The sequence below is a fragment of the Balaenoptera acutorostrata genome, chromosome 3 (assembly GCF_949987535.1).
Source record: "Balaenoptera acutorostrata chromosome 3, mBalAcu1.1, whole genome shotgun sequence".
Classification (NCBI taxonomy): domain Eukaryota; kingdom Metazoa; phylum Chordata; class Mammalia; order Artiodactyla; family Balaenopteridae; genus Balaenoptera; species Balaenoptera acutorostrata.
This window is the reverse complement of record NC_080066.1, coordinates 133407401-133540357: the sequence shown is the minus strand read 5'-3', so window position 1 is coordinate 133540357 and position 132957 is coordinate 133407401. Positions and strand designations below refer to the sequence as shown.

The following is a 132957-nucleotide window of genomic DNA, read 5'->3' as shown; positions in this document are numbered from 1 at the left end:
CAGATTGGGAGGCTTAAACAACAGAAATTTATTTTCTCACAATTCTGGAAGCCAAAAGTCTGAGATCAAGGTGTCATCAAGGTTAGTTTCTTTTGAAACCTTTCTTCTTAGCTTGTAGATGTCTGTCTTCTCCCTGTGTCTTCACATGATCTTCCTTCGTATGTGTCTGGGTTCAAATTTCCTCTTCTTATAAGGATACCAGTCATATTGGATTAGGGCCTGCCCTAATTTTAACTTAATTACCTACTTAAAGACTATCTCCAAGTACAGTCATATCCTGAGGTACTGAGGGTTAGGGATTCAACATATAAATTTAGGGGAAACATAGCTTATAACACTAGTAAAATTTAAAAAGAAAGATATTTGTATTGACAAGGGATAAAATTAAGCAAGATCTATGCTTAGCTAAGCCTAAGAGGACAAAGAATATTAGGTACAACACAGGGCTCTTTTGAAATCTGTTCAAAGTAGTCAACTTCAAAGTACATATTTGGAACAAATATAAAATTTCTTCCACATTTTTTGCCTTTTACTGTACATTGTACCTAGACAATGCTACTTTTTAGGAGCATTATTTGAGCAGCTTCTGAAATTTTGAAGAAGGGACTGTTATTTGAGGAAGAGAATGCTTTTTGTAAATGCCATACAGTTTTTTCTCTATTAAATGGATGATTTTGAAATATCACTGTTTCCTGAGTTTACACACTTTCATAAGAAATCAGGCATTTTAAAATTATCTTTTGATTCAAGAAGTGTGGTTGTCTTTTTTTTTTTTTAAGCACAAGCCTCTTGTCAGTTAACAACAGCCTGTATTTATTTATTTTTTTTTATAATATTTATTTATTTATTTATTATTTTTGGCTGTATTGGGTCTTCGTTTCTGTGTGAGGGCTCTCTCCAGTTGCGGCAAGCGGGGGCCACTCTTCATCGCGGTGCGCGGGCCTCTAACTGTCGTGGCCTCTCTTGTTGCGGAGCAGAGGCTCCAGATTTACAGGCTCAGTAGTTGTGGCTCACGGGTCTAGTTGCTCCGCGGCATGTGGGATCTTCCCAGACCAGGGCTCGAACCCGTGTCCCCTGCATTGGCAGGCAGACTCAACCACTGCGCCACCAGGGAAGCCCCTGGTTGTCTTTTTTAAAGTCATTATTAGTGAGTAACATATCTTTAGCCCTCTAACCATTAGTGATCTGTAATCTCTAGAGTAATTATATATACTTCCCTATAATGAAAGGAAATGACATAATAACTGTATAACTGTAGTGAATCCCTATTTGATCATCTGCCCTGTCCAGTCCCCTTTCTTGGAATTGCCCTTTTCCCCACTTCACATGGTTACACAGGGAGCAATTGCCAATGTTGCTTTATCATCTGAGAAGTAGACACCTGTGCAAACTGAACGAGTGATCTGGCATCTGGATCAAAAGTCTATTCAGGGGACTTGCCTGGTGGCGCAGTGGTTAAGAATCTGCCTGCCAATGCAGGGGACACAGGTTCGGGCCCTAGTCCAGGAAGATCCCACATGCCGCGGAGCAACTAAACCCGGGAGCCATAACTACTGAAGCCCGCACGCCTAGAGCCCGTGCTCCACCACAAGAGAAGCCACCACAATGAGAAGCCCGTGAACCACAACGAAGAGTAGCCCCCGCTCGCTACACTTAGAGAAAACCCTAGAGAAAACACCTAGAGAAAATGTTGCACGCAGCAATGAAGACCCAACGCAGCCAAAAAAAAAAAAGTTTATTCAGGTGTCAAGAAATAAAAAGACAACCCCCAGAATGGGAGAAAATATTTGCAAATCATATATCTGTTAAGGGGCTCGTATCCAAAACAAAGAGTTCTTTCACTCAACAAATATCCCGTGGGAAACAGATTTCTATAGATATTTCTCCAAAGAAGATATACAAATGGGCAATAAGCACATGAAAAGATATCAAACATCATTAGTCATCAGGGAAATGCAAGTCAAAACCACAAAGAAATACCATTTCACACCCACTAGGATGGCTATAATCAAAAAGACAACAGTAACAAGAGTTGGCGAGAATGTGGAGAAATAGGAACCCTCATACGTTGCTGGTGGGATTGAAAAATGGTGCAGCCACCTAGGAAAACATGGATAAACCTTGAAAACATTGTACTAAATGAAAGAACCAAGACACAAAAAGCCACATATTGTATGATTCTATTTATACGAAATGTCCAGAATAGGCAAATCCATCCTTCCTATTTTTAGTTTTCCTAGAGAGAGTTAGGGAGCTTCTCTTAAGAGCTTTCTAAAGCACTAGGCATATCTCCTTTCAAAGTCCCATGACATGACATACCAATTGAAAGAAACCTGTTCCCTCCTGAAGCACCTGCCTGATTGCTGTGTAATGTGAGAATAGTTCCTTAATGAAACTGGTACGTTCAAGCCCCACATGAATATTTTATGCCACATCCTTTGTCAAGTAGTGACTCCCCTCCCCTTAGGTTGATCTTAGAGATGGAATTTTCTGATACTCCTTTATGAGTACCTACTATGCACAAGGTACCAGATTAAGGGCTATGGGAGCTGCAGATGCCTAAATGTACTGGCCACAATGCATTTATATTACACAGTGGAATTAAGAGTACAAAGTAGAAGATGGCCTGTGGCATTAGGAGGGCATGGGCAAAATTCTCTCAGGGTCTGGAAGTGGTCACATTTTGAGGAGGGAATTGTGGATAACTTCATTGGGTGGCTTTTTTTTTTTTTTTTTTTATTCATATTTTTTTATTTTTGGCTGTGTTGGGTCTTCGTTTCTGTGCTAGGGCTTTCTCCAGTTGCGGCGAGCGGGGGCCACTCTTCATTGCGGTGCGCGGGCCTCTCACTGTCGCGGCCTCTCTTGTTGTGGAGCACAGGCTCCAGACGCGCAGGCTCAGTAGTTGTGGCTCACGGGCTCAGCTGCTCCGCGGCATGTGGGATCTTCCCAGACCAGGGCTCGAACCCGTGTCCCCTGCATTGGCAGGCAGATTCTCAACCACTGCACCACCAGGGAAGCCCCATTGGGTGGCTTTTTGTTTTTCTTAAGGTTTTGAGCTTCTGGAAATTTGGCCCTCTGTCACCTGGTGTTTAGTGCTTTTTATGATATTATGAATGATTAACCTAACATTAGTAGTATAACATTGTCTCTCTAAGAAATAAAAACAGAGATAGCTGCATAGGACCAAAGAAAGCAAAGGGCTACTTACTGAATAAGAACTGGGAAGTGATAGTAAGGTAACTGGTTACCCTTAGTAGTTCAGTGGAACTCCCTTTTCTAACTTTGTCTCTTCCTCTTCCGTTTCTCTCACACACACCTCCACCCACATTGCCAGTTATCAGCTTATCCATGGGCTAAGCTAGCTTGGCAATTTGCAATTTTAGAAAGGCCAGAGAAAAAGAGCATAAAAACACGTTGCTCACCTTATAATTTGAAGCTGTTGGAACAAACATACTTGCAATTCCACTGTGACCTGCATTTATATTTAGTGTTAGAATAAATAGCATTATGCATACCAGTCTCAAGTATTTCAAGACAGATATAAGTAAGAATGTGTGTGAAATCCAAACTGTGACAAAACTTTCCACTTAATATGTATTTAGTTCAGTTAGATACAAGTTTCTGATCATACTTAAATCTGAGGAGGGAAAAGTATCTTAAACTTTTTAATTAAGATATAATTGATATATTTAAAGATTAAATATCTTTAATTCAGATATAATTATATCTTTAAAATATAATTAAAATTGTATTAGTTTCAGGAGTTCAACATAATGATTCAAAATAGGTATATATTGCAAAATGATCACCGCTGTAAGTCTAGTTAATAAACATTACCACACAGAGTTATAACCTTTTTTTTGTCTTGAGAACTGTTAGAACTTACTGTCTTAGCAACTTTCAAATATACAATACAGGATTATTAACTGTAGTCACCATGCTGTACATTGCATCCCCAGGACTTATTGATTTTATAACTGGAAGTTTGTACCTTTGACCCCTTTACCCATTTTGCCCCTCCCCCACCCCCCTCCAGAAACCACCAATCTGTCCTCTGTACCTATGAGTTTGTTTGTTGTTGTTTTTTCAGATTCTACGTATAAGTAAGATCATATGGTATTTGTCTTTCTTTTTCTGACTTATTCCACTAAAAGTATCTTAGATTATTTTAGCAGCAGGTGGGGGGAAAAAGGTACTTATACCAAATTATTATATGATAAGGAAAATTTTAAATGTGCTCTTAATACACAATGCTATGTTTTTTTTAAATTTTATTTAACTACTCTATGTATATTTCATTTCAAAAGTCAGAGTAGAGCAAAAGAGACTGTAGTGTGATAAATCATTAGTTCTGTTTTTTAAACCAAGTGAATGATCTTTCAGTTTCCTTTTAATTCCACATCCTGAGAGACTGCACCAGTGTACCCCAGTCTTTTATTTAAGTGATTTTTTGAGGCATTTATGATCTTACCTCCTAACTGCTGCTTCTGATTAGGCATACTGGTCCATTCAGAGCTAAGCTTCCCTCTTATACAACATCCAAGAAGAAATTTTTTTTTTTTCTTTTTAAGAAGAAATATTTTAAAATTATTTATAGAGCTGTGTCAATGGAATTGAGGCTATGGTAACCTTAGCTGAAATATGGAAATCTATGTGATATAATAGAAGGCACAATACTAAGTTCTGTCACTAACGAGCTATGAGACTTTGAGCAGCTCACTTCAGATCTCCGGGTCTTAGTCTCTTCATCTATAAAATAGAGTGACTGGACTTCATATGTGGTTCTGAGCTAGAATCATCTGGAGAGCTTCTTAAAAGCATCCATGCCCAGTCTCCCACGCCTAGCTCCTACACTCCAGATCACCCCATCCAAGTCCAGCAGGTATGTTCTGAAAAAGCTCTCAAGGTCATTCTGGATGGTCTTTTGGATCCTCCCTCCTCCCTTTTCTAGGGTTCTCCAAGGCTATGAAATATATCTTTATTTTTTCTAATTTTATCTCAAAGTGGAGCCAAGTAAGAGAAACACTTAAAGCACTTCAATAAAAACTTGGATATTTATTTTTAAAAGATGCCTTCCTGTCTTATTTGGATTGAAACCTTAGAATTTCAAGCTCCCAGAGGCCATTATAAATGTAGGCTACCCCTAGAGCTTTAGAAATGAGACATAATTCTATATTGTTTTAAAACTGTCCAGACTTTATTGGCCTTAACACTTGGCTTATTTTCATGCTGGAATGTCCTCTCTTTTTTTTCTTAACTTTGTTAAGAAAAAGAAAAAGAGTGTCCTTTCTAGCTTGGATTTAACCATAATCAAAATAACATTTGTTAAATACCCTTTTGTGTCTGATACAATGCTAGAGGATATGTAAAGCAAGTGAAAAAGAAATCATTGCTGCTCTCTGAAAACACATTCCAAAATCAGTAGCATAAATAGCAAACCTTGAAGGTTTATGATTTCATGACTCAGGTATAGAATTTTGTCTTGACCCATCATGGATTCCTTATTTTCCAAAACACTTGAATGTTTATCATCTTTTTTTCCCCACAGATCAATAAATAAACTAAAATTTATTAGTTTATTTGATAAATAAACTAAAAAACAGGTCCTAGTTTTGTCTTGCAGGTTCTTTAGTTGTGGCCTGTGAACTCTTAGTTGCAGCATGCATGTGGGATCTAGTTCCCTGACAGGGATTGAACCCCGGCTCCTGCATTGGGAGCACAGAGTCTTATCCACTGTGCCACCAGGGAAGTCCCTGGATCCCTTGTCTTCTGTGAGCAACTTGAGTTCAGGAAATGTGGATGATCATTGTAGCCTCAATGCCTAGCGCACTGCCAGGCACAAAGTAGGTGCTCGATAAATGTTTGAATACGTGATGTGTTGCCTCCTTCCTCCGGCCAGTTCTCCAAGGCAAAGGTAGGGGAAGCAATTGAAGCAGCAGGTTGCCTCGACTGCTCTGAATCTTCACACAGGGCACCGGGAGGGTGAGCAGCCACTTTTCCTCGGTCTGAGTTCCTAATTTCTGGGGTTTCCTTCCAAGTGGTGATGCTTTGAAAAAAACAGGTGTGATACTATGGCTAGGCAACCACATGACTGATTATTTTCATTGACTTTGACTTCAAGGATTCTTTTAATTGCCTCCTGATCTCTGGGGCTGCTCAACCTTGCTTGCTTTTGTAGCAACTGCAGCAGTGACAGCTTTGGAATAATTCACAGCTGCTAACTGCTGTTCATGCTTACTCAGCTTTGTACACCTGGTATCTCACAGAGCGCCTGTATTTAGGATCAGTAGGGTTTAATAGGTGTTTGTTAAATTCAGTTGCAGAGGCTGCTGTGTCTGAAAAATACAGATGCTTGGTTCCCAATTAAATCAGGTTCTGGTTTAAGTGGGCTTGAGTGCTGCCTTGCATCAGAATATTTAAAAGGTTTTCAGGTGATCAGAAGACCAAGGCTAAGAACTATTCAACAGACTTCCCACACGGTGCCCCTTATTAAGAGGAGATGAGTTGTTCATCAAAAGCCACAGGGTGGGGACTTCCCTGGCGGTCCAGTGGTTAAGACCCTGACCTTCCACTGTGGGGGACACGGGTTCAATCCCTGGTAGGGAACTAAGGTCCTGCATGCTGCGTGGCGTGGCAAAAAAAAAAAAAAAAAAAAGCCAGAGAGATTAGCACCTAATTGGAATTTTCTTTTTGATGGAGTCAGAATTCAAAGCTTAGAAATAGGGGTTGGTACAGAGAGAAATGGTCACCATTGTCACACCCTTTAAGTACACCTCTCAAGGGCATCATGTTGATCCTGAAATAAGATCCCAAATCCTTAGCATGGCCTGCAAATCTACCAGGACCCCAACCTGGCTTTCCCACCTCATCTGGTGCTCCCTCCTCCCTCACCTTCTCTGTAGCAGCCTTCTTCCAGCTCTTGACTACCACACCTCTTCTCACTTCAGACCCTCCCAGCTCTTGTACCCTCTTCCTGGAATAGTGCCCTCTCCTCGTCCTGACTCCCAGCCCACCCATCCACTCATCCCTCTGCCTCGCTAACTCCTACGCAGTGTCAAGGCTCACAACTGAACTCACTTTGTCAGGGAAGAATGTTTTCCTTGACCCTCAGACTAGAGGTCATGTGTTCTCAGCACCTGGCAGGACACTCCTCACAGCTGTCATCAATTATTTATTTGGTTAATTGTTCAATATCTGTCTTCTCTCTGCAGAGCTGGGATGGAATCTATCTGGCTCACCCTTCAATAGGGCTCTGTGGCCAAATCATTCTGTAATTTTTGGCATATTATTTAACCTCTCCAAGCTTCAAGTTTCTAATTAGTAAAGTGATAGTGTCAATAGTACCCATCTCATAGAATTGCATAGGAATTAAATGAGGTCATTAGTGCAGAGGCTTGTGATCTGGTGCCAGTCACATAGTAAGTGCTAAGAAAAATGCTAAGGATGATTATTTTGTGCAAGTCTTTAGCTTAGATGTGTTTCCAGATGACCTCTTAAGGTTCCTTCCAAATTCCCTCTTACAATTGTATGATATCACGCAATGCTGGAGTTTAGGGACTAAATAAATAAGAGCTCCTTTCTTCCTTTCCAAAATCTGCAACCAAATAAGAAATAAAACCCGAGACAGAAACATAAATATCTGTTAACTTTATAACAGATAAAGCTGATTGGATAAAGTGAGTTTAGATATGAAGCCAAAGGGGTTTATAAGACCCGCCCCAAAGTGAATTTACCCCAACTCTGAAACAGCAGACCTCGTCTCAGGTGCAGAGACGCCTCAGTGAGTGAACCACAGAGAAGAGCAGAAGAGGTGAGCATCCCGGAGACAGACTGGCTCTGAAAGATAAACCCAAAAGGCACAGAGCCAAGCCAAGTCCCCCAGTGGGGCAAGTTATCCCATCTCCCTGGGGGAGGAGTTGGTGGTGGGGAGCAAAAGATAAAAGGAGTCCTGACATGACTATTCCTCCTGGCAAGGAAATGGATCATCCATCCCTGTGTGGAAATATGAGGAGTGGGAAATAAGTACTGTCTCCCTCACAATAGAGTTTCAATGCCAGAATGGTGTTTTTCACAAAATAATTTGCACACTTTACTTGGAAAAAAGTCAACTCCAAGTGCACTACAGGTGGTATGTAAAAAGAAGTTTGGTGAATGACTGCTTTTGTCTTTTAAACCAGTTGGTATCTCTTTGTGTCTACAGGTATAGCAATATTTGAAGATAGCATCAAAAGTCTAAAGTTGAGGCCCCTCATGGAGCTCAGGCCAAAGGCTACACTGGCCCCCTACTCTTACCACCCACCTCTTGCCCCTTCCTTGAGAGATAACCTGATTTTCAGGCAAGAGCAAGTCTGTGACCAGGTTTTCATCTGTTAATATCAAAATCAGAAAAATAAGTTATGTAACCTTTGTTGTTTTTTTTAGTAAAATTAAATCTTTGTGAGGACTTACCAAGACTTATCACATAGTTTTTGAAACCATGGACTCTGGAGAAATGAATCCAAAGTCTACCCTTACTATGTTACTTTAGACACATTACCTCTTTGTACCTCAATGTCCTCATCTGTAAAATAGGAACAATAATAGTATCCATTTCACAAGGTTGTATGAATAAAATAGTACATTCAAATGGCTTAGAACAGTACCTTGCACGTAATAAGTGTTTAATAATTGTTATTTACTGTTATTCACTTTGAAAGACCATTCCTTATTCTGAAATGATATCTACCCTTTTATTTTGGTATTCAGATGTCTTTCTTCATGAAATGATAACAATAGTTCATAGTCAATCTCATTTTTAATTTCCTCACTTGACAAATCTGCAAAAAAGTTAGTATCCATGTATTAGTCCTTCCAATTCTTGTTTTTAAATTTAACTGATTCATGAAAAAAAAAATCTAGAAATCACTAAACTATAGTACCCTATCTCCCACTTTCCTTTTTTGAAGACCTTTAAGGTAAAAGGATAGAGAACTATATTTTTTAATTAAATAACTTAGAATATTACCAACTCTCCTGCCCCTTTATCTACATAATTTATCTTTGTTGCAAATTAACAAAGACCCATTTGGCTATTTACACTAGGGTCTGGAGGGCTCTGGGAAATTATCTGTGTGTTAAGCAGGCTTGACCCATGGGCAATTTTTTTCCTATCTGTCTTGCCTTGGCATCATGCAGTGGTGAATTTATGATAAATACTACTTAGTGGTGATGGTGTCTGGAGTGACAGTGATTCTGATATTTTCTGTCACTCGACTTGAGGCAGCAGAGGCACTGAATGAACAAACTATTCATACACGACTGACTGAAAGACAGTGGACGACATCGAGTGAACACAAACCTCATTTCTGTCTCCAGGCCTGACCTTATGAAATCGCTATCACCTTGATGGTCACTAGTAGGAGGTAAACTCTTATATTAAAATAAGTTGGTAATTAAATAAGGAAATGAGAACCCATGTAGTACGGAAGTGAGAATCCATGTCAGCAATAACACCCAGAAGTTCTACACATTCTCTTGAGATAAATTTGAAAAGTCCAGGACACTTTCCCAGGACCCCCTATTTGCTTACACTGCAGCATTGCAGATTAAAATTGTGATTAACGGACTTCCCTAGTGGCGCAGTAGTTAAGAATCCGCCTGCCAATGCAGGGAACCCTGGTTCCAGCCCTAGTCCGGGAAGATCCCACATGCCGCAGAGCAACTAAGCCCCTGTGCCGCAACTACTGAGCCTGCGCTCTAGAGCCTGCGAGCCGTAACTACTGAGCCCGCGTGCCGCAACTACTGAAGCGCACATGCCTAGAGCCTGTGCTCTGCAACAAGAGAAGCCGCCGCAATGCGAAGCCCGCACACCGCAACGAAGAGTAGGCCCCGCTCATCGCAACTAGAGAAAGCCCACGCACAGCAACGACGACCCAACGCAGACAAAAATAAATAAATAAATACATTTTAAAAACAAAACAAAACTGTGATTAACTCTGGCCATAACCACACTTAAGGGGTAATATTTATCATACAAACATATCAGCCTTTCCTTAAAACTAATGTGTGGAAGTATCCACTACTGTGAAACTATCTGGGCTCCTCCAGCTAGCTCTGAACGCCTGGCCCGTCTCCACAAGTGAGCAAAGGAGGGATGCCAAAGCAGCAGGCACGTTCATTCAGTGTCCCCCTTGTTTGAACTCTTGATCTGCCTTCCCTGACAGCCTTCTTGGAGAGGAACAGAGAGATAAGGGAGATGCCTGGCTTCTGGGAATGTGACAAGTGACACTTTCTATCAGCATTTATCGCTACTTGGCAAAAATAAGGGAAGTCTAAAAACAGGCTTCTGTGGAACATGCTGGCAATCACAAACCACTCTGAGCTGTGCCTTCGAATCCAGGAATGTATGCATTTCATCTGTCATAACCAGGTAACAAGCTTTATGAGCTACTGCAATTTGACCCTCCTTCACTGAGATAAAAGCTGTCATTTATCAACCAACAGATTTATATGCATTATCATTAATCACTACAATAACCTCTCACATGAGTATTACTATCCCTGTTTTCTGGCTGAAGAAAACCAAAGCTGAAGAAGATTTGCTCATCTCACACAAGAGCACACGGCTGGTAAACTGGAGGGCTCAAAACTTCAACTCAGGCCTGTCTGGCTCCGAAGCTCAGACTGTCCGCTGTGCTAATGGACCTCTTGCTGTCTGAGTAAGCCTGGGTAAGGTTAAGACTGCTCTCGGCAAGACAGGACTGTGTTTGTGAAACTTTCTAATTAACCTCTGTCCTGAAATGTTTCTCAGAAAGGACCACACCATCAGGGATTCGTTTGTTTGTCTGTTTTGTTTTTTTGGCCATGTCGCATGGCATGTGGGATCTTAGTTCCCTGACCAGGGATAGAACCCACGTCCCCTGAAGTGGAAGCATGAAGTCCTAACCACTGGACTGCCAGGGAAGTCCCGCCATCAGGGATTCTTTTTTTAAAAAATTTTATTTATTTAATTTATTTATTTTGGGCTATGTTGGGTCTTCGTGGCTGCATGTGGGCTTTCTCTAATTGGGCGAGCGGGGGGCTACTCTTCGTTGCGGTGCGTGGACTTCTCATTGCAGTGGCTTCTCTTGCTGCGGAGCACGGGCTCTAGGCACGCAGGCTTCAGTAGTTGTGGCACGTGGGCTCAGTAGTTGTGGCTCACGGGCTCTAGAGCACAAGCTCAGTAGTTGTGGCGCAGGGGCTTAGTTGCTCTGTGGCATGTGGGATCTTCCCGGACCAGGGTTCGAACCTGTGTCCCTTGCATTGGCAGGGGGATTCTTAACCACTGTGCCACCAGGGAAGCCCCATCAGGGATTCTTAAGTATTTGGCTTGCTTGTTAGCTCCTGTCATTTTGCAAAATCTACAGCTAGGAATAGTGTGTGTATTTAATTCAGTGTATCCATTTCCTCCTTGGTCTGAAGTTGATTCATCTTAATTCTCACCTCACCTCAAGAGAGTCTCCCAAGCAAGGTTCGTCAGCCTTCAGTCAATAATCCCTTTTGCTAATAATTCTTAAGAAGCACTTGACTCTAGGGACTTCCCTAGTGGTGCAGTTGTTAAGAATCCGCCTGCCAATGCAGGGGACATGGGTTTGAGCCCTGGTCAGGGAAGATCCCACATGCCACGGAGCAACTAAGTCCATGGGCCACAACTACTGAGCCCACATGGCACAAATACTGAAGCCTGTGTGCCTAGAGCCCTGCTCCACAACAAACAGAAGCTACCGCAATGAAAAGCCCTTGCACCGCATCAAAGAGGAGTCCCCGCTCGCCGTGACTAGAGAAAGACCGTGCACAGCAACAAAGACCCAACGCAGCTAAAAATAAATAAATAAATTTATTTTTTTTAAAAAGAAGCATCTGATTCTAAAGGTGTATTCTGCTGGCTTGTCACCCAGAAAAATGGAAGCAAAAAAAATTATTTGTTTTATTTTAGTTAACTATCAGTGATGATAGGACCACAAATAAATTATTGAAAAGAAGTTTTGTAGGATTACAGTTAGTATCCCAAGTATAGTATCTTTTTCAATAACTGAAGACAAGTAGGGGAAATTCAATTATAGCTTAAATGTATTTATTTGGGTTCTACTCCCAATCCTGCCCTCCATCATACTAATACATTTAATCAAGGTCCTCATGTCTGGACAACAATATACCAAAGGGTGGCCCTAGGTCTTGGCACATGCATCCAGATCTGGCCAAGAGTGAAGACCTGCAGTCAGGAAAGCAGGAGATTGGTGCCAGAGTCCAGAATCATAAGCAACCAATCAGCTGAAGGTTGACTAAACAGATACAGGTGCATTGGGACAAGCTAAGTCTTGTAAGGAGACACTGAACCAGGTGTGGGCAGGTCAGGCCAGACTGTGGGAGCCTGACAATATTCTAGGTGATTCCTTGTGTACTGACCCTGGCCCACTTTGCTGGGCCAAAGTTGAAATGAAAGGATCCAGCTACACTGGAAGATCTTAGAAGTAAGACTCTGTTATGGACTGATTGTTTGTGTCCCCCTAAAATTCATATGTTGAGATCCCAACCCACAATATGACATATTAGGAGATGAGGCCTTTTGTACGTGATTAGATCATGAAGGTGGAGTCCTCATGAATGGGATTAGTGCCTTTATAAAAGAGGCCCAAGAGAGCTCTCTCACCCCTTCTACCATGTGAGAACACAGCAAGCAGACGGATGTTTATGAACCAGGAAGCAGACCCTCACCAGACACTGAATCTTCCAGGGCCTTGATCTTGGACTTCTTGGACTCCAGAACTGTTAGAAATAAATTTCCATCATTTAAAAGCTACCCAGTCTATGGTTATTTTGTAATGGCAGCCCAAAGGACTATGACAGACATTTTTTTACAACTTTTGCAGAGAATATAGGTAATAGGATACATCTGAAAGCCATTATATCAAGAACTTTGCTTGGTACTTAAGGAATATGCCAAGTACCAGCTCTTGAAAATGAATTCTGACTGTATTACAAAACACAGGAAACAGGACACTTGCATGGTAGGGACTTTCCAAGAACACTAAAGAGAGTCTACTTCCCTCATCTTTTCGTAATGATCACTAACCAGTCTGGCTCTGTATCTTTAAGCCCACAGCAAAAGTCAAGCACCACATAAAGCAAACATCTTTTCTCATTCTGAGTTTTAGACTAACTCACCTGGGAAACCCTCAGCCCCCACCGGTACTTCTCAACCCATCCTGATGTTCCAGTGTACCAGCCAGGTTCCATGCCTGCCTGTCTCTGATTGGCTCCTTCTGACAGCAGCCTTGCAATTCTGCCCCCTACAGCCTTGCAGATACTCCCTCACATCAGCTCATTCTGCCTCCAGGGCTGCTCCTTTATCTGAGTTTTCCTCCCTTACCTGATTTGTCCCCGCCTTTCAGTGAGGGAGGAAAGAGTACCCATTCCTTTCCCCGGAACCATGGAATGGTGACTCCCGTAGTGAAAAAGAGGTAAAAATCTCTCCCCTACGATTATCTTAAATTCCACTTATGGTGATCCATTCCTTTGTGTTAAACATTGACCTATCTCTACTACCCTTTTTAAAATTTTAAATACTCCTACGGACAGAGACTTTCAGCATGAATGATCTCATTTTTCCCCTGAAACAGAAGAAATCGGATAGCAGAAGCAACTCAGAAGAGGAAGCACTGAAAGACAGAAAAAGAGAGAAGAAAAGGAAAACAGAAGCACCAGGCAGCATCAACCCTTTGTAAAATCACTGTTACTGTGGACAGCATTGGACTTTTGAATACAATATCCTACCTTAGCTACATCTTTAGAATGAAAAAGTCAAAATAGTTTATAGGTTTATTATTGTTGTGCCCCAACTCAAGGATTAAATATACACTCATTAATATTGATGTAGTGGGATAATATTTTGTGATATTAACCTAGAGTTCTCCCCCTTACTCTCACCGTTCTACCCCTCCCCCACCCCTCCACTCAGTAGTGCCTGGTATCCCGAGGCCCTTCCCTGGGCCCCGCAGTAGGTCCTTCTACATTCACTGTCTCCAGGGGGACCTAGGGAGCCTGCTAGGTCCTTCACCTCTGCCCATTTGGCCTAGTGTGGGAGAGTAGAAATGGCTGCACAAGGTCTCCCCTTGCCCAGAGGGCCTGAGACAGCTTCGCAGAGTTTTCCATGTACCACTGTGGCCTTCAAGCTGAACAATGCCCAACATACAACTGAGAGAGGACCAGCAGGCCTGAAGATGCCTTGAGACTGGGACAAGGGAGACACAAGAGTGACCCACTGACCAACCATCAAAGATCAGAGAGGAAAGCTGACAATCTGGACAGATGCCAGGATGGATAAATGATGACAACATAAAACACATGTCCCGGCTCCCCACCTCCAGTCTGGCGCCTGGCAGAGGTGAGCGCCCCAAAACTCAGACCCTGAGATGAATTTTGACCACCTGGCAGAATAGAGAAAAAAGAGGGTACATCCCTTGCATAACTGCATATGTAGCCCGAAATGTGTACACTCTACGTTGGTTAATAGAAGTTGCAATTTAAACAGAGAGAGAAGTGTTTTTAAAAAACAAGGAGATAGGGCACAAGGTTAACATGGACAGAAGCAAATCGAGAGCCTCTACCTCATGCCGTGGGAGTCACATGGCACTTGTACTTGGATGACAGGTATAAGGGTCCTCTCCAGAACCCCAGTGCCAGGAACTCATCTAGGGGCAGCGCCACCCACACTCACACTCCAGAGGCTTTGCCCAGTGTGAACTGATGCATGAAGTTGGCCAGGATTATATTTCATTTAGCAAGAGTTACAATATGACATTTCTTTCAGACCCTGAATTCTGAAAATTCTTTTGCAAGAACACTGAAACCTGAATACTATAAAGGAAAGAAAAGGGACAGAGTTGGGAGAGGAATATAAAACACTGTAAAACACAAGAATTAGGTAAGAAAAGAATGGAAAAATGAGAGAAGCATAGAGAAGAGAGAGAATACATAAGATCATGTAAGCAGTTACTAAGCCACATCCAGTGTCCCCCCAACCTGCGGGACATTCCCACTATTTCAATAGCTTTAGTTCCCTCTGGGTGAACATAATATATCAGTGTAATTGCTTACATCTTGGTAGGTGCTAATAATGGCATGCCTGATGCCCCCATTTGGCAAAAGAGCCAAAAATCTTATGTAGTCATAGACACCAAATTTGGGAGTAGGAAAAATAATCATAGAGGATCATAGCTAGAAACAACCTTAGCTCTATTTCCTCCTATTGCATATCAGAAAAGTCACACCCTGTGAGACTAAAAGGGTTGCCAGAGGTCACATGTCTAGCTGGTGGCAGACCTGAGTCTAGAATCCTGGTTTCCTAATTTCCTGTCCCATGCTTGTTCCACTCCTTCATTCCCATATGCTGCTATTCACTCTACATCTTGAAACAGAGATGCTTTCCCTGATCTCTGTTAATAGTACCAAATTTTTTCCTTCCATTTCTATGAAGGACCCTGCTAAGGACTTCCGGGATCCACAAGGCCAACTGTACCCACCTACAAAAAGAAAGAGAAAGTTACTATAGCCTAAATATTATTTTTCCAAACCCAGAGCTCTTCCTGGAAAAGTTCTGAAGAATACTTCCATGCAATAGTTATTGAAACAAAACAAAAACAGTTAACTGGCTCTCTAGTCATTTGAGTACAGCTGATGGACCAGATGACAGCAGGCCTCCATTGGGCAAAGGGTAAGCCATCATTGTATCATCATGTCCTTGGTGAGCTGTGGGGAACATAGTTAAAACATAGGAAGTAAACAGAAGAAATCTAGACAGGAAAATGGGGCTTTGCTTAATGTTATTGCCAATCAAACAGAATTGCTGTTCTGTTATTTCTTTGAAAGAAGGAAGCAATATTTATGTTCATTTGGGGAAGGGCATCTTCTAAGAAGGTTGCAGTATTTGTTAAAATATGTATCTGAAAACTCTTTGTTCTTGGAGTGAAGCCAAACTCAAGGAAGCCTCGTTAAGGTAGGCTATCTTTGCAATGAAGCAGGACGATTAAAAATGGATGGCATAGCCATTTTAATGAGGCCTAGAAAATTGTTCCTCATGGGTCATGGACATTGAGAAGGAAAAAAAAAAAAAGCACTTTCTGAAAATGGAAATCCCCTAATTCTTGATGCCGATGTCTCCTAATTTTCGTGGAAGGACATAAGTTCTTTAAAAGGACACCTCTGTTCAATTTGGAAAAACTGAGTTCTGGGCTGTTCTTGTGTGATATCCACTTATACAGAGACTCATGATACATTAGCATTACTTATCAAGCAGCAAGTTCTACTGAGAGACAGTACAATGGATGGAAGAAGTCAGTGCATAATTCAGTCCTTTCTCATGGGTTTTGCCAAAGCTAGATTTCCGACAACATGCCTGTGCAGATCATTTCTAGAACTGTTCCCTCATCTTTACAATTATGGTAGGCAATCTCATTTTCTCTAATCCATCCTACACCCCATTGACTAATTAATCTTCCTTTTAAAAAGAGGGAAGGGGCTGAGATGATGTTACTCTTCTACTAAAAAAACAGTCTGTGTGTTCCTAGTATTACAGAATAAATTCTAGCCTCACGAGCATGGTACTGGCTCAGGGGCCTCTGTGATCTAGCACAAACAAACTTTGCTTGGCACAAAATAGAATGCAAGTATTGTTTCACTTTATATTTGGTTTTGTTAATGTGCCAAATAAAACTTTTATCCAATTCTTTCAACCATTTTTAAGTTTTCTTTCCCTCTTCAGCTAATTTTCTGTTCATAACTTCTGCCCAGTTTTTTGACAGGGGTTTATTAGTTTTTCCAATCTATGAATAGGAACTCTTTATCTATTAAGATTTATAATCTTATGTCAGTCATCTTTATGACAACTTTTTCAGTTTGTTGATGATACTAACTTAAGGGTGAATTTAGAAAGTCAAAACATTTATCACTTAATTGATAGGGCCAGAGTTTTTCTTCCACACAACTCATGTCTAGAATCTCTTTCTGGAAGTTTTTCCTTTTACCCTCTGTCCTTCCTGTTTTTTACCAGATTCATATGGAACTACCCAGTGTTTTCTGGCTCCAACTCTTTCATACACTGACATTGATTGGTCTTAAGAGTTTTAACCCTTTGTGCCTTTACCAATCTGATAAACTATTGTGACTTTATTGGGTTAATGGAAAAAAGCTATCTTTTTCCTTCTGGATGGCAGAGCTTCCATTGTACCCAGGATGCCCTAGCTGGGCCTGGGCCTTAAGATTTTTCAAACCTGGGTGAGTGGGAGACAATAGAAAATACATATTGGTCCCTGCTGCCAGCTCCTGGCACAGAGCTCCTGAAACCCTGGTAATTTCCTAGGTGATAGGAGTGTCTTTTGTTCTAATGAAGTGACTCTGATTCAGCTCCTGGATGGCTTCTGGATGAGGGCTGGTTACCCTAAAGACCAAGCCTTGATTGGAAGCTTAGAATTTTCAGCCCTGCCCCCTCCCCCCCCCCCATTCTCTTGAGAAGGGAGAAGGAATGAAAATGGAATTAGTGATTGATCATGTCTGCGTGATGACGTCTCCATAAAATCCCAAAAGTATGCGGTTCAGAGAGCTTCCCGGTTGGTGAACACACGAAGGTGCCAGGAGAGTGTGGGCCCAGAGAGGGCACGGAAGCTCTAGGCCCTTTCCCACATCCCTTGCCCTATGTATCTCTTCATCTGACTGCTCATCTGTAGCCTTTATCATATCCTTTAATAAACTGGTAAAAGTAAGTAAGTGTTTCCCTGAGTTCTGTGAGCCACTCTAGCAAATTAAAACTAGGAGAGATTGTGGGAATCTCCATTTGCAGCCAAGTTAGACAGAAGTGGTGGGTAACCTGGGAACCTACTACTTTCAGTTGGCATCTGAAGTGTGGTGGGAGGGGCAGCTTGTGGGACTGAGCCTTAACCTGCAGGATCTGACACTATCTCCAGGTAGATAGTGTCAGAATTGAGTTAAATTGTAGGACACCCAGTTGGTGTCACGGAGAATTTCTTGGTGTGGGGAAAAACCTCCACACATTTGGTGACCAGAAGTGTCAGAAGTGAAGCGTTCTGTATGAAGGTAAAGGAGACACACAGGGGAAAAAGGCAGTAGGGAAGAACTGGGTCTTTCCCTAACAGGAGGAAGGGGAAAAGTTGAGGGTTTTCCTATACAGTGAGTATAAGTGAGAAAGTTGTCATTTAAGAGTTGTAGTTTCTTTTGTACCCAGAAGCGGAGACTTCTTTCTTTGCCTTTGACGAAACTATTCCTTTGTTCTTGGGAGAAGCTATTAAGGTGCTTGACCTTTTCAGTGTATTAACTTGACCACAGATGCTAGATGTTCCAATCTGAGCACATACTGTTCTGTGCTAGTTGACCCCAAGCTTTATCTTCATCTTTTATGTTGGGGAGGGGAAAGACAGGAAGAAGAGGGGAGCTGAGAGTTGGCCCTGGGGACTGGAAATTGAAGGGAGAGGTTGAAGGGGAAGCTTTGTGACTCTAGGCAGAGTCTCTAAGTTTCAGGTGAAAGGTGTTGCTCAGAGCCCAGAAGAGGGCTGATCTCTCCTCCTCCCAACTCAGCCTGGCACTACTCTGGCACCTGGATGGTGGAGGTTCGGGGAGAGTCTGAATACAGCAACTTGGCAAAGCTACTGCCAATATCAGGAGAGGATGGCGCCACTAGCAAGGTGACAGTGAGGTTCCTTCAAGATACTTGGAGGCCAGTAAGAGCACGTGGGTAGACACAGTGCTACCAGAGCAGTAGAAATGGAATGTGGTGGGCGAGGATGATTATTGTAGTGGACAGAACAGATTGTGAGCAGATGTAAGCCATCCTTTTGGGGACAACAGAAAACACTTGGGAAATGTTTGACTAGCAATCAAGTCAGTGGGAGCTCAAGTAATAATTTGTGCATTAAAAACTTAATATGACCTCATTTATACTTAGTGAAAAGCCTGGCCATACCAGTTACACACATTTTAAGGGTACATATACAAGAACAATACTCCTACCTTTATTATATAACTCAAGAAAGTGCCTCAAATTACGGGTGTATATCAGACCAGGTAGGAAGGAATGACTCACCATCGCAGGCTGTTGAAGAAATATCAATATTTTGAAGCAGGTTGAGCTTTGCAATGTCCTTCCCATCAAAACTGAACAAAGACTTACACAGGATAAGCCCCTGGTGGGACCATATGAGAAAGATGATAATATCAGTACAGTAATTTTTTAATTATACAAGTAACATACAAATGTATGTTTATATAAAGTTCAATTAATATAGAACTTAAGGTCCAACTTCATTTTCTTTCCACCATACAGAAGTAACTATGTGGGTAATTTGCAGCTTATTCTTTCAAACTTTTACCAATTATTTACACAGATGTAGGTGAATATATACAAACATGTGTCTATATACACATATAGAGTGTGGGTTTGTGTTTTTAATGTAAAAACGCAATCAAACCACAGATAATTCTTCTGTAACTTGTTATTTTCACTTAGTAATACGACTTGGAGATCTTTCTGTGCCAATACATTCTTTTTAATTGCTCTTTGCCTAATGTTCCATAGTTTCATAGATGTACAATAGATTATTTAACCATTCTGCTATTTTTATTCCAATGCCAAGATACTTCCTACTCTGGGTTAGTTTTTTGTTTTGTTTGTTCTTATTGTATTGTTTTCAAAATAGAGGTAATACAGTTTGAATTGTATTTTCTAGTACTATGTCTCTGTAAGGGTTTAGGAAAGATACTCTATCCCATTGCCCACTCCCCAAAATGTTCTGTAGAAAACCCATGACTTCTCTGAGAAATTTCGGAGAGGAATATCCATAGTAAAGTATTACAATAATATATTTATCATCTAAAATTCTAAAGATGAAAATAAGTAATTCCCTTTGCTAAATAATGTTTTATTTCCTTGTTTATATATAAAGAAAGATATCAATAACTGTTTCATTTTATCAAGACCATGGATCATATAACTAATATACTGGAAAGCTCAGAGCCAAACTGTGGTCCATCTCTATTTCACAAATACATGAGAATTTATCCTGTATGTTTTATTTGCTGACTTCTTATTTTTCTAAACTCACTTTTCCCCTTTATCCAATTTTTTCACTTATATTCATTGTTTTGAATGTACTTCTAGAAATCACCTTAAATTCTTTTTGAGTAGGTGAGAAGAGGAACAGATAATTGGATGGGCAGAGAATGGAAATGGCCGAATGAGTCAAAAGCCACTTTTTCTGGAGCAACCTCTGCAAATATCATTTTTGTTTTGTAATGAATAACTGCCCTTACTGTAGTAAACATTTTGCAAAATCTCCTTTGTACCATATGCTTTTCAGTATTTGGAATGTTGAAACTCCCACGTCTGTATTTATGATTTTACACTTACCATTTTAATTTACATATACAAGAGTTCTTCGAGTAAAAATTAATCTAATCATTGTTTGTATATATGTTCAACAAAGTTGTTTAAACACTTGTGTTTGCATATTCTAAAATTCTTGTCCACCTGGAACATTAAAATGTGACCCTTTTTGGAAATAGAGTCTTTGCAGATGTAATTACTTAAGATGAGGTCATACTGGATTAGAGTGGGACCTAACTCCAAAGATTAGTGTCCTTATAAGGAGAGGACACACAGCGACACAGACACACAAGGAAGAAATGTGTCTCTGTGATAACAGAGGGAGAGACTGGAGTGATGCAGCTATAAACCAAGGATTGCCAGCAACCATCAGAAGCTAGGAGAGAGGCATGGAACAGTTTCTCCCTCAGAGCCTCCAGAAGGAACCTACATTGACTTTGGACTTCTAGCATTCAAAACTATGAGAGAATAAGTTTCTATTTTGTTAAGCCACTCGGTTTGTGGAAATTTGTTATGGCAGCCCTAGGAAAATGATACGCTGTCCCTCTATGCCTTTATTAAAATTATCTCAAGAGCATCTGTGGATTATAGTTTCTAACCTGGAAGTACAGTTATAGGAGTGATCAAGGTTTATCATTTCTAACTTGAGAAGCATGGTAATATGAATAATCAGATGAAGGACTATTTGTATGCTCTCATCGATGATTAAGTATTAGTTTGAATCAAACTAATCGAACATAAGAAGTGAAGAAATAATGAGTGTAAAGGCAAGGCCGTTGTTACTCGTTTCTTGTATTCAAAATACAAGCTGTTAAATCTTGAAGAAGATTGTATTCCTGAAGAACTTTGCTTTCCTACCATCCCATTTTAATTCATCAATGACCTTACCCTAACAGCTGTTTAGTGTGGTTCAAAAAGCCTGTGGGAAAGCTGTGAAAGAGCTTTTATCGGTGGGCTTGTCAGTCTAGAATTATATATTATTCAAACTGAAACCTTACATTTGAAATGCTGACTTTATGGTGTAAGGATAAACACTCTTAAGCAGCAGTTGCAAAAACAGCAAATCGATTCTGCCATTCAGTCCTTTAAAAACTCTGCGAATTACCCAGAGTTGCTCTAATGGAAATCCCTACTGAAACATAACTTCTTTCTTCTCTCCTTTTTCTCTTGTTATATGAAAACCAGAATAAACTACACACATACATGATGCTGCTTTTAAGTCTTTCTCAGCCTAATATTATGCTTATCAATTACTTTGTGTTGAAGGCCCATATGAGTTATATACTATATAACTGCTGTATTTCCAGTTTATATACTAAATTTTCAGTTTAGCCCCGGGGTGAGATAGGAAAGAATCCTGAAGCACAAAAGTCATCAAATGCATCTATAATGCATGCATAATGTAGACCTCACAGCAGCCTGTGATTATGGTCCAACTCACTTTTCTATAATGAAAGGTCAGGGAGATAGCTAAATCTGCTCTTTCTGATATATAAACAAGCTGAGGATTTTGTGACTGCCTCCATTGAGCATCAATATTGTATTGATTTACATTTTCTTTCATTTGAATATAAACCTTCAGTACCATTGACCTTTATTTCCAGAAGGAATATAAAAAAAATTTTATGAGGTTTTGATAAATACAGTTTAGTGGGCAGACTTCTTGCAAATCTTTAAGTCAATGCATTTAGTAATTCTACATCTTAAGTGTGACTTCAATTAAACATAAAAACAACAAACCATCAGCAAAATAGCACTAGACAATAAATATTTGTTGAAAGAATAAACAAAAGGATGAATGACTTTATTCATTATGTATTCCTACGTTATTTCTGCTTGCCTAGCTACCTTTTGATTGTAACTTGGCTTCCTCTTTTGATTTGTCTCTAGGGAAAGAATGACTCCTGTGGTCATTCTGGCATTATAGTTATCAATATTTTCCTCACAGGAACTAAAAAGTTGGCATTCTGGGTTTATTTAAAGATACCTCTAGATTGTTGAATGCTTCACTGCAGGGCCTAGGATAATGCCTGAAACTGTGTGGACATCTTATACAGGTTCAATGAATGTTTCCTGCTTCAGGCTAGGTTATCATTCCATTTAGTCTATGACCAAAGACACTGTCTGCTATGGTCTGAATGTTGTGTCTCTCCAAAATTCGTATGTTGAAATCCTAATCCCCAAGGTGATGGCATTAGGAGGGTAGATCTTCATCTGTGAAGATCTTTGGAGGGTGATTATGTCATGAAGGCCCTTATAAAGAAGCCTCACAGAGCTCCTTAGCCCCTTCCAATAAGTGAAGACCCAGTGAAAAGATAACCACCTATGAACCAGGAAGCTCTCACCAGACACAGTATCTGCCAGCACCATGATCTTGAACTTACTAGCTTCCTGAACTATAAGAAATAAATGTTGTTTATAAGCCACCCAGTTTATTATATTTTGTGATAGCAGCCTGAGACTAAGACACTCACATTTTAAGAAACTAAATAAATAGTAATCCTAAAAATAAAAAATTTAAATGTAGCAGATGGCTTATCAAATAGGAAATACAGCAGACGGAGGGTATTGTTATATGACTTTCTTCACTCTAAACATTCTGCCATATACTTTGGACATAGCCATTTCAAGTGCAGGTGTGGGTTATTGGCTCATAATAAATTACACGGCATAAGGCTAACCCTAATATTTTTACACAGGTGAAAATGGATTAAAATGGACAACAGGGACAACCTTTAAGAGAGAAGAAGAGGGAAGGGTAGCACAAAATTGCACCATGTAACTTTTGAGAGGTGGCGAGGGGAAGATGGCTGTTATTGCTAGATAGCCCCTGCCATGTGCCCAATAGTAAATGGAGGATGGCAGGATGTGCAGCTGAGATGCTTCAGTCTCTTATACTACAAACCAGCTGGCTTTGCCTCTTTTTCTCTCCCACACCAATGAGAACTTTCCAGGCTTGGCTCCACATCCACCTGGTTATTGCAGCAGCATGGGTCCACAAATGCCAAAAGTCTGAATCGATCATACTTATTTGGCTCATGTGAAGAAGGCTTGGTCTTGGGTAATTATTTTTAAAAAATAGAATGCTTTGCATACAACCATGGATGTTCAGATACTGCTGTGTGAATCGCATACACTAATAATGTAGAGGGGCGAGGACCCACCTGACACCTGTTCCAACAAGTTGGGACTGGAATAGAGGAACCCTTCCCCCTCTTGCCAGGATCATGTGATCTGAAAAGATGCTCTAGAAAGCAAAGGTAGGATAGTGGTAGCAGGAAGAATCAGATAAAAGATGACTTCTTAAAGCAGAAGACGTTGAATAGAGCAGCTTTGTGGCTTTTGCCTTGATATGGCTAAGGAATAACAATGAAATAAACACATATAGTTATGTGAAATTAGGTATTATACTTTCAAATATCTTTTATTCACTGTCAGCCTGAGGTTGGCTACCTGGCTCTGTCCTTCTGGTCCCAGCTCATTTCCAAGGGACAGAGGCAATCTTAACTAACTCCCACAAATACTGATTGATATCTGCCCTCACCAAGGCCTAAATCAAGATAGTGAGGTCAGGAGAGAACCTGAGGTTCCCTACTCCTGCCAAATGGATAGTGATTTTGTTCATCATCTCCGAGGATCAACATTTTCTTCAAGAAAGATCATGCTACCTAAAAAATTGTGGCCTTATGCAATGGTCCCCAAGAGGATAATCTTCTCAGCATAACCTAATAAGCACAACATTTAAACAATAGGAACATTCATTCAATACAGGGAAGGGAATACTTTTTTTCTTTTTTCTTTTTTTTTTTTTTTTACAGAGGATAATACTCATTAGTGGGAATTGTACTGTTCTTAAGAGTTAGAATTTGGCTAAAATACTCTGACCAGGTAGCTGTACAGGTAGTCCATCAAGAAACCTAAGGGATAGAGATATTTTAAATGTTGTGATATCCCTTATATTAAATAACCTTTATAGTACTTTGCACGCTGTACTATAATGTATCTGTTTACTTGTATGTATCCCCCACTAGTCAGTAATGTCCTTGAAAAAGGAACTGAGTCTCTCCCATTCTCTTTTGTATTAGAACCTAGCACAGAGATGCCTGGCACATAGGTGACCATCAAAACACTGTAGAATGAATGCTGTTATGGGTAGCAAATAGATCAAAGCTCAGACCTAATTTCAGATTCTGAAAGTTGTCCATAGAAAGACTGGAGAAGAAATTGACATGCAGGTACTCAGAAAGTAATATAAACAGAAACAAGGGCTCTGATCTTACGTGCTTTGAGTCAGGGCTGCAGTGTCCAGTTGGGCGGGTTGTTCACTGTGCAAGATTATCCAGCCAAGGGCACAAATTGGAGCAGAAATCCAGCCTGTGCTCTACTTACCAAGCCATGAACCCCAACAGCGTTTTGTATCTGCCCATGGGAAGCAATGCCTTTTTTCAAATGCATACAACCTAGAGATTGTCCTTTTTTTGTTGTTTTGTTTTTTTATTTTTGGCGGCGTTGGGTCTTCATTGCTGCGCGTGGGCTTACTCTAGTTGCGGCAAGCGGGGACTACTCTTCGTTGCTGTGCGCAGGCTTCTCACTGCTGTAGCTTCTCTTTGTTGCGGAGCACCGGCTCTAGGCGCATGGGCTTCAGTAGTTGCAGCACACAGGCTCAGTAGTTGTGGCTCGGGGGTCCTAGAGTGCGAGGGCTTCAGTAGTTGTGGCATGTGGGCTTAGTTGCTCTGCGGCATGTGGGATCTTCCCAGACCAGGGATCGAACCCGTGTCCCCTGCATTGGCAGGCGGATTCTTAACCACTGTAACACCAGGGAAGTCCCAGACTGTCCTGTTTTAAATAATGGCAATCTCTGACAGGTTAGATCCCAGCAGCAAGAAAAAAATGCTCTATCAATCTGATTCCACCACAAATGGAGGAAAAAGAAACTGAATATTGTCTGATCTTGAACTGAGAATACTGACGTCGGAGATTGTTTTTCTCTGGATTTTTAACATAGGGTGATTGGCTTATAAAACTTTTTTTGTAATATAAAAGAACCGCATAGGGGAGCCTCAGCATTCAACCTGATCCCAGGAAATAAGCTACAGAATCAGAGATGCATGGAGAACAGGTTCGGGTTCTGCAGGGGGTCCAGGTTCTATCCTTGGTTAGGGAACTAGATCCTGCATGCCACAACTAAAAAGATGCCATGTGCTGCAACTAAGACCCGGTGCAGCCAAATAAATAAATAAATATTAATTTTTTACAAAAAGGTTATAGAATTCCATTGCTATAAGAGACTTTAAGAGAGCATCTAGTCCAATAATCATTTAATTTTACAGATGAGGAAACCAAACAGATGGAGATTCAGTGACCAGCCTACATTTAGTTATCAAAACTAAGTCTAGAACCTAGTTTTCTGGTTTTCAATCCAGTAATCTATCACAGCTGGCTGTGCTTGACACCATTATAATCAACATTGACGGTGCATCCACTGTGTGGGAGAGATTGAGACATATAGACTTTGTCTCCAACAGAGGCCTTACAATGAGGTTGAGAAAACAGGAAATAAGTATTGCAAGACAAGCAGTATTATGAGATGGCATATGAAGGGAGATTTAGACTTGGGTTTGAGTGGGAGTGGTGGCGCCACATTAGCAATCAGTGGGCAAGGGGTGGAGTGCCCTCGCGTGGGCCGACAATTCTGGAGGGACCAGAACCAGGTGATTGATAAGGTCCAGCTGGGGCTGCAGGCAGGCCTAAGGTCACAAAAGCAGTGTCAGGAGAATCCAATTTCCCAGGGCCCTCTCGACGGGTAGCTTAAGCCTTTGGGCTCGAGACCCGCATTGCAAGGATGAGTCGGCTAAAGCTTCTCCACACCTGGGCTCTGACCCTCATAAGGGCGGGGTCCGAGGCAGCAGCACGGCAGGGAGAAGGGAGAGGAGGCGAAGGGAACTGAGGAATCATGAGCTGACCCCTCCCCCGCGGCGGGAAGGGCAAGAGGAGCGGCTCCCGCACTGCTCGGGCTGAGAAGGAACTTCCGGGACTGCACACGCGGCCGGGGGGGCGGGGCTCCGGGCCAAGCGCCACCTACGTCGAGCTGCGTGACAATGGGGCGGGCGGCGGAACGCGACTGCGGCGGCCGGCGGCCTCGGCGGGGGGGGCGGAGCCGCTGCCGCTGCCGCCGCAACCCCGGTCGGGATTTGAAAGATTAAAAACTCCTGGTGGAGAGGGCGGCGGCGTTGAATGTGTGGCGGAAGCGCTGGGGGCCACGGCTCGGCGCCGGGCCGGGCAGCCGGCGGCATCTTCACAGCATGAATTACCCGGCCCACGGGCCTCCGCGAAACCCCGAGCATAACGGCCGGGGCGGCGGCGGCGCCGCCGCCGCTTGGGAGCTGGGCTCGGATGCGGGGCCGGCGTTCGGCGGCAGCGTCTGCTGCTTCGACCACCTGCCCGCCGGGGACCCGGGCGACGACGAGGTGCCCCTGGCCCTGCTGCGCGGGGAGGCCGGTCTGCATTTGGCGTCGGGAGCGGAGGACCACAACCACCACCTGGCGCTGGACCCCTGCCTCAGTGACGAGAACTATGACTTCAGCTCGGCCGAGTCGGGCTCCTCGCTGCGCTACTACAGCGAGGGCGAGAGTGGTGGCGGCGGCAGCTCCTCGTCGTTGCACCCGCCACAGCAGCAGCCGCTGGTCCCGACGAACTCGGGGGGCGGCGGGGTGGCCGGAGGGGGGCCCGGGGAGAGGAAGCGCACCCGGCTTGGCGGCGCGGCCGCCCGGCACCGCTACGAGGTGGTGACGGAGCTGGGCCCGGAGGAGGTGCGCTGGTTCTACAAGGAGGATAAGAAGACCTGGAAGCCCTTCATCGGCTACGACTCGCTCCGCATCGAGCTCGCCTTCCGAACCCTGCTGCAGGCCACCGGAGCCCGGGCCCGGGCGCAGGACCCGGACGACGACCATGTGGGCGGCCCGGCCTCCCCCGCGGGGCCGGCCTCCAGCTCCGTGGAGGACGACGCTGAGGACCGCGTCTGCGGCTTCTGCCCGCGCATTGCGGGGCACGGGCGCGAGATGGAGGAGCTGGTGAACATCGAGCGGGTGTGTGTGCGGGGCGGCCTCTACGAGGTGGATGTGACCCAAGGAGAATGCTACCCGGTGTATTGGAACCGTGAGTAGCCGGCCGGGGGAGGGAGCGGGACGGGCTGCCTCTGCGGGGGCCGACACGCACCCGGGTGGGTTTGGAACTTGACCGCGGGGAGAGCGAGGCGCGTGAGGCCTGGCGTTTGGTCCGAGTAGGGTGGAGACCATGCAGGCAGCGCCGGCAGGTGAAGGGTAAAGCGAGCAGATGGCAAAACCCCAGCCGCCTGGGGGATACTGCCGGGGTAGCGCCCCCTGGGTCAGCCGGGTGCTGCTGCCATCCCCTGGAGGTGATCCAGGAACGGATGGCCAGCGCTAAAGCTTTAATTTCGTGATCCTACCTGAGCTTCGTCCACCCCGGGATCTGATTCGGTCTCATTTACCCTGAACTGCCTATGATTTAAATACCAGTCTGCCCTCTGGATTGGGAACGTTTGAGAGAATCTGAATCAGCCGTTCAGTTATGGACTTGGGAAAAGAAAATTAATCCCTGCTGGGAAGGAAAAGGAGATAGGTTGTTCCCAGTGGGTGCGTTCGGGAGAGGTGGAAAGCACTGGTCGAAGCGTTTGTGGCAAGTGGAGTCCGCTCACTCTCTCTATGTGGAATACTTGTTTTTCTCTCTCAGGTCCTTGTTTACATCTTTTCATTTTTGCCTCTTAACCTTGACAAGGTACAAGGTTTATGCCTTGGTTTTCTCCTCTGTAAAATAGGGATTACTGTATCTACTTCGTAGGGTTGTTGTGGAGATTAAATGAGGCAATATACCTAAGGGCCTTGGAACTGTGCTTGGTACACACGTGTGATGTAGGTGTTAACAGTTAAGTCCTTATTCATTAGACAACAACACAGTTAGGCTTGTAATTAGGTTAAGGAGGAAGACCGTCAGAAATATCCACCATTGTATGTAGCAAATGTTTTATATATATACATGTATATAATATTCTATAATAGCAGAAGCTATTGGCCCCCAGTAATTTGTAATATATAGCTATAATTTTTATGGTGCCAGTGCCCTAGCTCAGATGTCTTCCGTACATCTTACAACATTCTGCCTTGTATTAATTATATGTATTGATGACTTAGCTTCCTTTCTGTATGTTTAGCATCTTATGGGCAAAGTCCATCACCTTTGTCTTCATATTCTCATAGGGCCTAGTGCAGAAAATATTTTTTAAAATAGGTATTGAATTGCATAAGCGATTCTATAATGTTAAAACATTCACGTTAAGCATGAGTCACTAAGATAGCAGTTACAACATGTATCAAATCACCAAACAAAATAAGCATAGCAGGAAATTCAGTTTCTTACTATACTTTAAGATGACATTGAAGGCATTTGTTACCACTTTCACAAGGCCAGATTCATATGGGACCTGTCATATCACTCACTCCTTTTTTTTTTTTTTTTTTTTTTTTTTTTAAAGGATTTTCTTATTTATTTATTTATTTATTTATTTATTTATTTTTGGCTGTGTTGGGTCTTCGGTTCGTGCGAGGGCTTTCTCCAGTTGCGGCAAGCGGGGGCCACTCTTCATCGCGGTGCGGGGACCGCTCTTCATCGCGGTGCGCGGGCCTTTCTCTATCGCGGCCCCTCCCGTCGCGGGGCACAGGCTCCAGACGCGCAGGCTCAGCAATTGTGGCTCACGGGCCCAGCTGCTCCGTGGCATGTGGGATCTTCCCAGACCAGGGCTCGAACCCGTGTCCCCTGCATTAGCAGGCAGATTCTCAACCACTGCGCCACCAGGGAAGCCCCACTCCTTTTGATTATAAGCTCACTAAGGACAGGATATGCTTGTATTCACTCACTCATTCATCTTTTTCCTTTTTACCAGTATTTGTGCATCACGCAGTACTCTTGTGAAGGCAATAGGAAAGGTGAAAAAAAAGGACGATCCTTACCCTTGAGGAGCTTCCCACTAAGTCTTTTCTTCAGATGACCTAGACATCATGATAGATTTTTTTTTTTTTCCTTTGAAGATAGAAGCACAAGGACTTAATTGGAGTCATAAAGTTGGATAAAATGCAGGGCATCCTTGGAGAGGCCTGGAAACCAAGAGATGAATCTTAACTTTAGATCAACTGAAGTATATTCACCTAGAATACTGTGTGCTCTTTTGGTTTATAATAAGATTGTTAATGCTTACACAGTGCTTGACTGTCTACAGAGTGATTTTTCACATTCATTATTTCATAGTGATAGCAGCAAATGAATGCTAATGTTCTTTATATGAAGAAGCGGGCTCAGTGAAATTAATGAACTTGTCCAAGGTCACTCAGCTAGAAAATAGTAAAGCAGTTCATAGTCTAGTGGGGGAATACAGCTCAGTGTCCAAAGAGCATCAGACCCACCTAGGGATGAGGATGTCAGAAAAGCTTCTCAGATTATGTGAGACTGAGTCTTCAGGGATGAATTTAATCAGACAGAAGAACCAGGGAGATGGAGAGAAAGGCATACCAGCCAGATGGAATAACATATGCAAGGGTACAGAAGCATTAAACCTTATGGCACTTTGAGGAAATTAGGGCTATACCTGCAGGGGTCAAACCACACAGCTTAGGTTTGGGATTTGACCACCACAGAGACAGACGTGTTTGATTAGGGACGTGAGGTGATTGTGAAGGAAGCATCTGCCTGTGAATGGTGCATTTGGGAGAGTAGCTAGAAAAGGAAGAGGGTAGGCATACAGTGCTAAGGAGTTTGGACTTTACCCTGTATCAGGGAACCAAACACTTGAAGGTTCTCTATTACTTAGATGATTAGTGACAACACAAGGTTGAATTGGACAGTTGGAGAATATCATTAGAATGCTAGTGTCATAAATCGAGAAACAGTTAGGGCCTACAAAAATTAACCGGAAAGGAAAAGTGGACTTAGTCTTCTCAAATCTTCTTTCCTAAATCAGATCACCAATAGACCAATTATAGCTTACAATTTAATTTTTGTTTACTGGCATAACAGCAACACCTATTTTGACTACATTTTAGCATTTTCTAGATAGTTTTCTGCAAGATACAATCCTGTGGGTGTCCCAAGCCTCCGTATGAGTTGAAAGGAAAATAGTGCTTTTTGTCCATAATTTACTACTTCTTACAAAATCCCACATAACTTTGTTCTAATTGGCTCTTCAGGTCTTTTTGTATTATGTAAGTTTTCACACCCTCTCAGGAGGGTTCAGTCCCAGTGTGGTCTCTTCAGCCTTTCTTCAAATGGAAGGACTCTTATGAACTTTGCAGCTTTTCACCTTCCTCCTTTTTACTTTTCTTTTTAAACCTTTCTGGAAATTTTCCAAATAGTGGTAATGAAAGGTTAAAAAAGAGTCCAATATGTTCCTACATATAATGGTGGTAGGATTCCAGTGACTTTTGTGACCTAAGTACACTTTATCTGGGTATTGAAGCCAATACGTTAGCTATCTATGCCTAGTCTAAAAGAAAGACGTTAATTTAATTTATATTTACTTTTCCTTTTGAATTCTTACTAACAGATAAAATTTGAACCAACTTGGGGTACATGAATTGGAAGGGGAATAGAATTTTTGTCTACCATAGCTAGGAAGCCAATATTATTACATGTGAAAACTTTAATTATAGGAAACTTATTTTTGTTTATTGACTGTTCAGATATTTTTCTCAATGCATGTGGACATTTTAGATAAAAACTGATCATTGCTGATAATGGCTAAGTGAACTCCCTTGCTCCCTGTGTTTTAACTAAGCTGCTTGTAGCCACCTTATAGGCTTGTTTCGAGAATTATTATTATAACATGCTTAGAACAATAGTGACACAAAGTGCTAGGTGTTAACTATATCTGTGTGGATCTCAGAAAACTTTATACCTTACTTGTAGAAACTCACACGAAGGTTAATAAGACTGGGTATTCAAACTGTTGAGTACCCAGGGTTTGTTGTCACTGACCTTTACCTCATCACAGGTGAAATGTTTGTCAAGAATAATAACAAGAGGGCTTCCCCGGTGGCGCAGTGGTTGAGAATCTGCCTGCCAATGCAGGGGACACGGGTTCGAGCCCTGGTCTGGGAAGATCCCACATGCCGCGGAGCGACTAAGCCCGTGAGCCACAACTACTGAGCCTGCGCGTCTGGAGCCTGTGCTCCGCAACAAGAGAGGCCGCGATAGTGAGAGGCCCGCGCACCGCGATGAAGAGTGGCCACCGCTTGCCGCAACTAGAGAAAGCCCTCGCACAGAAACGAAGACCCAACACAGCCATAAATAAATAAATAAATAAAATTTAAAAAAAAAAAAAAAAGAAAAAAAAAAGAATAATAACAAGAAATGGCGGAAGCATTTAGTAGTATGCTATGGGAAGGCATTTGGAACATTATAGAGATATTTGATGAGTTAAGAATAGTTTTAAAGCAATTTTGATAGCAGTGATGTGTGCAGTGTGCACTAGGGAATATGTAATATCCATTCATTGACTAAATTAGTTATTTTTTTAACTTTATTTTATTTTTATTTTGGCTGTGTTGGGTCTTCATTGCTGCATGCAGGCTTTCCCTAGTTGCGGTGAGCGGGGGGCTGCTCTTCGTTGTGGTGTGCGGGCTTCTCATTGCGGTGGCTTCTCTTGTTGCAGAGCACAGGCTCTTGTCGCACGGGCTTCAGTAGCTGTGGCGTGTGGCATCAGTAGTTGTGGCACACGGGCTTAGTTGCTTTGCGGCATGTGGGATCTTCCCAGACCAGGGATCGAAGAAGCCGTGTCCCATGCATTGGCAGGCAGATTCTTAACCACTGCGCCACCAGGGAAGTCCTAAATTAGTTAAGTTATTTAATTGACCAAATATTTATATGAACGTGTAGTTTCCAGAAGCAGTCATTAATTATAAGCCACAGCTTCCCTCACCCCTGCCCTTCCCCCATTTTGTGTATTATCAGGCCTATGTACATTATTATAATTCTAAACCATTTGCAGTTTCAAACACTTCAGAAATTAATCAGTCTTCATGATATGTTGAAGAGAAAATATTATTATCCCAATAAAATATTGGGAAGTGTTATCCTAATAGAAAGGTAGAAAAATTAGGGCTTTTTCTGCAAGTACCCAAATTATATGATTGTTATTAACTTGGCATAGGTGTAACCATCTCTTAGGTCTTTTTCATTCAAGGGTTAATAACCTTAATAAGTAATAATCCTTTATGAAACAAGGCATCAGAGGAAAGTAATAGAGTCCAAGCTGGTAGAAAGTACTCTTTCTTGATCAGCTTCTACCTTCAGTAAAGCAGAACTATAGGGACTAGAGATGCCTGACTCTGAAACACTTGGGAGACTTTTATCTTTTACCCTTTTTTTTTTTTTTAAAGGAATTCCTTTATTTTTATTATTTATTTATTTATTTATTTATTTATTTATTTTTGGCTGTGTTGGGTCTTCGTTTCTGTGCAAGGGCTTTCTCTAGTTGCGGCAAGCGGGGGCCACTCTTCATCGCGGTGCGCGGGCCTCTCACTATCGCGGCCTCTCTTGTTGCGGAGCACAAGCTCCAGATGCGCAGGCTCAGTAGTTGTGGCTCACGGGCCCAGTTGCTCCTTGGCATGTGGGATCTTCCCAGACCAGGGCTCGAACCCGTGTCCCCTGCATTAGCAGGCAGATTCTCAACCACTGCGCCACCAGGGAAGCCCTCTTTTACCCTTTTATACTGCATTATCCCCCACTAGCTCAGCCTGGAAAGCAGCCTCCGGCTGCACTGGAATTCTGACTGTTCCGGTTTTAGAACCCTGGCAGAAATCTTCTGAGAGCTCCATTCCAGATCAAGCCTGCTTTAGACTTTGTTTCAGAGACCTACTGAAATAGCACAAAGATATGAATGACTAGTGGGTGACTTGTATGGAGGGCAGGACTTGGCACTACCTGACCAAAGCATTCAGGACTTTTCTTTCCCTTTGCATTGTACCATTAGTTTAAAAACTGATCTAATATCAGTTATCGATCCACCTTGTTTGTGTATGGCTCAAATGTGATAATGCATGTTGTACAAGTTACTTTATATAAATGTTCAGAGAGATTAGTATGCTTTTCTTTCCTCCATCTGTCATCACCCTCTTGTTTCCTCCTTTACTATTTTGCCGTAAAAAAAGACTTTTTCTACTCTTCCCTCTTCCAAATTTTATTTCCTGGGTCTTTTATCTTCACATTACACCCTGTAATTTCTGCTTTGCTAAGATCTTTGATGTCTGAAACCCTACGGCTGATTCTTTTCTGTAGAGAGCAAGGAAAGGCTGGATATTGCTGTGCTGGTCATGGAATCCTCTGAGAATTATGGTCACTGGGTGAGGAGAGTAGGGGGATAAAAAGGAGAGAGGGAAGTATGGAATGTGTTCACAGGAAGCCTAAGATGAAGATTCCTGGCAGAAGAGATGGGGAGGTAGCCAGTTCTAGAATCCCTGATTGTTGGGCAGTCTGATCCAAGATCTTTATCGTTTCATGAGACTGATGAAATTTAAACTGCACGTTATCAAGAAGAACTTCAACACTGATGAAGGGTATAGATACAGTCTCTTCTTTTTTTTGCCACAGTACATTCCTAAAAGCTCAGTTAAAAAGTAAAACAAGGAAAAACATTTTTATAGCCACTATATTTAACCTACAGTTCTACTCTTTTGAGTTTGCCTTGGTAAAGGGAAATTGTGCCTACAAAAGATGTTGAACCACTGACACAAGAGCGGATTAATGGGCTGAAAAGCATAATACAGATACTTTTTTGATATCCCTGGATTAGGGGACACGTGGAATTCAAAGTGGTGAAAAGTAGAAATTGCCTGTGCTAGAGAACTAAGGGAAAATGGTAGAAATATTGATATGATCATATAAAAGTAATTCTATGTTGTGTACTGCTTCCTAATTTTGCCAGATTACCATATGATAAGAATAAACTATACAATCATTAATATTTGTTCTAATATCTTGTTACATTTAACTATATCTACATAATCTTTATAATCATTACACTCGTGTTTTCAAATAAACTCTCTTCACTGACTGTTGGCGGCAAGGCCAGTCTTTGGAAATTACAATGTTATTAGTATTTCTGTACCCAAGGACCTCAGATATCTGGAATCTTTGAGAAATATGAATTCCATCTGAATGGATGGCTTTTCCAAATAGTTGAGAGTTAAGCTTTTATTTCCTATCGTATAATTTTAACTATATGAACAGAAAACTCTCTAATATTACTATTCCCCTTTTGGTTACTTCTCAGTGAACCATCATTCTGAACATTGATGCAGATAGTCCTTGGGACACATGATATAGGACAAAGAACTGGATGAACTATGCTAAAACATAAGACTCTAAATCACATGCCGTGGAAGGAGCTGCAAAAATAACTTTAGGTGAAGCACAAGGAGCAGAGTTGGAATTACTTCTGAGCCTTGATATACATAGTTAAATGCAATCCCACCTTGTATTTTACTACTTGCTACAGATAATCAACTTTCAGTTAATATTTTATCGACTGAATACATTATTTTCTTCTCATTCTATAGAATTGCTTATAGGTAGGCCCAGGGTATCCCATTTCTACACCCATGTAGATCTTCAGGAAAACTTGCATTTTAACAGCTGATATATATTTTAATGTTGAGTGCCCCCCACGTTTGTTTATGGTTTGGAAAATGAAATCTTTGCTGTGAATCCAAAAATATTGCAAGGAGAGTCTACTTCAAAGAGATTGTCGAGGACCACTCAGCCTGAGAAAAGCACAGTACGCTGCTCAGGCACTTTCAGTGGCACTCCGTCTTCCATGCTGGCTCTCCACTACTGAAATGAACCCATATATATGTCTGGCACTAAATGAGACAGGTGTATGTGTCTGTAATGTTTATGAATAGATTCTTGCCTTTGCTCGACATTTTCATTGTATAGCCACTGCGCTTACTCTTCTTGTTTAAGACTAGCACCACTACCCATGGTTCTGCTCTTTGTCTTTCACTAGAAAAAAATTGGGACCTTATATTTTAGAATATCTTTGAATATAGTTGCAGTTTATTCTTTAACCTGCTTACTATTTAGCCTCATATTATTTTGTGTAAACTACATTATCTGTTACACTTTTTTGGTGGGGGAGAAGGGTGTAACTGTACCTCATATATAGTGAATGTCCCTAATCCTAGAATACTGTATTGAATTTTTTAGAATTATGCTAGTCTGCCAGGATTCTGTCTTTTATGGACAGACCTAGAACCCATCAAAGTATATGGTAGATCACAACATAAAGGGTGGACCTGATTCACAACATTTGTTTTCGGATCAGCTCTTACCCTACCTCAGCTCATCAATTTCATCTCTGCCACCTCTGTTTCAGTTCATACCAGTTTTTCTAGAGAGGCAGTGTTGTATAGTGATTATGAATGTAAATAACCACTGGAGGCAAACTAGGTCCAAATCGCAGCTTTTCTATGTACTATCTGTGTCACTTTGGGCAACTTAAATGCTCCATGTTTCTTCTTCTGTAAAATGTGGATGAGAGTACCTACCTTTTAGAATTGTTGTAATAAGTTAAAATATTTGAAGATCTTGAAACATCCATGACAAATAGTAAGTTATATATAACAGCTGTTTTTATGTCTTCATTTTCCTGCCTCTTCTATCCTTTCAAATTTACAACTCACTTGTCATTCTTGACTTTCAACTCTCCTGTTACAGTTTGTAGTCTCTTTCCTGACATAGCAATTTCTTGGTCTGCTATCTTGATGATCAACTCTGAGGTACAGCCCTAGAACTTCTATAACTGTTGCCTTCTCTTGTGAGAAACTGTGACTGATTTTTGCCTAGTCTTTCAGACCCGTGAAAGAGCTGTACTATCTTTAGTCTTCCTGGCTTGGACCCCAGAGAAGTACACCAGTCATTCTCTTAGAAAGCTACTGCCTGTGGAAAAGGAAGAATTCTCTCCCATAAAAGCATTCTAAATTCTTAAGCATCTACTATTTTTTAGTGTGCAGATCTTGTCACCAGATGTAGGGAGTGCTGAGTCCACTCCAGAAGCTCATTTAAAACATCTACCAGCTATCAGGATTTTTTTTTTTTAATTTATTTATTTATTTTTGGCTTGTGTTGGGTCTTCGTTTCCGTGCTAGGGCTTTTCTCTAGTTGCGGCAAGTGGGGGCCACTCTTCATCACAGTGCGCGGGCCTCTCACTATCGCGGGCTCTCTTGTTGCGGAGCACGGGCTCCAGACGCGCAGGCTCAGTAGTTGTGGCTCACGGGCCTAGTTGCTCTGCGGCATGTGGGATCTTCCCAGACCAGGGCTCGAACCCGTGTCCCCTGCATTGGCAGGCAGACTCTCAACCACTGCACCACCAGGGAAGCCCAGGATTTTTGATACACTAGAGAACTTTACAGCTTTCTTAAAGATGGCTCAGTTTTCAGTCAAGGCAGAGCTAGTAGTGTTCTGGATTTTCTGCCACATTGACAAAAAAGAAGTGGCCCATAATTCCTCTTACAGTGCAGACCTCAGCTTGAAAACTTTGAGGAATTTCTCTTAATTGACCTGCAGTTGAACCAGCAGTGGTAGGGATGGCAGCTAGATTTTGGCACCTAGTACAAGTTCTAGCTTCAAATATGAATCTACCCTTACTCCAGGGGTCTGAAGTGGCCATTCCTTACCCAGCATTAACAGTAAAAGCCAAGTGGGTTCAGAGAAAAGATCTTTGTTGTCAAATTCCCTTAGTTTGAATCTTTGATTTACCGTAACTGTATGACTGTGGGCAAATTATAATTGCTGTGTGGCCCAGCTTCTTTGTAAATGGGGATAATAATTCCTGCTTCACAGGGATATTTGAAGATTCTGTTGAAATACACATGTAGAGCGCCTAGCACAGAGCCTGGCTTTAATACGTGTTAGCTGTTGTATTTAAGTCAGGCTGGTATACTGGCTCTTGAACTAGAAGCCAGGCCTAGCTTCTGGAAATTAAAAAGTGTATGGTTGACCTGTTGTATTTTTGAAAAACAAGAGTAGGAGGCTATGGTTCTACCAAAATTACTTCAGCCTAAATTCGATGACCATATATGCACATGACACATACATACACACATATTCCTCCCCCTCCCCCCAGCCCCCCACACCCCTCTATGTATACATCTATGTGCTCATCTTAAACCAGCTTTATCAACCCTGAGAGTTCAGGGAATCACAGTGAAGTATCACACTGCAGAAACCTTAATTCCTTCTGTAGACTCTGAGGTTGAACAATATGAATACCTTTCCAGGTGAACTAAGGACAGCGGAATACTCTTCAGCCTCTGAATCACCTCTGCTGGATTCCCTTGCCAGTGGAATGGCATCCTGTCTTAGACTAGTAGTTTGCAGATTTCATTGAGCCTAACGGTCACTGGGAGGATTGTTAAAAATGTAGATTCTCAGATCTCATCCTTGGAAATTAGATTCAAGAGATCTGAGCCTGGGGCCTAAGAGTCTACCTCTTTAATAGGCATCCCTAGTAATTCTGATTGAAGAGGGTTATAGACCTCACATTGATGACACTGTTAGTTCATTAATTCCTCCAGTCTAAATGGCTCAAAGCTGCCTCACCTTGAGTTGTCTTCACATACACTCAGAAAATTACCAGTTCAGCCAATCCAAAGTTGCATTTGAAAGGGTTCTAGAGGAAGTAGCCTTCAACCCACATTTTGTATTTTATTTCATCTCTGTTTTTCTTTTACCTACTTATTTTTGCTGTCCTTCCAATTTAAAACTTCTGTGTCCTTACTGATTTTTCTGTCTACTCATTCTATAAATTATTGAGACAGAGGATGAAGTCCCCCACTGTAATTGTCGATTATTTATTCATTTTAGTTATATTGGTTTTTGTTTCATGTCTTCTGTGGGTTTAAAAAAAATCTTTTTTATTGAGGTATAGTTGATTTACAGTATTATGTTAGTTTCAGGTGTACAACATAGTGATTCAACATTTCTCTAGATTATACTCCATTTAAAGGTACTATAAAATAATGGCTATATTCCTTGCGCTGTACAATATATCCCTGTACCTTATTTATTTTAAAGTAGTAGTTTGTACATCTTAATCCCCTACCCCTATCTTGCCCCTTCCTGCTTCCCTCTCCCCACTGGTAACCACTAGTTTGCTCTGTATATCTGGGAGTCTGTTTTTGTTTCGTTTTATTTGTTTGATTTTTAGATTCCACATGTAAGTGATAACAGTATTTATCTTTCTCTGTCTGACTTCAATAAGCATAATACTCTCAAGGTCCATCGATGTTTTTGCATAGGCAACACTTCATTGTTTTTTATGGCTGAGTAGTATTCCATCATGTATATGTGTGTGCATGTTATTACTACATCTTCTTTATCCATTCATTTGTTGATGGACATTTAGGTTGCTTCCATGTCTTGGCTATTGTAAATAATGCTGCTGTGAACATTGGGGTGCATGTACTTTTCAAATTAGTGTTTTTATTTCCTTTGGCTATATACCCAGGAGGGGAGTTGCTGGATCATATGGTAGTTCTATTTTTAGTTTTTTAGGAACCTCCATACTGTTTTCCACAATGGCTGCAACAATTTACATTCCCACAAAATGGCTTCCTTTTCTCACATTTGCAATAAAGTTTTGTTATTTATGATCTTTTTGATGATTGCCACTCTGACAGGCATGAGGTGCTCTCTCATTGGTTTTGATTTGCATTTCCCTGATGATTAGCAGTGTCGAGCATCTTTTCATGTGCCTGTTGGCCATCTCTGTGTCTTCTGTGGAAAAATGTCTATTGAGGTCTTATGCCCATTTTTTAATTGGGTCTTTTTTTTTGATATTGAGTTGTATGAGCTGTTTATATATTTTGGATATTAACCCTTTATTGAGCATATCATTTGCAAATATTTTCTCCTATTCAGTAGGCCATTTTTCATTTGTTGATGGTTTTCTTTCCTGTGCAAAAGCTTTTAAATTTGATTAGCTCCCATTTGTTTATTTTTGTCTTAGGAAACAGATCTAAAAAAATATTGCTACAGTTTATGTCAGAGTGTTCTCCGTATGTTCTCTTCTAGGAGTTTTATGGTTTCAGGTCTTACACTTAGGTCTTTAATCCATTTTGAGTTTATTTTTGTACATGATGTGAGAAAACATTCTAATTTCATTCTTTTACATGTAGCTTTCCATTTTTCCCAGCACCACTTATTAGAGAGACTCTCTTTTCCCCATTGTATAGTCTTGCCTCCTTTGTTGTAGATTAATTGACCATGTGTGCATGGGCTTACATCTGGGCACTCTTTTCTGTTCCATTGATCTATGTGTTGGTTTTTGTGCCAGTAACATACTGTTTTGATGACCATAGCTTTGTAGTATAGTCTGAAGTCAGGGAGCATGATTCCTCCAGCTCTGTTCTTCTTTCAGCTATTTGGGGTCTATTGTGTTCCATACACATTTTAAAATTATTTGTTCTAGTTCTGTGAAAAATGCCTTTGGTATTTGGATAGGTGATTGCATTGAATCTGTAGATTGCCTTGGATAGTATAGTCATTTTGACAATATTGATTCTTCCAATCTAAGAACATGGTATATCTTTCCATCTGTTTGTGTCATCTTCTTTTTCTTTCATCAACGTCTTATGGTTTTTGGAGTACAGGTCTTTTACCTCCTTAGGTAGGTTTATTTTTAGGTATTTTTTTCTTTTTGATGCAATGGTAAATGGAATTGTCTCTTTAACTTCTCTTCTGATCTTTTGTTGTTAGTATATAGAAATGCAGCAGATTTCTGGGTATTAATTTTGTATCCTGCAACTTTACCAAATTCATTGATGAGCTCTAGTAGTTTTCTGATGGCATCTTTAGGATTTTCTATGTGTAGTATGTCATATGCAAACAGTGACAGTTTTACTTCTTCCTTTCCAATGTGGATTCCTTTTATTTCTTTTTCTTGTCTAATTGCTGTGGCTAGGACTTCCAATACTATGTTGAATAAAAGTGATGAGAGTGGACATCTTGTCTTCTTCCTGAACTTAGAGGAAATGCTTTCAGTTTTTCACCATTGAGTATGACATTAGCTATGGGCTTGTCATATATGGCCTTTACTATGTTGAGGTATGTTACCGCTGTACCCACTTTCTGGAGCATTTTTATAGTAAATAAGTGTTGAATTTTGTCAGAAATGTTTTCTACATCTATTGAGATGATCATATGGTTTTTATTCTTCAGTTTGTTAATGTGGTGTATCATATTGATTGATTTGCCAATGTTGAACCATCCTTGCATTCCTGGGGAAATTCCACTTGGTCATGTATTGTTTTTTTTTTTTTTTATCATATACCTTTTTTTTTTTAATTTTATTTATTTTTATTTATTTATTTTATTTTTGCTGTGTTGGGTCTTCGTTTCTGTGCGAGGGCTTTCTCTAGTTGCGGCAAGTGGGGGCCACTCTTCATCGCGGTGCGCAGGCCTCTCACTATCGCGGCCTCTCCCATTGCGGAGCACAGGCTCCAGACGCGCAGGCTCAGTAGTTGTGGTTCACGGGCCCAGTTGCTTCGCGGCATGTGGGATCTTCCCAGACCAGGGCTCGAACCCATGTGCCCTGCATTGGCAGGCAGATTCTCAACCACTGCGCCACCAGGGAAGCCCTCATGTATTGTTTGATTCAGTTTGTTAATATTTTGTTAAGAATTTTTCTGTCTATGTTCATCAGTGATGCTGGCCTGTTTTCTTTTTTTGTGTGATATCTTTGTCTGGTTTTGGTATCAGAGTGATGGTGACCTCATAGAATGCGTTTGGAAGTGTCCCTTGCTCTGCAGTTTTTTGTTTGTTTCTGTTTTATGGAGACCTTTATAAGTCTCAATACACCTGATCTAATTTTCAAGGCTTTTTTTTGGTGATTATTTTTTTAATTTTTATTTTATATTGGAGTATAGTTTTTTGGTTTTCTGGGGTTTTTTTTTTTGGTTTTTTTTTTTGTCTGTTTGTTTGTTTGGCTGCACTGTGTGGCATGTGGGATCTTAGTTCCCCTATCAGGGGTTGAACCCGCACCCCCTGCAGTGGAAGTGTGGAGTCTTAACCACGGACCACCACGGAAGTCCCTGTATTGGAGTATAGCTGATTTACAATGTTGTGTTAGTTTCAGGTGTACAGCAAAGTGATTTAGTTATACATATACATATATTTTTCAAATTCTTTTCCCATATAGGTTATTACAGAGCATTGAGTAGAGTTGCCTATGTTATACAGCAGGTCCTTGCTAGTTATCTGTTTTATATATAGTAGTGTGTATATGTTAATTCGAACTTCCTAATTTATCCCTCCCCCTCAACCTTTCCCCACTGGTAACCATGAGTTTGTTTTCTAAGTCTGTTTCTGTTTTGTAAATACATTCATTTGTACCATTTTTTTAGATTCCACATATAAAGTGATACCATATGATATTTGTCTTTCTCTGTGACTTCACTCAGTATGACACTCTCTAGGTCCATCCATTTCACTGCAAATGGCATTATTTCGTTCTTTTTTTATGGCTGAGTAATATTCTGTTGTATATATGTACTACATTTTCTTTATCCATTCCTCCACTGATGGACGTTTAGGTTACTTCCATGTCCTGGCTAGTGTAAATAGTGCTGCAATAAACATTAGGGTGCGTGTATCCTTTCAAATTATGGTTTCCCATAGGCAGAACACTCTATGACATAAATCACAGCAAGATCCTTTTTGACCCACCTCCTAGAGTAACGGAAATAAAAACAAAAATAAACAAATGGGACCTAATGAAATTTAAAAGCTTTTGCAGAGCAAAGGAAACCAAAAACAAGATGAAAAGACAGCCCTCAGAATGGGAGAAAATATTTGCAAACAAAGCAACGGACAAAGGATTAATCTCCAAAATATACACGCAACTCATGCAGCTCAATATCAAAAAAACAAACAACCCAATCCAAAAATGAGCAGAAGACCTAAATAGACATTTCTCCAAAGAAGATATACAGATTGCTAACAAACACGTGAAAAGATGTTCAACATCACTAATCATTAGAGAAATGCAAATCAAAACTACAATGAGATATCAGCTCACACTGGTCAGAATGGCCATCATCAAAAAATCTACAAACAATAAATGCTGGGGAGGGTGTGGAGAAAAGGGAACCCTCTTGCACTGTTGGTGGGAATGTAAATTGATACAACCACTATGGAGAACAGTATGGAGGTTCCTTAAAAAACTAAAAATAGAACTAACAAATGACCCAGCAATCCCACTACTGGGCATATACGCTAAGAAAACCATAATTCAAAAAGAGTCACGTATCACAATGTTCATTACAGCACCACTTACAATAGCCAGGACATGGAAGCAACCTAAGTGTCCATCGACAGATGAATGGATAAAGAAGATGTTGCACATATATACAATAGAATGTTATTCAGCCATAAAAAGAAACGAAACTGAGTTATTTGTAGTGAGGTGGATGGACCTAGAGTCTGTCACACTGAGTGAAGTAAGTCAGAAAAAGAAAAACAAATACCGTATGCTAACACATATATGTGGAATCTAAAAAAAAAAAAAAAAAAAGAAAAATGGTTCTGATGAACCTAGGGGCAGGACAAGAATAAAGACACAGGTGTAGAGAATGGACTTGAGGACAAAGGGAGGGGGAAGGGTAAGCTGGGACGAACTGAGAGAGTAGCACTGACATATATACTGCCAAATGTAAAATAGATAGCTAGTGGGAAACAGCTGCATAGCACAGGGAGATCAGCTCTGTGCTTTGTGACCACCTAGAGGGGTGGGAGAGGGAGATGCAAGGGAAGAGGGAGGGGATATGAGGATATATGTATACATATAGCTGATTCACTTTGTTATACATCAGAAACTAACACAACATTGTAAAGCAATTATACTGTAATAAAGATGTTAAAAAAATATATATGGTTCTCTCCAGATATGTGCCCAGGAGTGGGATTGCTGGATCATATGGTAGCTCTTTTTTTTTTTTTTTTAGGTAATCTCCATAATGTTCTCCATAGTGGCTGCACCAATTTACATTCTCACCAACAGTGTAGGAGGGTTCCCTCTTCTCCACACCCTCTCCAGCATTTATTGTTTGAAGATTGTTTTGATGATGGCCATTCTAACCAGTGTGAGGTGATACCTCACTGTAGTTTTGTTTGCATTTCTCTAATCATTAGTGATGTTGAGCATCTGTTCATGTGCCTCTTGGTCATCTGTATGTCTTCTTTTGAGAAATGTCTATTTGGATCCGCCCATTTTTTGATTGGGTTGTTTTTTGTTTTTTTGATACAGAGCTGCATGAGCTGTTTGTATATTTTGGTGATTGTCAGTCGCTTCATTTGCAAACATTTTCTCCCATTCTGTGGGTTGTCTTTTTGTTTTGTTTATTGTTTCCTTTGCTGTGCACAAGCTTTAAGTTTAATTAGGTTCCATTTGTTTATTTTTGTTTTTATTTTCATTACTCTAGCAGGTGGATCAAAGAAGATATTGCTGCCATTTATGTCAGAGGGTGTTCTGCCTATGTTTTCCTCCAAGAGCTTTAGAGTATCCAGTCTTATATTTAGGTCTTTAATCCATTTTGAGTTTATTTTTGTGTATGCTGTTAGAGAATGTTCTAATTTTATTCTTTTACATGTAGCTGTCCAGTTTTCCCAGCATCACTTATTGAAGAGACTATCTTTTCTGCCTTGTATATTCTTGCCGCCTTTGTCATAGATTAGGAGACCATGGGTGCATGGGTTTTTCTCTGGGCTTTCTATCCTGTTCTGTTGATCTATATTTCTGTTTTTATGCCAGTACCATACTGTTTTGATTGGGTGCATATATATTTACCATTGCTAAATCTTCTTGTTGGCTTGATCCTTTGATCATTATGTAATGTACTTCTTTGTCTCTTGTAAAAGTCTTTGTTTTAAAGTCTATTTTTTCTGGTATAAGTATTGCTATCCCAGCTTTCTTTTGATTTCTATTTGCATGGAATACCTTTTTTCATCCTCTTACTTTCAGTCTGTGTGTGTCTTTAGATCTGAAGCAAGTCACTTATAGGTAACATATATATGGATCTTGTTTTTTAAATCCATTCAGCCACTTTATGTCTTTTGATTGGAACATTTAGTTCATTTAGATTTAAAATAATTATTAAAGGTATGTACTTACTGCCATTTTGTTAATTGTTTTGGGGCTGTTTTTGTAGTTCTTTTTTTGTTGTTGTTCCTTCTTTTGTTCTCTTCTCGTGATTCAATGACTATGTTTAACGTTATGTTTCTATTTCTTTCCCTTTTTTTATATGTGTATGTATTATAGGTTTTTGGTTTGTGATTACCATGAGGTTTATATATAGCCATATATACAGAGTGTGTGTGTGTGATTATTTTAAGTTGCTGATCTCTCGATTTCAAATGCATTTTAACAACCCCCCATTTTTGCTCCCCTCCCCTCACAATTACTGTTTTTGACATATTTTCATCTATTTGTTTTGTCTTCCCCTTAACTGCTAATTGTGAGTATAGGTGTTTTACTACCTTTGTCTTTTAATCTTCCTGCTAACTTTGAATTTTGATTGGTTTACTAACTTTATATTTGCCTTTATAGATGAGCTTTTTCCATTCATAATTTTCATGTTTCTATTTGTGGCCTTTTCTTTTTCAGTTAGAGAAGTCCCTTTAACATTTCTTGTAAAGCTGGTTTGGTTGTGCTGAACTCTTTTAGCTTTTGCTTGTCTGTTATATTTTTGATCTCTCCAAATTTGAATGAAAGCCTTGCTGGGTAGAGGATTGTTGGTTGTAGGCTTTTGCTTTTCATAACTTTATGTATGTACTCCCTTCTGGACTGCAGAATTTCTTTTGGGAAATCAGTTGGTGGCCTTATGAGAGTTCCCTTGTACATAACTTATTGCTTTTCTCTTGCTGCTTTTAATATTCTCTCTTTATCTTTAATTTTTGGCATTTTAGTTACAGCATATTTTGATGTAGTCATCTTTGGTTTGATCCTGTTTGGGACTTTCTGTGTCTCCTAGTCTTGGATCTGTTTGCTTTCCAGGTTAGGAAGGTTTTCAACTATTATGTCTTCAAATATGTTCTCTGCCCCCTTCTCTGTCTCTTCTCCTTCTGGGACTTCTATAATGCAAATGTCAGTACACTTGATGTTGTCCCACAGGTCTCTTAAACTGTTTTTATTTCTTCTTATTTTTTATTTTTTCTGTTTAGCATCAGTGATTTCCACTACTCTGTCTTCCAGCTCGCTAATCCTTTCCTCTGTATCATTTAATCTACTGCTGATTCCATCTAGTGTATTTTTCTTTTCAGTTACTGTATTTTTCATCTGTTTGGTTCTTCTTTGTATTTTCTAAATCTTTGTTAAAAATTTCTAACTTCTTCCTCTGTTCATCCATTCTTCTTCTGAGTTCTTTGATCATTTTTACAGTCATTACCTTGAACTCTTTCTTGGGTAGATTGCCTATCTCTACTTTACTCAGTTTTTCTTCTCAGGTTTTATCTTGTTCCTTTTTTTGGAACATGATCCTATGTCACCTCACTTTGCTTGATTTCCTTTTTGTGTTTTTATATATCTGGTAGGTTGGTTATGTTTCCTGACCTTGGAGAAGAGGCCTTTTGTAGGAGACGTCCTATGTATCTCAGCAGCTTATTCCCTTCTGGTTGCCAGAGCTGTAGGTTCTAAGGGTGCCCCCTATGTGGGCTGTGTGGGTCCTTTTTGTGTGTGATGGGCTATTGTGGGCAGTTTGATATGCATGGCTGGCCCCTGCCTTGTGCAGAGGCTGCCAGCCGCTGGTTGGTGGGGCCAGGTCACAACACAACTGGCTGTGGAACAAACCCAGGGGGGCCCTGGGTCCCAGTGTGTGTGAGACTTTGTGTGAACCCTTTAAGAGTGAAGTTTCTATTTTCCACAACTTTCTGGATCTCCTGAAAGTAAGCCTTGCTGTCCTTCAAAGCTAAATGTTCTGGGGGCTTTTCTTCCTGGCACTAGATCCCCATGCTAGGAAGCCCAATGTGGGGCTCAGACACCTTGCTCCTCGGGGAGAACCTCTGCAGTTGTAGTTGTATGAGCCTTGACTGTACTGCAACTCTATCCTCCTACCCATCTCGTGGTTGTTTCTTCTTTATATCTTTTGTTGTAGAAGGTCTTTTCTAGTAGATTCTGGTCCTTCTTATCAATAGTTTCTCTATTAATAGTTGTGATCTTTGTTTGCCATGAGAGGAGTTGAACTTGGGGTATTCCTACTCCGCAGTCTTGAGAACTACCTTGTTTCATGTATTTTGAAGCTCTGTTATTAGGTGCATACACATTTAGGATTGTTATATCCTTTTGATGGAATAATGCCTTTATCATTTTGAAGCATGTCTTTTTATCTCTGGTTTATTTTTTGTAGTGAAGTCTACTTTTATACTAACTTTGTCTCTCCTAACTTTCTTTTGATTAGTATTTGCGTGTTATATCTATTCCTGTCCTTTTACTTTTAAACTTGCAAGTGTCTTAATGTACCTATTGGATGTTGCTTTTTAAAATCCATCTGACAATCCCTGCCTTTTATTTGGTGTTTTAGGCCTTTTGTATTGAATGTGATTAATGCCACGTTTGAGTGTAAATTTACGATCGTCCTAGTTGTTTTTTATTTTTCCCATTTCTCTTTGTTCCTTTTTCTCCTCTTTTGCTGCCTTCTTTTGGATTGAGTTATGATTCTTTTTTATCTTCATTATTAACTTCTGGGGATACCTTTTTCATATTTATTCTGGTTTGTGTTTTCTGAGCTATTTGTGTCCTAATTTCACATATATTAGATCTTATGATACTGCTCCCCAGCTCCTGCATGCTCTGTTCTGTTTTTTAATTTTTCCACTGCTGTGTGTGTGTGTGTGTGTGTGTGTGTGTGTGTGTGTGTGTCAGTTTGGGTAACTTCTTTTGATTTACTTCAAGTTAACCGATTCTTTCCTGTGCTGTGTTGAGTCTACTGATGAACCCATCAAAAGTATTCTTTATCTCTCACTGTGTTTTTTAATTTCTAGCATTTTTGATTTTTGTAGTTTCCATCTCTGCTGGAATTATCCATTTGATCATGCATGTTGCCCACCTTTTCCACTAGAGCCTTTACCATATTAATCATAGTTATTTTAAATTCTCTAATATTTCCAACATCTGGGACGTCTCTGGTCTAGTTCTGTTGATTGATTTGTCTGTTGATGGTCTGCTTTTTTCTTTTCTTCCTCTTCTTTGTACGTCTCAATTATTTGCTGAAAGCTGGACATTTCATGTTGGACAGTAGAGTATTTATGCCTAGAATTAGGCACACCTGGTCTTTTGTTAGGCCTTTAGTTGGGGAGGTTGATCAGTCTAATTGGGGATTGAACTGGGTTTGGATCTTATTACTCCAATAGTTACAATCAATGCACTACAGGCGTAAAATTGCCTTCTTTACCTTGTGTTTAGATTGGTGGCTGGTTTACCAAAGGGTTTTTTTCCATGCGCTTACCCTTCCCCAGCAGTAGATTGAATGTTTGCTGTATTGATGATAATGGTGGGAGTGGAGAAAGGGACATTCTCTGTTGTTCTGATGCATTTTCATTCTTAGGGGCAATATGTTTGAGTCTTAAGAGTGAGGTCTTCTCAGTGGTTTTACCCCTGCCCCAGCTGTAGGATCTAGACCCAGGATAGCATCCTGCCCCTACACCAGGGGTAGTTTTTTTTTGTTTTTGTTTTTGTTTTGTTTGTTTGTTTCTGTTGCCTTTTCCCAACTGATGTGAGTCTTCATCTGTACCCTAAACACAACAGAATTTGCTGCCCTTCTAGCAGCAGCTTAACATTTTTGCTCTATAGGTGAGATAGGAAGGCTCCAGGCAAGGCTTCATATCTTTCCCACAGCTACTGGTATCCCTCTCCCCTAGGCTTGCACCGTGAAAGGATACTTTTTCAGGTTTCTCACCCTTCCCCCAGTCTTTCTTAATGAGCTCCTGGTGAAATTTTTGGAGAAGGGGGTGCAAAGGGTGCAGTTTCCCTTTGTGTCCCTTCAGATACAGTTTCCTTTTGTGTCTTCCAGGGGTTCTGTTTTCTTGATGTAACCCACACTTGAACTTTTGCAATTTGTTAAAAATTTTAGCTGAAATTTTTTTACTGGCTTGTATGGCATCTGGTGTCTACCCTCAGTAAGTAAGTGCTCACATTTTGTTTCTCCCTATTTTTCCTTAGATATTGTATTAGTTAGTTGCCCTGTGTCCTTAGGTCTCTGAAGGGTGTAAGAAGACATAATGTTATAAATTAAATGTGTGTTTTTTTGTTTTCAGGGTAGGAGTAACTGTCTTTCAGCTTTCTACATCCTAAGCAAAGGCTGAAGTTCAGTTGTACTTCTTTGTATATGTGGTTGCTTTAGGATTTTCACTAAACATCTTTAATTTGTCACAGTCTAACTTCAAAAGTTATATTTCATTTCATGTAGAGTACAAGAAAAACCATATTATTGTACTTCCATTTATTCCCTCATAGCCTTTTTGCTATTGTTTATACATTTTACTACTACATATGTTATAAACAACAAAATATTTTTGCTTTAAGCAATTTTTAAAAGAGATTTCTTTAAATGAAAGGAAAAGTCTTTTTTTTTTAAATTAATTAATTTATTTATTTTTGGCTGTGTTGTGTCTTTGTTTCTGTGCGAGGGCTTTCTCTAGTTGCGGCAAGTGGGGCCCACTGTTCATCGCAGTGCGCGGGCCTCTCACTGTCGTGGCCTCTCTTGTTGCGGAACACAGGCTCCAGACGCTCAGGCTCAGTAGTTGTGGCTCACGGGCCCAGTTGCTCCGCGGCATGTGGGATCTTCCCAGACCAGGGCTCAAACCCGTGTCCCCTGCATTGGCAGGCAGATTCTCAACCACTGCGCCGCCAGGGAAGCCCAGGAAAAGTCTTATATTTACTAAAACTTATAATTTCTATTATTTTTCATTCCTTTTTGTAGCTTCAAATTTTCATCTAGTTCTTCTGCTTAAAGAACTTTTTTTTTTTGTTTCTCATACTGTGAATCTGCTGGTGATAAATTCTTTTAGCTTTTATTTAAAAAGTCTATTTCTCTCTCATTTTTGAAAGATAATTTTGCTGGATATAGAATCCTAGGTTGACATTTTTCCTTCAGAACTTTAAACGTGTCACTCCACTGTCTTTCACTTGTGTAGTATTTGAGGAGAAGTATGCTGCTACTTTTATCTTTCTTCTAGATGTCATTTTCTTTTTCTGACAGCTTCCCCCACTCCACCCTTTCCCACTTTATTGACGATTTTCTGCAGTTTGATTATGATGTGTCTTGGTGTGTGTTTTTTTTTTCCTGCATTGGGTCTTCGTTGCTGCGCACAGGCTTTCTCTAGGTGCGGTGAGCAGGGGCTACTCTTCATTGTGGTGCACGGGCTTCTCTTGTTGCGGAGCACGGGCTCTAGGCGCATTGGCTTCGGTGCTTGTGGCACGCAGCCTCAGTAGTTGTGGCTCGCAGGCTCTAGAGCGCAGGCTCAGTAGTTGTGGTGCACAGGCTTAGTTGCTCTGCGGCATGTGGGATCTTCCCGGATCAGGGCTCAAACCTGTGTCCCCTGCATTGGCAGGTGGATTCTTAGCCACTGCACGGGAAGTCTGGTATATTTTTCATTTCTGATGTATTTTCCATATCTAGAAGTTCAGTTTTAGGTATTTTTTTGTCCTCCATTTTCTTCCTCATTAGGTTTGTTTTCCTCTGCCTTCTGGAATCTAGGGAGTGTGTGACTGTTTTAACATCTTTGTCTGATAACTTTACCATCTGTGCTGTTTCTGAATCTGTTGCTGTTGATTGACTTTTCTCCCTGCCTAAGGGTTGAATTTTCCTGCTGCTTTGAATACCTGTTCTTTCTTTTCTTCTCTTCTCTCCTCTTCTCTTCTCCTCTCCTCTCCTCTTCTCTTCTCTCCTCTCTCCTCTCTCCTCTCTCTCTCCTCTCCTCCCCTCTCCTCCCCTCTCCTCCCCTCCTCTCCCCTCCCCTCCCCTCTCCTCCATTGGACTTTGCTTTAGTACACATTTGTCACTTCAGATTAGTTTGATCCTATCAAGGCTTTCTTTTGAGCTTTATTAGAGTGGTGAGAGCAGCCTTTAGTTTGGGGATAATTTATCCCTGCTACTGAAGCAGTACCTTTCTGAGAACATTACTCATTTCCCCATGGAATAGGTCTTTTTTGCTCTGGTTGATTAGAACTTGAACTGTTCCTAGCTCTGTCTGAGCTCTGGAGATTGTTCCACCTACCCCTTTCCAGTGGTCCTTTTCCCTGACCTCAGGTAGTTTCCTCCCATGCGTTGCATAGATGAGCATTTGACCAAAGACTCAAGGGAACTCCCCTAGAGAATTCCAGCACTTTCTTTCTGGATAGCCCTCTACTTTACAATATTTTACCTCACACATTCTAGCTATCTTGACCTCCCTGAACTGTGAGCCATTTCACTACTGAGCAAGACCGCTAGACTCTGTGGGTTACCTCTTCCTGTGCTGTAGCCTGGAAACTCCAGGCACAAAGCTTGGGCAGTTGTAGGAGTTCTCTCATGACCACTGTCCTCCCCTGCCTATTGTGCAATATCTGAAAACTCATTGTTCCGTGTGTTCTGTCTGATTTTCTAGTTAAGGTAGGATAGTAAATCCAGTATGTGTTGCTGGAAGTAGTAGTCTACTTCATGGTTAGAAGTAGAAGTCTGTCCTTCCAATTTAGCAAACTGATTTAGTCTCTCACTTCTTGATCTTTCTTTATTTCTCTCTTTATTAGGCACAACCTACTACTCTCATATCCTGCGTGCCTTCCTTCCCAGGAGTGTTGGAATGGACAAAGATAATACCTTTAGTAAGCTAATATGGATCACGTGGCTGTTTGCCACACAGACTAGAATTGAGATGTCTTCTGCAGCTGTTTTTATGGGCTGTAGAATAGAAGTGATTTGTACATCAGAACTCTTTGCTCTTGCCTCTTTTTGCTGGCATACCACCTGTAGCCTAACAAACCGGTTGCTGCATTTAATTTCTCATGCTTCCTAGTCTCCACCTTTCTTTTACCATCTTATTTCTTCTAACTCAATGTAAAAACAGACTCTTGAGGATCTGTTTTCACATTCGAAGGATGCACCTTTTATTGATATCACCAGGAAGTAAATTGGAACACTGGATTAAGCTGCCAGTCATGTGTGTCTGTGATCTCATCTGCAGGTCTTAGCTTATACTTTGTTTTTGGTTTTCTTTTTTATATATATATATATATTTTTTTTTTTGGCTGTGTTGGGTCTTCATTGCTGCGGGCTTTCTCTAGTTGCGGCGAGCAGGGGCTACTCTTCGTTGCAGTGTGCAGGCTTCTCACTGCGGTGGCTTCTCTCGTTGCGGAGCACGGGCTCTAGGCACACGGGCTTCAGTAGTTGTGGCACGTGGGCTCAGTAGTTGTGGCCCACAGGCTTAGTTGCTCTGCGGCATGTGAGATCTTCCCAGACCAGGGCTCGAACCCGTGTCCCCTGCATTGGCAGGCGGATTCTTAACCACTGTGCCACCAGGGAAGTCCCTAGTTTTTGGTTTTCTGAGCCTGCTTTTCTGGTTGTCACAGTATGAGGTTTTCATTTTGGAAGAGATGATAGGGGGAAAAGGAGGTTAGGTAAATCAAATGGCTGAGGATTCTAGAAAGCTAGTCTTGATATAGTCAGATTTAACTGCTGCATGTGGTTTTAGATATTGTGTGTATACAATAATGCCATAATTTGGAATGGGATTTTAGAGTTTACAGAATGCTTTCATATAAGTTATTTTATTAATCACTATTATAACTCTGCAGTGAGATAGAATATTCTCATGTTACAGATTATAAACCGAGGCTCAGAGAAGTTAAGGATGGAACTGGAATTAGAGCCCAGGCCTTCTGAGTCCTTAACCAGTTCCTTTCTGCTGTGTCACAGCATCCATGATGTCACAGCTTATGCCATGGGAAGTCAGATGTGAAGATTATATGCCAACAATACCTAATATCCTGGAGTATTTTGTAACCTATGTAAGAATAACTTGCCCATTTTTACTGCTACTTATTCCTTCTATTTGATGATTTTCTGAATGTGTTCCTCATATAAGTTCCTTGTGACTTTAGTCTTAGGAATTTCTCAAATGTTTTCCTCAGCTTTAGTTTTTCTTTTGATTTTGACCCAATATAGAGCTTAAATTCTGATAATCATGTTTCACTTACAGTTAGTTAACCTGCCTGAAGAGAAACTGTTTTGACAGTCTGACATTTGTTTGCCAGCTTCCTAAATTCTGTGCTACTCTTTTATAATATGAATTGTTTTCTTTCAGTACTTTTTTTTTTTAAATCAGCAGGTCACATTTTATTTCATTCCACAATACTCATCTAATGTCTACTAGATAAAAGAAGGGAGTGATCACCTCTACCTCAAGTTTATAAAAAGCTTTTCAGAGAAATGTATGCTTGCTTTGGATCTTAAAGAAAGGTGTTATTGGCAGAGGAAATAGCATGTTTAAAGGCCTGGAGTTATGAAGGAAGATAATGCATGCAGAGGACACAGGCTCTCTTTGGCAGGAGCATTGGAAATAGGGTAGAAAAGAGTGGGAAGAGGGAAACTGGGTAGATAGACAGGACAGGCCCTTTCATACTGAAAATTTTATCCTATGAAAATGAAACATTGGAAGGTATATAATGGAGAAATTACTTGATCAGTTTTGCATTTTAAAATTATCATTCTGACAGCCATGTGGAAGATAAGTGGAGAGCCAGGTTGGGGGAAGGGATAAATTAGGAATTTGGGAGTAACGTAGACATACTACTACATATAAAAGAGATAAACAAGGATCTACTATGTATAGCACAGGGAACTATACTTAATATTATGTAATAACCTATATGGTAAAAGAATCTGAAAATGAATATATGTATGTGTAAATCACTTTGCTGTACATCTGAAACTAACACAACATTTTAAGTCAACTATACTTCAATAAAAGATAATTAATTTTAAAATGTAAAAAAAAAAAAAAAAAAAGTGGAGAGCCGGAAAAGTGATATATCATAATCAGGGAGACTAGTTAAGGAGTTACTGCAGTACTGCAAGTGAGAAACCATGAGGGGCTAGGGCAACCATCCCCAACCTTTTTGGCACCAGGGACCGGTTTTGTGGAAGGGTGGGGAGGGAGTGGTTCAGGTGGTAATGTGAGCGATGCAGGGGGGATGGTTCAGGCAGTAATGTGAGCGATGGGGAGCGGCAGATGAAGCTGCGCTCACTCGCCTGCTGCTCACCTCCCGCTGTGCGGCCCGGTTCCTAACAGACTGGTCCGCAGCCCAGGGGTTGGGGACCCCTGGTCTTAGGGCATCACTCTTTGAATGGTTATTGAAGGGGTGGAGGAAGATATTAAGAAAGTAGAATGTACACTGTCAATGCAATATGAGTAAAAGGAAGGGTGGTCCAGTTTATCGCTGATGTTTTTAACTTGGGTGGGTTGTGGAAGAAGAACAGGTTTCCCACCCAGGTCCATCTTGGGGTGGCAGAGGGAAGTTAAATAACAGTTTATTTTGACATTGCATTTAAGGTGCCTGTTGTACACCCAGGTAGAAACATTCACTAGGCATTTGGATAAATAGGTATGGAGCTCAGAAGAAAACAGTGCGGCAATTAAAGATGCAAAAATCCTAATAATTTAAACCGGTGGTCTCTAAAATGGGGTATGCAAACTCTGTAGTAGGTGTGTTACAACAAAAATGTTTGAATACATATTTACTTTCTGTTTCTTCTTTTCAAATTTTCTATTTTTGTATGTTTTATAATGTATAAAACATTTTAGAACAGTAATGCATATGCATGATTTATAAATAAGTACATATGTATGAGAATATGCTTAAAATATTTTTGGAGATACTAATTTAAACTGGTTGGAACTAGTGATCACTCTGAACATTTTGCTTTACAATAATAACCTGGAGGACTTTTAAAAAAATACATATTTCTAGACCTTATCTCCAGAGACTCATTTATTAAGTGTGTAGCAGGAAATATGAAAAGTTCATCTTTTAATTTAATTCCACAGGTAATTCTGATAACTGGCCAAGTTTGAGAATCACACATTAAAACTGGAAAATATGTAGAGTATAGAAAGAGAAGATAAGGAAAAGATAGACAGGTTTGAATGACACTTTGCTGATTCTAAAAGCTCCAACTATGTTAATTCTTATTCTTTTGATTTTAATAATCTGATAGAATGGCCAGAGTCAGTATTGAATTGATTATCTCCAATAAGCTAAAATTAACATTAAAAATTCAAAAGTCTGTTTTAATGTTATATATTCCATTTTTGGCACAGGTTTCTCTCCTGTATCTATGCAAATTATATCAAACATTCAAGTACCTAGAGAGAATATGTTCCTTAAGTGTGTAAAATTCTGCATTACTTAGATCTTAGATCCTTCAGAATATTAACCTTGGAAGGCTAAGGGCAAAAGGGTATATGAATTAAAGCCTATTCTCCATTCTGAAATGGAGAGATTGCTAACAACACCTAAAAACTGCCTTCTGTGAATGAAAGTATGAGAAAAGGATGAAAGTGTAATGTGAATTCCTGGAAGGATCATGTAGTAAAAACTTTTGAGGACTGTTATGGGCTGAATTGTGTCCCCCCACAAACTCATATGTTAAAGTTCTCACTGCCACCACCGCAGAAGGTGATCGTATTTCAAGGTAGGACCTTTAAAGAGATGATTAAGTTAAATGAGGCCATTAGGGTTGGCCCCCATCTAATCTGACTGGTGTCCACATAAAAGGAGGAAATTTGGACACACAAAGAGACACCAGGGATACACATGCACAGAGTAAAGACCATGTGAGGCCATAGTAAGAAGGTGGCCATCTGCAAGCCAAGGAGAGAGGCCTCAGAAGAAACAAAACCTGCTGACATTTTGATCTTGGACTCCTACCCTCCAGAACTGCGAGAAAATAAGTTTCTTTTATTTTAACTACCAAGAATGTGGTATTTTGTGGGACTTCCCTGGTGGCTCAGTGGTTGAGAATCCGCCTGCCAATGCAGGGGACATGGGTTCAATCCCTGGTCCGGGAAGATCCCACATGCTGTGGAGCAACTAAGCCCGTGAGCCACAGATGCTGAGCCCACGTGCCACAACTACTGAAGCCTGCATGCCTAGAGCCCTGCTCCGCAACAAGAGAAGCCACCGCAATGAGAAGCCCGTGCACCACAACGAAGAGTAGCTTCCGCTCACTGCAACTAGGGAAAGCCCACGTGCAGCAATGAAGACCCAGTGCAGCCAAAAATAAACAAACAAACAAATAAATGAAATAACATTAAAAAAAAAGTCAGTGTATTTCCCAAAGGCAGTAATAAATACTATCTTTAAAAAATAATAATAATAATGTGGTATTTTGTTATGGTAGCTCTAGCAGACTAATAGAAGGACAGTAAACCACTTGTTCAACTTTACAGTTACACTAATGAAGAAATAATATATGCAGGTTTTAAAACTCTTATGGTCTTGTTTCTTGAATCAAAAGAAGCAAAAAGTATTTAAGGTATAATTATATTACCCAGAGTTTCTTACCCCTATGAAATTGATTTAAACTTGGTGAGTCATAAATATTAATAGTAGCTCCTGCCTAAACATAATTTAGTAATTTTAGTGTAATTGTTACTTTCGGATGGGATCCCCGGTATGTTTTGAGGTATAGGTATTTCTTTCATAAGATAGAATTTTTTATGATTGCTAGCAGCTAATGTAATTTTGCAATTATAACATTTGTAGCTAAGTTAAATGATGATTAGGATAATGACTGTTTAGTTACCTTTGTCCTACAGTATTCCTCCAGATTATAGTTCTTGTCTAGTGAATGAGCAAGTCTTCAGGTATTAGAATGGAAGGTAGCATTTTGTTATCTAGTTCCTAATTTACTACCTTTCATTCCATTTACCAATTAAACATTATTATTTTCATGCATAATGTTTTCTTTTATCACCCACATTTTGAGAAAGTCAGTTTGTTACTTTTAATATTGATTTTTATTATGAATTATCTCAAGTATATACAAGTCTAGATTATATAACCACCAATCAGTACTCCCCCTTGCTTAGCTTTTTAAGCATTACAGATATAATCAAAATCTCCTCTGCAACTTCTCCTGTTCCCTTTTCTTCAATCCAAAAGTAATCACTCTCTTAGATTTGCTGTTTATTCCCATATATTTTTTAGATTATTAGATTAGTATTCACATCGACATTTTTTGGTCTGTTTTAATAACTTTTAGTGCCATTCTGTTGCCATTCTGTGCCTTCTGCAATTTGCTTTCTGGTTCAGATTAGGATTTTGAGATTTATCCATGCTGACACATGTAACTCCAGCTACTTGTTTTCTCTGTATATAATAATATTCCACTGCATGAATTTACCACAGTTTGTTTTCCTCTTTGGGCACTTAGGATGTTTGCAGTTTTTTGCTATTATAAACAGTGCTGTAATAAAAAATTTTCTATACATCTCCTTGTACAAATGTGCCAGAATTTCTGTAGAGTATATACCTAGGAATGGCACTGTTTCTCTGATTACCAGTGAATCTGAGCATATTTCATGTTATAGTTTTATTGGCTATTTGGAATTCCTGTTCTGTGAAAATCTTGTTATATCAGAGTCCAGTCAGGAGACAGAAACCACACAGTAATTTCAACAAAGTGTAACATGAAGGATTATTAACAGAGGAATGAAGTCACAGGACAAGGAGAACTCTATGAAACATACAGAAATAGCAGATGCAGGTAGCAGACACCATCCCTAGGACTGAGATAGAGCACTCAAGGAAGAGGCTATTTCCTCTTGTCAGTGCTGAGATTCTGACCCAGAGAGTGTGACAGTAGTCCCTGAGGTGCTACCCCTCTGAGACTGCTGGAAATCTGCCCTCTGGAGTGCTGGGGGGAAGACTTCCACAGGAACTCAGCACAAGCTGCCTGAGGTGGTGTGGAAGAAGTATTTCAAGGGGAGGTGCCTGGCAGGTGACATTGCACAGTGAAACTGCCTGCAGGGTTGTGGTCCTGGGCAAAGCTGCCCATGGGAGGGTGCCACTGCTGTTAGCACCTGGGCACTAAAAAATAAAATTCACACCCTGCAAGAATTGAATAAGTTGAGCACACTGGAACCAGAGAGAGAAACCTCTTCCTCTTCCATTGTAAAGGACAGTTTGGTAGAAGTAATTCAGCAAAATGTTAGCCACATAATGGTTTAAGTGGGCCTCTGTGGGGCTGATGTAGAACCCTAGCCATGATTTATAGCGTTAATTCTATAAGAAGTATATTCAGAGTACTAGATAGTAAGTACTAGGTATTAAGTATTTTCCTTAATCTTCCACCTCTTTTCTATCCTCCTTGTCTCTCACATCTCCTTCCCCTTTTCTTATGTCTTCTAATTTTCTTATATCTCATCCTTTCTTATTTCTTCTTCCTCTGAATAGCAATACTCCACCATTCCTATTTTCTGTTGCTCTGTGACTTCCTTCATCTTTAAGTCCTCTGTGGTCAGATGTGCTCTCTAAGTTTCTAGAGCAGTGAATTATAGGCATGCTTTGTACCCAAGTGTGTAAAGCTGTAAGGGCATAGTGAAGCTGGAGGGAAAGTGTCAAGACTTTCTCTCTATACATATCATACATTGCAAAGTACAATATGGGTTGAAATAGTTCTTGAAAATAGTCCTTTAGAAATCTTATAATTGTTCCCTCTGCCTTCTGGTATAAGTCTAGCTTTTTAATACATAAAATCCCCCCCCCCTTTTTTTTTTTTTACTATGTATGTATGTATGTATTTATTTATTTTTGGCTGTGCCAGGTCTTAGTTGCAGCATGCGGGATCTTTTTTAGTTGTGGCATGCGAGATCTTTAGTGCGGCATGCGAACTCTTAGTTGCAGCATGTGGGATCTGGTTCCCCAACTAGGGATCGAACCTGGGCCCCCAGCATTGGGAGCGTGGAATGTTAGCCACCGGACCACCAGGAAAGTCCCAATACATAAAATCTTTACTGCCAGAATTCCCCTACCCACACATAAGAGATCCACTCAGGCTTTTGCTTAAATGAAGGAAGTGTTCATAGTGGAAAATGGACCTTGTAATTGTTTTCTAGTCAAGGAGAACCCACATTTTTCTTTTGATTCCAGTAAAGGCCCACCTTTTATCATGATTTGCCTAAGAGTTATAATTAGGATAATAACTTGGTTATTTTCTTCCAGGCAGGTGGTAATGATAAGTACTAGTCTTTATATTAAGTTTAAATTGACTTTCAATGAGTGTTTTATAAATGAAACGTAATTCTTTATTAATCTAGTTCCAGCATATTAATTTAATCCATTAGCCCTTTGAAAAATTTGTCTCTGGTCCCTGTCTACATACTCTGTTGTATAACAGATGTATCCAGATCTTTCCATTCCATAACTACAAAGTGAGGTGACATTTTAAATATTTATCTGTGCAAGTCCCTATCAGCATGAGATTCTGTTGCATATGATTTTTAAAAGCCAGAATAACAGTGGCTTTAAACACAAAAGGGTCTATTTCTCTGTACCTAAAGGAAATATGGATGTCTAGAGTTCAGGGCTATGTGACAGCTCCACTGTAATCAGGGACAGAGGCTCCTTCTGTTATTCAGCTTTCCATTCTTTGTAAGTGACTTGATCTAAGAGAGTTTCAGGAGCTCAAGACATAGGTAGCAGAAAAGAAAGAGGGGAAGGTCAAAGAGCTGTACCACCAGTAATTTCTGCTGTATCCTATTACCCAGATTCAATCACATGACCAAACCTAGCTGCCCAAGGAGACCAGAAATAGTCTTTTTACTGAACATATTACTGCCCTGAATAAATTGGTATTCTGCTATAAGGAATAGGGGGAGGATAGCTATAGGACGGGCATCTAGCAGTTTCTTCCAAAATATGTGATCTTTATTTTTGCTGAATGTATTAGGATTCTCCTGAGAATAACAGAGATTATAAGGAATTGGCTCATGCAGATTTAGAGGTTGGCAAGTCCAAAATTTGCAGAGATGTCGCAGTTCAAATCCAAAGGCCAGCCGGCTACTGTTAGAGCCAGGAAGAGCCAGTGTCCCTGTTCAAATCACCAAGCAAGAAGAGCTTAATATTCCAGTTTTGAAGGCTGTTGACAGAATTCCTTCTTATTTGAGGGAGGGTCAGCCTTTTGTTCTATTCAGGCCTTCAACTGATTGGATGAGGCCCACCCACATTATGGAGGGCAGTCTCCTTTTCTCAGTCTATGGATTTAAATGTTAATCTCATCCAAAAACGCCTACACATTGACATGTACACACTGCTATATTTAAAATAAGTAACAAGGACCTACTGTATAGCACAGGGAACTGTGCTGAATATTCTGTAAATAACCTAAATGGGAAAAGAATTTGAAAAAAGAATAGATACATGTATATGTATAACTGAATCACTTTACTCTACACCTGAAACTAACACAACACTGCTAACCAAATGTACTCCAATATAAAATAAAAATAAACAAATAAATAAATAAAAACAAAAACACCCTCACAGAAACAGCCAGAATGTTTGACCAAATATCTTGGTACCCTGTGGCTCAGTCAAGTTGATACATAAGATTAACCACTCTGCCTATAAAATTAAAACATGTATATTATCGACATGCCAAACATTATAGATATTTATAATATGGAAACAGAAAGATCCTTATAGTCCCATGTCCCCGAGATATCTGTTAATAATAGCTTAGTGTATTTTTCTCCACTTATTTTCAGTACATATGTATACTTTTATAAAACAGGATTATACTATTTATTCATATATATGCACATGCACAAATATATATACATGCAGTATTATGATTTAATTTTTTCATTTTTATTTTAGACATTATTCCATGTCTTCTGAGCATTATTTCACTGTGGATTATTGTCCATTCATTCATATTTTGATTTATTTAATGAATATTTTTAACACCTACTGTGTGCCAAGCATCATTTACATAGTCAATCATCTGTTGGTAGAAATATAGGTCATTTTGTTTGTTTGTTTTTATTTGTTTTCTATTGCAAAATGAGATAAACATCTTTGTACTGTATCTTTAGGCATTTTTGCAATAGTTCCTATAAAGTGTATTTCTAGAATTGATCTGTAAAAGATAGAAGTGTTTTTAGGTTTTAAAAGGTACTGCTAGGCCAGAGTTTCTCAGCCTCAGCACAGTTGACATTTTGGGCCAGACAATTCATTGTTGGCTGGGAGGGGTGATGTGGGGTGGGGGGAGCTGTCTTGTGCACTGTAGGATGTTTAGCAACATCCCTGGCCTAGATGCCGGCAGCACCACCACCCCAAACCCTGATGAGTGAGGGATGAATCTGAGGGTGACTTAGGAGATAAAATGAATAGTCCTCAGTGTGTGTCCAGCTATAGTTGTAAGACACATGTAAGGAGGAGACATCTTGGATGACTCCCAGATTTCTGTCTTGGGTGACCAGCTAAATACTGTCAGCACACCACTTACCATGATAGGGAATACAGATGGAGTAACAGGTTTGTGTTCTGTTTTGTTTCTTCCAGGAACCTAATGTGTTCCATGGCTATTTGTGATTCTGGTAACTATTGATCTTTCTACTAGGAGATGTTTAGTTGGCAGTTGAATGTTTGGATGTAGAGTTCAAGACAGAGGCCTGAACCAAAATGATGTAGTACTTGACCGCATACTGCTGGAATTTAAAGCTTAGGTATAAAGCTCCCAAGACATCTATCCAGAGGATACATGCTTAGATTTATTGGGCTGGCCAAAAAGTGCCTTTGGTTTTTAAGTTAAAGACACATTTTTAATTTACACCAAGAAATTTATTGAAGAACATATTCACCCTTTTCTTCCACTGCCTTCTGCCATTTTTCAGGCAACTACATCAGTCCATCTTCCCCAAATTTTTATCTTTTTGAGAAAAAAACGATTCCAAGGTGCCTTTTATAGTCTTCCAGGGAATTGAAATTTTTTCCATTAAGAGAATTTTTTTTTTTTAATTTTTAAAATTTTATTTATTTCTGGCTGCATTGGGTCCTCGTTGCTGTGCCTGGGCTCCCTCTAGTTGCGGCAAGCAAGGGGCCACTCTTCGTTGCGGTGCACGGGCCTCTTACTGTGGTGGCCTCTCCCGTTGCGGAGCACGGGCTCCAGGTGCGCAGGCTTCAGCAGTTGTGGCACGCGGGCTCAGTAGTTGTGGCGCACGGGCTGAGCCGCTCCACAGTATGTGGGATCCTCCCAGACCAGGGCTCGAACCAGTTTCCCCCGCATTGGCAGGCGGATTCCTAACCACCGCACCACCAAGGAAGCCCAAGAGAATTTTGTAAAGACCTAAATAAATGGAAATCCGGAGGTGCAATATCTGGTGAATACAGCGGATGAATTGGAACTTCCCAACCAAGCTGTAACAGTTTTTGCCTGGTCATCAAAGAAACATGCGGTCTTGCATTATCTTGATGGAAGATTATGCGTTTTCTGTTGACTAATTCTGGATGCTTTTCATCAAGTGCTGCTTTCAGTTGGTCTAATTGGGACAGTACTTGTTGGAATTAATCGTTTGGTTTTCCGGAAGGAGCTCATAATAGAGGACTCCCTTGCAATCCCACCATATACACAACATCACCTTCTTTGGATGCAGACTGGCCTTTGGTGTGGTGGATGGTGGTTCATTTCGCTTGCCCCATGATCTATTCCATTCCACATTATTGTATAGTATCCACTTTTCATTGCCTGTCACAATTTGTTTGTAAAATGGAACGTTTTCATTACGTTTACGTAGAGAATTGCATGCAGAAATACAGTCAAGAAGGTTTCTTTTTTTGCTTAACTTACGTGGAACCCAAACATCAAAGTGATTAACATAACCAAGCTGGTGCAAATGATTTTCAGCGCTTGATTTGGATATTTTGAGTATGTCAGCTGTCTCCCGCGTGGTATAACGTTGATTGTTCTCAATTAATGCCTCAATTTGATCGCTATCAACTTAAACTGAGCTACCCGACCGTGAAGCATTGTCCATCGAGAAATCTCCAGCACAAAATGTCTCAAACCACTTTTGACACGTTCGATCAGTCACAGCACCTTCTCCATAGGTTGCACAAATCTTTTTTTGCATTTCAGTTGCGTTTTTACCTTTCTTGAAATAATAAAGCATAATATGCTGAAAATGTTGCTTTCTTTGGTCTTCAATATTAAAATAGCTACACAAAAATTCACCAGTTTTGGTAAGTTTTTTTAAATGCACGCTGATATGACAGCTGTCACATACAATCTAACAAAATTGTTTTGAATGAAGTTAAAGACAACTAAGTGCTACTAGAGTCATCGTATGAAAAAAACCGAATGAACTTTTTGGCCAACCCAATATTAGGCTCAAGAGAGGAAAAGATTTGAGAGTGTAGATGTGTGCTAAAACTTGTTTTACTCTTTTTAACTCTGCTTTTTACTTCCATGGTTTTTATGGGGAGGCATGCTTGGCTCTGGTTTGTAAGTCCCGTAATAGCCTGGCAATGTAAAATTTCCCAAATTGTTTATTTAAAAATTACAAACACAACTAACTAGCCTGTATTTCTTGGGGAGAGAGATAAAAAGGGACCTTTTCCTGTTTGAGAATGTAGGTTGCATTGTGTGGTAGAAAGAGTTTGAACTTTGGAGTCAACTTTGGTTGGAATCTTGGTTCTCATAATACTTGTTTGCCTCTAGGCAAATTATTTAGGTTCACTAAAAGTCATTTTACTCATTTGTAAAACTGGGGAAGTCATAGCTATCTTTAAGATTACTGTTAAGGTTAAATGAGATGAGCTTTTGGATGTGGAGGATAATGGCAGCTGTCCAAATCTAAATCTCTCCACACATTCTCCCCAAAAGCCACATACACATAAGCCATACATAGCTGACACCTATAGCATTACTATGAGAGAGACAGTACCACAAATTTTAAATTACTTGTAAGTAAAGGAACAGCAAATTACAATAGCTCTTGTTACTGCTATAAATCTCTGAATCTGGAGACTGGGGCAGGGAGAGGCTTAAGAGACAGTGAAAAAAGAGAGGAGATTAGAGGTTAAAATGAAGCACAAAAGCACCCTCAGAAAGAAAATGTTCTCCACACAGCTGGCAAAATACGAACACAGGCTTGGGACTTGGTAATTCATAGCACTAACTGTAGGGATGGTGTGTGAAAGTGAGAGGGACCAGAAGTAGTAGCATCAGAGAAACATTGCTGGTGGGAGAGGAGAAAGAGAAAGGATACTGCCCCTTGGAGCCATGGCAATAAGAGGAAAGAAGTAAGGAGAAAATGAAGGGTCCTGGAGAAATGAAAGAAGAACAAGGCACACCAATCCAGTCTTCACTCACCACTACCACCACTGCCACCACCATAACATCCATCCGTTAAAGGAGCTGCTCTTAATAATCTGCAGCAGCAGACACTCTGGAACTAAGAAGTCCATCCATAAAATGCTCATGAGCAGAAATAAATCAAATGCCATACAAAGCTACTCTAAGAGGAATACAGAAAATGTGAGATCAGTACATTTCCACTGATTATAGTTCTTCCGCCAAAAGCAAACACAAAACAAAGAGAAACTATATTGTAGCACTCCAACCAAATATTCTCAAACAAACTTAGGGACATACTAATAGGGGCATTGATGAAAGGAATGTTGATGTAAGGGGCACTGATGAAAGGAAGGAAAACAACCAAAAGAATGAAAATGAGATGCAGAAAGAAGTAAAAAGCTTCATAGAGAAAGTGGTTGAAATGCAATACAAGCGAAGGAAGACCCAACATACTTATAATTGGAGTCTCTGAAGAAGAAATCAGTGGAACAGAACTAATCCAAGGAAACTTTTGAGAAATAAGAGGAAAACTGAAATCTACAAATTAAAAGGACCCACCTTGGCAAATTGATTCAGAACAATGAACTCTGAGTCATAAACTGTTAGAATTTAAAGACTAGTAAAACTGTTAGATTTTAAAGGCAAATTTTTTTCTGGGCCTCCTGGTGGGGGAGAAAAAAATCACATTACTAGTTAAAAAAATTAGGCTTACATCAGACTTCTCTAGAATGATATACAAAGGAAGGCTACAGTAGAGCATTTTTTAAAACTCAAGGAAACAAAGTTCAAGCTAACCAACCTGTCCTTCAAGTATCAAGGCTATAGATAAGCAGTTTTGAACATGAAAGAATTTAGGAAATCCTTAGTGAGAATTTAATATATTGTAGATCCAAGACTAAAACAGTGGTGGGGACATGGGTGTAATTGTTATATGTAAGTGGGTAGAGAGAGAAAGGGAAAAATAGAATAAGATCATTCTCTATTATATAAGTAATAAGTGGGAATTTTGGATACCACTTAAAATGGACAGACCAGGTAATAAAAGTTTAAATAAACAAAAAAGAGACTTAGGACACTGTAAAATACATTCATACTCACACACGCATGTGTGAAGGTAACCCCTAGAACCAAAAATGCAAATATTCATAAATACCAAAAGAATTTTTTGAAAAGCAAAATCATCAACTAGAGAGAGTAAGTAAAATCATCAACTAGGAGAGTAAGAATAATAAAAAACAGTAATTATAGAAAAAGAGAGTTCAAACATATCAGTTATATCAATAAGCATAAATGGGCTTAACTCACGTATTAAAAGAAAAAGATTTTAAATGGCTTCATAAAGCAAAACCCAATTCTGTGCTGTATACAAGAGACACATCTAAAACAGAGAGAAAGGTTAAAAATAAAAGGATATACAAAAACATCACAGGCAAATGGAAGCAATAAGAAAGCAGGGGTTGTAATCTTGATAGACAAAGTAGAATCTAGCACACACGCAAAAAATCACCAAACACAACAGAGTGTACTTTATAATGTTAAAATCCAAAATTCTCAACGAATTTATATTTTTGATATCTATCCACCAAATAACACAGCAAACACCTGACTATAGCAGAATTGCTATAGCAGAATAAAGGATAATGCAAGAAGAATTAGAAACACATAATAGGAGATTTTGAATACATCACAGTACAAGTCTGGTACAAGATGTTTCAGGATCATCTAGTAAATTTTCTGTTTCAAACCAGGAATTGGCCATTTCTTTAAGGAAATGATATTTAGAGATCACGATCTTTATATCAGGAGTGCTCACTTATACGGGGTTGGTCTTTATTTCTAGGCCTTTTTGGCACACAGAGCTTAGGGTAATTTTTTTTTAATAGAAAATATACATCATTATTTCATGCTGACATTTCTAATTGAAATTTAAAATATAGATTTATTTCTTTGATTTTTATATTTGTATGTCTTTTTACCTGTGCTGAAAATCTTGGTTTCTAATGATATTAATTTATTCTAATGATGAATGAAATTAATATATTCATCTTAATCTACAGTTTCAAATTAGCAGTACCAATATTATTACAATTATAACAGTGTAGCTACTGCAAAAGGTTTAAGATATGTTTGCAGTTCTTTTTGTACATAAGGTATATCCTAATATGTATATACAAATTACTGTGTTTTGAATCCTCTTGAAATAACTTCTCTATATGTGGATAAACCACCAACTCTATAGTAAGGTTCATTTTTTTTTTTCATTTTGCTTTTTATTTTTAGGGTTTTGTTGTTTCAATTTTATTTTTGCTTTATGGGTTTTTTAAATATTTTAGGGCTTCCCTGGTGGCACAGTGGTTAAGAATCTGCCTGCCAATGCAGGGGATACGGGTTCAAGCCCTTGTCCGGGAAGATCCCACATGTCACGGAGCAACTAAGCCTGTGTGCCACAACTACTGAGCCTGTGCTCTAGAGCCTGCGAGCCACAACTACCGAGCCCACTCGCCTAGCGCCCTTGCTCTGCAACAAGAGAAGCCACTGCAATGAGAAGCTCGTGCACCACAATGAAGAGTAGCCCCCGCTCGCCGCAACTGGAGAAAGCCCGCATGCAGCAACAAAGACCCAACACAGCCAAAAAATAAATAAAAATAAAAATTAAAAAAATTAAAAAAAAAAATTATTTTAAAGGATTCAAGATAACTTAGCTAACAATTGTGGTTTATAAATAGCAAGTAAAAGTCTTAGGTTTATGGGACACTGTTTAATCAAAGAAATGGTCAGTTTTTCAAAGAAATTTTTTCTCAATTTTTTTTTCTGAAATGGATGAGGAATTTACTGTAATTAAAAGTTTCACTTATTCCCGTATACTTGCTGGGAGCCCTTGACCTCCAAGGCAGCCCTAAAAAATGTACCACACTATGACAATACACATTATTTCTAAACTACTTGTGGAAATTTATCTCAGTATTTTCTAAGACATTGGAACTATCACTGGAGTCTAGCATGAAGTTTGTCAACCCCTTAGCCTACTAATTTTGGTTACTTGGGGCCTCAGTTACATAAGTAACGCCCCTCTCCCTTTCTAATGCCAAAGTACCTTTTACGTGTAATATTTAATACAAGTAAAATTATATGTTGTAAACAAAATTATATACTGTGGCTTGATGTCTGAAATTTAAAACTTTAAATGATTCTGTTGGATCACGAAAGTCTGTTTTTGCCATAGCAGTAGCAAAATATAAAATTGTAGTTACTATTTCACTTCCTGAGAGGTGGGATCCTAAAATGTGTAATTCTGTGATTTCCCTTTTCAGAGTCCGATAAAATACCAGTAATGCGTGGACAGTGGTTTATTGATGGTACTTGGCAGCCGCTAGAAGAAGAAGAAAGTAATTTAATTGAGCAAGAACATCTTAGCCGTTTTAGAGGTCAGCAGATGCAGGAAAGTTTTGATATTGAAGTGTCAAAACCCATAGATGGAAAAGATGGTAAGACCAGTTAATATATTTAATATGTTTTGTAAACCAAGTAAGTTGTTGATAAAGTTTAGAGTGGTTCCTAAGTTTGCAATAGTAATTCAGAAGTGTTAGAATTTATACAATTTGATTATTTCAAATATTTGATTATTATTTTAGAATTTAAAGCTGCTGTAAATTTCTGAACTATTTCCATTTTTATTTTACTTAATATGTGTTTTCACTGACATGACACTAACATGATTTACTATAAATGTACAAATTGTTATAATGTGCTCTCTGAATTAGTCCTTTTGAGTAGCTTTTTAGTCATCAAAGAAAATTGAACTTATAAAAAAATCCCTTGTCATTATATCAAAAGAGCAGTTTTGCTAGTATTTTAATGTTGGTTCTTTTCCTGAAGTTTAAAAAAACTTTAATTTCTTTTGTTTGTATAAGTCCCTTTTAGGTGTCTCCATATTGATAACCATATCAACTTTTTTTTTTTTTTTTTCCCCAACTTGTAATTTGAAACAATCTGCTCCTTTTATTTCCTTATTCGGCTTTTGGATACTTTTTCTTTCAATAGTTTAATATACTTATATACTAGCTAAGATTGCCATGTTTCATTATGTGTCTAATCTTGAGTAAAATTCAAAATGTGTGGTAAAGTTAAAAATACTTCTGTTGTTCCATTTACTGCAGGCAGTGGGATCAACTATTCCGGTGAGTATAACAGTACAGGTAGATTAGAATTTGTGGATTTCTCTAATTTTTTTTTTCCTAAAAGTGTTTCTTCATCCATGCTTGCCTTTATTTGGGAAGTTTCTTGGCAAGCCCTACTTAATCTAGTGAATTAAACTATGAATTAAGTGATTTTTTTTTCCTTCTCCTTGTAAGAACATCTATCTATAAGCAGAAAAACTCAATATTGATCAAGTAATTCACAGAATGCAGCTTGGAAAAAATGAATTATGTAGTTGGAAGCAATTGATTATATAACAATCAATTACAAAACAATAAGCTTTAAATTGGCTTTTTTCCCCCCTTATTGTTAATAACATTCCAAGTCTTTACTCTCTCCTATTCCTTACTCTTTTATCTCTCTCTGAACACACACACACACACACACACACACACACACACACACGCAGGGAAACTGTATACTTTAGCTTATACCAAGTAAAAATATCTTTTGTACCTTTAAAAGTCTGCATAATTGAGGAAAATGGTGGCTTCTAAATAAATTGGTAATTAAATCTAAGAAATGTCTATTATGTGCCAGATACCATATTCTAGGAATTTTAAATATTTCATTTTGCTAATCCCTAGAGTCAACTATGTTCTTATTTCACTATGAAATTCAAGCTCAAGGTTCTTACATATCAATATATAAAGAACAGTTCAGTATCTATAAAGCAGAGCTGTATGTATATTCCTGCAGATTGCCATAAAGACAATACTCTGGTTAAAGCACAGATAGCAAATTTTGTATATCTCTGATCTTTTATTAGTGACTGAAATATTTTGGAACCTCTCATCACCACTATCAAAATAATCACAAAAGCCTACTTCATAGTATTTGAAAGACTGAACTCTTTTCAAAATTTCGTTCCTATTGGGAAAGGCTGAGTTCTGGATTTTTTCCTTTCTATTAATTCTCCTTAAGTCTTGCCTCAAAAATGGCAGTTCACCTTAACAAACCCAGTTTATCCACCCAAATTCTTTACTATTAATGCATGGAAAAAACCCAAGAGCTTGGAGGAGGAAAAGGATGAGTATGAAAAATAAAAATATAAGTATATTGTCCCCTTTCTCATACTATGTTCAAAGCATTTCTTTTCCACTTGCTAATTCTCCCTGTGGAAGTTAGTCATCAGCTCTGTTTCATCTCTAGATCCCATCTACTTGGAATCTGAAATGTTAAATGGAGCAGCATACTTCAGTTTTCTTCAAAGTGCCCTAATTTTATGATCCAGTCACTTAAATAAGTCTGATAAAAGAACATAGTTTATTTGTATGAGTAGATTTTTTTCAGTATATCTTTGAGTCTGTGTCAGTTCTTGAGTATCAGTCTGGGAGATTATAGTAGTATTTTTTGCTAGCTTTAAAGATACACATTGAGTGGTAAAATTCTAATTAGTAATAACAGAAAATTGTTAAACTGTTAGAACACTTTTGTATTGTAATCTTTCAAAATGATGATCTTTTGAGGTTCATTGGAAGAAAAATTGATTTTTTAAATATACTGTGACATAAAACATCAGCATGTTTTGTTATCAACAAAAATTATAAATTCAATTCAGTATATATACTGTTGTCATGAATTTCCAGCCATTTTATTTGTTATTTAGTATTATGTAAAGCATACATTCATGTGTTAAAATGTGACTTTTGACTTTGAAGACTATGGGAAATTCTGTAGTACATTTGAAAATTATCACTGGTCTTAATGAAAGAACATTTGCTGCCCAAAAAGCTACCGTTGGAAAAATAACTCAAATTTATAATACAAAGATAAAAAGTATTATAATTTTTTGATTATTTTGCTTCTTACCTCCAAGCTTCTGAAATTTCATATTTTATTAATCTGAGGGGGGAAAATAACTTTTCCACCTAAATTTTCTCACGTACATAGGATAAAGCCTTGACTCTTCATATTGTTAGAAGATTTTGAATATTCCTTGTGCAGATAGTACTGTGCCAGTTACTTTTGTGAAAGAAACAGACAGGGTTTTGGCCCTCAGGGAGTTTTAAACCTTTGAGGATGACAAAGCCTGCAGATGAGAAGTTACAAAGAGTAGGTACAAGATAACAAAGTAGACAGTGCATGTTAAACATTCTGAAAAGGGATGTACAATAGAGTATTTATTGTACAATAAATTGTACAATATTTTTTGTACAATTGTACAAAATTGTACAAATTGTACAATACAATTATTGTATTGTAGAGTGTACAAAGGAGTACAATCCCGTATTTAATAATTTAAAAAAAATTTTAAGTACTATATTCAAGAACTCTTTTTAAGTGCTCTGGGGAATTCCTAAGAAACTTAACAGAGTTCTTGCCTTGAAGGACATAAAATACTAATGAAATAAAATGAAATACTAATTCCTTATCCTTCTGACCTTATCTATGTCTTGGTTAAGGTAGTTATTGCCACAAATACACTGAATATATTTATTATTCTCTCCTTATTAATTATTCTACTAATCTCAAAGTAAGCATTGAATTAAAAAGATTGATTGGGGCTTCCTTGGTGGCACAGTGGTTGGGAATCCGCCTGCCAATGCAAGGGACATGGGTTTGAGCCCTGGTCCGGGAAGATCCCACATGCCACGGAGCAACTAAGCCCGTGTGCCACAACTACTGAGCCTGCGCTCTAGAGCCTGTGAGCCACAACTACTGAGCCCACGTGCCACAACTACTGAGCCTGCACTATAGAGCCCGTGAGCCACAACTACTGAAGCCTGCATGCCTAGAGCCCATGCTCCACAGCAAGAGAAGCCACCGCAATGAGAAGCCCGCGCACCACAACGAAGAGTAGCCCCCGCTCACTGGAACTAGAGAAAGCCGCGTGCAGCAATGAAGACCCAACATAGCCATAAATGAATGAAAGAATGAATGATCGATTGAAGTTTAGCATAACTTTTTTATCATTCAAAGAAAGATAAACCCCCAAAGTATAATCATATTTTGTGATTTAGATTTCATTTTCTCTGAGAGTTAAAATTAAAAATGATTCTCTTCCCACCCCACCTCCTAGGCTAGGAAATGTTTATCTAGCAGCCTAACAAATGAAAGCTAGAAGTTCACTGGGGATGAATCATACAAATAAAATCAGGCCTTCAAATAAGTAATTTTGTAAATACTTAAAAGTACTAGAGTAGTATTTCCCTCATTTTATAATTTATCTATGCAAGCAGTAATCAGTAAAAAAAAATGGTTGAACTAAATGGGTAGTTCTGCACCTGCTCTGGTCAGAAAATGCATAACCTCAATCCAGTTATGAGAAAACAGACAAACTCAAATTGAGGGACATTCTACAAAGTAACTTACCAGTATTCTTCGGAAGTGTCAAGGTCATAATTAACTAGATGGGGGGAATCCTTTCACAATGTATGTCAAATCAACACAGTATACACTTTCAATGTCTTATAATATTGTCAATTGTACCTCAGTAAAGCTGAAAAAATTTTTTAAGTGTCAAGATCATGAAAGACAAGGAAAGACTGAGGAATTTGTCGTAGTTTAGGGGAAACTAAGGAAACATAACAACAAAATACAACATGGTACCCTGGATTGGATCCTAGGACAGAAAAGGACATTAATAGAAAAACTGGAGAAATCAGAATAAAGTCAATATTTTAGTTGATAATATTATACCAATGTTAATTTCTTCATTTTGATAATTGTACTATAGTTATGTGAACATTAGGAGAAGCTGGTGAAAGATATATATGATAACTCTCTACTATTTTTGCAACATTTCTGTAGGTTGAAAATTATTCCACAATAAAAAGGTGTTTTGTTTTTTCTTAAGGCCAGTAGAGAAATTAAAATAGTAAAAAATATTTAATCAAAAGAAACAACAAAAGGAGAAACAAGAAACACAGATGGAACAAAGAAAATATATGGGAAATGGTAGACCTAAATTCACCCATATCAAAACTATAGTAAATATAAGTGAACTAACACTCCAATTAAAAAACAGAGATCGACAGATTTGCTAGGAATGCAAGATCCAACTGTATGTTGTCTAGTAGAGTCACATTCAATATAAAATCACAGGTAGGCTGAAAGTAAAAAAAAAAAGGACTTTTTACTGTTCAAGCTAATTTGGGGTGCTATGACAGCACAAGTGTTGGTGGATCTCTAACGATTTACAGCATTTAACAATTTGGCATGTAGTGTATATGCTTTACTGTTCAAGCTAATTTGGGGTGCTATGACAGCACAAGTGTTGGTGGATCTCTAACGATTTACAGCATTTAACAATTTGGCATGTAGTGTATATGCTTTACTGTTCAAGCTAATTTGGGGTGCTATGACAGCACAAGTGTTGGTGGATCTCTAACGATTTACAGCATTTAACAATTTGGCATGTAGTGTATATGCCTATCCTATTGCTGGATAAGGATATCCCAAACTGTGAATATATCATTTCAGAAGTCTAAAAGGGGGAGGGCCGGGTTGGGGAGAGGGAAAGAGTATTAACCCTTTCTAACCAGCTTTTCTTTTCCTTTCTCTTTGGTGACTAAGAGGATTCCCACCTTCTAGCTTTTAGTTATCAATTTTTATAAATATATTTAATTTAATTTCTCTGAGATCTAAGGAGATTGACAGAAGTTTTCTCATTATAGTTGGTAGGTTTGAGATGTGCAAAACTACTTCCCTTGCAGTTGAGATTATCTAGGTTGCCAGCTTTTATAGAGGGAAAAGTTATAGAGTTATTCTATTCTAGGGAGTAGTATATCATCAGCAACCCCCTTTTTTGATACTCTGCTTTCAGAATTATATAATGAAGAACATTTCTTTAAGAGATGAATTATAGTAAGGAAATTTATTGAAAACACTCTATTTTAGTACTTGAAATCTTTTTCATTGCTTTGTAAGACTTTAATACATAAATGAAAAGTTTTATTAAATGTTAGCATTTAATTAGCATTTTAGTTGCATTTTGTGTTTATGCATACTTCTGCTAACACTATATAAGAATTCTTAACTAAAACTTTATTTTAGTGATCCTTGTTGGAATGATAGTAAACCCTTTTTGTCTCTGCTGTACTTATGGTGGTACTTATCCTTTGCTTTGGGTTGAAAAAAAAGTTAAGCTCTCTGTGCTAGAGGATGTTGTAACAAAGCAAATGATTTTCAGGTAAAAATAAGAATTAAATATGAGAAGAAAGTAAAGAAGCATGTCTATCTAATTTTGTAAAAAAATATGCTTCTGTGATTTTAGTATATTGGGTGTTTGGCTTTATGTTAATCCTTAAATTAGTATTCCTTTAGGGGAAAAAAGCCTTTCATTTTTGTATCTTGACTAGCTTTTAGAAAGCGTTTATGTAATTTTAAGTGTGATCAGGTGGTCCATGTGTTTCCCACTAGTTCTTTTTTAGTAAATGTGGAATTGTTTCATGTTAGTTTTACTAGTAGACCTATAAAATCTAGGTTTTGTTTGAGCAGTAGTCTCAAGTTTATGCCGAATTTGATCTACCTGGTTATGTTAGCTTTTTCCTAAGGATTTTTTTTGTGTGAAAATGTTTCTTGCAAGTGGTACATCTACTCCTCAGTAACTGACCAGAAGGCACATGAAAGAAGAAACATGTTCAGTGAAGAAAATTACTTTGGTTGTCATTTTCCACCCCTCTATGACAATGAAATGTTTTCATAATCCTAATTTTACAACCCAGTTTTTAATTCTTGTCTATACTTTTTTATAGTCATCTAATTACATACAGTTAAAGTTATTAAGTGCCTCATAAGCATTTCTCAATTACCTTTATCACATATATCTTTAAATATACCTTATCTGTATATAACAGCAGGTTTCTTTTTCAACTTCTAGTACTATTCAACGGGAATTAAATATTTTTGTATTTGAGCAGTATTTAACCTTTGAATGTCACATTAATGTAGAAGGGAGTGAGGATGAAAATCAAATGTATTAGAACATAAATTTGAACTAAATCATAAAGATTCTGTGATTAACTGAACGGTAAGGAAAATGATTGTAAGATTCAATTCTAAGTGGATTTTAAAATAATTGCTCATTTAAAATGTAAAGAAATTTATTGATATATAACTAGCAATATTTGACAGGGAAAGTTGTTGACTTTAAGGTTATCTACTGATTTACCAAATATCAAGTCTATGTCTGGCTTTACTCTGTTGTCTGCTTTACTCTGTTGTCTGTTTCACACTTACAAGATGTCACAGCATACATTTTTACTAATGACTTTTTTTTGTCATTCTATTGCTAACAAATCTTTCATTATTTTGTTACTAATAAGTCAGTTCAAAGTAGAGCTTTCAACTTAATTTTTTTGGAGAAAAGTTTCATTTTTAAAAGTATTTTAGCAACTTGAACAGAGTTGTGAAAAGAATATTTTGTTTCTGTGGGAAGGCTCTATTACACTTCAATAAGGGAAAGCATCTAGTGGAACGTATACTGTGGTATCTTCTTAGGAAAGCTGCATTAGATGTTTATGTTATTTATTGCATTTTCAGTTTGCACATCAGATGTTGGCTGTGTCATAGTCATAAATTTGGTGAGAGTAAATAACCTTAGTATTGTAAAGATGTGGTTTATAAATCTCTTATGCATACAAAAATGCCGTGTTCTATTTTTTTATTCCATCTATACAAAGACATTAAAAATGGTGATCACATAGTTGTCTTTAATTGATAAATTTAGATATCATTTGCCTTTTTTACTTTCAGTAAAAGTAGAACATATATTTGATAAACATTATTAAACTAATATTTTGCTGCACTGATTTTTAATTAGAAATTATATAAATAAAGCATTTAGAATAATGTTTGTCAAATACAACTCATTTTTTAAAGTTAATACAACAAAAAGGCAAACCTCATTTAAAATTTACTTTGAAGCTCAGTGTTTTTGCTTTCTTAGTTGTCTACCACCTCCCTCCCTTCTCCCTCCCTTCTCTGTTCAAATGGAGAGGATATAAGGAGAGTACAGATGCGGCAGGTCTTAAACGAAAGCGTTCCCAAGGTACAGTAATTGTAGTTTTACTTCTCCATGTAGTTATATTCCTGGCTTGTAGCTTTCAGTTGTGTTTATAGCATTCGGTTGTATTTAGAGCATAGAAATTACTAGTATTTTAGAAATGTATCCATTGTGTTATTTTGCTTAGTGTTAATTATAAGTGGTGTAAACATTTGCAAACAATGTGTATGGTTCAATAATGGGATATTCGCCAATATTAAGATGCTTTAAGACAACACGAATGGTTTAGAGAGAAACAAAATTTTGTTGGCTTAACTTGGTCTTATAGTTTTAATGTTTTAAGCATATGTTGCTCAAAACTATTTTAACAAAATGCAGTTTCGAAACATTGGATTAAGAGGCTTAAAGTACTGACTTGGATCAGACATAGAAGTAGAAAAGTAAGTAATTATTAAACTCCTGGAAAAGATTTTTTTAATTTATGAAAAGTTCTTTTATTTAAAACGCTGAGTTTGTACACTGGTTTTGTGTTTTATTTGCAACTGAAGATGTTATTCATGTTTGTTTTGTTAATTTCATCTTGGTCTTGTGTTCAATGTTAGTAATGTGTCCTGGCAGGTAAGTATGATATAAATAGGTTTTTCGTAAATTTTTGAAGTGGCGTTTGTACCATAACTCAGAAGTACATTTTCCTGGCAATGATTTGCTTTTCTATGTATTCTAGTAAGGAATAGCTTTTCACAAAAATGTCTTATGATCTTAGATCTTGACCAGGACTCCATCCTTTCATAGTTAGCGTCTTCAAATCAGAAGAGTTGGACTCTGTCACTAACTAGCTTTGTGGCAAGTCACTTAATCCCTTTGTACCTCTATGTCTTTATATATAATGGGAGATAATATTTTTGCCTAAAGAGGATTTTAAGAAAATAAATTAGGCGTAGTGATTTGAAGGTGGCTGGTTTTCTGAAGGTATGTGAATTTTTCTTACCTCTATACAAGAGATAAAGAGGAAAAGTTTAAGTCCTTCAGACTATAAGACATCAAACTGTGAATTGGTGGACATGTTTTGACAATTTTCTTAATCTGTTGCTTCCACAAACATTACTAAATTTGTGATAAGTGTCAAGCACTGTGCTATGACTGTGTTTGATGCTAGTGATACAAAATGACCAAGGTATAGTCCCTGCCTCACAGAGTTTGCATATTCCTGAAGAATATAGGTTTGCATTTTTTTTTTTTTAAGAGCTCATTTTCACCAAGCATACCTCGGTTACAGAAATGAAATAACCATACTAATTTGAACATCATAGTAGGAAAAAATTTATTTCTTGTTAAAAGATCTTTCAACCTTGGAGTTCTGTTATGGTGGGCAATATTCAGTGATAACTGGCTTTAGTATCCATTCCAAAAATACCTTATATTCTAATAAATTAGATGATTCTCTTCCCAGTTTAAAGATAATTTTTTTTGATCTGAGTCTTGTTTTATCTTGTGCTGAGTGAAATTTTCACAGATCAAAAAATAAAATCAACATAAGAAATGAAACTTAAGTTTCTATGTCAAATGTACTGAGAACTTTCATGAAAGTGTATATCCCTTAGTCCTAAGGAATGGCCACATCACCTGGGAAAGCAGTTATTTAATAATCAGAGCATATTTCCTATAGAGGTTAAAATTATGGTAGTTAAGCCAGTTTATTCCACGTTGTTCCAACAAGTTGCCTTTTCCTGTAGCATGCTTAGTAACTTATAAAGTACCTATCCATTACTTGTTTCACATCAATATATGTTTCAATGAAATCGTTTTTTATTGAACTGAGTTAAAATATTGATTCAAAAGATCTGTGTATTATAATTTTCACACAAGTGAAGTTTGTCTTGGAGACCTTCAAATTAGTTTTTCCTTTTTGCAACAGCTATTCATAGTTTCAAGTTGAGTCGAAACCACGTGGACTGGCACAGTGTGGATGAAGTGTATCTTTACAGTGATGCAACAACGTCTAAAATTGCGAGAACAGTTACTCAAAAACTGGGATTTTCTAAAGGTATTTGTTAAATAGTACTAGAGTTTGTTAAAATGTTGGGAACCTAACTTTTTCTCTTATGTGCAAAATAGATGATTCAGGTTTTATGTTTAGTATTTTTAAAGTATGTATTAAATTTAGTGACAGTTACTACCCTGTTAAACTTTTTTTAAGGTGACTGAGTTAACATGTATTCATTAATGAATAATTATATATTTAGAATGGTCTGGCAAGATTAATAAATACACTTTTTACTTCTAAAAGCACAAAAGCAGTCAAACCTGAGGCAGTGATGTGAAATAAAACATGGCAGTTGAAATATAGTGTCAGTAAAGACGAAGACTGGAAATTTTTCACTGGATTTAGTGAGATGTAGGTCATCGGTGACTTAGAGGGATTGCTGGGACAGAACCGGATTGGCATGGGTTGAAGTTTAAGTAGAAGTTGAAGAAATGGAGGCAGTGAGAATAGATAGCTCTTTAAACAAGTTTGACTAAAAGAAAGAAAAGAGGGACTGGTACTTGGGGAAGAGATGAATGCATTATCAAAAAATAACTTCTTTCAAAAACTTTTTCTAAGTCTGATAATTTTTTTACTGTCTCATTTTTAATTGTTTGATAATAGATGTGCTTGAATATTTACATGTTCATTAGTCAGTTGTATTTGTTTTGTGAGTTACTTTATCAACATCTTTAGCCCATTTTGCTATTTGGATGATTCATTTCACTTTTTGATGAATAAGTTCTTTTTATATACTTACGTAATTAACTTATTACTGTGTGTCATATTTTGCAAAAACTTACCCAGTTTGTCATTCATCTTTTATCTTTGTTTCATGATACATTCATTATAGAGAAGTTTTTAATTTTTATGTGTTCAGTTCATCCTTTTTTCTTTCCTTTTGCCTTATAGTTTCTGGCTTCACTGTCATGTCCAGTTCAGCAGTTTATATTAGAACTGATCAATACTTATCTTACAAATTTTATCCCCCCCAACCCAGTGAAATTTTTTCATAGTATTCCTTTTATTTCTTTATTTTTTCAATATATTGTGAAAATGCTATTTCTGTAATAAAGAATAAACTTAGAATCATAATTTTCCTACAGCATCAAGCAGTGGGACCAGACTTCATAGAGGTTATGTAGAAGAAGCCACATTAGAAGACAAGCCATCACAGACTGCCCATATTGTATTTGTTGTGCATGGCATTGGGCAGAAAATGGACCAAGGAAGAATTATCAAAAATACAGCCATGTGAGTTCTTTGATGAATACATTCTCCATTTGTCAGAGTCCAAACTTTTGTCCAGGGTATAATAGAGTTTAATCGTTATGCCACATGCTTCTCCAGTGCCAACTATTCTATCTGTTTAAGTTGTAGAGTAAGTTTCTGGACCAGATTTTGAGAGTGATTATATCTAGATGATGATGATGATATTTATTTGATTCTTTTTCCTCCATAACATGGAGAAGAGGGTTAAGAAAGCCCTTTTAACTTAATATATTGTTAGTTTACATTAAACTGAGGTCGAAAGCAAGAAAAAAGTCTGGTTTTAAGTTTGTATGTTACTCTCTGCATTGCAGAAACTGATAATACTGTATAATTCTGAAAAAGCTAAGAATTGTTTAAGTTGCCAGTCAGCATCTTAACTTGTCCAAGTAATTACAACCAGAGGAAATAGAACTCTAAATTTTACACAGAGAACAAACAGTGGGTGCTTTGCCAACACACCAGGCCGGTTATTTACCTCGTTTATTTATATTCAGCTTTATTCTAAAAACTTTTTAATATGTTGTTGGGGGGAGGGATGTTTGTATTTGTGCTTCAAAAATGTTTAGGACTGTGTTAAAAGGAAATTTTAGAGTTAAGGTTTCCACCACAAACTTGGCTCTGAACTAGCAGCCAGTATAAAGAAAAATCTTATCAGATTTATAATATGATGAGAACAAATCAGTTGTTGAGAACAGTTTATCAGGTTCTGAAGCTTCAAGTAAATGTATTTCTTGAGTCCTTATAAAGCAAATACTGTGTGTGATACCAGGAACTATGTCCTCAGCAATATCTCTATAATAATACAGTGTTCTGTTTTACTTTTTATTGTAATACCTCTTAATGCCAGCTCATGGATTAAAATAAAAATACAGTTCAATTTGGAAAAAAAAATCTTTGTCAGATACTGCCAGGCCATCCTGATCCTTGTCAATCTCCATAGCTTGTATTACAGAGATCTCTTCCCTCTGATTCTATTTTCTGATGATTTGCACATTACTTCCCACAATATTTATATTATATTCTGTGTCAAGATGCTAATTTTTTGCTTGGTTATCTAAGGAACGTGAGAAGTAGTTTTAATAACATGTTCTCTCTGGAGCTATTGATAATTGGAAAGGTACCAGCAGCTATTGATAATTGGAAAAGGTACCAGCTTGATTTCTTTGGGTGCAAGTGAGGGAAAACTTAACTCAAAAGGAGGATTTAGTAGCGCATAAAACTGACAAGTCTAAGATTTGCCAAACAAGTCATCAGAATCCAGTTTCTATCTGTTCTACTTGCCTTCATTTTTGAGCTATTTTCAGACATCTCCTGTGGTTCCAGATGTGGTTTATATCATCTTGTGTTCGAGTTCAAGAAGAAAAGTCTTTTTTTCCAGAAGTCCCTGCTAGTCTATGCATTTCAGTGACTGATGGTGTCACCTCCAACTGCCTGAATCTATGCATGGCCACGATCTGATCTGCAAAACTTGTCATCTTTCTACCCTAGAATCAGATGGAAGTTGGCTTCATCATAACCATAGAGAGAGGTAGAGCCACAGATAAAAATCAAGAGCTACCATTGGAAGTAGGATGAGTGAATATAAGGTGGCTCAAAAAAAAGTGTTCATTACAGAGAAGGTGGCCATCATTTCTTCAGAAACAGGTTAATTTGATGGGAAACTCCTCACATAAATTAGTAATTGATGGAAAATATTCAAACAGAAAGGAATTCTGCTCAATAATAGATGGGAAAGCTCAGAGGATTTCTTACCCTTACCCGGCTTTCTACTATTCCTAAGTTAGTTGTCCAGGACTTTAAAGAAAGTAAAATTAACTTCATCCTTGTCATTGCTACTCTGAAGCTTGTTTGTACTTGTGATCTGATTTGTGAGACTACTGTGGAAATGAGCAACATAGAATAAGGGGTTACCACACTCCACTTCTTTGGCAACCTGCTGTTCTCTGTGGATCTCTTGAAATCATGTCCCAGAAGCCTGGAAATAGAGATTTTCGCCTCTTACCTTATTTTAGTGAATGTGCAAATGAATTCAAACTGGATTTAATCAATTTTGTTCCAGCAAAATATGTTTATTATTTAAATGAGTTGAGAAGAAAATTTATAGACAACTTCTAGGAATATCAGAATTGGTTTACTAAAAGGGATGAATGTATTTTAAATACAATTGGATTTACTTTTTGTGGCATTTTATTACAAGGGAAATCTTTTTTATTTATTTATTTATTTATTTATTTATTTATGGCTGTGTTGGGTCTTCGTTTCTGTGTGAGGGCTTTCTCTAGTTGCGGCAAGTGGGGGCCACTCTTCATCGCGGTGCGCAGGCCTCTCACTATCGTGGCCTCTCCCGTGGCGGAGCACAGGCTCCAGACGCGCAGGCTCAGCAATTGTGGCTCACGGGCTTAATTGCTCCACGGCATGTGGGATCTTCCCAGACCAGGGCTCGAACCCGTGTCCCCTGCATTGGCAGGCAGACTCTCAACCACTGCGCCACCAGGGAAGCCCCACAAGGGAAATCTTTACTGAACTTATGTATCTAATAGAATAAATTAGTAATTTTATTTTTTTAATATCTTTATTGGATTATAATTGCTTTACAAATTAGTAATTTTAAAGCTACAATTTTAGAAGAGTAAAAAGAGACTTTTAGTTAAGCCTGGCAGATTTAACACATAGCTTATCTTATTACCTCCTGAAACCTCACTGAAAATGATAGCAAAATAATTTTTTAAATAAATTGGTATAGACCCATATGTACAGAAAAAAATGGGAGGACACAGCAAACAAGAATGTCAACAAGATTTATTTTTTGAATAGGAAATAAATTCACATGGTTCACAAATCAAAATAGGAAAATGTATAGAGTGAAAAACGTCTGGGCTTCCCTGGTGGCGCAGTGGTTGAGAATCTGCCTGCTAATGCAGGGGACACGGGTTCGAGCCCTGGTCTGAGAAGAGCCCACATGCCGCGGAGCATCTAGACCCGTGAGCCACAACTACTGAGCCTGCGCGTCTGGAGCCTGTGCTCCGCAACAAGAGAGGCCACGATAGTGAGAGGCCCGCGCACTGCGATGAAGAGTGGCCCCCGCTTGCCGCAACTAGAGAAAGCCCTGGCACAGAAACGAAGACCCAACACAGCCAAAAATAAAATAAATAAATAATTAATTAATTTAAAAAAAGATTCATGCTGAGAAATCTAAAATAACCTGATGAAAAACATGTAGGAAGTGAGTTTAAACAAGCCTCAAAATTATAAAAAACAAAAACAAAAAAAAAAGTCTGACTCCCTTCCTGTCTCCATCTTCCCCCAGTGTCACTCATCCTTGTGTCTCAAAGCAATGTTATTTATCTTTTATTCTTCTGGAGTTTCTTTAGACAAATACAGATTATTTTCACTCACAAGGCAGCATACTATATACACTCTAGACATTGCTTTCTTATGTAAAAAAATGTATCTTGGATATTAATTTGCATGATTTTCTATTGCTCTCCTTTCATATATATATATATATATATATATATATTCTTAAAACCAGTTAGTTTATCAATTGATTGTTTTCCTAATTGAGAAGAATTATAAAGACTTTTTTTTCAGAGCTATTTAATGATCCTTAATTAAATGGTAATTCTCAGGTGCTATTAATCTCTTCCTTCCTTTTTCAAAATATGAACTAAACATTCACTGCCTAGCGAGAGAACATGGACATTTAATAAGCTTAGAACTGAAATCATGAGTTTTGTGCATGGCATTACAGCTGCACAGTAATGGGTTAAGTCTGAGCTGTAGGATAATATTTTTAAATCATTCCTTTTTCTCGTTTCCTCCATCCCTCCTTGGTCTCAGTGTTTCTCATGTAGTGAAGACGTATATATTTAGGAAACAGATTTTATTATTTTTAGTAAGGCAATAGTAGGGACATAGCGTGTGCGCTCTCTCTCTTGCTCTCTCTCTCTCTCTCTCTCTCTCTCTCTCTCTCGCTACCTATCTATCTCTATCTCTGTCCCTCCCTTTTTTCCTCCATCCCTGATTATCTTCTTTCATCTTTCTTTCCTTTCCTTCCCCTGCCCCTCTTTTGTGTGTGTGTGTGTGTGTGTGTGTGTGACTCCAGTTAATTACAACCAAGTGATTTAGTAGACATACCTGCTTGCCTAAAGTATCTACATATGTGGCCATTTGAGAACTATGATAGTGATCCTATGGAGTAGAGGAATGTCTCAGTTTACTGTAGAAGAGGACAGTATTTTAAACAAATGTAGTGTTTGAGTTTATAAGTCAAAATCAGGGTTCTTCAACCTCATCACTATTAACATTTTCGACCAGGTAATTCTTTGCTATGGGTGGCTAACCTATACATTGTAAGATATTTAGCAGCATCCCTGACCTCTACCCACTAGATGAAAATAGAACCCCTAGTTGTGACAACCAAAAATGTCTCCAAAAAAAAAAAAAGTCTCCAGACATTGTCATTGTCCCCTGGAGGGAGAAAAAAAAAAGTATATGCATGTTTGAGACCCACTAGCCTAGATGAACTTCTTTATTTTTTTGTAAATTCAGACAGCAACACGCATACCACTTCCTGATTATTATATCATAATGAAATATATATGAACTATACAGCCATCAGAAATGAATAAGTGCATAGAATAATATTAGAAATCTTAAAATATATTCTTTCTTGTATATGTTCAAATTTGTTAAAGCTGAACACTTGAAAGATGGCAAAAAAAACTTTAAAAATGTACCTGTAACCATTACTTGAGTATCTGCTGTTAAAAAAAAAAAATACTTTTTAGAATGTGGTAATAAAGGAGTCTGAAGTTTTGGCTGTCATCTTTATTTTCAGTGATGTTAACGGAAGCAGATTTTCTTTTTCACAACCTAGAATCTATATAGACTTTTTAAATGGCAACTTTGGTGGTAGATAATCAATAAAATATAATCATATTGTAAATAATGTTTTAAAAACATACTAGAAGGACTTCCCCGGAGGCGCAGTGGTTAGGAATCCACCTGCCAATGCAGGGAACACGAGTTCAATCCCTGGTCTGGGAAGATCCCACATGCCGTAGGGCAACTAAGCCTGTGCGCTCCACACACCACAACGAAGAGTAACCCCCACTCACTGCAACTAGGGAAAGCCTGTGTGCAGCAATGAAGACCCAACACAGCCATAAATAAATAAATAAATAAACAAATAAATAATTTTTAATATAAAAATATACTAGAAATGGAGAAAGATAGACTTTTAACAAATAGTGTGTTGGGATACCTAGGCAGCCATATGGAAAAAAACTAAATTGGGCCCATTTTTCACACTAAGATAAATTTCAGTGGGATCACATTTGAACCTAAGAAATGAAACCATACAAATACTATGGATTTAAAAGGTAGGATTGAGGGGAGTTTGAATTCTTATGTACCTTAGTAATACAGAAAACTGTCCTAACTATAACTTGATCCAGAGACCTTAAGAGAAAATATTGATAAATATATCATCCCAAAAAAGCCATATGGAGAAAAAAAAAAAAAAGACAAACTGAGAAAATCCATTTGCATATTGTATCACAGATGAACAGTTAATATCCCTAAATATAAAGAACTTCTAAAAATAGAGGGAGGGCTTCTCTGCTGGCGCAGTGGTTAAGAATCCGCCTGCCAATGCAGGGGACACAGGTTCGAGCCCTGGTCCGGGAAGATCCCACATGCCACAGAGGAACTAAGCCCATGTGCCACAACTACTGAGCCTGTGCTCTAGAACCCGTGAGCCACAACTACTGAAGCCTGTGCTCCTAGAGCCTGTGCTCCGCAACAAGAGAAGCCACCGCAATGAGAAGCCCATGCACCACAACGAAGAATAGCCCACGCTTGCTGCAACTAGAGAAAGCCCATGTGCAGCAACAAAGACCCAATGCAGCCAAAAATAAATTAAAAAAAAGATCCCACAAGCTGCGCAGTGTGGCCAAAAAATTAAAAAAAAAAAATCAATTGTATTTCTACACTAGCAATGAAAACTAAGTTAAAGCATTTCCACTTACTATAGCATCAAAAAGAATAAAATACTTAGGAATAAGTTTAACAAAAGAAGTGTAAGATTTGTACACTGAAAACTATAATACACCATTGAAAGAAATTAAAGAAGACTTAAATAAATGGAAAAGACAACCCACATTTGAGGATTAGAAGATTTAATGTTGTTAAGATGCCAGTACTTCCTAAATGGATCTACAAATTTCACCACAATCCCTATTAAAATTTCACCTATCATTTTTGCAGAAATTGACAGGCTGATCCTAAAATTCACATGTAAATGCAGGGGACCCAGAATAGCCAAAACAATCTTGAAAAAGAATAAGGATGGAGGACTTACCCTTCCCAATTTCATAATTTGCTACAAAGCTATAGTAATCAAGACATTGTGGTACTGGCTGGCATGTAGATAGACCTAGATCAATGGAATAGAATTGAGAGTTCAGTTGATTTTCAACACGAGTGCCAAAATAATGCAATCAGGAAAGAATAGCCTTTTAACAAATGGTGCTAGGACACCGGGATATCCCCATGCAAAAGAATAAAGTTAAACCCCTACCTTACACCACATGGAAAAGTTAATTCAGAGTGAATCAAAGACCTAAATATAAAAGCTAATACTATAAAACTCTTAGAAAATGTAGGAGTAAATCTTTGTGATTTACAACCATTGCCTTGGGTTAGGCAATGGTTTCTGATATATAACACTAAAAGTAAAAGCCACTAAGGGAAAAAAAAGATAAATTGGGCTTTGTCAAAATTTAAAACTTTAGTTCTTCAAAGAACACTATCAAGTAAAGACAACCCACAAAATGGTAGAAAACATTTGCAAATCGTATATCTGATATGGGTCTAGCATCTAGCATATATAAAGAACACCTACAAATTCAATAATAAATAACCCAATTTTTTAAATGAGTGAAGGATTTGAATAAACAATTGTCCAAATAAAATATACAGATGGCCCATAAGCACATAAAAAGATGCTCAGTATTAGTCATTAAGGAAATGCAATTCAAAACCACAGAGACATACACCACTTCATGCTGACTGGGATGACTCATCAAAAAGATGGGAAATAACAAGTATTAGCAAGGATGTGGAAAAATTAGGACCCTCATATGTTGCTGATGGGATTGTAAAATAGCATAGCTGCTTTGGAAAACAGTTTGGCACTTCGTCAGAAAAGTTAAATGTGAAGTTAGCATATGAGCCAACAATTCCACTTCTAGTTACATACCCAAGAGAATTGAAAACATACATCTATGCAAAAACTTGTTAATATTCATAGCAGCATTATTTATAATAGCCAAAAAAAAAAAGGAAACAGTCTAAATGTCCATCAGCTGGTGAATGGATAAGAAGAAACGGTGTATTCATACAGTAGAATATTATTCAACCATAAAAAGCAAAGAAGTAGTGACTCATGATACAACATGGACAAACCTTGAAACATTGTGCTAAGTGAAAGAAGCCAGACACAAAAAGACCATGTATTATAGTTACATTTATCTGAAAAAATCCAGTATAGGCAAATTCATAGAGACAGAAAGTAGATTTATGGTGCCAGGGCCTGGAGGTAGGAATTATCAGAAGTGACTACTCTGGGTATGGTGTTTCTTCTGGGAGTGATGAAAGTGTTCTGAACTTAGATAATGGTGATGGTTGTACAACTCAGTGATAAACTAAAAGCCACTGAATTGTTGAAAAAAAAAAAAAACAAACTAGTGAGGTCGTGTCAAAAAGACACAAGTCAACTTGAAGAGACTCACTGACCAAAAAAGGAAACAATTTGAGCATCCGTAAGGATAATAACTACAGTGGGTTGGAATACTTCAAATATGTTTAAATCTATGAGTTAGTAATGAATGATGTCAAAAAATATAAAACCTCTAGCAACTCAGTATTTAATTGTTAATAAAAGAGAAGAATTAACCATATATCCTGCCTTTTCTCAGTTCACACAGAAACTATTTGATTGTATCACAAGGCAGCCAATACTAGATGTGAGGAAATTTCTCTTTCCAGAAGTATAAGGAGTGATGGGATTTAAAAAACACTTTTTTGCAATCATAGTAAATTAACGGATATAAGCAATGATCGTAACAACTGCTAGTATCACCAAAAAGAGAGAAAACCAGGTATATATACCTATGGAGTGGTAGTCTTGCCAAAACAATAGAACTTGAACCTATCAGGCCCCTATATCTCACTACCAAATAGGGAGCAGTGAACATGTTAAATAACACTTGGGGATGCAGTCATTAAAAATCAGACTCTCAGAAACTCTACAGAACATAAACAGAATTACAAAGCCAAAGAAGAGAGAGAGCAATCTATAGATTAAAAGACACTTGAGAGACATATCTTCCAATTGCAATGCATAGGCTGTATTCGGAGCTCAATTCAAAAGTATAAAAAAATATTTTTTATGTTATTATAAAATAATATTTATAGTCTAACTGGGAAAGTGGGACCGCTAAACATAATTGTTGAAATGAAGGATTGGTATGATAATAGTTCTGAATAGGTTATGTTTTCCTTACATTTTAGAAATATATACTGAACTATTTATAGATGCACTGTTGTGATATCTGGGATTTGCTTTACATATTATGGGGGAAGAGTGCTAACATAAAGGGATAGCATGAGGGAGTTTTTTTTGATAATAGAACTATTCTGTATCTTGATTGTAGTGGTGCTAACCACGAATCTATACAGTTGACACCAAAAAGGAAAAAAGTCAATTTTGCTGTAACTTAATTTTCAAAATAAAATTTAAAAATCTATATTGTGGGGAGAGCAAGTGGAGGAATAGATGAAATGACAGGTCACGATGTGCTAATATTTGGAGCTGAGGTATTTTATTATACTATTCTCTCTTCTAAAGATTTATACATATGATTATTTAGAATATAATATCGAAGCTTGTAATATTTGAAATCGTAGATGGCAAATTTAGGAAAATAGTTTTGAAATGAAGGTGCCCTAGTATTACAAACTGTTGCACAGTGTAGCAGTAATTGAAACATAATTGGACAAAGTTATAAGCAAGTGAAAGTGTTATGATTAAAGACATTTTATACCATGTAAATACATATGGGAAGTTACTCTGATAAAGTTTTGTTTTGGTTTGGTTTTTTTAGGATGAGAGAGGCTGCAAGAAAAATAGAAGAAAGGCATTTTTCCAACCATGCAACACATGTTGAATTTCTGCCTGTTGAGTGGCGGTCAAAACTTACTCTGGATGGAGGTACATTTTGTTTAAAAATTAAATGATTTAGTCAGTGGCAACAAAGTGTTGCTCATTGGGAATGAAGTGTCTTTAATTTATTTGTCTTGAGTTATACTCACTCTTTGTTCTAGATTATTTAAGAAAATAAAATCCATTGATTTAAAAAAAAATAATTACATCAACTTATGTCATTTTGGACCACCATATAGATTTCACAGATAACACAGTTTTCATGCATGCCCTCTGTGGATGGGGGAAAGGAGAGGGACAAGTGAAGGGAACAAAATGTTTTCTAGAGTTTTTGACAGAGAAGTGACTTGTCAATGCTTTTAAAATATTTGTTGTCCACAGTTTTATATAAGCTTACATTTTCTTCTTAATAATTTTCTTCCCTTATATTTGGAAGACAAAAATCTCAGGCCTTTTGTTTTATTGTTGTTCCTGCATTCCTTGGGCTGGTGAATTATAATCTAACATAGAGAAATTATATAATATATGCATCTTTCTTTAAACAAAGTTTTGTCCTTTGAATATTAAGACCATTAAAATAGAATGTTTAGGTTGATTATTTACATAATCTGAAAGGTGAGAGAGTTGTACTGGACATTGTAGCAGCTGCTGTTTGTTGAGCTTTTACTATGTGCCTGGCACTCTGCGGTTCATTTTACTTGGAGTATCTCATTTAGTTTTCTCACAAATCTATGAAATACCTACTTTTGTTTTCTCTTTTACAAATAGGGAAACTGAAACTCAGTAAAATGTGAATTTAATGAAGAATGGCAGGCAAAAATCTAGGTCTGCACAATACCAGAGCCCTTGTTCATCTGAACTGCCTCCCTGGATGATTTCCAAAGTTTCTTCCTAGTCTGTGATTCTGCCTCATAGTCAGTTAGGAATGTCAGTTATAGCTTATAAACCAAAGTGACATCAAAGTTGTGATGTGTTTAACAACAACAACAAAAAAGATTGTGACCAAAGAAGACTTCTCAGCAGCAACAGCTCACATGTAAAGTTCTGGTGTAGTACCATTATCTTTTGAGCTTTTTCCATTCATCCAGATAAATATTTTAGGCTGCTCAGGAATGTATCAATAGATAACATGGATGAATTAACATTTAATAAAACCCCTACGTCTGTAATTTTCTGTTAGGTTTAAACTACCGCAATGGAATCTTGAAGGCATTATGCTGAGTGAGAGAAGCTAAAGGAAGAACACCACTGTTTCTCTCTCTTCTCAACACTTCTGACACTAAATATGTTGGGGATTTTCCCACACCAGCCAATTCTTTAGTTCTTGGTGGACATCAGTGGGGTGTCCTACAATTTAATTCATTTCTGACACTAACTGCTCAGAAATAGTATAGACAGATTAAGGTCTCAGTCTCACAAGACTTCTGCCCACTTCAGATGCCAATCACAAATTCCAGATTGTCCCCTGTAGTTGTGACTGGCTATAAATTGGGGGGGTAGGGGGTCCCACGATCCCCTCCTGAGCTTCAGTAATTTACTAGAACAACTCACAAAATTCAGGGAAACATTTACAGTTGACCTTTGAACAATGTGGACATTAGGGACACTGACATCCCCCTCACCCCCAGTCAAAAATCCAAGTATAAACTTATAGTCCAACCCTGTATTCACAGTTCCCCATCTGCAGATGCAGCCAACCACAGATGGCCTAGTACTGTAGTATGATTTATTGAAAAAAATCTGCATATAAGAGGATCCACAGAATTCAAACCCATGTTCAAGGATCAACTGTACTTACATTTACTGGTTTAAATTAGATTTATTCATTTAAAGACTATTACAGAGGATACAGATGAACAACCAGATGAAGAGCTACATAGGGCAATGTATGGGGAAGGGGTGCTGAGATGTCATGTCCCCTTCAAGTGCACAATGCTTCTAGTACTTACATTTGTTCAACAACCTAGAAACTCTTCAAACCCTGTTGTTTAGGATGTTTATGGAGGTTCCATCATGTAGGCATAATTGATTAAATCATTGGCTATTGGCAATTGAACTTAACCTCCAGCCCCTCTCCCCTTCTCAGAGGTTGGGGAATGGTACAGAAAGTTCAAAATTGGTTCCTCTGGCAACCAGCCCCCATTATCTAAGAGTCAGCTCATTAGCATATACTCAGTTACGATTGGCAGAGGCTCATTATGAATTATAAAAGACATTCCTTTCACCCTATCACTCAGGAACTTAAAAGGTTTTTGGAACCCTGTGTCGGAACCAGGGACAAAGACGAAATATGTATTTCTTATATCACAACATCACAGAAGTGAAACCCAAAGGTTATATAATTTATGCTTCCATTTATATGACATACTGCAAAAGACAAAACTATAGGGATAGAGAACAGATCAGTGGCTGCCAGGGTTTGGAGGTGGGGAGTTGAGTTCTAAAGGGCAGCATGTGGGAGGTATTTTAGGGTGATGGAACAGTTTTGTGTCCTGATCATGGTGGTAGTTATGCAAAACTATACATGCATTAAAACTGAGAGTCGGGGCTTCCCTGGTGGCGCAGTGGTTGAGAATCTGCCTGCTAATGCAGGGGACACAGGTTCGAGCCCTGGTCTGGGAAGATCCCACATGCCACGGAGCAACTAAGCCCGTGAGCCACAACTACTGAGCCTGCGCGTCTGGAACCTGTGCTCCGCAACGGGAGAGGCCGCGACAGTGAGAGGCCCGCGCACCGCGATGAAGAGTGACCCCCACTTGCCGCAACTGGAGAAAGCCCTCACACAGAAACGAAGACCCAACACAGCCAAAAATAAATAAATAAATAAATAAATTTATAAAAAAAAAAAAAAAAAAAACCTGAGAGTCAATTCTAGTAATTTTTCTGTAGATTCTTTTGTATATTCTGTGTAGACAATCACATGACCTGCAAATGAAAACAGATCTTTTCCGTTTCTTAAAACTATTATTTCTTTTTCTTATCGTATTGCACTGGCTAGGACTTTAAGTAGAACATTTGTTAAAATAGTAAACATCCTATGATAAAAACTCACCAGGAAATAGGCATAGAGGGAACATACCGCAACATATATAGCCATATATGACAAGCCCACAGCTAACATCATGCTCAGTGGTGAAAAACTTAAAGCATTTCCTCTAAGATCAGGAACAAGACAAGAATGCTCACTTTCACCACTTTTATTCAGCAGAGTATTGGAAGTCCTAGCCACAGCAGTCAGATAAGAAAGAGAAATAAAAGGAATCCACATTGGAAAGGAAGAAGTAAAACTGTCACTGTTTGCAGATGTTGTGATACTATACGTAGACAATCCTAAGGACACCACCATAAAACTGCTAGAGCTCATCAATGAATTCAGTAAAGTTGCAAGGTACAAAATAATATTCAGAAATCTGTTGTACTTCTATACACTAACAACAAACTGTCAAAAAAGAGAAATTAAAGAAACAATCCCATTTACCATTACATCAAAAAGAGTAAAATACCTAGGAATAAACCTATCTAAGGAGGTAAAAGACCTGTTCTCAGAAAACTATAAGACACCAATGAAAGAAATTGAAGATGACACCAACAGATGTAAAGATATACTATGTTCATGGATTGGAAGAATTAATATTGTTAAAATGACCATACTACCCAAGGCAATCTACAGATTCGGTGCAATCCCTATCAAAATACCAAGGGCATTTTTCACAGAACTAGAACAAATAATTTTAAAATGTGTATGGGAACACAGAAGACCCTGAATACCCAAAACAATCTTGAGAAAGAAGAACAGAGCTAGAGGAATCACACTCCTTGACTTCAGACTATACTATGAAGCTACAGTCATCAAAACAGTAGGGTACTGGCACAAAAACCAACACATAGATCAATGGAACAGAAATAAACCCATGCACTATGGTCAATTAATCTACAACAAAGGAGGCAAGAATATACAATGGGGAAAAGACAGTCTCTTCAATGAGTGGTGCCAGGAAAACCGGAGAGTTACATGTAAAAGAATGAAATTAGAATATTCTCTAACACCATATACAAAAATAAACTCAAAATGGATTAAAGACCTAAATGTAAAACCACAAAACTAGAAGAAAACATAGATGGAATACTCTTTGACATAAATCATAGCAATATCTTTTTGGATCTGACTCCTAAAGCAAAGGAAATAAAAGCAAAAATAAACACATGGGACCTGAGTAAACTTAAAAGCTTTTGCACAGCAAAGGAAACCATCAGCAAAATGAAAAGACAGCCTGTGGAATGGGAGAAAATATTTTCAAATGATATGACCAATAAGGGGTTAATATCCAATAGCTCATATAGCTCGACATCAAGAAAAATAAACAACCCAATTAAAATGGGCAGAAGACCTGAATAGACATTTTTCCAAAGAAGATGCACAAATGGCCAACAGGCAAATAAGATGCTCAACATTATTAATCACTAGAGAAATGCAAATTAAAACCACAGTGAGCTATTACCTCGCACCTGTCAGAATGGCTGTCATCAAAAAGGACACAAATAACAAATGTTGGAGAAGATGTGGAGAAAAGAGAACCTTCATACACTGATGGTGGGAATGTAAATTGGTGCAGCCACTGTAGAAAACAATACAGAGGTTCCTCAAAAAACTAAAAATAGAGCTACCATATGACCCAGCAATTCCACTCCTGAGTATATATCCGAAAAAAACGAAAACACTAATTCGAAAAGTTACACGCACGCCAATGTTGATAGCAGCATTATGTATTTTTAATAGTGAAGGTGTGGAAGTAACCTAAGTGCCCATCAACAGATGAATGGATAAAGAAGATGTCATGTATATATACATATATGGAATGGAATACTACTCAGTCATAAGAAAAAGAATGGAATTTTGCCATTTGTAATGACATGGATGGACTTGGAGGGTATTATGCTAAGTGAAATAAGTCATACAAAGACAAATACTGTATGATATCACTTATATGTGGAATCTAAAAAACAAAGCAAACTAGTGAATATAACAGAAAGAAACAGACTCACAGAGAACAAACTAGTGGTTAGCGGGGGGAGGGAGAAGATAGGGGAAGAGGGGGATTGAGAAGTACAAACTACTACGTATAAAATAAATAAGCTACAAGGATATATTGTTCAACACTAGGACTATAGCCAATATTTTATAATAACTGTAAATGGAATATAACCTTTAAAAATTGTGAATTACTGTTTGTACATTGTATATCAACTGAACCTCAATAAAAATTTTTTTAATTATAAAAAAAGAGTAGATATCCTTAGCTTATTCCTGATTTAGAGGAAATGTTTTTTAACCTTTCAGCACTAATGAGCGCAGTGATGTTTGTGGTAGGTAAATACCCTCCATCATTATTTTTAAATTTACAAATAGTAAAATTTCAAGAAGGTAAGGTTCATTAGATTCAAAGCTAGTCTTGAATATATAAATGTTAATTTAAAGCAGTTATTTCAAGGAATGTAACTTTTTTCACAGTTTATTCTTTCCCTAAAATGAATCTTCTCTAAGTTTAATTTTTTTTTACCTTGTAGACACTGTTGATTCCATTACTCCAGACAAAGTGCGAGGTTTAAGGGATATGTTAAATAGCAGTGCAATGGACATAATGTATTATACTAGCCCACTTTATAGAGATGAAGTAAGTATCATGATTATCTTATTGCTATTGGGTATTTTTTTCAGTGGTAACATGTGTCCTGAATTTTAACATTTTATGTTCTTTTTTTACAAGCAAGTGAGAAATTATAGGAATCCATTAATCTATAAATAGCCTGTAATTCATAGTACATTTGAAGTCTTAAACTGCACATTGGGACGCTTAATAAAATGGATAACCTTGGAAGTGAGAGGTTGGTTAGAAAATAGCTCTTTGAAAAATAAGTTTTCATAAGTCTGATTAGTAATATCTATGAGTATTATCCTCACAAAAGAGCTTTTTAAAAATTATTTATTTGGCTGCATCATGTCTTAGTTGTGGCATGCAGGATCTTTCATTGTGTCACACGGGCTCTTCGTTGTGGTGTGCGGGCTCTCTAGTTGTGGCATGCAGGCTCTAGAGCATGCAGGCTTAGTTGCCCCGACCAGGGATCGAACCCATGTCCCCTGCATTGGAAGGCAGATTCTTGACCACTGGACCACCAGGGAAGTCCCACAAAAGAGTTTTAAACACTTAGAAATGTCCTTCAAGTGTTTTTGTATATAAAAGACTTGCTTTTATTGTGTCATTTCTGTAGTGGATTTGTGTAGTTCTCAAATGGTAATTTTGCTCATGCATCACAAAGATAACCCTAAAGGGGGGCAGATGGGAAGGGTAGGTGAAGGGAGATGGTTTATTCAGAGGGATGAGGGAATCTCTACCAATGCAATTTGTCACTTTATTGGTAAGAGAAAAAGAATTTTGTTTCATGGGAATAACCGCATTAATTACCTAACATGTATTAACTTGTTTAATCCTTACCCTATGAAGTAGATATGATTAGTATCTTCATTTGAAGGGTAAAGAAACTAGTACAAGGAGTAATTACCAATAGAGCGGCTCTGCTGCTCTGTGCTACTCCAAGCCAATCCGTTGCTGATTTTGTTCATTCAGAGTCATTCCCTAACTTAATCCAGGATATCTTTTACATATCGACAGAAATATGTTCGGTTAGTTGCCACAGAAAATTCCTTCTCTTCCAACTACCATCCCCTTAGGATTTTTCTTCATTCCTCTTTCTATATCCCCTCATTGCCATATACCAGTATTGGGCAAGATCTGCCTTGATCTGATTGAGAACAAACAGTAAAAGAAGCTACAAGGAGAACTGCTATTCTGAGCTTAATTCTAACCAAAAAGGAAGGCCTAGTCGGTGAAGTAGAACACTAATAATGCCACGTTCATAGTCCTTTATAGCGTACAATGGGCATCGTTAGATATGCCCTGAAGGTTAGAACACTGAACTATATAGTATTGCAAGTAAACCAGTGAGGGGGGAAAAAAAGGAAAGACAAGGGCTGAGAGCATATTACTATACACACATACACACACACACACACACACACACACACGCACACGCATGCACACGTGGTTGGTAGTACTCCTAAAACGGTATCCTGAATCTTCAAGGCTAAAATGTGCTGAGTCATGTCCCCCAAAAGTAATAAGTGCTTTTTAAAAACTTTAAGTTGGCGTTAATATCCAGAAAAACTGAAAAGAGAAAAGTGCCAGACTCAAACCTCTGGCCGTTGGTGAATGATGACTGAGAAAGTGATCACTTTTTATTTTGCTCTTATAGTCAAAGATAATCTTCCTCAGAATGGAATTGAATAAAACATATTCAGTAGGAAAAAGGAACTGATCGTTAAGATAAATGAAATGGAAGGAGAACACCCAGTGTTTTATATTAGTTGGTTTTTTGATCCAGTTGAATTTCATGGAAAAGCACTGAGAACTTGTGTCTGAGATTCACCAGCAATCTTCAGCAGTGTATCCCAAACATCCCTAATTAGAACAATCACTTGTGGTGCTCATTAAAAATGCGGGCAAAAAAAAAACCCCATGGGGGACATTGGAATTGAGGGTATTAATGTGAATTTATGATTTTGAAAATAAGCCGGTGTATGTAGATAACATCTATATATTTAAGCATATATGTTTAAGCACAGAAGTATATATATGCATATATTTCCTACCTCTGTCCGCTGAAAGGACCAAGAAGCAGAGACCCCAATCCAACGAGTATACCTAGCACCCAGATCTTTGCCTCTAGTATTGTTATTCTCCACTAAGAAAAAGTAGAGTTCCTTGGAAAAATGGCTGATTCCAGGGCTGGGGCAGGATAGGTCCAAGTCAAAGCTGGAAGAATTTGTTTTGACGAAAGGTAGAAAAATGCTCAAAAGAATGATGGAGCAAGACACAAGGACATAATAGTCAAATTAAAGAAGCATATCCCACTGACCAAATAATTAAGTAATGATTACTTATTGTAAGGAATTATTAATAGTACTTTTGTATTATAATAAGGATAATGTACTAAAGAATTCTAAATCACTGAAAAATTTGTAAGTCCTTATCAATGATAAATAGATAAACAAATTGGGAAGAAGGGAGGTCCTTTGCTTCAGTAGGATGCCAAGGGCCTACTAATAAATGTGGAAGGAATGCTGGAGTTGGAAAGTCTCATTTTGCAGCCATCATGGTAGGATCAGGTAGGGGAGAGGACTGGGCAAGAATCATCAGTGGATGCTAAAATGAGGGCAGATTTTTTGATGAGGAACAGAATATTTGCATGGTCTTAAAGTGTATCCTCTCAGACTGCTTTTAGTTTAAAAAATAAAGGTATACAGTGGAGAAATCAAGCAACAACTTTATGGGGTGTTCCTGAGGGACACCCAGAGAAGGACACAGCATTATTTATGCAGTATTCCAATTATGAGGAAGCATCAGACAAACATAAAATGAGGAAGTTGTAATAAAAAAGTAGGAGTGAGACTGTATTCTTTTAAAATGTTGGCATAATAAAAGAGAAAGAATGGCTGTGGAAAATGTTCCAGATAGAGAAGATTAAAGAGACGTGATAGCTAATTATAATATCTCCTCCTAGACTGTATCCTGTACTGGATTGGGGGAAATGCTACAAAGGATAATATTAGATCAATTGACAAAATTAAAATGTGAATGTAGACTAGATTAGATGAAATATATCAAAGTGAATTATGAAGTTGATAACAGCACTATGTGGAAGAGAATATTCCTAGTCTTAGGAAATATACACTGGAGTATTTGGGGATAAAGGACCATGACATATGTAATATATCCTTAAATGGTTCACAAAATAGTTGTGTGTGTGTTATAGAAACAGAACAAATGATAAGGCAAATAGGAGGAAATGCTAACATTAGGTGAATTTTGGACAAAGCCTATGTGAGGATCTTTGTACTATTTTTATTTTGCAACATTTTATAAATTTGAAATTACTCCCAAATGAAAAGTTAAGAAAAAGAAACTAAAAAATACTTTCCCAGGTCCCTCCTCTGGAGATCCTGATTCAGTGGGTCTGAGATAGAACCTGTGAATTTGTGTTTTTAACAGTTCCCCAGGTGATACCATCAGGGAAGTTTGGGAAACATTGCTTAAAGCATTGTGAAGAACAAAAGAAAATAAAAGAAAAACTTAGTGAGAAGTGGGCAAAAATTGTTCTTATTCTTTAAAAAGGAAAGCTGATTCTGCGAATCAAAGTCCATTTAACACAAGGTTGGTGTTAGGCAATATTTAGACTAAATTATTTTTCAACAATATGTTTCCTAAGGGAAGTAGTGATAAGTAACAGCCAGCAGGGGTTCTGTAGGATTGTCATGCCTGGTGAATTAACCTTGTTAGGTTTATTTGATAGGCATAAATAAGAGCCTTTTTTCTCTTCCTCTCAGCCTTTGGAGTCAAACAGATGCAGATTCAAAACCTGCCACTTAACTAGCTTAGATCAAATTTCTCACTTTCTCAGCTTCCTCACTTATATAATGGACATAAAATACCTAGTTGATAAAGATTGTCATGAGGATCAAAGATATTATGATATATAAATTCCTTGTGCTTAGATTTTCAAGTTGTAATTAAGTATATATCTGTCTTTATATATTTCAAGGGCTACAATTTAAAAAAAAAGGAATAGACTTACTCTGTTAATTCTAGAAAGTAAAATAAGGATCCGTGAATTGAAAATACGGAAAGGGACATGTTTGGTTACTAATGAAGAACTGTGTAATAAGCAAAACTGCCTTAAAAATACAGAAGTGTTACAATGAAAAAATTTGTAAATAATATAAGGTGATGGATTTTAACTAAACTTACTGTGATAGTCATTTCACAATATATACCTATATCACATCATTACATTGTACACTTTAAACTTAAACAGTCTCTCTCAATTATGTCTCAGTAAAACTGGGGGGAAAATTTTTTTTAAATAGAAGTGACCACTTCTGGATGAAGATACTCACTGGGGTAGATGCTGAGCCTCTTATCCCTTAAGAGGGGTGTTACTGAAGGGACTTTTATCTTCATAGCAGTTTAAGTTAGATCATCTCTGAGGCCCCTTTTCACACAAGTTTCTGAGATGCACATGGGAGGACCCTAATTAGTGATTGTGCACTAAAAAGCTGTGCTTTTTAGGGAAAAAGTTTTGTGTATCGATCAGTTCTTCTCAGGTCATACTTTCTGAGGACCAGTTTTTAAAAAAGAAACTAACTCCAGTCTATCAAGACATCATCAGAGAGCCTTTGGCTCTTTCTTCAACCCTAAATAAAGTAACATGAAAAATCCAGAGAGAACTGTATATCTTTTGTACATCTGAACTCTCTTTTCAATGGCTTTTAAAAATGAAGAACTATAAAGAGAATTGTCATGGCCCTATCTTGCCATTGTTATTTGAAAATTGTTTAATTGATGTATATGACTAAAACTCTCTAAATTACTTTTTCTCATTAAAATTTCCTGTAACAGGGAGAAGGACAAATGACTAATTATATTCTTCAGCCCTATTTTGGGTGTTTGGATTCTCTCTTGAAGCTGCTGGGTTTTTTTCCTCTTCGGTTGACTTTCTTCATAAATTTTAATTTGGGGGCAGTGGTTATGAGAATTAGAAACTTTTAAACTTTTGAAGAGCCATCCAATGCCTGCGTGTGTAAGAGGTTAGCTGAACTGATTAGATAATATTGTAGAATTAATGAAATTAAGATCACAGGGTAGGTATATCATTATTCTTGGTTCAGATATCCCAAATGAATATTGTTGGTCACAAAGGGATCTAGTGTTTCTGTACTTACATGGTAGGAGTCTTAAAATCAAGGCCTTCAAAAGTCAAAACTATTAACAAATATTGCTTTTAAAGGAAATTATTTTATTGAAACATTAGTTTTTTCTACACCTCCCTTCATGTAGATTATAAATTAGGAAAATAACAAAATTTTAAGGGTTGGTTCATATTCTTATCAAAGCCAAGTCCAAAGCATTACATTATAGCTCCCTTTGAAAAGAGCATGTAATTTGACATCACACTGCCTATTTCTTAAATTCTGTTGACTAGAATTACCTACAACCCATGTCTTGGGAGATTTTTATATGCATTTGCCACTAGTGTGGTCCCCAGAACTGCTGAGTCTGAAACTCTGGGATGGAGCCCAGCAATCTGTATTTAACAAGCCCTCCAGACCCAATACATGGTTTCAGTAGCTTTAACCAGACCTCAGTATTGCAGTGTAGAGCTCTGTGATGTCAGCAATCAGAAAGAACATTGCACCTTCATTCACGTCACTGCTAACCCAGCCAAGCATGAATGCTCAAATAATTTCCAGTTTGTGTCTGCTAAAGAATGTTCAGTGAAACCTAGTGGAGGCTAAAGATTGAAAATGGAAGCAGTATATAATTAATGTTTGTCTGAAAAACAGCTGACATATTAAGAAGGACTGAAGTGTGAAATTGAATATCAGGCAGGAATTTTATAACTAAATAGTAGTAAGCAATGATAGGAGGAGGAGAGGACTGCCTTAAAAATCAGGTCAGGGCCCCGTATGAATGAATTTGAGTAACAAAAGAACCTTGTTCTTCTCACTTCATAGAATATGTCAGTAATATTTGTTAAAGCTAAATTTCAAGAAAGCAGTTTTACAAAGAAAAATGGCTATGATACTTCCCATATTATTAACCTCTAAACCTTGAAAAAGTCCTGCTGGGCTTCCCTGGTGGCGCAGTGGTTGAGAGTCTGCCTGCTAATGCAGGGGACACAGGTTCGAGCCCTGGTCTGGGAGGATCCCACGTGCCGCGGAGCAATTGGGCCCGTGAGCCACGGCTACTGAGCCTGCGTGTCTGGAGCTTGTGCTCCCCAACAAGAGAGGCCGCGATAGTGAGAGGCCTGCGCACCGTGATGAAGAGTGGCCCCCGCTTGCCACAACTGGAGAAAGACCTCGCACAGAAACGAAGACCCAACACAGCCAAGAATAAATAAATAAAGTTTTAAAGAAAAAAAAGTCCTGCTTTTTAAAAACAACTTTTTGCTCTTATCTATATTACCAACTTACTGGGAATTTTGGAATATCAAGTAGATCAACATAAGCTTTTTCTTTTGTCACACAGTGGACTTTCGTTACATTACTCTTATCTAAATGCATAAAGTGGGACTTCCTGGCAGTGCAGTGGTTAAGACTTCGCCTTCCAATGCGTGGGGTGCGGTTTCCATCCCTGGTTGGGGAGCTAAGATCCCACATGCATCATGGCCAGAAAACCAAAACATTAAAAAAAAAAAAAAAAAAGCAATATTGTAACAAATTCAATAAAGACTTTAAAAACGGTCTACATCAAAAAAATATCTTTAAAAGAATGCATAAAGTAATAGTATATATATGTTGCATATACAATATGTTAGTCACCCTGTTACCATAAACTCAGATATTCTTTTCCTAAAACTTACTGTGGCTTAAAAACTACAAGGTACAAGACTTTAGAATTGCATATGAGTCCGTTGCAACGAAGAAGAAATATCCAGGACTCTTTGGAAATCTACTAGAATCTGCATGGAACTTTTTTTTAAATCTCTGGAACTGCTGGCTTAAATAATTGGTTTAAGGACTATGAAAGGATCTGTGTGGGTAACATCTGCCTTTATTCTTTAGTGTTGATATGGATTATAATATTACATATACCTTTACTTCATTTCCTGTAGGGTTCTGAGTTAATTTTAATAACCTAGATATATTTGGCCAGTAATGTGTGTTTTTCTTCCTTAATGTATTTGAGTTTAGAAATAAAGTTTATAGTAGTCAGTGATTACTCTAATTTGATGTTTTCTTATTTCAAACAGCTAGTCAAAGGCCTTCAGCAAGAGCTGAATCGATTATATTCCCTTTTCTGTTCTCGGAATCCAGACTTTGAAGAAAAAGGGGGTAAAGTCTCAATAGTGTCACATTCCTTGGGATGTGTAATCACTTATGACATAATGACTGGCTGGAATCCAGTTCGACTCTATGAACAGTTGCTGCAGAAGGAAGAAGAGTTGCCTGATGAACAATGGATGAGCTATGAAGAACGTCATCTTCTTGATGAGCTCTATATAACTAAACAACGGTAAAATACCCTAATCTCTTGAAAGAATTTAAAATGTCTTCATGGAATCACTGGACTTCTTAGGTGAAAGCTTAAGATTTTCATAATAAAGAAAAAAATACATTGTTTCGGATACAAAGATGATTGAATAACATGCCTAATCAAGCTGGAGACTTAATTTTCATACTAATTAGGTGTTTTCCTATAGCATAAAATAAATTATTCTTCCATCTTCCTCTTTTTTCTTCTGTCTTTTCTTCACAGTTTATTAGGAGTGAAATCTAAAACTTATTCCAAGCTGAGTCACTTTGCAGAATCCTTACTGAAAATGTTTACTAGCTTGTAATCTTTCGTAGTTTTACTAATCTTAGAGATGGGCCTTTACCTTTCTTATTATTCTGAAAATAATTTTAAAGCCCTTTTTTTGTTGACAAATATATTTTTGACAGATTTTATAATTATCTAATCATTTGCAGCCTTCCTGATACTATCTTTTAATCCTTTGCTACATTCCTATCTTCATCTCTAGTTACATGCTCTGTCGTTTGTTCTCTTAATGATCATCTGATTGATTCTAATAGAACAGTGAAAAGTCACTCATTTTGATAGTTAGCATTATATAAAAACAACCAATTTAGCTGACTTAAATTCTTACTCAGGAAACGTTGAATTTATTTTTGTCTTATAGAAGTTGTCTAAGGATTTCATTTAGAATTTTATTAAGTACCATAGGAAAAATACATAAAGTTTTTAGTGTCAGAAATAATTGATAGTTTTGAAAGAGAATGTCATGTTGGCAAGCCTCAGAGCTATATTTTAGACACAAAATCCAGTAAAAAAAAATTTGTAAAAAAAAAAAATTTAACAGACTTAGATACAGAACATTGTAATAGGAAAAAGTTGATATAACCCAAATGTTCACCAGCAGAGGAAGGTTAAACTGTGGTTTGTCTGTATGATGGACAATTACACAGGTGTTATAAAGACTGAAGTAGGTCAGGGGGCAAGTGAAAAGATTGCTAAGATTCATTATTAACTGTAGAAAAAGGGAAGATACAGAATAGTGTATGTGGTATGAACATATGCTGTGTTTTTTTTTAAAGGTGTATATATGCTTGTATGTGCCTCACATTTTACTAAAGGTTTCCCCCAAAAAGCTATTAACAGCATGTATTGGAAGACTAGGGGTACTTTTACTAATTATTTCATAAACTTTTTGTTTTAGCCTTTTTTTTTTGGCCGCGCCATGCGGCTTATGGGATCTTAATTTCCCAACCAGAGATCAAACCCGTGCCCCCTGCATTGGCAGCGTGGAGTCTTAACCACTGGACTGCCAGGGAAGTCCTTTCATAAACTTTTAGACTTTCTGTACTACAGCACGTACATTTATTAAATTCTGCCAATAAGGTTTAATTTGAGGGATTGGATGATGGGTCATTATTTTCTTCTTTATGCTTAGTGAACTGGTAAACATCTAATACTTATGAAATTATAAATATGAATGTGTACATAATCTCATACTCCTTTCTAGGCTGAGAGACATAGAAGAACGGCTACACGGATTGAAGGCATCATCTATGACACAAACACCTGCCTTAAAATTTAAGGTAAGGAAAGACAGGTGATATTTTCATTGTTGATCTCAGTTTTTTTTCAAACATCATTTGAAGCATGATGTTAGGGTTCAAATGAAATCCTAATTATTCTTTCAAATGAATTTTTTTTTTTTAACACTTGCAGTATGTTGGACACTGCTGGTTTCTGGGTTCCACTAAGAATGGACAAGATGGTTTCCTAGCCCTCAAAATATGTAACACAGTGTTACTGGGTCTATTAGCAGTATAAAGAATGATGTATGCATGAGAAGGAGGTTTAATTTTGCCTGTAAATGTTTACAAATGAATGACATTTGTACTTAATCTCAGTAAACTGGATATTGCCAAGTAGAGGAAAGGAGAAATGCTGCTGTGTTCTTGAAAGAAACAGCATAAACAAAGGCATGGAGGGATATACCTTCATAGTACGTCCAAGAAACACCAAATAATCTTAAATAGTGAGAAAAGAAAAACAGAGACAGATCTGGTAAATATCTAATATTTAGAATTTAACAAATCTTTGTGACCAGCTAGTGGTATGTGGTAAGAAAAATAACTGGAATTATATCAGTGATGATTCCAGGGATGGAAAGCTGACATTGCAATCAATAAGAAGTGTATGATAAAAGCACAAGATGAGGTGCACACTGTTAGTTTGGAGCAAGGAGAGCAAACCAGTTTGGCTAGAATATACAGGATAAAGGGCACGGAGGGTGTAGGAAAGCAGGAAGAGCTAGAAAAAGGGACCTTATGTTTGATGGGAGCGATGGAAAGCTTTTCAGGGTTTTTGAGCATTGGAATAGAGCTGTCGAAAGCAACGGTTTAGAAGAATAAAAAGTTGCAGAGAGACATTGACATTGACCTGACCTTTGGAGAAGACACAGCCGATACCTGAATAACAATTTGTTTGCAGTGTTAAATGGAACATGATGTAAGTTTCCTAATACTCATTTCCAGTTGAATATGTGCCCATGTCTAGTGTACTATATTGTTTCTTCTTGATATCTTTTATCATGGAAACTTAACATACAGGTTAAGTGATGGAATGATGCAAAAATTCTTATTGAATCTATCTCTATGACTTATAAAGGTTTTTTTTTTTTAACTTATACATTTAAAAGCCATATGGTAAAGTTATAAGATACATTTAAAAGCCATAAAGATGGGAGGGAGATGCAAGAGGGAAGAGATATGGGGATATATGTATATGTATAGCTGATTCACTTTGTTATAAAACAGAAACTAACACACCATTGTAAAGCAATTATACTCCAATAAAGATGTTAAAAAATAATAATAAAAATAAAATAAAAGCCATAAGAGCATGGTCTTTGGAGTCACCCCCCCACCTGGAATTTGAGTTCCATCTCTACCACCATTATTATATATAATCAATGTTAAATATGTAGAATTGATCTGATAGTAAAAGTAAACTCTTCTATTTCATGTCCTGGGTTTTGTACTAGAGAGTTGAGTACGATCCACTAAGTATATTATTATCTCAAAATTCAGTTATCACATTACCAGAATTTGTGCCCTATAATTGTGTATCCTTCTAATACATGGTCATGTAGTCTAATAATATGAATTTTTAATTATGTAATTTCTTTTTTTTTTTTTTTAAATATAAGCAACTTTTTTTTTTTTTTTTAAGATTTCTTTATTGACTGATTGATTGCTATGTTGGGTCTTCGTTTTTGTGCTATGGCTTTCTCCAGTTGTGGCAAGTGGGGGCCACTCTTCATCGCGGTGCGCGGGCCTCTCACTATTGTGGCCTCTCTTGTTGCGGAGCACAGGCTCCAGACGCGCAGGCTCAGTAGTTGTGGCTCACGGGCCTAGTTGCTCCGCGGCATGTGGGATCTTCCCAGACCAGGGCTCGAACCCGTGTCCCCTGCATTGGCAGGCAGATTCTCAACCACTGCGCCACCAGGGAAGCCCTAATTATGTAATTTCTTATAGAGAAAAAATATAGAAATCTGAAACTTAAAAAGGAATATATGATGAATTAGCAAATTAATATTTAGTACTCCAGAGTTCTAAAAGAAACAGAGGTCTTTCTATGCCTCTTAACTGGCAGATGGATTTACTTCCATAAATAAAAGTGTTAGATTTGTCACACATTACCATTGAACTTTCAAAAGAGGAAAAAAATGTCAATAAACATTGGTCTAGAGAGTGGGAAGCTTTGGTTGTGATCATGAGGCTCTGCCACTAACTAGTTATGTAACAGTAGCCAAATCAAAATCAGTTAACATCTCTGAATTCATCTGTTTATTCATCCCTAGATGAGGCGGTTAGACTAAATGTCTAAAGCTCTTCTTCACCTTTAAAATTATTTGATGGATATAGATAACACTAAAGCAATCGTTACTTTTATCTGAGAGAGAATAATTCCTTTGTGTGTTTGTCTAACAAACTGCAAACCAATCATAAACAAAGAAAGAAAAGTTGGCATATCCAATTCTATATTTCTTGTCTTAAATTCTCAGTTCAATACCTGTTAGGTATGTTACAGATACCTCAAACTAATTATGAACAAAAACATGATTTACTTAGAGTATCCTGTTACAATTAATGGATTAATTAATATCTTCCCAGTCAGCCAGACCCAAATCTTGTGAATTGCCTCTGGCTCCTTCCTTATCCCCATCTCCATTCATTCATGTTGATTCCATCCTAATCTCTCAAATTTCCATTTCTGAATGGAACAGCTTGTCCTCCTGGGTGCAGATTATCTTTTGCCTAAACTCTTTCAATAGTTTTCTAACTTGTCTCCAAGTCACTAGCCTCTTAATTTTCCAGTTCATTCACAAGCTACTACCAGATTTACTAACCTCCTAAAACATGGGTCAAATCCTATTCTCTTTCACTACCTGTAAAATAAATTAAGCCCAACTCTTTTAGTCAAACAGTCAAGGTTCTGTACATTCTCATTCCAAGTTACATTTTCCCCACACTCAATTTTCAACCATATCAGGTTATTTTTATTCTCTAAATTAAGCCAGTTTCTTTCCTCCCTCTGTGTTAGTTCATGTGGTTCTATCAGTATGGAATATCCTTCCAGTCCCAGTATATCCCAACCCCAACTTTGGAAATCCTTTTCATCTTTTATGGCCAGTGCAAATGCTTCCTCCTTTGTAAAGCCCTCAAAGTTGGGATTAATTATTCCTTTGTCTACTCTCCTGTAGCACTCTTTCCCTCTATTATGCACTATTTTATTCTGCCTCCCTGCAGGATTGTAAACTCTGAGTGCAGAAGCTCTGCCTTATTGGTCTTTATATGTTTTAGAATAACTAATATACTATTACTTTACACAAAATAGTAGCTTAATAAATCTTCCTTCTCCTTACTCTCATTCTTCATTTTCTATTAGATTTAAAGATAATGAAGTTGCTCCTGGATAGACTGTTTAGAATAATTAATGGTTGTTATATAGTTAATAAGTAATGCAGATACCATCTAGACAAAGCTCATTTAAAAAGATATATATTTGGAGATAAATTTATTATTTGTATTTTACCATATATTATGTTGTGCCCAAATTCTTTGAAAAACACTTCACCGCTTTTAAAATTTAGGATGACTTTATCATTGTAGGTTGAAAATTTCTTCTGTATGGGATCCCCGCTGGCAGTTTTTTTGGCATTGCGTGGCATCCGCCCAGGAAACACTGGAAGTCAAGACCATATTTTGCCCAAAGAGATTTGTAACCGATTACTAAACATTTTTCATCCAACAGATCCAGTGGTGAGTTGCAAATATGGACATTCATCTCTCAATATTAAATTTTTCCTAAGAGACTCTGTAAGAAATCTTGCAAGGTACTGCTGAATTTATGAGAAAGCTTTCATTTACAGACATCTCTCGCAGATACTGCGTTTTTTTACAAACAAGGTTTGTGGCTACCCTGCATTGAATAAGTCTATTGGTGCCATTTTTCCAACAGCATTAGTTTTTAATTAAGGTATGTATGTTGTTATTTTAGACATAATGCTGTGGCACATTTAACAGGTAGACTTAAGTATAGTGTAAACCTAACTTTCATGTGCACTGGGAAACTAAAAAATTTGCGTGATTTACTTTATTGCAGTGAGCTGGAACCAAACCTGCGGTATCTCCAAGACATGCCTTTATCTATTACATTTGCATGAGTTCATATTTTTAAAATATTTGTTCTCTGATTAGTTTAGGGATCAGGAAATAAAATACCTTAAAGATGTTCTGTTTATGTTGTATTTGTAGGATGAAAGCATATTGTAAAAATATTATCTTTAGACAATTAATCCAAAAGACAGGAGTCATCTGGACTTTCAAACCTTAACCAGTTGTAATACCAATAACGTAGCAACCATAAATTTTAAAAATCCCACTTTAAATACTTTTTTCTCTAAAGTATGCTGCAACATTGAAATGTGATTGGTAGATACTCTTAGAAATGAAAATATTTAAATATTATGTATTAAACATAGAAAAGTGGAAGAATTTATTTTAGCTTGGTGGAATTATGACATTTTGGATTTTTACATTCTCTGTTATGTTTGTACTGTAAATCAATTTTTTAATGTAAATACTCCTAGGATCTGTCTGCATCCAGGTAAACAGTTTAATGCCAAGTAAGATTTTTGGATGAGAAAAATTCTTCCTTAAATCCTCTTGGGGACAAGGCTAGATATAACTAGATTTAAGACAAACTATTTTAAATAGCATTTATTCTCTGAAAAATAGCTTTATATAATTCTATAAAGTCTTTTAAAAGATCTTTAGCTAGTACCAAATAAATATAACAATGACTAAACACCAGAATTTTAGAAAATTTCTCATATGTTAAAGAATCAAAACGGTTATATTTAAGAAATTTCACTGAAATGGAATCTAGTATTAGATTCAAATACTGACTGCACGATCTTGGCCAACTCACTTCTGAGACTATTTCTTATCTATATGATGCAGATGATAATATTTTACCTCATAGGGTTGTTAGGATTAAGTAAAACGTGTGCAAAACACCCAGTTAGACCTTGAGTATTTTGTTAATATGCATTCATTTAACTCACTCTCCTATAACTTGAAAGTGAACTTGAGATCATAGGTGAACTCTAAACTTTCAGTATATACCCTATACTTTGTACAGTCTTAAATTTTGTTATTCAGTTGGCCCTTGAACAACTCGGGGGTTGGGGTACCCCCTGTGCTCAGTCAAGAATTGGGGTGTAATTTTACAGGAAGCCCTCTGTATCCACGGTTCCGCATCCACAGATTCAACCAACTGCAGATCATGTAGTGCTGTAACATGTAATTATGGGGGGAAATAATCCACGAATAAGTGGGCCCACGCAGTTCAAACCTGTGTTGTTCAAGGGTCAGCTGTATTATAAAGGAGGGTTCCAAACTCATTATTACGAATTATTTTTATTATTCGTTTTATAGTTCTTCTGTGAAATTTTTTTTTAAATAGCTTATGTGAGAATTGTGCTAGGCAGTTTTTCCAAAGTTATCTATTCTTCCCAACATCCTTGTGAGGTAGTAGGAAGTGTTATCTCCTTTCTATAGCTCAGGAAACTGAGGCTCTGAGACCTTGTGACTTGGTGAGTGTCATATAGTTAATAAGTGACAGAGGCCAGAATATGAACTCGGGGAATTCTGATGCCAAGTCCATTGCCTTTTCTGCTATATCATCCCTACTTCGCATTAGACAAATGGTCTTATACCATCATGTAGTGTTTGTTACTATATTAATCTACTTGAAAGTAGGGTTTACTGAGAGCTTAGATATTAAAAATTGACCTTATTTGCTCTGTTCCAGGTTACTGTTTACTGCTTCAGTTTTGTTTGTGAGACTAATATAAATCTAATTGCTAGATGATATCAGAACATAATAAAAATGAATATTTCTCTGAAAAACTAATTAATGGGCACTATTAGCCTAGACTAATTGTTTTTTTGTAGTCTCATCAAGGATCTATAATTGGACAAACTACATATTATTAACAGTGAAGAAATAAGAACACATGTTAAGAATATCAGGTTTTTAAACATTTGCTGAGGTCTACTGAGCATGCAATAAAATAAGAATGAACAGTTTACTAAAATCCAAGCATTGTACCTTAATGTTTTGTTTCTTTGAATTTTTTTTTTTAAATCAAGGCTTATAGATTAGAACCGTTAATACTGAAACACTACAGCAACATTTCACCTGTCCAGATCCACTGGTATAATACTTCCAATCCTCTACCTTATGAGTATATGAAGCCAAGCTTTCTTCACCCAGCAAAAGAACCTACCTCAATTTCAGACAGTGAAGGCATTTCAACAATACCAAGCCCTGTGACTTCACCAGTCTTGTCCCGCCGACACTATGGGGAATCTATAACAAATATAGGCAAAGCAAGCATATTAGGTAATTTCTTTTCAGTATTCCTTATCAATGAATTTAAGCACTTTTATATAGACATGAAATTTTAAGTACTTGGAAATACTCTATGTATTACAAAACATCCAACAGTTAATCCTCATGTTTAGAGCTAACCACCTTCTCACTGTTCATATTTGAGGGCAAAAGCACTAAAGTTCTCTTAATTAGATCAGATCCTGTAGTTAAAGAATATGAGATAGCTGGATGCACAAAAGAAGATCGGGGAATCAAGTCTCTCATCTTAATCTTGGCCCCATCACTTACTGTGAGATCTTGGGAAGTCACGTAGTTTTTAATGCTCTGCTTCCTCATCCATGAAATGAGGGAGTGCTTGAGTACTAAGGGTGCCCCTGCTGACCAGTTCTCTGATCCATGTCCTAAAAGTCTCTCAAAATATGTGTCCTTCCTGAGGGCAACAAGGGTATTTAATTTCTCTTTGAATGATCTCCAGTACCAGCCACAATGGTGTAGCACCAGAGCTCAATTCTGTGCCACTTTAGTTTGTCCATTGCTTTTGGTTACAAGTTGCCTTAGTATAAAATGCCACAAGATGGCACTATAAAAAGGCTTTATCTGCTGGACTCATTGATATTTGACTTCGTCATAAAGATTGTTTATTCATAGCTTTTTATAACATATCCACTTAACCTCAGGAGTAAGAATATCAATAGTGAATATATGCCCATGTGAATGGCATGGTTCTTTTATTAACATTTTTAATCTTAAGAGATACTTTAAAAAACAGTGATCACAAATAAAATAGAATCTTTATTCCTTTGTAAGCTATATTCCTGGAGTTTGTACAACTCTGATTCTATTCAACACCATTTTTATTTAGAAACCTACAATATAAATTGTAATTTTCATATGTTCCCACCCTGGAAAAACATGACTAGGGCTTAGTCCCTCTGCCAAGTGGCTGTAAATATGGGTGGTGCTCTTTAGCCTGGTGTGTGGTGTAATTCAGCAGAATGACTGCCCTGTTTTGTGAAATGTAGGGGCTGCGAGCATTGGAAAGGGACTTGGAGGAATGTTGTTCTCAAGGTTCGGACGTTCATCTGCATCACAGCCATCTGAGGCATCAAGGGACTCTGTGGAAGACGAGAAGAAGCCGGTTGCCTCACCTCCCACGTCCACTGTGGCAACGCAGACCCTTGCACATAGCAGTTCTGGCTTTCTTGACACTGCATGTTAGTTCATACTGTTCTTTCCAAGTTTATACTGTGCCTTTTTAAAACGTGCTGAGCACAAAGGGTTAAGATATTAACACTAGCAGTCAACTCTTAATCTAAAGCCTGCCTTAGCTTTTAAGAAACAATGCTTTTTCTTCTACTTACATTTTTAGGAATAATCCCTAGGTAAATGCAGTTTTACTCTCTGCGTTGGTGAATTAAGTAAAGAGCATTAATAATCAGGGCCTTGTGGCACAGAGGTGTTACACATCAAGCATAAAACAAATCTCTTTGTGGTAAGCACTTCCTGATTTTTTTTTTTTTTTTTTTTTTTTTTTTTAATGTGGGATCTTCCCGGACCAGGGCTCGAACCCATGTCCCCTGCATTAGCAGGTGGATTCTCAACCACTGCGCCACCAGGGAAGCCCTACACTTCCTGATTTTTATAAAGTGTTTTGTTTTTTTTTAAATATGGTCTCCTCAGCCTTAAAAATTCATGTAATTGCTTCAAACCTATGCTGCATTTACTCTTGATACTTTTTAAAACTGCTATGCCAAAGCCATCCTGGTGCTAATCCCTCAGTTCCCTTCATCCAACCGAATTATAAAACCTTCAAAGCTTTAATTGTATTGGATCCACTGTATCGCTTCCAATCCTATCCCAGCTACCTTGTGTAAAATAGATACTCAAGAAATGAGTGAATGAAAGGATAATTATACTGGACTTATATTAGAATGGAGCTTTATTTAATTTTTTCCAGTGGATTTATAAGGTCTAAACTCTTGAATAGTTGTGATGCACTTAGTATATATTTACTTCCAAGGATGTAAACTTGAGCCTTATTTTTAAATGTCTAGTAAAATAAGATAATAAGTCAAGTCCTAGTTTTCCATTGACTTACATGAGGAAATGTTGACTCTGAAACTAGCTACTTCCTTTCTGTAACTATAGCAAGAAAATTTTATTTTCTTCCTCTAAAAATCTTTAAACATTTCATTTCAGATATTTAGAGTCTTGTTTTCTTACTGTGTCTGCTACTCTGAATTTTAAAATAACCAGCATTCATTGCCGTGCAACAGTCCTAGGGGCTGGATCTTTCTCCACAGTCACCTCCACTCCATGATGAATTACCCTAGCCATTTCTGAGTTGGACATTCCTATTTGGGCCAATTCCATTTTTTTTAACTTAATCCTATCCATGTCAGACTCTGAGTACTAAAAATTTTATAATTGCAAGCCTTTTGAACACTGCCTAGAAAATTCATTTCAGATTTTGATATTTGTACAAAATTCATAGTTTTCTTATAAGAGTTCCTATACTATTGCTGACTTAAACTCTCACTTCTGCTTACTCTCAGAAATGAGATTGTGAAAATACAAAATTCTATTATAACATGCAGATGTCAAAAGAAAACTAAACTTCTGAGGAAAAATAACCTCAAAGAATTTTGTAAAATGGCAGGTAAAAAGCCACAATTCCTTGTAATGTTAATGCACAGCAATGATGCTAGTAAACATTAGGGTGAATGAGGGAACAAGGAGAGCAGGGTATTTTGAGCCCAAGAGACGGCGTAATGAAGACATACGGAGAGAAGTCTATAGGGTCTGAGAGAAGAAACCTATCTTTTAGTTTTTCTACTATTTAACGTAGAAATTTCAAAGTGATAATAAAGAAGAAACCTATTCTTCCAGTACAAGTGAGTAGAGATGCTTAGCTGTATCACATTATTATATTTTAATATCTTAGCAAAATATGTTTTCTGTCATTCTTGCATATAAATTCTTTGTTGGTCCTAATGGTAAATTACTTGCCAACTATAGACTCAGCTAACTATGAGCTAATCATGATTTCTTAGTTACATGTATTCATCTTTAGATACAGATTTTAAAAGTCCAACTTTTAAAATTGGACCACTACTACGGGAGAATTATGCCTTTTAAATCAAATCCCCAAGATTCACCTTACTAATTCTTGGACTTGCTTCAGTAATACACTCTTCTATGTAATCCTGATTTAGACAAATTTCTTAAGTCATAATTGCTATTTTGGCTATATGTTACAAATCATAAAACCTTTCTTCCTTAAATCTTCTTTCTGGAATTTGGTCACTGTAATTAGGTGATTCTGGCTTCCTTCCTTCCTTCCTTTCTGCTCACATTCGATTGCCTCAGTTCTTCTCGATTACCTTCATTCTGAAGCTACCGACTTTGATTCTCTTGCTCTTTGAGGGTAAGATGGACACAGACTGTGAATTCATGATCCATCAGGGTTTCTCTCTTTGAAGATTTAGTGTTGTCAGTTGAAACCATCTTATTGACATCAATTTGAAGCATCTTATATAGCTACTCTTCATTTCTTTTGGAAAGTATAGGCTTATTTCCAGTGGTTTTACTGTTTCATTTCTTGTACTCCCCTGTGTTTGTAACATATTATGAAAAGAATCTGTTTCTTTCAGCATTGTTTTGCCTCTAGGTTAGAACTTAATTGAACTATACATTTGGGGGATATTTGGGCGTTAACAGATTATGACATTATATTTCAGAGTTAATTGTTCTTACATTTTCCATGAAAGAGCTCTTCACAAAAACCAAAGTGTGTACTTCTTTATGTATCCTAGGTTTAATCAGCTTATTTGGGAGTATTGTTCTAACTTTTGGCCACTGCATCACTGAAGGCCATTTGTAACCATCAGCCAACACTTTACAGCATCTTGTGTTTTTTTTTTCACAGATTTCAGACTTCAAGAATCGTTCTTTAATCTCCCACAACTTCTTTTTCCGGAAAATGTAATGCAGAATAAAGATAATACCCTCGGTATGGTATATGTCAGGAATAGCATTCAGAGCACTATGAAAATGATCTACTTAGATTTCTCCTGCTCATTGAAAAATTGGATCAGTTCTATGAGATCAGCTTGAATGTTACCATTAATAGACTATTTTATATGTATTCTCTTCCTGTATTTTCTAATCTTAAATGTAGTGGTCCAGAAACCCCCGAGTATTGATTAGACACTTAATGTGCTAAAATATATGATACTCCTATATGCTTCTACAAAGAAGGAACCTTTTAGAGAGGGGAGAAAAGCATTAGGCCATTCTCTTTCTCCTCTATTGCCCTACAGCCTTCAAAGAGGTTCAGTATTCTTTTCATGTAATATACTTAAAAGGATTTCATAGTATAAAGGATTTAATCATTTCTAATTATTTCAGATATTAGTAACACTTCCCCTAGGGCTGTTGGTATGCCATAACTGATACTGATTTCAACACAAATATTTAATGTTCTTTAGAGGTGTAGGTTTGCTTTGAAAAAATTATTATTATTGGATGCAAGAGATATTTTCAGTCTCTTAATTTTCAGCAGATTCAAAATGTATCAGTAAAGATTAATCTTAGCAGTTTAAAATTATTTTCATCATTAACTTCTCATTCCTTTTTTTATAGCTCCTTTCTCGTTCCTTTTTTTAAATATCGAATTTTACCTTTAACAAAAAAATAAGTTACAGATGTTTCCTTGGATTTTTTAACCATATCTAATTTTATAATTTCTGTATTTATAATTGCTAATTTTCATGCATTTTTTCTATTTTCAAAAAAAAAAAAAATCTTACTTGATATAGATTCCAAAACAGTGTTTCAGCATAACAAGCTGATTTGGGTTTTTGGCTCTATTACAGCAGTTTGTGTTGATCTAACTCAGTGAAATCCCCTCAAGAAATGATCTTATATAAGTGCTCTCTCTGGTCCCTGTTCATGTAATGGTGACTTCCATAGAGAAATAATTGATGTGTGCTTTTTGCATATTTAGTTGGAGAAAGGAAAATTAATCCACTTATACATTTCTCCTACATTCAAGTAGTCCTTTTTATTCACTACCTTAAAACCATCCCAGCTACCCAAGCAATTAGACCACTAATCATAATTGCACCACACTGATCTGATTCAGATGGTATTATGTATATGGCTTCTATTTTCTCTTTTCCTGTTTTTATTCATTCAACAATTTTACCGTGAGCCAAGTAGGTGGTCACTAGAAAAGATACCAAGATGAAACAGATTTCAGTGCTGCCCATATAGATTTTAAATGCTGGTGTGGAAGTTAAGAATTTTTTAGAGGGCATGTATTCTAGTAGGGAAGGTAGATAACTACAGAAATAATTATAATATATGATAGAATGTGATGAGCCACATAACAGAGAAACAGGTAAAGGCCTCTGTCAGTTCTAAGGAATGAGAAAATGATCCAACCTGGAGAAATCAAAAAAAGCTTTGTGGAAGTAGGATTTGGACAAGCAGAGATGAAGAGACAGTGCAGAGAGAATAAACAGCATAAGCAGAAACACAGAGGTGGGAAGCACAGGGTATGTAGAGAACCAGAAGTTAGTTTTGAGGAGAACCAAGGATGAGTGGAAGGGAGTAGTTCTGAATATGATCAGGAACATTTCTCCAACCAGATGGTAGAGGATCCAATAAATCTGGGCATCTCCAGGAGTTTCTTTATATTCAACCCATGAGCCTGTATTTACCCAAATAGCCCATCTGTTGTCAAATGTTAGGTATATGAATGTCTTTCAGGGTATATTAGTGTTGGGAAATTTGGGGGTTAGAAATGACAGCTGATTATAAAACTCATTATGGAGTTTTTGTTATTTCTTTCAAATAAAGGATGGTTAGAGAATATTCTTAAATATATTTGAAGCTGTGATAAGTCACAAAATGTAAATATTCCTTGGATGTCAAACACCTAACCACATGAAATATATAGTCGCTCTGAGGCAGCACAAAAATCAGAAGACATAATTTATCAACAAGAACCCTGAGCACAATCTTTCTTATTGCAAATGAATCTTTCACCAGTCATTTGGAAACCCAGTTTCCTTTACCTAGTACTTTAAGTGGTTTTCTTGGTATCGACCTGAAGCAAAAAATCATGCAATTATGACCATAATTGTTGTTTATAAATAAGATAACTTTTAAGATTCATTAAGTTTTTGAAAATTTCTCTCCAGGGAAGTTAAGACACTCCCATTAAATAGAAGAAACCTGTCTAGTTAGTACACATTATAATACTTAAGATGGTGACTCTCTATTCATATATTTTACTTTTCAACACCATATCCATGTTGACAGGCCCTGTGCACAAAAGAATTCTCTGCTGAAAGCACAGTGCAAATCGTTGATGATTGTTAAAAGCCAACAACCTTTTTTTCATTTTTACCTCTCTTCAATTGTTCAGGAATCTCATTCTTTTTTTTTTTTTTTTTTTTGGTAGATAGAGGAATTTTAGCACTTAGGCACTCAAGAGAGAGAAAGAAGGACAAAGTGATGATTTTACGTTCTCCTTTCTTTTCGACCTAACTCAGTGAGAGAAACTCGGAAAAAACTACTAACCTGTATGGTGCCACCCCTTCCTGATATGGTAACAATGAGAAAGTGGGTCCAAGGCAGCTCCCTGTAGATTTGGGCCAACTTGGGTCAAGGGCACATCTCATAGCACATATATCGACGGAATAGTGCTGCCATGTAGTAACCCCACTCCCTTGGGAATTCTGTGATCCACAGAAAGGGGGAAGATGAGACACAGGCCCTCTTACATCCATCCGTCCACCTGCAAAACCAACGCAAATGTGAGCTCAGCTGCCATGGCAGCCAGACTGCCTGGGGTAAACCTTTTAAGGAAGATGAGAGACTAAAATAGGTTCATCAGGTACAAGCTGGCTACCTAATTCCCATTTTGATGGGGACAACCTACAGATAAATAGAAAGGGATAGGGAGGGGCAACCTAGTTAGTGACACTTACTGAAGATCCTCTGGGTGATGAGAAGTACAAGGGCATATAATATAATGGAACAATAAATTTAGCATTTGAGTTTATAGTATATGAAAGGCAGTGTTGCACAGTAATAGCATCTTAAGAATAAATTTCAGGGACATAAAATCAAAGTGGAGCCAAATAACACTAGTTGAAAATCTCCCTTTCTTTGACTTTTAATACAACAGTTCAACCTAAGACTTGGACTAGGAAGACATTCTACAGTGGCATTTAAAAGTGAATTCTTAGAAATAACTTGGTGTGGGCTTCACCAATTTTACTGTGTATGTTCCCCATCTCTTCTGTTTTTCCTCTTATTTCTCCTTTTTTTTCTTTATAACTAACTTCACCTTGACTCCTCTTCATCGTGCTTGAGAATTCATTTCCTCTTTTCATCTTCCTGTCTGTTGTGCCAGAATGTACCTACCAATTTAACACAAATGTCCCATGGAATACAAAAGATAAAAAATTAAGACATTACTATCCCACAGTTCCACATGTGGATTTCAACTATTTCTTATTATGGATTAGCTTATCATAATTTAAATGAGAAAAATACTTTGTATTTTGTTTTTAAAAAAACTTTGCAAAAAGCCTATGTTGATATATTTCGTGGGGTTTTATAACCAACTGGGTATTTATGCTGTTTAAGTGTAAACCTTATCTAAAAATGTACAGATATTTTCTGACATTCTTTGTCAGAAAAGCACAATTGAATAGAAAAATAACAACTGTAAATGCATTTTTAAATCACCAAATGGTACTGTCACAAAATACCTGTTTAAAATAAGCATTAGCTAAATATTTATGTGAAGTCATTCTCTAAAATGATGTGATTTCCTATATGCAATTACCAAATTTCCAGGGTAAAGCAAAACCCAACTTTTTCTCCCACCTCCTTAGTTTTTGCCAGTTTTTACTTTTCACATCTGCTGGTACTCTGAACAAAGAGCAGACTTTGAGTGTCTGAATAGTAGTGATTTCGGTGCTTTTTATTTTTAAGACAGACCCTTCAAAATGTGGCTCATTGACAGTTTTAAAGGAGTTCCTGAAGATCAAATTATCATTTTCTAAGTGTTTTATCTCTAAGGATTTGTTAGATGAACCGATCGCAATCTTAGAGCCTTGATTTGGTAAGGTGGTTTTTCTCTAACACGTATTGCAGGGACTTTCTGTGTGTTTAGAAAAGACTTGAGTGAATTCACTGAATTGTTTGAAGACAACACTGTTATAAAATGAAATCCTTCCTCTCAAGGATTACCATTGTTCCTCCCAGTTTAACTTTCCTGGCCACCTAGTGGATTCTTTTATTGAACAAACATTTAATGAGCGTGTATGTCCCAGGTGCATGTTAGGCCCTGCTGACAGGATAGAGACTAGGGTGTGTCGTGGCTGCCTTTGAGGAATTCAGCCAAGTGGAGAGAAAAACGTCGTAGGACTGTAATAGATGTTATCTTCCAACACATCTCCCTGAGCCAGTTGATGTAAAGGGCCTCCCCAGTGAAGGAGCCTTTGAGTGCCCTGTTGCACTCCTGCAGGCATTGTTACGTGTAAGCCTGGCCCATCATTCTGCAAGAAGGCTGCTTGCCTTATTTTACAGATTAGGCACAAAGATTAAATAGGAAAGCCAGGATTTGAGCCCAGTTTCTTTATTCCAAATATACTATGTGATACCAAGCGAGATTTTTGTTTTCTTGCTTTATTATTCCATATTGACCTGAGCATACAAAGGAAAAGGTTCACCAAATAGAATCCTGAGCTGCTGAGGCTCTTGAGTGTTTTTTCCTGTAAGATTAGAGTGGAAAGTCACTTTTTTAAAAATAGTAATAATAATTAGGAGAGTCACTTCTCTTTGGTAAATTTTTATTCTCAACTCTAGTAAGTCTATGTAGAACCAGTCTTGTAATACTTATTCATTTGTTTGACTTCTTTTCTTTTTAGTGGAATTGGATCACAGAATTGATTTTGAACTCAGAGAAGGCCTTGTGGAGAGCCGCTATTGGTCAGCTGTCACATCGCATACTGCCTATTGGTCGTCCTTGGATGTTGCCCTCTTTCTTTTAACCTTCATGTACAAACATGAGCACGATAATAGTGCAAAACCCAACTTTGATCCAGTCTGAACTGTTGAAGGACATTAATGGCCCAAAACTGATTTTTTTCTGTTAAAATATATGTGTCAACATGTGGAAGTTTCAGGTTTAAGTATGTTTCACTTTTGTTTAGGGTAAGAAATAATTGAATTTAGAAGCACTTTATTTTACTTTAAAAAACAAATGTCCAGTCCGAAAGAAGTTATTTATAGTTTTCATCATTTTAAGTATGAGTCTGACAGAACCCCCTGCAGAGAATCAAGCAAGACCTGGAAGTAAGGAGGACTTGGGTGGACTGCAAGGTTATAGATCACAATCTAATTTCTCCCAAATATAAAGGCATATTAATGGGTTGAATCTAATGTATTAACCAAAATATGTTATAAATCTAAAATGATCAAGGTCCAGGGTATTCTACGTAAAGATCACAAGGTGGTATCATTGAAAGCTTCCATTTCCACAATTTCTTTGAAACATGAGTAACAGATTTTAAATGTTTTGAATTTAACTTGTTTAGAAAAACTAATGCTAAAATAGAAACAACATTTGAACTATTGTATTTATAGTTTATTACCTCTGACTAATTGTTTTATGTCAATGTATGAAACATTACATTTTTTTAAATGTTTCCTGTGAACAATTTAAGAACCACATTTATTTTCTATAGCGTTAAGGCCCTTTTTTCTCAGAACTCCATCTTTGTACTCTTCAGATGAATATATAGACACTGTGGCATACTTTCAGCATTGTTTTCATTAAAAAGTTGTAGTTTTACACGAATAACACTAGTTCAATTATTTTGAAAAAAAAATGAACTTTTTATTATGTCACATGTACCTCAGAGAAAGCTAAAGTTTTCTAAACTTGACATGGAATACTCCATAATGGGTACATTTAATAAACTTTACTGGAAAATTAGTAAACTTCTTTGGAGTAGGGAGTATGACAACTAAATTTTAAGTATATAAGCATCTGTGTGCCAAACAATTAACATATGAAAAGGGGATGGAGTGCCACTAACAAATTTTATTCTTAAAGTGTTTAAGGAATTGTAATTGAGACATAGACACAATAGTTCAGGATTCTGAGGCATTGAAAGAGTTTCCTCAGCTGTAATTTTTTCCACAGTGCTTTTCATCTGAGGAGCTCAAAGTGCTTTGCAATTTAATAATCTATGTAGTAGCTTCTTGAGGTAAGTAAATGAGTGTTATTCTCATGTTACATGTTAGAACACTAAGGCACCAAAACATTTAAAGTGCCTTGAATTAGATTACAGAGCAAATCAGAGCTCAGACTGAAGACAGACCGTATTCTTTTATGTGCTGTTCATTGACTGATAATTCACATGTGACCTCTTGTTTTGCAAACAGTAATAATAACAGAAGTTGCAATTCATAATTTGGAGGAATGACTGTGAAGCCAGTACTTTACCCTACTCGTCATATACATTCTTGGGTTCTCACACTCAAAGGAGGAGTTACTTAGAGGGGATCAGTAGCCATCGCTGCTACAACCAACCCATGCTTCTGAGAGGCTTCCGCTGGGTTCCACTCTTAAGGTGCTGTCTTTGCTTATCTTAGCTCCCCAGGAATCGTCAAACTGGGAGCAAAGTTGGTCGGTCGTACATCTCACCTTCTCCTTTCTTTTTAAGGTGATAGAATCTTTGGATTACTTGTAGGTTTTACTCAGCACTGTCAGTCCTCTATCTGTTTTGGCCTTTCATTGAATTTGCACAACATAAAGCACTTCTTTTTAGTGCTTAAAAAGATCCCAAGGCTCCATGCCCAAATACGTGACTCACTAAGAAACTCTTGCTATAAAAGGCTTTTGATGCAATCTTAGCAAAGCTGAAGCAATGTCTTTCGAATTTAGAGATTCCTGTGAACTCAGGTCATTCTCATACCCTGTTTATTTCGTAGGTCTATTTAGTTCTCAGGAGAATTAAACTCATATCCCATATGACTTTATCATTAAAGGTATGTGAGCGTTTGGGTGGTATGACACTCAAATGCCTAAGAGCTTGAAGGGATTCATTCTCTCTTTTTTTTTTTTTTTGGCTGCTCTGGGTCTTCATGCGGCTTGCAGCTTCTCTAGTTGCAGACTTAGTTGCGGTATGTGGGATCTTAGTTCCCCGACCAGGGACTGGACCTGGACATCCTGCATTGGAAGCGTGGAGTCTCAACCACTGGACCACCAGGGAAGTCCCAAGGGATTCATTCTTAACCATTAGAATGTGAAGAGCACCTTTTACCTGAGAGGAGTAAAAACCTAGCAAACCTTTTCATTTGATACAGAGTAAAAAGAAAAGTATATTCCCATAGCTATAGGAATATATCTGCTTCCCTTTTTTCATATTGAGGAAAAAAATCCAATTTAACCACATAGAAGTTATTTGAGTTCTTGAAAACAGCAACATTCAAAACCCCCTTTTCAAAATGAGATATTCTGGATTATTGGATAGGGGTTTTGTTTTCAATTCATTATTTCATCAATAGAGATGGTGATTTTGATTTCACAGTACTCTTCTTGTTTCCATGTCTCTGCATGTTATCATGGAATGTACTTGTATGTACTCAAGTAATATACAGAGTATGTGTAATTCTAGCTTGATTTAGAAGCTAAGTCAGTTACTGAGTAATATTTTGCAACTTTATTCCAGCAAGTACTAAATTTTTGATACCATTAAAATTTTATTCTCTATTTTGTGTACCTGCTATGATGATTCTTCTGAGTACTGGTCAGATTGTTCAAACAATTTTAATCCAGTTAGGTCCCCAAGAATTATTTAAACTTAGAATAAGGAGAATGTTTTGTTAGTTCATAACTTTACTTTCAACAGTAATTATGCTTGTGTTATAATCCAGTGTTACAGTATATTAGAACATATTACAAAATGTACTCAGTTTCTCATAGCAAGCCTTGGGAATCTTATGTTTGACTTCTATTAAATAACATCTGTCAGCCTTTGGAAATTCTCACATTGAACGTTCTATAGAAGCCCTCATCTCATTCTCATTTTCTCTCTGTTGTTTCCTCATTGGGGGCTGAAGCATTCGGGTCATATCCTGCCCCCAAAGAGTAAACAGAGGAAAGGAAACCATCAGTGGAGTGTCATGGCCAATTCCACAACTCCTTCCAGTGATGACACTTGAGCCCCTTAAGGTGGAATCGGACCAAGCCTAGAAAGTTCACTGTAAGGCCTACAGTAGAGGGGAAAAAACTGAATTGCTTTCTGATTAGGTTAGTTAATATTTCTGTCTTCTCAGCTGTAATGAGTAAGGCATTTGGACAATTGAGAAAACTAATTTGAGTGTTATATCTTAACAATTGTTTGAATAATCTTTTGTTAGCGTGGAAATGGGGCCAAAAAAGATACGCAATATTAAAGAAGAGTGAAGGCAGAGCTAAAAAGAGGATGTAGCAGTCATTGACTGGAGAAAGAACTAGAACTTGACCAGACAGTCTTGAGTGTTGGGTAGGTAACTTCTGTGGTTACTCTCAAGTGTCTCTTACCCAGATTCTGCTGTCATCCCTGCGCCTCAAGCCCCTGCCAGGAGTCAGATGGTCCTCTGGCTGAATTTGAAACACATGCATTAAATCCTTTTAGGTTAGGTATGGGCAATGCATATAGTTTCCTGACATTTTATAATAACTTACCTACATAGAAAAACTTTTGCTGTATCTACAGCAGATTTGGCAGGAAGCACCCTGACTGAACTCTGAACTCTGTTACTTCTAGGATGGGTCTAGGAAGCCTGCAGACCACACTGTCTCCTTTTGCAGTAGTCAGAGGGAAAGGAAGTTGCCAAGGAAATATGTGTAGTATTGAGCTTGGAGCAGTGTACAGAATGGCAGGATATAAAATTTCATCTCAAAGGTCTCATTTAGTAAACGTTACTGCTGGCATGATAACAGCCTGGGTCATATGCATCCTATTTTAGTCTTCATTGGATGTTTGCAATGATTCAAAGGATCCTAACATTTCAGGGTTCAGGTTTTAGAGGTCATCTAGTCCAACCCTGTTTTAGTTTCATGTGAGCATTTAAATAGCATAAAGGTCATGAAAAGTGAAGTGAGGGGTGGCATGTTAGGTTCAGCCCAAAGACATTGAGAGACTAAATACTCAGCAGTAGAGGAGGGAATTTGATGGTGTCTCTAAGGAAAGATGTCGTTGACCACAGTAGAATTCTAAAGCTGGAAGGGCTGTAGATATCCTCATTTTCCAAAGCATGTTCTGCGGACTTTAATAGATGTCGGTTCAGAAAATAAGTTTGGGAAATGCCAAATTTAGAAGATTCCTTTACAGCAGGACTTTCGGGAGCCTCTGATGCATTAAATGCAGTGTGAATCTATCTGGTGCTGTGGGATGGAGGAGGGGGAATTTTTCCAAACTTACTTAACCATAACTTTATTTATATGAATATACTTAGAGAAATGCCATCACATTTAATTCCTGTATTTTACAGAGATGTATCGTTTTGTTTGACAAGGGACCACTCCCACCCTATAAGGTCACATGGGCAGCCAATGACAGAGTCAGAATTAGAACCTAGTCCCCTGATTCCCAGCTTTATCTTACAGCACAGTGCCTGATTCCTTCCCATAATACATAGTGAGCTCCTAAATGGCAGAAACTACCTCGGGGTGGGGGTGTGTGTGTGTGTGTGTGTGTGTGTGTGTGTGTGTGTCTTCCCCATCCCCTCCCCCAGCCCTCTAACCTGATGCTTTAGGAGCTGTGAGCTCTCAACGAATGGCTCTAGGCTTGAGTTCCCCAGTTGGTCTCCTTTGTTCCCAGGCTCTCCTGAAAGAGTGCCCTACCGGGCCTGGATAGACTTCCTTTCGTGTCTTAGATTCAAAATACCCAAAAAAAAGAAAAGCAAAAGAGGAAATTTCCTGGCAGTCCAGTGGTTAGGACTCCATGCTTTCACTGCCGAGGGCTGGGTGGCACAATCAAAGAAAATAATAATAAGCAAAAGAATGAAAAAATTAAATAAGAAAAAGCCAAAATGCCCAGGATACATTGTATTAGTTTTCCATTCTAGTGACAAATACAGACTTGGTAGGGAAACAAGTTGCACAGTGTTAAATAATGTTTAATATTTCTTTTGTTTCCTTTCTGTACTGTTTATATGTTGACCTTTTATCAATTCATGACAAGTAGAGCCCTTCTAAAACTGTTCCAACATAGGTTAACTAATAGAAATTTTAAAATTCAAGTACTATGTGGAGAATATGAGACGAGTTTCTGGTGTGTGTGCGTGTTTTCCCCCAAAATAGTCTCTTGGCAGGTAGTTAGCATGAACTTTTCCTCGGCCTTTGTGTTTGAATAGGGGTGGGAGTGCACTTAGTATTGTCTGTTACCTTCTGGTTTTTCATTTATGTGTCACAGAGTGCATCTTGCTTCCTTCCCACTGTACAGTTGCCAGGCTGTGTTGGGAAGCTATTCTTTAGGGAGGTTACATCTGGTCCTCTGTTGGAGAGTAAGATGAAAAACAAGTATGTTAATACTTGACCTTTAGTACTTTCTCCTGGAAGACATCGAATATCTATGAGCTCCTGCATACCTTCCCTTGACGACACCCACACTCACTACCATCTCTGCCTGATCTCTGAAAATATTTGATTCCCCATGAGCTTTGTGATGGAAAAGTACAACCATCTTGTGGGTCTAAGGCTGTCATAATAAATCCAAACTCCGCCAGTAAGAGCCTGGGAAGGTTTTTGTTTTTTGCTCTTAGGTACAATTCTCAGAGGCAGCTAGCACTATGACTCTCTTGCGACCCTTATGTTGTTGCCTTTCTTTCAGCTTCTATGACCTCTTCTTGCGTTTACCCTCCCTAAGTGCTGTCAGTGACTGCAGTAACAGTTCAGAGAAGGTGGCCTTTTTCCTTTCCTTTCCTTTGTTGCCTCATTTTCAGTTAGCAAAGCAGGTTAGTTTTCTCAGAATGTTCCGTTTTACTGAAGCATTATTCCCGTTTGATCTGTGTAGTGATCAGAGGGCAAAAAATATATAACTTTCATTTTAGAATTGTCCAATTTTGATTTTTCTCATTTGGAACTAGTGCATGCACCTTTAATAATTTCAAGGAAGTGAGAGAGAAATGTAGTTCTCTCCTGGATTACACTGTTTCTCTGGCTGAATGATCCATTCATTATCTCATTCACCAAGTGCAAGTACTTGTGCCCTGTAGTAAACAACCTCAAAGACTGTAGGCTGTTCTAAGCATTCTTGGGAACATAGCCCTCCTAATCTTTGATTAGATAATCCAAAAAGTTCATGAAGAGTGAAAATATTAAAATCTACCTCTTCACGAGCAATGGCCACCACACTACCTCCTTCTAGGAGGGCCGGCGGCCACTGTGGCACACTGGCTCCCTCGAACGTGAGAGGAAAAGGTTAGCACGTTCTGATCCTGTAGAATAAAACCCATTCACAGCTTCTCAATTGTGAATGGGTCAGAAGATGACCCTAGTCCTCAGGCCTTCAGGCTAATCTGAATGTGTGATAACTGATAGAAAATTAAGTCCAAGAACCCATACAGATTGGGACCAATCACTACGACAGTTCCACTTAACTTCCCATTTGCCTCACCCTTTGGTTGATGCCAGACTGACTGAAAAGTAGGGTGTGTAAGAATCCAGGAATTTCAGTGCTAGACAAAAGCAATTCCCTCAAGTGGTATTGACTTTAGATTGGGAAATAAACGGCCAGGATGTAGGGACTACATATAGAATTGAGACGGGACAGTGTATGAACTGGAGAAAGAAAAGGCAAACGTGGGGAAGGAAAGAAACTTGATACCTGGTCATGATAGTCTGACAGCTTAGACATTTCATTTTCAGAGAAAGGGGGGTGATAGGGTGACATGGGTCTGATCACAACATTTCTTGAACTGAAGCCCTTGGATGGTTCCATTTATCATTGGAGGCCCTACACCCTAGCCCAACCTGCATCTCCTGCCTGAGTTCTCTTCTTCAGCAGCATTTCTGTCACAGGCTGCACACCATTCGCCTAAGAATGCATGCATTTTAGTTATTGTAGTGGTTACCTGTTGTTTTTGTCTACCCAACATCCTGTTTCTCCTCCTTTAGGGTCCTCTCCTCCCATCTCCTTATGAAGTACTGCCCTTGCCCTGCCCACTCTGTGTGGTTCTAAGTTGCTAATCCCATAAAAGCCTTCTTGCAACCTTTCCCACCCTTGGTTAAAATTATTTTGTTTCGCATGCGTCCCTATTATTAAAACAGCTTGATCAAAGCACTGTCTGTACCGTGGCCAGGTGATGGGTACATGTCTCAGATCAGACCATATTTCCCATCTCATAAGCCACAGTGATTATCCCAGAGATGGGCACATGCCCCAAACTAGACCAAGAAGAGGCCTTCCGTAGGGCTGAGTTGTTGGCCCGTGTGTGCAGGTAGCCTTCTGTGGCTATTCGATGCAGTCTGGTGGCACATGGTAGCATGCAGCCACCTGTAGTCAAACTCCACCCCTCCCTCCTGCAACATGGGTTATGTCCCTCTGCTATGGGAGAGAAGGGAGCACACACACATGAGCAGGGCCAAGAGTTCCTGGAGAACTGAAGGAAATGCCACCCCTAGCGTTCCCAATTCCACTCTCCTGTTATTTGCTTAAGCTATTTTGAGATGGGTTTCTGTCCCTTGGGTCCAGAAGAATTCAAGTTAATAATCATTTGACCAAAAATAACCTCCACATCCCTAATGGAAAGTCTGTGTTTAAGGACAGTGTCTTTTGAAGACTTTTCCTCAATCCTCTGGTTGAAATTAATAACAGCTTGTGAGCTCTCATCAGAGTCCATTTGGGCTGCTGTAGCAAAAATACCATCAACTGCGTGGCTTACAAACAGCAAACATTTCTCTCAGCTCTGGAGACTGGGAAGTCCAAGATTCATGGCAATGGCAGATTCAGTGTCCGGTGAGAGACCACTTCCTCACTGACTGCATCTTCCACTGCAACCTCTTTATAAGAACACTGATCCCATTCACGAGGGCTCTACCCTCATGACCTAATCACCTCCCAAAGGCCCCACCTCTAAACACTATCACACTGGGGACTAGGTCTCAACATATGACTTTAGGGGGGACATATTCAGTCCTTAGCACCCCCCACTAACAATGTGTGTGTTGCACTGGTTTCATTTTGCCTTGATTTGGGGTTTGATTACCTGTCGCTTTTTCACTTACTGACAGGCTCTTTAAAGGTAGGGAGCATCATTGGACTCTCCGTAGGTCACTACATCGTAGGGGCTCAAATTTATTGAATTATATCTAGAGTGGTACTGTGTAAGTGCTAGGCATAACCATGAAAATTACATGACCGAAATTCATGGGAATTGCTGAATTGGGAGAAGCCTTGAGAATAGGCAAACCCTACATGGAACCAAGAGGCTCAGGCAGAAGGGATCTTGCTTTTTCCACAACCAAAGAAAGCAAAATTAATAGCTCCTAGGATGTGGCAGAGAAGAAGTAGGAAGTATTATATGCCAGGGTGAACTTGAAAATAGACCTTGGGTGTACTATTTAAAATACTGTTGTATTTACCTGTGCAGAACAAAAATGCCTAATTAGGCATTCATAATTACTCCCCAACTTGTGCCCCATAGTAACTCAGTGGTGTTTCCTACAGTGACTAAGTAGAATTTCCTTCTTGCCATATGCTGTTCCCAAAACGTAGCAGTGCATGTTCACATCTCTGCCTTTGCGCTTGCTGTCCCCTCACCCTAGAATGTGTTCTGCTTATTTCCCATTTACGGAGCTTTTGCTTATTTTGAAGTCAGTAATCACTGCATTCATGATTAGGAAAGGAAAATTCTCAGTGCTTTCCCAATTCCTTCCAGCTGCAGACTATTTTCTGTCTATACCAGACAGTAATTTATGATTTACCCTCTCTGCAACTGAAACATAAAGGAAGAGAAAACAAGCAAAGGAGGAGAAGATGGAGTTCATGGGAAATGGTAGTTGGTCAATTAATTTGCTTCTGTGAGAGACTTTATAATGTTCTGTTGTGTTTTGTTTATGAAGAAGGGAATGTTTTCCAGGTTTCATATGAATAGCTGTCAACTTTGGGACCACAACTTTTGTGGAGGGTGAGGACCACCAGTTTGTACCTGTACATAAATGTACAAAGTTTTGTGTCAGTACTTACACAAAACTTTTGCCTCTGATGGTTGACTGATCACGTGCTGTACTAAAGAGGACCTGTGCGGGGAAAGGATACCGCAGCACGGCAGAGGGGAAGGACTGCTCCCGCAGGCGGTGACAGTGGAAAGTGACCTAGCAAGTGGGAACAACTGGGGCATCTTATTTGGGGCTGTCTGACTGGCTCCTCATAGTAACCCCAAGTTGGAGAACACTCCAGTTTGACACATTGAAGCCTGGGAATTTTTCTCAACTAGATCTATGGTTGTAAAGATTTGCTGATATCCCCTGTCTCAAGGATTCCCTGCTCATTTTTCCCTCTCTCAACTGTAAGAAGATTTAAGGATATGTCTATATGCATCGGAGGAGGGGGAGAGCTTACTAGCTTGCCAAATTTATTAAACCCTCAATCATGTGGCTTTTGTTAAAATTATTGTTAACATTTACCTATTTGCTCTCTACCTGGCACTGTTCTAGATGCTTTAGGTGAATTCCTTCGTTTAATGTTTACAGTGCCCTCCTGAGGTAAACACTGTTGTCAGGCCTTATTTTTCAACAAGGAAACCAAGACATAGAAAGATTGAGGTAACCAGACCCTGGTCACACAGCTACAAGAAGATGGAGCTGCGGTGTATGATGCTCAAGCCTGTACTGTGTTGCCTCTCCCAGTGCAATGCGTGGGAAGACGGTCCAGATGGGCCTCAGGACCAGACTCTACCTCACTATCTGTAGGTAAAAGCCTGAGAATTGTAACTCAGTCAAAGTTCTAGCTTACTCCCCTGCTTGTGGTCTCAGATGCTGGTAAAAATAACCACAGTGTTTGCAAGCAGGATAGAAATGAACATATTTCATGAGAGGAATAAACCAAGGTGATCACATCCTGCTTTGCCCCCTTCAGGGCTACGAGCAGAAATGGCCGATGTCTTGACAAGTGAGTTGCCCAATGAGTATAATCTTACCTGTGCTCCTTTAAGTTCATACATCACCTAAATATTATCACCCAGGAATAAAACAATCCTGGGAATGGTTAACTCGCGTTCCCTAGGTTTTGAAAGGCTGAAAAATATCCTGTATTGTAATCTGTCATAATCATCCTGGAACCACATTTTTAATGGTGTGAAGTCTATTGCAGAATTCAGACTCTGAAATCTTTCAGACAGTTCTCTACAATTATATATATATATATATATATATATATATATATATATATATATATATATAAAGGCACTCAGGTTCTGAGCTATATAGAGGTCCCTAAGGAGTCCATAAATCTTAAATGAAAAATTGTCATCAAAAGGAACTAGAATTCCCTTTAGTTTTTTGTTGTTGGTTTTTTTTTCTTTTTCTTTTTTGGCCACGCCACGCAGCACGTGGGATCTCTGTTCCCCGAGCAGGGATCCAACCTGCGTCCCCTGCATTAGAAGCACAGAGTCTTAACCTCTGGACTGCCAGGGAAGTCCCCTCTTTAGTTTAAATCACGTTTTACATTTCTCTAAGAGGTTCGTCAGACTCTCATATGACTTGTTTGACACAAATTCTATTAATATGAGGAGAATCATGAAATTTGTGTTTATGTCATTTTCTTAGACTTGAAAATGCTGTCCTAACTTTATACACCCTTTACCTAATTTACTGTAACACTTTACTTTTTGCTCCCCATTTTGCCTCACCTTTCGTTAATTTCTCATGTATAAATGGTTAATATGTATAATCTAAGGAGTTGCCGTGATAGTGGGAATAAAAGGCAAGTGATATAAAACACCATCTCATCATCACCATTCTCTGTTCAGAGAGGTCTAATTTCAGAATTTTGGCAACACTCTTAATGCTCAACAAACAAGTGAGATCATTGAATCAAACAACTATCCCATTCACTGCTCATCTTTATACTTTTATTAGCTAGATTTTACAACCTGGTCTCTGCCTTGATAATTGAACATTTCAACATCCATATGCCTTTAACTTCACTGCTTAAAACTTGCCCCACATTTTTGCCTTTTAGCCTTTGTCCTACTTTTTTGGTATGTCACTAAACAGGCTGAGCATTCAGTAAACTGTACGCTATTCAGATTCTTGCATAACGTTCTAGTTTAGAACACAGTAGTCTTTTTGTTGCAGAGGGACGAGCTAAAGAAAGTTCTCATTTATGCGGTGGCAAAAAGCCTTAGATGTTACCTGAGTATGTGTGTCACACTGCTGTACATTTTTTAAATATTTTACCTAAGGTCTTAATTACACATGACATTGAGGAGAAAAGTGTTGACTAAAAATAAATGATGCAAACAGTACTTGTTTTGGAAATGTAATCCAAAAATATACTCAGATATATGTTGACACATATTTGTGTCCTAAGTAATTCAGTAACTAATGTAGGCGCTTTCTCAGCTCTCTCCATGTTAATTGAACTAGGGTGATGGTAGGCAGTGCCCAGGTTACTGCAGATTAGCAACTGTTTATCAAGTCTTGGCTGACCTTTAGTGAGTGTCCAGGGTGGCATTAAAGATAGCTTTTAAATACATTAGATATTTATTTAAAAACTTGACGATCTTCCGGCTGGAACACCAGTGTGCCCAGGTATGCAACTCAATACTAGTCACAGTAGAACATTCTCTCACAAGATCTTTGCCTTCCATTAACAATTCACAAACTGCCCTTCCTGTCTGCACCCTTGTGCCAGGGCTTCCTGAGAACTTATTTACAACAGTGGTTTATCTAAAAATTATAGTCCAAAACCCCTTGGGCAGACAAATGCCATTGATCCCAACGTAACATTCAAGAAGTCACTGATCCAAGTACCATATTCAGCAAATTCCCAGGCATGACCAAACTTGCTAGAAAACCAAAAAGGGAAAATCTGGGAAGTAAGCCAAGATCCTGGGTGTCATTGTACAGCATTCAAGCCAACTCTGGTTTCAAAATTCTCTTGAGATTGTTACTCCATGATTGGAATGCATTCCACACTGCTTGGCCACAGATCACCGCACAAAAAATACACTGCAGAATTGTGCTTCCATATTGCTCGCTTTTTGCAATAGGAAAATTTAGTTGTGGGTGGAAAAGTTTGTTTTGTTTTTGAATTTTCTTAAAATCTACTTACTGGTGAGGCATTATCAAATAGTAGATATAAAACTGGGTTAAGATCTATCAAATATAATCTGGGACTAATCCCGTATCTCCTATCTTCCCTGCCTGTTTCCAAAGATGCTGTGAAGAATGAATAAGAAAACATTTTATTTAAGACAGTGTTATAAGCACAAGGAAGACATTATTCAAAAGATATGGACAAGAAATGGTAAGCCTTAAATAACAAGTGAGTAGTGGTATGCCTAAGTAATCTATTGATATGATACAATCTCAATAAAAATGCAGCAGGATTTTATTTGAAGACAAACTATTTCTCAAATTTATATTGAAAAAATAAACAAGAATAACAAGGAAATTTCTTAGGGGAAAGAAGAGTAATAAGGATAATTAGACCTACTATCGAGTAAAACATAGTGTAAAGGTACTGTGATGAAAACACTATAGTGTATGAAGAGACAAGAGAGACCAATGGAATAAACTAGAAAGCCCAGAAAGGCGTCAAATAGATAAATTTAGTCTATGATAAAGTTGACATTTTAAATCGCTCAGTGAGAAGAATCTAAATTAAAAGTATGAGATACCACTTTTCCCCTGTAAGGCTGACAAAGTTCAAAAAGCTTGATAATGTGCTCTGTTGGTCAGGGTCTAGGAAACAGATACTCTCAAATGTTTGCCAGCGGAAACACGAATAGGTGTTTGCCCTTTGGTGGGCAATTTGGCGATAGTTATCAAAATTGTAAATGCCCATACCCTTAAATTCAGCAATTCTGCTTCTACAAATGTATCCTTCAAATGTTCTCACATGTGCAAAATGACCTACATATAAAGTAATTCATTGCAGAACTGTTAGTGACAGCACAAGATTAGAACTAAAGTAAATGTCCATTGATTGGGATTGGTTAAATAAATCATGGTACCTCCGTAAAGTGGAATGATGTGCACTTTAAAGATTTAAGAAATTAAAGATAAGGCAGTCCTGGATGTACAGATATAAAACAATCCCCAAGCTATATTGGTTAAGTGAAAACCAAGACACAGAACAGCGTGTATAGAATGTAGAATGTATAGAATGTAATCTATCATGAAGGGGGTTTGGGGGTATAAAATACCTTGGAAAGGTAAGAAACTAGTCCCAGTGGTTTCCTCTGCAAAAGAGGATTAGATAGATGAAGGATAGGAGTGGGAGGGAAACTCACTTTTAGGTATATAGTCTTTTATGCCTTTTGAATTTTTAACTGTATGTGTGAGTTACCTATTGGAAAGTATGTGTTTTAAAAACAAAACAACAATACAACCACTGATAGCAGAAATAAAATAATATGAAGAATAATCTGGGATACATTTACGTACCACAGTCTAAACACTATGGAATGCAAATGTCCCTTCTTCTTTGAGAGTACTGAGCAATAGAAATATTATTATTATCCCCGAGGAAGATACTGGGAAATTGTAGAATGTTGGAAATAGGAAAGAAATGTCTTCCCCAAACATTTAAAGGAATAGAGGATCAGAATCTTTAAAAGTAGAGCGATCTGTCCCAGTATTCTGAAAGAACTAACTGAAGTGTTGGCAGGGACATGACTTCAAGTCAACCTAATAACCTAAGTAACTTTTAAAATCATAACACTTGCCCATGAATCCTAGCCTTTGAGTGGTCCAAACATTTTAGGAATAGTATTCAAATATGCATAACAGGATTTAGATCTAACACTTTCTCACAGGACCTAGGAGCTCCATAATGAGTTTATTGTTTTGTTTTACCTTTATATTGTTTCTTGTTTCTTTTATGTAGTGAATAATGTTAGGCAAGGAGGAAAATTCTATCACAGAGGCTATGAAATCTGGTCCTTTTTATGATGGAGAAGAAGCAAATTATGTAAGACCAAAACTGACAGTAGCCAGTTCTGCCTTCTAAGGACAGTGGAATAGTGATTCCTACCTGTGGCAAAATATCTGCTCCCCACTTCACATAGAGGCCAAAAAGAAAAGTCTTTGCCAGTATTTCTCCTTGTGGCTCAAGGTTCACCTTCCCTTAGATCAGCCATTGTTTTTGCAAAACACACTGATGAGTTTGGAGATATGCAAAGGCAGGCCTGGAAAAGATCAAAATAGTTCTGCACATAAAGAGAATTGAACTGATGAGTAGAGAACCCGAGAGCCCAGGTAAGTTTAAGGTAAGAAGGTGTGAAAAGGGTCTCAAAGGAAAAGGGAAAACAAGCAACCTTCTGTAAAGTTCACTCCATACATAAATGCCTTGTGTGAATGACAATTTAAGGGGAGATGAGGCGGAAAGGGCTGATGCTCCTCACTGGGACAAAGCAATGCAGAACAATTGATAAATGAAATTAATTCTCCAGATACTGAGGTGATTGGAAAATGCACAGACTACCCCGATTTCCCTGAGAAGGCACTCAAGAGCTCAAACTAATTCCCTTCGAATTTCAAAGCAGAAGGTAATTCACCTGACTTCTGTGTTATACCTCCCTCCACTAAAGACCTGCACAATGAGATTGTGAAAGAGGCAATACATTTATTTATCAACAGTTTAAACAGGCACAAAGGAAGTGCTTGGAATTCCCCGCTCCTACCTCTAAGAGGAAACTTTCAGAAGTTTAAACCAACCCATTCTTCAACTGATGGTCAGAAAATCAGACTTCTTAAAACTTCTAATTTCTCCTGAGATTTTTTAAATGCTTGCTCCTCCAAAGAGCTTCCAAAATTCTTTCTCCAAAGAACTTCCTAAGAATTTAGAATCTCACAAAAATCTTTCCATGTTTTTTTCTATTAGTTTGTTTATTTTTAAATCTGTTGATCTATCTCAAATTTATCTTGGTCTATAGGTAAAGTATTGCTTTTCACATCATCCCTCAGTTAACTAACTGTCCAACAGTTTTTAATTTAATAATCAATCCTTTCCCTATTTAATTAAAATACCACTTTTATCATGCTAAAATTCTTCATATATAAGTGTATTTCTGTATTCTGGAATCT

The 132957-nt window shown here is 38.0% G+C and overlaps 1 protein-coding gene across 10 annotated transcripts; it reads left to right on the top strand.

The window, feature by feature from the left end:
* The first annotated feature begins 26521 nt into the window (after nucleotides 1-26521).
* DDHD1 (DDHD domain containing 1) lies at nucleotides 26522-118164 on the top strand. Of its 10 annotated transcripts, XM_057543650.1 has the most exons (15): nucleotides 26522-27562; nucleotides 67173-67346; nucleotides 68019-68039; nucleotides 74951-75052; nucleotides 76923-77051; nucleotides 78137-78284; nucleotides 87473-87579; nucleotides 93097-93203; nucleotides 100396-100658; nucleotides 102169-102244; nucleotides 105830-105979; nucleotides 108377-108629; nucleotides 109643-109834; nucleotides 112549-112632; nucleotides 117575-118164. In XM_057543650.1, the coding sequence occupies exons 1-15, from the start codon at nucleotides 26710-26712 to the stop codon at nucleotides 117754-117756; spliced, it is 2841 nt and encodes a 946-aa protein (XP_057399633.1). In that variant the 5' UTR covers nucleotides 26522-26709; the 3' UTR covers nucleotides 117757-118164. The 10 variants fall into 10 exon arrangements, with proteins under 10 accessions (XP_057399633.1, XP_057399634.1, XP_057399635.1 ...); XM_057543651.1 differs by lacking the exon at nucleotides 68019-68039; XM_057543652.1 differs by lacking the exon at nucleotides 74951-75052.
* Nucleotides 118165-132957: the final 14793 nt, after the last annotated feature.

What these genes read in the sequence shown, in the direction of transcription:
- DDHD1 (XM_057543650.1), top strand. Translation starts at nt 26,710, where the DNA reads ATGAATTACCCGGCCCACGGGCCTCCGCGAAACCCCGAGCATAACGGC. An exon ending in CACCTGCCTTAAAATTTAAG is followed by an intron (nt 102,245 to 105,829) that starts GTAAGGAAAGAC and finishes TTATCATTGTAG; the next exon opens with GTTGAAAATTTCTTCTGTAT. An exon ending in TGGCTTTCTTGACACTGCAT is followed by an intron (nt 109,835 to 112,548) that starts GTTAGTTCATAC and finishes TTTTTTTCACAG; the next exon opens with ATTTCAGACTTCAAGAATCG.